Genomic DNA, 144,179 nt, shown 5'->3' on the forward strand with positions numbered 1-144,179 from the left:
TGACGTGACATGGTGTACAAAATAACAATGGATTGGGATGCTGCCCAAGTATTACCAGAGGCTAAGATTAATTCAAGTACTCCATCCATCACTATTTTGTGTACTTAGTGCCGCCCTAAGTGGGACAGGTATGCCCAGAAGTGGGTCCCTTGCACACTGTATCACTGGAACCAAGCTGTACTCAGCTGATAAGCCCATAACGTAGGGGAAACTGGTCCTGGGTTGCTTGTGTTCTGGTTCAGGGAGGACCTAGTTTGACAGTTAGGGCTGAACTGTTCTGATTGGAGCAGGGTCAAGACTGATTTGCATATAGCTCTGACAAACTGAGGTACTTGGGGGCATATTAACAAGGCGGCGATAATACATTATCGCTGCTTTTGGCCGAAAAGCGGCGATCATTTTATCGCCTTATCAGCAAAGACACGCTATTGCGTGTTTTGCTGATTTATCGCCCCTTACAACAACGCCCAGCTTTGCCTCTCTAATGAGATGCAAAGTGGGGGTTACGTGTCAGAATAACTGGAGAAATGCCGCTAACCAACATTTCTCCAATTATCAAATTATCAAGCTGCACGCAAACAAGCAGAGAGATAAGAAAAGTAGCGCTAACCACAGTTATCGCTACTTTCCTTACGCCTGCTTGTGATCTGACTTAGCCATGTAATCCAATGGGAGGTGGATTACATGGCTAAGACCACCCTGCCCTATCAGCAAGGTCTTGCTGGTCGCAGTGTGATTATCGCTGGATTTCCAGCGATAATCACACTGTTTTCCAGCTAACGCATGGATTCCTATCGCTCGAGAGATGAGCATTGCTGATAGCACGCTATCTCCGTGATAGAATCCAGCGTTAGCCTGCGATAATTATCCTCGCGCTACAAGTGCTGAGCGATAATTATCGCAGGCCCTTGCTGATATGCCCCTTGGTGTGCAAAATAATGATGGATTGGATGCTGCCTGAGTAAGTACCAGTGGCTGAGATTAATTCAAGCATTCGATCCATCACTTTTTTTTTTACTTTGAGTTGTTAAAGGCCTATAGGGCAGGGTGCAAGGTATTTAAAATTAGGACAGATATAGTTAATGTTTTACATGTTCTAACACTGAGGAATATGCAAAGCTGTTTTTCACTATACCATGGCTGACCTTCCCATAGGTTAACAATGGTTTGCACTAGTACAGGTAATAGGTGCTAAATTCAGTTTGGGAATAGTCACAAAAATATCTCAAGGATTAATTTTAATAGTAATTTAAAATCCAACTGAATGGCCAAGTCAGATTTTATGTTACAATTTTAGAAATGACACTTTAAAAAAGTTATGATTTTCCCCCAAAAACCAAAAGACTTTCCTGTCAGTGTCCAACTGTCATATGACTCCCCTATGACGAAATGTGTGTTACTCCCAGACAGTGGACAACGAGCTCTGGGTGTGGGGAGAAGTTCTCCTCCCTTGATAGAATGGCCTGGGGGCTGTGCCCAGCCCCTTCCTGCACTTCAAAGGATGCCAACCCTGTCACTGGCAGGTGAAGCTCATACCTAGGCCGGTTTCTCTTTGTCTATCTAGTCAGGTTGGCTCCAAGGCCAGTGGGAGGGAAAGAACTGACCAGAACTGGTTTAGAGAGTGGACAAGGATTGCCCTCCACCCACAGGCTGGCACTGGGGATACCTGTGGACCCCACAGACCTCTTCTCTGAACTCTCCGGGGCTTGTGAAAAATCCGAAGAAGGGGTGTCCTGCTGTCTGAAGAACCCTATGGACGGCTGGACTTGCCTGCCTTGAACCCAGGACCCCAGAAGTGATTCCAAGTGTCAGTTGACTAGCCTCCTGTTTGAGCTACAGGGGCACAACAAGCTTCCAGAGGCCTCCCTCTCTGCAACAGCCCAGCTGACCATTTCAACCTGCTGGACCCTGCTGCTGGCCTCAGCTGGAGGGAGGCCTAACCCCCAAGTGGTGACCCCCAGGGTCTCTATCCTTGGCTGGTGTTAGAGTCTGCTCCTTCTGTTTCCAAATGGCAGGACGTGGGGCTTAGAAATGTTTTACCAACTTTCTGTCTAGAGAACCAACAGTCAGGGCTAGCAGTCAAGGCCACAGCCATCAGTGTTGAATTGCTAGTCGGCCTCACATTGCCATTTTGCCCCGCTGAAGGAGAACTGACTTCCAGAAAAGTTTCAAAGTCCGAACATAGAGGGCTTCACCCAGACAGATGCCGAACAGCATCAGATCAATGTTGATGGCACTGTCTGCAGACTTCCCCTGCTTGTACCTTTCCCACCTTCGTCAATGACTGCACCGGGACCCCACAACCCATCATCATTGAGCCCCACTTCTGATGCAGCTTGCAACTTGCCCCACCGAGACTTGCAAATGATTACTTTTTCTCCACAAAAGTTTCTAAGTCAGAAGGTAAACTTTCCCCTGGGACAAACCTGGATCCTGTATCTGACAAGAGATCCATCTCTGTCACCCTTACCTTTTGACTTTGACGCTGTTCTATGCACACTTCACCGCCGTGAGGGGAACGGCCATCGTCAGCATTACCTACCTACCTTGCCTGACATCTTCCCGCCGTGAGGGGAACGGCAACCAGGAGACTACATCTCCCAGCGGTCCTGCTGCGCTGCTGGCCGTGACGCTACCACCCGCACCTGGAGGCGCGATAGGAGCCCGGAGGAGGCTGGGCTGGGCCGGGCCCCCTCTCTAACAACAGGCCCCCACAATCCTTCTCTGATGCCCAGGTACTGTAATGTTTCTCGATTTCCTTTTCTGCCTCCATGTTTTGCGCGCACTGTGAGTTGTACTTATTTTTGTGGCAGAGAGACTTATATTGACAATCTAACCATGAGCAACCCTGCAGTGATTAAGAGCAAGGGAGCCAAGGGGACTTTGGATGCCTTCATAATGAGGGCAGAATCACTGCTCTGTCACGAAATTGAATTAACAGAGAGGCGGCTGTCTCTAGACCCCTCATTTCTGCCGAGGCGATCCTCACTAGGAACACACAACTTGGGTGGTATTCCCCAAAATCAAACTTGCTCATCTCCCCTCATTTCGGTGGCGGCACTGGCCGCCTTGGATACCCCGGCCCTCGCACATGATGAACTGACAGTACCACATATGGATACCATTAACGGGCCCGGCATAGCCTCTAGGGCCTGGACTTCCCACCTCCCCACAGATGGCACAAGGGCTAAGACAAAGGGATCTTGTGAATCGCAAGAAGGGTGCGGGCCCACTGAAGCAAAAACAACAAAAAGGGCAACAGCGTAATCCTCAGTGCAATCCTGAGGTGACGATCTGTTCCATAGGTACACAGACTACGGACACTTCTTCGCTAATGCAGCCTTGCCATCTGGAGGATAAAACTACCAGCATCGCTGCCGGCGTGACCGCCTTGGACATCGTCCTTGAACTGATTAAGGAATTCATAGACAAAAACTTTGCTCTATTGCACGGTCGCCTAGAGCATCTGGATGGCATATTGACTAACTTGTTCGGACGTTTAGAGTTGTCTTCCACCCCGGTGAACCCCCAGGTGTCGAGGGAGTGCCAGGGGTCCGGCAATATTTCTGATCATCAAAAGTCAGCCCTGGTTTCCCTAGAGAAATTGTTGGCCATGACATTGGTCATCGAGGACCTGTTGAGTAAAGTACAGGGTGTAGGCTCTAACAACACACTGCATAACTGCCCTGTGACCACACTGAATGACGGCAGGGCAGCTCAGCCCCCCCTGGCAGATATGTTACAGTCGGTCCCCGGGGCATGTGTTGGCTCTAAGAACACTCCTAATTTAAATCACAACAAAGCGCCTGCCCAAATAGTGCCCAGTGACTCTCTAAGGATGCCTAACCTGGGTACTATTCCAAGGGAAAGGGACAGGGTAAACGGGGAGGAGGTGACCTTAAATTTACCACCAGAGGCCACACCATACACAATAATATTGGCGAATGTACCACAACTCACCTCAAAGTCAACTGAATCTTGGGAGTCCTTACAAAATAAGGCCCTCTGTTGACTCGGATCCAAATCTGGCCTAACCGATGTCCTATTTAGGAAGTTTAAAATGGCAAGGAGAGTGGGATGGGTGGCGAAAAGAGATAAAAGGTTCCCTGGTGACTGCATTGTTCTTACATTTAGAACGCCAAATCTAACACAAGAAATTTTGCGCCGACAGGGTTCCAATCATGTGATCAATCATGGTATAAATGTAATGCCCTTGGGTTATTTCTACCCTCCTATAAACCATATTTCTAATGTATTACAGCAGACCCCGGCTTACCCCATGAACCATTCCCAACTCAGCCTACCCTTGTTTAACAGATTTGAGATGCTTTCTTCCCCGGAGGGCATTGATTGACTTAGAAATAGTAGTAGTAATGTGGCTCAATCACAAACCCCGGGAAATAACTCACTGGGTCCAACCTCGCCATGTATAGTCCCCGTGGCTAATGTCGAGCAAGCCTACACTGAGGCAGGAGATATTCCCAATAACTATACTACTCAGAACGTAACAACTCAATTTATCATAAATACTTACCACAGTGATGTATCAAATAGCCTTGTTCATCACCTTGATGGCCCCTATGGCGTCCTCTCCCCTATTGAATGTGCATCTCAGCCTGTGCCTAGAACTAATGAAATTGAAATTTTGTTTTGGAATGTGGCAGGCCTTAAAGCCAAATTGACTAACCCTGCCTTAAAGCCAAATTGACTCACCCTTATTCCTCCCCTGCCTGAGCCAGGGAAGGAATAAGGGTGGCCTTTGTACCTACATTTCCTATAGGTTAAATGCATGCAAGATAGACTTTGTGGAGTCCAAGACCTATTATCAGGTGCTTTAAATTAATATAGACAATAGTCCTTATTTAGTTCTTATAAATTTCTATAATAATATACCCGCCGTGGATATTGAACAAACTCTAACGCATCTGCAGAGAGACTTGGATAATATTCAAAAGAGCACTGGCAAAGACTACTGCATTATTTGGGGAGGGGACTTTAATTGTGGACCCTGCCCACATACAATAGGAGATGTTTGTGGTAGGTATTGAATTAGATGATGATAATGACTCGTCCCATTTTTTAGACTCTGCTCCTGGCAACCAATTCAATTTGCTAAAATATATTCTGGATCTGGGCTTTGCTAATAATGTATGTCTATCCCCAATTCCTTTTAGTAGCACTTTTATTGGCCTTGGCCTGTCCTCAGTCATCGACCACATACTAGTATCAAATAGATACGCTTACAGAATACACTATTTTAAAATACATTCCGTTGCTTTTAGTGACCATTACCCTATTAGTGTTCTTCTAGATCTTCCTGCCAAGGTGCTAACTAGTAAAACATTGGCTACCCACCCGGCGGAAGATATTGTTATTAATAGACAAAACGGTTATACAGTCAAGTGGACAGGCGTCAACAAATTAAACTATGTAAGCACCTTTTAACTAGCTGTAAAGACAACTTCATGCTGCGACGAAACTGCTAACAAATCTGACGTTCTTAGCTCCTTCATAAACATATTTCAGTCTATACAAAATAGATTACGGGTAAAAAGCAAAAAGGGGCAGATAAGAAGAGTGGCTGGTTTGACTCCAAATGTTCAAAAGCTCACGCAGCCCTGATAACTGGCTTACATAAGCCCATAAATGACCGAGGAGCAATAAAAAGGGTTAGATTAGCATACAAGATGTCCCTTAAGTAACGCAAGTCGGCCATAAAGCTAGAACTATGGCAAAATCTAAAACAAGCATCAGGTCTGAAAGACATGAAAGGTTTTTGGAAGGCCGTGAATGCCTCTTTCTTGCCTCGGGTAAAAGCCCAGCATTGAAATAACAATAGGGGAGGATACATGGGTGACTCACTTTTCTAGCCTTTATAATATTCTGGTGGATCCCCAAAACGAAGAGGTCTTAAGCGTAAACTCCTCAAATTATCTTCCGATTGAGTTTGATTTTGATGCCCAGGAGGTGATTTTAGCCATAAATGCGAGCACGGGTGGTAAAGCCCCGGGCCCAGACAGCATACCAGTGGATCTATTTAAATCAAGTCCAGCACTTTGGGGACCCCTGCTAGCAATGGCCTTAAAGGCCTGCTGCACCTTGGGATTCACAGCCACCTGGACGGAGTCCATACTCGTCCCTATCTATAAGAAAGGCAATTGGGATGACCCGTCCTATTATAGACCGATATCACTACTGGACTCTTTTGCAAAGGTGGCCGGGCGTGTTGTCTTAAATCGCCTCCAGCTCTGGGTGGAGGAAAAGGGCATAATCTCAGAGTTACATTATGGTTTCCGTCAAGGTTTGGGCACTGTTGAACAGAGCCTGAACCTGAATGTCCTGCTGGTAAAATATCTACAGGTCAAAAGGGGGATTCTATTTTTGTGTTTTGTTGATTTGAGTTCAGCCTTTGATTGTGTCAACCACCAGAAGCTATGGAGTATTTTAGAGACCATGGGGGTTGATTCACCTATCCTAAATTTTTTAAAACAGTCCTACCTAGATGCCAGGGCCCGGGTACGCTATGGCAGAGGCGGCAAACTCAGCCACAGCTTCCCTGTAAAGAAGGGGGTGCGGCAGGAGTGCGTGCTAGCACCCCTCCTGTTCACCCTTTATATTAACAGCCTGGGAGTAAAACTGAGTAGTGACTGTCAGGATCTACCATGTATTGATAGACGACCAATTGGAGCATTGTTATGTGCGGACGATGCTGTCTTACTGGCTCGTACCCCCCTTGGCCTACAAAAAGTTATCTCTAGCTTTTCTGCCTACATGTCAAATCTTGACCTCCATGTAAACATTAACAAAACATTTACAATGAAATGCTGTAAGCTTAGAATCAAGTGTGGAGATTTCTTCATTAATAATAGGAAACTCGAACTCACTAATCACTTTTCATACTTGGGTATTGTATTTGAAAGAAGGGGCCTATGGGCGAAAGCTATAGAATCTAGAAAATTATTATATTGTAAAGCAACTGGTGCATTGATTCACTTTGCTAGAAAGCTAGGAAAGCACCCAATCGCTGATTTACTAACAATCTACAAAGCTAAATGTATTCCGATTACTATGTATGGAGCAGGCATCTGGGGTTATGCTAACGTTGAGTGCCTGAAGCTAGTAGAAAATAGGTTCTTAAGATATCTCCTAGCGGTCCCAAACAGCACAGCCACATTTATATGCCACGCTGAGCTGGGCCTGTCATATCTGTCCGATCAAATTAAAATGCAGCCTATCCTGCTGTGGCATAAGGTCTGGACCGGTATTTCTACTAGCTTGAACAGGGACTTGATCAACGATTGCCTGTCTCTTAATGGGGTAGACTGCATCCCTTGGTTGACCTACGTTAAAAATTTCCTACAGGACCTAGGACCAATGTTCCCTCGAATTTGTTTCCTCTGTGTGCGGCAGTGTGAGGTCTCTGTGCGCTCCAGCCATGGCAATGTGCGCCAAGAGCCCGACCGTGTGTGTGGGTGCAGCGACAGCACTGGAGTTCCTGCTTGATTGTGCAGATAAATTACCTAGGTACTGGAACGGAGGAGGCCTGTTTGATGGGGCAGGAAGGGCTGGACTGGGAACCCAAAGTAGCCCTGGCAATTTTGCTGCACTGGCTCCCACCCACCAGAGGTGGGGTGGAGGAGGAGGGGCAAGTGTCAAGCACTCCTGCTTAAACCCGGTCCCCAGCACTGGTGCTTTTGTTACTGAGGGCCCATATTGCAGCATGGCTGCAAAACTGCCCCCAGTAACACAACTGGCCCCCACTGCTCCAAAACTGACCCTCACCCTTCCAGGCAAACGCCTGATGCCTGCTAAGGCCAGTTCAGCCAGGGGGGTGGCCTTCGTATTGGTGACTGGCATACAATGGTTGTGTCATGTTCGAACTGAGATGTTGCAGTGCAGAGCATCTGCAACCACGACAAAGCTACACTAATATATATTAGGAAACCGGGGCAACCGGCCTCATACCACAGTGCCAGTGAACCTATTCTTCCCTAACTAACTACACAGCGGCGGCTCAGGGACATCTTAAGGACTTTGAGCGCCGTCGGCCAAACATATTTTGGGGGCCTCTGTGCGGATCAACGTTGAATTTATGATCCAGTTTCAGCTTTCTCGTGTCATTTTGGCCAGATCACAAACTGCACAGACACACTGGTTCAAATTCTAAATATGTTTATAGTTAATATTCAGGGATAGTGATGTATTTTTCCAATATTGTAACTGTAGAAACCCACTAATACTACTGCAAATAATCACTGTGACATCCTCCCATTTTTCATATCCGAGATCCTGTTTAAATCTAAAATAAACGTTTTTAATGGATGCTGCATGAAACAAAAACACATTTGTCAAAAAATGGCTATAATACAATCTCACACATTACCCAGATTAAAAATAAATGAAACGAGAATGCTATTTGCAATAATCTGTTTAAGAATTATTCAAGGTCATCAGGGCAAGACTCTGCAGAACAGAGCTGGCTCTACCAAGGCGGGGGTTACTCCACTCTTTAAAACTGATAATCATGAGTTCACTTATCCGCTCTGAAGATGGTTTCTTGGATACGCAGGGAGGGAATGTACATAGAAGTCCACCATGTGTGCATTCAGAGTTACTAAAATATGTTAGTGATTCTGAAAGCACACATGGTGATTTTAGGCTTGTTCAGGGCTTTAAGTGGGATGAAAAACCTGGAGGGGTCTCTAAAAGGGGTGTGCCTGATATAATTAAGGGCATGGCATAAAAAATGTAAGCTAAAAATGTGTGCTTAGCATAGTGTGCTGCCCAACCGTTATTGTGCTGCCTTTGTCATTGCATCCAGATATATAATACAATAAGTAACATTATACCTACAACAAGCCAGGACTAATGACTTTGTCAATGGTTGTTAGTTGCACAGGATAAATAAGCAACAACTACAGCTTTGTTGAATATATTGAAAATGCCTCAGTTCTGAAATGATCAGACTGTGAAAAAACTATAAAAAGTCCTCTGAAGTTACACCAAAGGCTTTCAGCAGTTGCACTGCTGCAGAGTTGAGATTTTTTTTTGCGGGTGAGGGCAAAAATGAAGAGCCTGAGTGTGACCTGTCTCAGCACCGGCTTTTAAAAACTCAGCATCAGCAGGACCCAGCCCACTTAAAGCCCTGGGCTTGCTGCATGCTTTTTGTTAATAGAGCACGGCTGAGGGAAGATTGTGTGCATTTTTGAAGGTATACACGTTAATTACAGCAATTAACATGAATACTTTAAACAAGCATTTGCAATGCAATAGGTCTCGCATTTATAAGAGATTGAGCTATTGGCATTGTAAAATTACAATGCCTTTTATTTATCTTTTGGTTTTAAAACAAATAAAAGGCATTGTCATTTACAATGTCAGTACCATAAACTCGCATAAAAGCAGTGTGTGGAGTGCAGCAGTGTGCGGCGTGCAGCAGTGTGCGGCATGCAGCAGTGTGTGGCGTGCAGCAGTGTGAGGCGTGCAGCAGTGTGAGGTGTGCAGCAGTGTGCGGTGTGTAGCAGTGTGCGGCGTGCAGCAGTGTGTGGCGTGCAGCAGTGTGTGGCGTGCAGCAGTGTGTGGCGTGCAGCAGTGTGTGGCGTGCAGCAGTGTTTCGTTTAGCAGTGTGAGGCATGCAGCGCTGTGTGGCGTGCAGCGGCGTGCAGCAGTGTGCGGCGTGCAGCAGTGTGCGGTGTGCAGCAGTGTGCTGTGTGCAGCAGTGTCGTGCAGCATTCAGCAGTGAGTAATGCAGCAGTGTGCAGCAGTGTGTGGCATGCAGCAGTGTGCGGCGTGCAGCAGTGTGTGCCGTGCAGCAGTGTGTGGCGTGCAGCAGTGTTTCGTGTAGCATTGTGCGGCGTGCAGCAGTGTGTGGCGTGCAGCAGTGTGTGGCGTGCAGCAGTGTGTGGCGTGCAGCAGTGTGTGGCGTGCAGCAGTGTGTGGCGTGCAGCAGTGTTTCGTGTAGTAGTGTGCGGCGTGCAGCAGTGTGCAGCATGCAGCAGTGTGCGGCGTGCATTAGTGTGCTGCGTGCAGCAGTGTGTGGCGTGCAGCAGTGTGTGGCGTGCAGCCGTGTGTGGCGTGCAGCAGCATGCAGCAGTGTGTGACGTGCAGCAGTGTGCGGCGTGCAGCAGTGTGCGGCGTGCAGCAGTGTGAGGCGTGCAGCAGTGTGCGGCGTGCAGCAGTGTGAGGCGTGCAGCAGTGTGAGGCTTGCAGCAGTGTGAGGCGTGCAGCAGTGTGTGGCGTGCAGCAGTGTGTGGAGTGCAGCAGTGTGTGGCGTGCAGCAGTGTGTGGCATGCAGCAGTGTGAGGCGTGCAGCAGTGTGAGGCGTGCAGCAGTGTTTCGTGTAGCAGTGTGAGGCATGCACCAGTGTGCGGCGTGCAGCAGTGTGTAATGCAGCAGTGTGTAATGCAGCAGTGTGCGCAGCAGTGTGTGGCGTGCGGTAGTGTGCGGCATGCAACAGTGTGCGGCATGCAGCAGTGTGTGGCGTGCTGCAGTGTGTGGCGTGCAGCAGTGTGTGGCGTGGTTTGTAAACAACAAGAAAAGCGGACATCAAAGGAAGGGTGGGAGGGAACGAGCATATGGGGTGTGAGTTATAACGAAATTTCCTTGTTGTAAGAGGGGATGCAGGAAGTGAGGCTGAGCGCGCGCTGGCGAAAGCAGTCTGCTGCTTTCAAGTCCGATGCCAGATGCCAGCTTCGCGCTTGAATGCCTCACATGCACTGGCCATAAAGCGCATTCCTAAGGTCTTGTGCCCCTTACTAAATCTCTCTGAATGCGTGAGGCGGCGCACGCGCAGGAAGTAGCTGGTGGCAAATGGAATGCGCGTGGTTGTGCGCGTAACTGCCACCCGATCCGCCTGGGAAGCCTTTGGGAGCATTTTTTGAAGCCCCTACATAAGTCTCGCTGAGCGATCGCTTACACGATAGCCAAGCGAGACCTAAAAATGCACACAATCTTCGCGCAGCCACGCTCTATCAACAAAAAGAATGCAGCAAGTCCAGAAGCAGGACGTGTGCTTTCAGAATCACTAACATATATTAGTGATTGTAAAAGCACACGTTATGTTTTTAGGCTTGCTGCATGCCTTTTGTTAATAGAGGGCGGCAGATGCGTGCCTTTTGGAAAGTTTTCATGTTAATTGCAGAGCCAGACATACTAATACACAGGGCTGCATTTAACATTAAAACTTTCAAAAAGGCACACAATCTGCCACGCTCTATTAACAAAAGGTGTGCAGCAAGCCTAAAAGCACAACGTGTGTTTACACGTTGTTCTTTTGTGCTGGCTGCATTTATTTTCTTAATAGAGCACGGTTGCCAGCTTATTGTGGGCCATTGTGAAAATATTCCTGTTAATTGCAGCACCGTCATACGCTGCACATAGCTGCCAAGGTTTCAGATTGCTTATGTGTGACATTTTCATAATTTCAGTGTAATTATGAGTGACATTCAACGACTATGAGTGACACTTTCACGCACACAAAATCATGCAATAAAGACGAGGGGAACATATAAATATCAGAAATTACACCCATTTGAGCAACAAAATGCATAGGATGACTGTTTGGGCTTTTTTTTTAACTCTTTTAACTCTGCTCTTAACATTCACCCTGCTCAGTACACTTCAAGAAATGATGGAGCCTCTGCCTTTTCCGAACAGCTCCTTTCTCACCACTCTAGTGCCGCACATGATCACACTTGGACCCACTTAATGTGATCACATGCGAAGTGTCCCGGCCCACCTCAAACACACGAGGAACTGATCCTAACACTTCTTTTCAGAGTGGGATAACATGCAGTGCCCGCTCACATGATCACACGTAGAGCGCCCTACTGCCCCCATCACACACACCCTGACACTTCCTCCCTGAGTAGGAGTTACTCGGGCTGGGCCTCCTGTCTCCTCCCTCATAACTTTTAATGATGCTTCAGTCTTGGAGCAATCACGCCAAGGTCTCTCTCCCAGGTGGGACCCTGCCCAAACAGGATGTGTGTGAAGCAACCCCAACTGACGCAGGAAAACATTGTGGACCTGTGCTGGCCATCTGTGTTGCTGGGCGGGCGGGCGGGGTTGCTAACAATGACCTACCTTCAAGCCTTAGCTTGCGAGTCAGACTGGGCCCTCGGCTCCTCCCTTGTAATTAATAATGATGCTGCTTAATAGCATCACTCCAGGTGCTCTCTCCCATGTGGGTTTTGGACCTGGCCCCAACAGGATGTGTGAGCCCGCAACACACTGGTGCCTAGTGTTGCCGGGCAGGCAGACCAAAAAACAGAGCACTGAGATTGACAGCCAAATCAATCTGGAGAACACCATCTCAGGACTCGGGGCCTCACTCTGTGACACGAGTGATGTCACCCGGCCCAAGAGCAGTGATCATGTGATAGGCCTCAACACAACATTTAGTCACGGACCCACCTGTGTCTCGATGATGGAGCACCCACTAAGTGACTCCGACAGCAAGCAGCTGCAGCAGCGCCCTGATCGCGTGCTCCTAGGCATTGGTATTTTAAGTTGTGTTAACACTAACAAACACTCTGAAGTAGCAAATGGCTGGTAAACAACTGTCTACTTACTATTGAATGATCTTTAAAGCCAGCGTGCCTCAAGTAACATAAATATTTTCACAATGGCACACAATCAGCCCGCAGCCGTGCTCCGTTAAGAAAAGACATGCCTCAAGTCCAAAAGAACGACGTGTAAAGCACACGTTGTGCTTTTGAACTTAATGTATTTCTTCTCTTAACGAAGTGCGGTTGCGGGCTGATTGTGGGCAATTCTGAAAATATTTATGCTCATTGCAGCGCATGACAGTGCTGCAATTAACAGGAATATTTTCACAATGTTCCACAAACAGCCCCCAGCTGTCCTTCATTAAGAAGGACAAACAGCAGCAAACGCAGGAGCCACCGCGACCAGGAAATTACAATTTTTCGTGCCGCTCTGGTTCTCCTGGGATGTGCTGTGGATGCGCGCTCCACACGCAGCACTGCACGTTCGGGGGTTCAGACGTGCGCGCGGGAGCGCACGTTACTGGGAACACTGCCTAGGACACCCCAAGTACTTTGCCAATCCTGACAGTTTGAATAATGTCCCTAGGAACAAATGAAAATCATTATGTCTAGAACATTTGGAGTCTATTAATCTAGTTACTAATATTGTGAAACCGTCAGTAAGAGCACACCAACTACTCCTGACTCAATCAGGAACGCAACCATACTTACTAGATATCATAGGAGCTTATGACAGGCTGTTACTGACCCGCTTACGCCTTGGAATTTTTCACATCAGGGTCACTTTTCCAAATACTAACGACTGGTCTCGCTCCCTATGTTTACGTCCGTGCGACAATACTCTGCTGAGTCGACAATTCATGTTCTGTATTTCTGCAAATTCTATTCCACGCTTAGGATAAAATGGATTTTACCTATTTTAAAGTTGTATGGCCTGAGACAATGTCGACCTGCCTTTTTAAAGTTGCAATATCTGAATGATGGAACCGTGACTGATCATATAGCTAAATACCTGAAAAAGGTGGTTAGATACCGGACGACAATGGATGGTCCTCCTCTTTCTTAAATTGTCTGAGCTCTTTTTAATCTTTTTTACTCAAATTATCTTGATGTAATGTAAGTTCTTTTAATATGTATTTCTGCTTTTATGGTTTAACATTTTTTAAATCGAATAAAGCGTATTCTGATCTGACTTTGACCCAGTCTAGAGTGACCAGATACCCATGTTTAGTGCTTTGTGGGCACTATTTTTAATTCAAACTTTAAAAATGTATATCTCTGATTCTACTTGCTAGATTCTTGTCATTTTGCACTCACTTTATTAATTACAATATTTTCTATTTTTCTACTTTGGTTTGGGAACTTCCTTGTGTGTGTTTTCACTTCATTACTGTTTGAGTGCTGTTTAAATGCTTTGCACATTGCCTCTCTGTTAAGCCTGGCAACCAGAGGGTTAGGCTCAAGTTTATTTAGTGACTTCAGTGGTTCACCATGACAAGCATTTCGATTATAATTTGAAGTGTGTTCTCACACCCCTCAAGTAATATTCCAATTTCTTTCAAGTTTCACTTTCCTGTACGTAGGGGTAATTTAATTTCCCCTACATTTTTCACAAAAGATTTTTACAATGTTAAGTATGTGTTTACGGGGCTGCCCTAGAAAGTGGTCACAGATATGGAGCCCCTGGAACGTTTACCGAGGGAATATTCACAACTCGCCACATAGCATTGATTTGGATGACCCCCACCCCATAAAATGTCCTTACAGTGTACTATTGCACAATTTTGTTTGACAATGTATCTGGTCTTCAGAAAGTGTAATCTGCTTCCTCTGTACTGCATATTCTATGTCGATTAATATTTAATAAAAAGAAATATAAAAAAAGAAGTATGTGTTTGGCTTAAAACTGTCCTGTTGGTGAGGTCTAAGCTTTCATTCTGCCCCAATAATGCCTTTTGAACACCCTCACGGCCTAAATCACTAATAATTTCTAAGCAGAGGTACAATATCAGAGAAGGTGAACATGAGCCTAACTAGGAGTTATCAAATATGGTTCGAAGATATTGGGATGGGGTGAAGGTGAGGGATCTGGTGGGTGTTTTAGCACAGTGGGCCTCACATAGCCATTAAGTATATACAGGAATCAAGAAGGAATGTAGTGGTCATAGAGTCAGATTGGACAGTTCCAATGGTGCAGGTAGAGGTGCAGGCCCCATTTCATCCTCCACTGACAATCCAGGAAGTAGATACTTTCGACACTGTCACTAGCATCTACTTTCTGGATTGTCAGTGGAGGATAAAATGGGGCCTGCACCCCAACCTGCACCATTGGAACTGTCCAACCTGACTCTATGATCACTACATTGCAGCTTGTGTGCCCACAGTGTCCAGATATTTGCCTTCCTCTGCCTACCTTTGCTGAACACGTTTTTGATGGCTTTTAGGACGTTTGCACTTTTTCCCTGGTTACTGATGGTAAGGTGCTTATGACCTCGCCCAAAAACATGGTAAAATTGACCTACACGTGATTGGTACACTTAATTTACTTATAAACTCAAATAGCCATGGTCTCAGCGTTTGCTTACGGATAGGACAGAATGCTGCCCATACTGGGCATGTTCAAAGCACCTGTAATGCAAGGCTCTGTGACAATGGACACCAACAAATGCATAGCACAAGAAGGGCAAGGCATGCTTCTTAGCTGCCACACAGCAGAAGGCCTGGGCATAACCAGCTTTACTTTTGCAGTATACCATGCAGAACCTTCGTAAGTACAATTGGAGTTCAAAGACATGTTTGAGGGCATTGGCTGCATGAAAGGAAAAGTCATCAAACTACACATTGATGAGTCTCTCCAGCCAGTCTCTCTCTGGCATTTCTGCATTGCTTTCCATCTGCGGCCACAAGTAGAGAGGGAGCTGGAGAAACTAGAGGCTACTGGAATAATCTAGTTGGTTAAAAAGTATTTTAAAATAAACCTGACAGTATGTTGAAGTGTCTCTAAAATGTTTGTAAATGTTTACAAATATACTGTTATTTTGTTTTTTAATTATCTCTACAGACTCTACAATACTGTTTTAAATAAATTGTCCTGAAGAAGGTGGTGTAAACCAGTATTTCCCACTGAAACGCAGCGTCGACAAAAAAAAATTCCGGAGTATTGTAAAGGCAATTTTCTCTAAATATTATTTTTATTGAACTGTTTTGCAACGAAGTGAATCTGTTTTATAAAGGCCCATCATGTTTAGGAAGGACTAAAGGTCCAAATGAATTGGCATACATAGTAAAAGGATAGGCAATTTGAGATTTGAAAATTGGTAACATCAAATCTATGTGTGTCCTTTCTCTAGAAACATGGCTGTCGAAAGATTATAATCCTTAATGGATTTTGTTTTTAATTTGCATGATAATATATTAATTTGTAAAGATTTTTATTAAAACAAGACATAATCCAACATTACTGTCAAGGTAATTTATTTTGAATTTTGAATTTTATACATATTTTTATTCTGTGTTTACTCTCCTTTTCTTTTTATTAAAACTTTTGTTATTATCTTGTTGATCATCTATTTCATTTTGAATGTGTAGATCTAGGGACGCTTTATAAAATCCCAGAGGGAACATTTTGCTATTATTTGGTTTTAACCCAGTTCCCTTTGTTTGAAGGGTCACTCTCTTAATAAGTTTTACTTTAGGTGTGCCAGTCAGTGGTTAAATTGTAAAATAAAAAGTGCCGGGGCTCTCCTCAGAAGGCAGCGCTAACAGGAGAAATGTGCTGGGGCAAACTGCCACCTGAAGAGAAACCCGGCACTTATTATTCTGGAGAGGACTTGGCCTAATGGCTACAGCTGCTGATTTCAGGGCTGGGGAACCAGGTTTGAGTCTCAGCGTGGCTCAACATCCTGTGATTCTGTGGAAAATCACCTGCCTTCCAAATGAGTGTGTCATTAACTGGTGCTATAAGCACCGGTGCTGAGGATTAGGTGCCGGTGCTGAGCACCGGATAGCACCTGCTCAAATAAAGCACTGCCAGCGATAACGATATTACAGAAGGGGCCTGCACAAGTGTCTGTGGCCCCTTCTGTAATACCAAAGTGCATCGAGGGTGTGCAAAGAGGGAGCGAATGCCCGTTGCGCCCCCAGGCACTGTAGGAAAGTGGGTTTCTGTTGCAGTAACCCCCCCACTTTTTGCCAGACTACTGATGCACTTTTTCTTGGTGTGCCCTGGGTCCCTGCCAATCAGGTTCCCAGGGCCTGTGTTCTTTCCCCAAAACTAACCCAATTGGCATCTCTGGCCACAGGTCAGCCCCTGGTAAATGGTACCACAGGTACCCAGGGACTGTGATCAGGGAAGACCTATAAGGGCTGCAGCACTTATTGTGCCACCTTTAGAGGACCTGTACCCTGACATTCACACACTGCCTTTGCAGGCTGCATGTCTTGGTGCAGAACAAAATGAAGAGTCGACATGGCACACATCCCTGTGTGCCATGCCCACAAACCACTACCCTGGCATACATCAGTCACCCCTCTAGCTGGGTGCCCTATGCCAGTGGTGAGGGTACAGGTGCATGAGCTCGATACCCCTACAGTGCCCAAGTCCATTCATGGGCACTGTAAGTGCAGTGCTGCCGTTAAGAGTATATGGTGCTGGGAGTTTGTCATTACAAACTCCACAACACCATAATGGCTACACTGAAGACTAAGACTTTTGGTATCAAACTTCTCAGCACATTAAACCCACACTGATGCCAGTGTGGGATTTAATGTAAAATGCACGACAGAGGGCATCTAGAGATGCCCCCTGAAATCCAACCAACTACTAGTGACCTGACTGAGTGGCTGCGTAGGCTGCCACCACCAGACATGCTTCTGGACCCCTGGGTCGAGAGCCTGCTGCTCTCGGGGGCCTGAAACAATGCACATCTTGGGACAAGGTGCCAAGCCTCCTCCCCCATGATGGGCAGGGTTCACGAAAGAGAAGTTTCAAAGGCATGCCGCCTTTGTGAGCCTCTTCAGACCATTTGCTGCTTTCAGCAACTAGTCCCCACTGGTTCTACCCCCCATTTTGGGCAGGAGAACCGGCGGGAAACACAAGTGAGGAATGGAGGTGTGCCCACCTCTGCCAGCTCCACCCCTCAGGTGGGGGAGGTGAGGTAAAGCACAACCTCGAGTCCCTGCCATCTTGAGGATGGGGGGATCCAGCCAACCAGGGACAGGCTCCTGCCCCCCTCCCACAGGAGAGTGGCAGAATAGGGGGTGTACCCACCCCAGGGAAGAGACCTATTGGTCCCTGCCCTGGGTCCTTGCCCTTCACCTACCTGTAACGCCCCTAAATTTAGTATTTAGGGGGCACCCTGAACCTTGCTTCCTCAGATTAGAAACCACAAGAAAAGAAGATAAGAAGAAGGACCGAAGAGCCGTGCAGAGCTAACAAGAGGACGATGCCCACTGACTTGGCCCCAGCCCTACAGGCCTGTCTCCCCTCAAACCTGATCCTGCGAAATCCCGGCGTGTCCTGCAGCCAGCAACCTCACAATCCCCGGAGGACCTGCCTGCCTTTACTTCAAGGACTCTACCTCCCGAGAACACCGGATGTGTTTAAACTGCAGCTTCTGGTGCCAGCCAGAAACCGCGAATCCAGCACACTCTGCACCCTCTGACCCCGGCCCGAGCTAGAGTGAACCAACACCACGAGGAGGTCTCCCCGACGATCCTGACCTGAGATCCGGTGACCCCTGACCTGCCTCAAGCCTCCAGATGACGCCGGCAGCCTCAAACCAGAAGCCCCCCCCCGACCGCGACCAGAGCGGGTAAGAAAATCTGATTCGAAAAGGCACCCCTGCACCCGACGCCCCAAGGCCTTGTGTGCCCAAACCAGCGGTGCCTAGCCAACCCACGACATCCCAACTTACCCCTCGAAGTGGTGGTCGCACCCAAAAGGTCTTCATACCGAGCCTGCAGCCTTTCTTCAAACCAGAGGATCTCCATGGAAAACCACAGGGCACCCGATATCGAAACAGCACTCTGCACCCGGCAGCCCCAGTGCCGCTGAGGGTGCACTTTTGGTGCCTTCTTGTTTCCCCCTTTGCCCTGGCCTAAACCCTAGGAGCTTTGCTCCCACAGCCGTGTGGCCAGCTAGCCAGCAGCCACCAACCGGAGACCCCCTATCCTCCATAGGATAACATTGGGCCTCAAAACTCTGCACCCGGCCGCCCTAGTGCCGCTGAGGGTGCAACAACAGTGCATCACTGACCCTGGGGACCCCTGAGTCTAACCCCAGAATTTAACTTCCACAGTTGTTTACTTACCTGCAAACCGATAACCTGTTTTTCTTCCATAGAACAACATTGACAATTTTCTTTCGAAAAAACGACTGTGTGGAGTTTTGAAAACTTGAAATATTCTTTAAAAATCGTAACAATGACCTAAGCGCATTTTCTCAACTGTTTTCAGGAAATGTCCCAGTGCTGAATCTAGTCATCCAGCACTGAGATAGAAGAAGTATCGTAAAAGTTACTTACTTGCAATTATTGAAAAAGCCCATTCATTTGAATGTACTATACCTGCTAAGTGTTGCAAACTGCTTCCTTAACTGTAAACCAAAACCAGAATAATTTCTACTGCAACTTTGAACTGTGCTCACACAAGTAATTTATTACTGTAAAGTATGTTTATGCTTACCTATACCAGGCTTGCTTGGTTCTAGAAATAAAACAACAGTATATTTTTTATACATAAACAATTGGCCTAGAGTTCAGTCTTTGAGTGTGTGAATTCATTTGCTGACTGAGTGTGTACATCAAATGCTTAACACTGTCTTCTGATACTGCCTTACTGCTCGACCAAGCTACCACTTTAGTGAGTAAGGTTCTATCAATCAATCAATCAATCATATCATTTGTAAAGCGCACTACTTACCCGTGAGGGTGTCAAGGCGCTGGGGGTGGGGAATGCTGCTACTGCTCGAAAAGCTAGGTCTTGAGGAGTCTTCTGAAGATCAGCAGGTCTTGGGTCTGCCGTAGGTGGGTGGGGAGGGTGTTCCAGGTCTTGGCGGTGAGGTGGGAGAAAGATCTGCCGCCGGAGGTCACTCTTCGGATGCGGGGGACTGTGGCGAGGGCGAGGCCGGCGGAGCGGAGCTGGCGGGTGGGGGTGTAGAAGCTGATTCATCTGTTGAGGTACGCTGGTCCGGTGTCGTGGAGGGCCTTGTGTGCGTGGGTGAGTATCTTGAAGGTTATCCTCTTGTTGACAGGGAGCCAGTGCAGGTCTCTCAGGTGGGGTGTGATGTGGCTGCGGCAAGGGATGTCGACAATCAGGCGAGCAGAGGCGCTCTGGATGCGTTGCAGCTGTCTCAGGAGTTTGGCTGAGGCTCCTGCGTAGAGGGCGTTTCTGTAGTCCAATCTGCTGCTGACGAGGGCCTGGGTGACCGTTCTTCTCGTTTCGGTGGGGATCCACTTGTAGATCCTGCGGAGCATGCAGAGGGTGTTGAAGCAGGAGGAACAGACGGCGTTGACCTTCTTAGTCATGGAGAGGGTGGAGTCGAGGATGACCCCTAGGTTGCGTGCGTGGTCGGTGGGTGTTGGAGCTGTTCCCAGTGCGGTCGGCCACCAGGAGTCGTCCCAGGCCAAAGGGGTGGATCTGAGGATGAGGACCTCCGTCTTGTCTGAGTTCAGCTTCAGTTGGCTGTTCCTCATCCATTCGGCGACGGCCTTCATTCCTTCGTGGAGGTTGGTTTTGGCTTGTGGGGGTCTTTGGTGAGGGAGAGGATCATCTGGGTGTCATCGGCATAGGAGATGATTTTGAGGTCATGTAGTCGGGCGACGTGGGCGAGAGGTGCCATGTAGATATTAAACAGCTTTGGGCTGAGGGATGAGCCCTGGGGTACGCCGCAGATGATCTCGGTGGCTTCGGAGCGGAAGGGGGGGAGGCGGACGCTCTGTGTTCTGCCGGAGAGGAAGGAGGTGGTCCAGTCCAGGGCCTTCTCTTAGATCCCTGCGTCGTGGAGGCGTGTTCATAGTGTGCGGTGGCAGACCGTGTTGAAGGCGGCTGACAGGTCCAGGAGGATGAGGGCCGCTGTTTCTTCGTTGTCTAGCAGGGTCCTGATGTCATCGGTGGTGGCGATGAGGGCAGTTTCGGTGCTGTGGTTACTGCGGAACCCGGACTGAGAAGGGTCCAGGATGCTGTTCTCCTCGAGGTAGCGGGTCAGTTGTTTGTTGACGGTCTTCTCAATGACCTTCGTCAGGGAACCGGAGCAGGGAGATGGGCCGGAAGTTCTCAAAGTCCTTGGGGTCTGCCTTGGGTTTCTTGAGTAAGGCGTTGATCTCCGCGTGCTTCCAGCTCTCCGGGAAGGTTGCTGTCTCGAAGGAGATGTTGATGACTTTCCGGAGCTGGGGTGTGATGGCTGTGTTGGCTTTGTTGAAGATGTGGTGTGGGCATGGGTCTGACGGCGATCTGGAGTGGATGGTGTTCATGATCTTGATGCTGTCGTCGTCGTTGATGTTAGTCCAGGAGAGAAGGCGGTTGGTGCGGATGGTGGTCATGGGTGCGGGGGCTCAGTGGTTGTCTATCAAACTTTAACATCTGCCTACCTCTGGGGACTCTTGCATTCTATACACACTGTACCTCACTTTGGTGCAGTATATATAAAGCCAGTTTCTTACAGGCACTTTCTATAAAACAGCCCCATGTGCCATTAACTCCTTGTAAAGATGCCCCTAAGGGGCTCACGTGGCAACACTATGCCATTGTCTACTATATGCTGATGAAGACATTGTGGAGGTGAATTATGAATTGATACACTCCACATGTTTCAGTACTTTTACACTTTCCACTATTTGAATATGTTTCAGAGTTGTAGTGTGAAAACCTCCTGGGATGGAGGGTGACCATACAGGGTAAAAAGAATACCTTCTGAGGTGGATCAAGCGCTATGTACAGGGGGTGCTGGAATCAAGCTTGCAACCCTGATTGTGACTCAAGCCTTGCATTCTTCACACTTGTGCTTCGATTTCCAGCTTCTATGATGTCAGCAAATAGGAGACCTCAGCCATAGTAGGACTTTAGTCAGGAGTCCAGCATGGAAACAGCAGACCAGACCATCAGGCGCAATCCCTCCTTTCATACCCATAGACCTCCTCTCACCGTCTTCTACCTGCAGAGGAATCTGTCAATATCTCCTTATGAGATCCTAAGTCAAGAAGTGTCACACCCCGCATGGCCGTTTGATTAGATCTTCAACTCTGGCCATGCAGTAGGTGTTGAAATTGGCTGTAGAATTAAGTGTTCCAAAATTATTACAAAAGCTCACATTGCCATTCCATGTTGGGATGAGGTCTGCGAGAGTTACAATCGCTATTAAAAGTCCCCAGTGGTGTCTGCTTTTAACATGTTCCGTTTGGACTAGGCCTTGCCAACCCTATAACACAGGGCAGGGTCTTTCTCGTATGCAGCAACAGGAGTAAATATGACCGCAGATCAAGGTGTCTGGCCAACTGACCATGTATGCCATCTGTTTCTTCAAGTTCTTTAGGGTCAGATCAGAAGAAGTCACCGAATCTGGATTCAGTGCCTGATAAAGCATTTAGGTCTCAGTGTCTTGGAGGTGAAAGATAGCAAGGGAGACACGTCTAGCATTCAGTCTACCGATTCCTCACAATTTGATAAGAGGACTAACTTTACAACCACTTCATCATCGGGTAGATCCGAAGTCCTCTTATCTGGAGGGGGTTTGCATCACAAACCAAGAATTTATTAGCGACATACTCACATTTAACCGTTTATTAAAAAACACAACGAAAAGAATACAAAATTTACACGTTACATGCCAACAATGCTATTCTTAATACATTAGTTCCACCTGCTGGTAGTTGTTGAAATGACAGTTTACACATATTTCATGTAGAATACCGAGAACGTCCTTAGTAATGTAAGTAATGGCTTACTTAGGTGGTTACACACACAGCTTGTTTATAGGACATCAACGTGGGTTCCATCTTATTATTTATGATGCATTTTAGCACCACTTGCATTTCTAAAAAGGTGGCTAGATCCATCTCTTTTGATAAACTCAAAAAAGGGCATGCATATACTTTGTCATGACGGTAAACTATGTTCCACTTGTTTGTCACCTGATTTTTGATTCTTTATAGTTGTGACTGTAGGAAAGTGGGTTTCTGTTGCAGTAACCCCACCCCCACTTTTTGCCAGATTTTTGATGCACTTTGACTTGATGTGCCCTCAGTCCCAGCCAATCAGGTTCTCAGGGACTGTGTTCTTTCCCAAAGTTGTACCTTTGTATCCACGATTGGCCCAGCTCTGGACACAGGCACGTCCATTGTAAAAGATACCATGTGTACCAAGGGCACTGGGCCCAAGGAAGCCTTAGAGGGCTGCAGCACATATTGTGCCCCCTTTAGAGGCTCTGCTCCTTAACCCACACACTCTGCCACAGCAGGATGGCTGCTTTGGTGCAGAGAAAGGTGAAGAGTCGACATGGCACACACCCCTGTGTGCCATGCCTGCAATCCACTGCCTGAGGCCTAGGTAAGTCACCCCTCTAGCAGGGTGAACTAGTCCTAAGGTGACGGTACAGAGGCATGAGCCCTGTACCCCTACTGTGTCTAAGTCCATTCATAGACATTGTAAGCGTAATAAAGCCATAAAGAATACATGGTCTGGGAGTTGGTGTTGGACCTGTCAGCCCTAGGGTGGTCTCCCCTTCCATTTTTGTTCGTGCCTCATTTTTTCCACCCTCATTTTTATGTTGGACTAGGTCTTCGGGCGCCTTTTCATTGCCAATCAGTGTTAAGGTGCAGGTGCTCCCTTCTCCCAAGATGGCTGCCACAGGCCCCTGCTACTGCAGAATGGTCTTTCATAGTAGCACCCTAGCTGCCAGGAGCTGGCTGGAACCCCACAACAATGTTGCGACACCAGCCCGCCTTTTTGTCCCATAGGTAGAGTGGGGAAGCTCCTGGAATGTGCTGGAACCTTCTAGAAGGGAGGTGTGGTTTTTCTTTTGCCGCCTTGGCTAGAGGTCACCTGACCTAGGGCTACTTAAGTGAGGGAGGGAACTTTTTGTGTTGAGTTGGCCAGTGGGGTGAAGCAGAGCTGCAAGAATCCACCAGGAGTGTAGGCGGTAGGGCCTAGCCAGGGACTTATGCCTCTGAGAGTGACAGGATTTAGGTGCTGCCTCTTAAGTGAGTGAGGGACCCTGTGAAACCCACTGATCTTGCCCAGCAGTAGGAGGACCCAGAGAACCTCTGCCCAGCCTGACTAGGAAGGACCTAGTCGCCTTCTCCATCCCTACCCCCCTGTAACAGAACCCCTGAAGGGCACCAGATACATCTGCGCCAACAAGACTTCACCTACCATCTGAGAACAGGAACTTAAATACCAAGCATTGAGACTGCGTGTCCAGATTGAACTCTAAACTTATATGCCAAGCACTGAGACTGCGTGTCCAGATTGAACTCTAAACTTATATGCCAAGCACTGAGACTGCGTGTCCAGATTGAACTCTAAACCTATATGCCAAGCACTGAGACTGCGTGTCCAGACTGACCCCTGAAGCCGTATGCCAAGCAGATTGAAGAGCCACCGGGGATCGACCAGGTATTAGCGCTGTGACCCCTGCGCTCCCTGACCTGGTCTGGGACCCCCGGCAGCGTGCTCCGCTGAGCGCAGAACCCCCATCCTTAACTTGAGCACCCCCTGGTGACGTGGAAGCCAGCGCGCTCACCGCCGCGGCCCTAGGCCGGAAGAAGTGCCCTGCAGAGTCGCGAGGCCCGTGAGAAGCCCGGGGCCCCGCCGCTGCCGTCGCAGCTGCGTGAGAAGGTGCGCGAGGCCTGGGCCGAGTTTCCCCATCGTCGCTGGAGCGGACGCCTTCCGACGCCGAGAACGAGGTAAGCCCGGAGGCTGGGCTTGCCCCTGGTGCGCCCCCTACTGGTTGGGAGCCACACCGCACCCTCAGCCCGGGTTCCCTCTCCGTGGGAGTCCCCCTTGTCTTCGCGACAGAGAGACCCCGCCGAGGGATCCCTCCCTGGTGCCCCCGTGACTGCCCTGAAGCGCGGTGCCCTACGAACTGCACCGGAGCCCGAGAGACTCGCTCCGCAAGTCCCGTGCGCTCCCTGCTGACCGTCCCGTGGGAAGCCTTGACTGTCCTTGAGTACGAGTGGCGCTCTGATATCCCTGCTCCGTTCTGAAGTGCTAAATGTCATCGCTTACAAGCAGCGCTATGTTAGTTAGGCTCCGTAGTGAAATGCTAAATGTAATTGATTACGAGTAGCGCTCTGTTATTCATGTTCCATATTGAAGCGCTACGTGCTATTGATTACGAGTAGCTCTCTGTTATTCATGTTCCATATTGAAGTGCTACCTGCTATTGATTACGAGTAGCTCTCTGTTATTCATGTTCCATATTGAAGTGCTACGTGCTATTGATTACGAGTAGCGCTCTGTTATTCACGCCCATATTGAAGTGCTACATTCTATTGATTATGAGTGGCGCTCTGTTATTCATGTTCCATATTGAAGTGCTAAATGTCATCTATTACGAGTAGCTCTCGGTGCTAGATGCCCCGTTCTGAGGTCGTCACCAGTTAGTGCGCACAGCGCTGTAATCACCCCCCTAAGGCGCTACAGGAAAGTGAAGCGCGCTTGGACACCTACGTGAATAGTAGTTGTCCCTCAGGCAGTACTGATATTTCATGAATTGCATTTAGGGTATGACCAACTTTTATAGCTCCTGACTGACATGTGTATCGCTAGGAATTGTGTTATCAGCTTATGAAATGTACTGCTACCTCATGAACTGCATCTAACGTGATCTACTTGGATAAACTTGAGTATTTATATAACTCCTACAGTGTGGCGTCACTTATTGTGTGTGTTCCTCGTCCCATGTGAGGTGCGTGTTGTATGGTTGCTTTACACACAGACCTTTGGTGGCCCGACCGCTCGTGTCACGTTACCGCCCCATAGGGCCTGGAGACCCCAGGTCCTACATTGTTGGCGAGCGGTGGGATCCTTAGGACCTGTGACCATACAGCACCCTTCAGTGAGGCGGAGGGCGCCACAATAAAACGCCTAATTGTTCCAGAGCTCTGAAACCATTGATTGCTGCATTGTTATTTCCACTGTCCAGGTTGAAAGGGCAAGAGTCCTGGTTAGCTGGTACTGTCACCTATACCCTAGGGATCTTTCTCCTTAGTATCTAGGTCCCCACCTGTCAAGATGGAATTCCGGTTAGCTGACCTCGAGGGGTACTCGGTGAAGCAACTGAGAGAGTTCGGGCAGGGGATGGGGGTGCCTGGGTTACGGAGGGCCAAAGGACCGGAACTCCGCACCGCCATTATGTTATGTTATGTTATATTGTGTTTATATAGCGCACGGCTACTCAGAAAGAGTGTCCCGGCGCTTTCCACATGCAGCTCAGTGTAAAATAACACAACAGACCAATAACAGACCACAAGACAAAAAAGGAGAAAAGAAAACCTAAAGGTTAAAAAGCCAAGTCTTCAGGCTCTTCCTAAACTGAAGCAAATTAGAAGTGCTGCGTAAAACCAGCGGAAGCGAATTCCAAAGCTGAGGGGCCTTGAGGCTAAAAGAGCGACCCCCAGTGCGGGCCTTCCTCACACGCGGAACCACGGCCATGAAAAGAGATTCTGACCGCAGTGAACGGGCTGGACGGTAAAAAGACAGCCTCCGTTGCAAATACCTAGCGCCAGAGCCAAAAAGTGCTTTATGCATCAGCGTCAAGGATTTAAACATAATCCGCTTCCGGATGGGCAACCAGTGAAGCGTCTGCAGCATCCCGGATACTCGTGCTCGCCTGTGAAGGCCAAAAATGGCACGAGCGGCAGAGTTCTGCGCCACCTGCAGGCGCTGGACCAAATAATCCGGGAGGCCAAGGAAGAGGGCGTTTGCGTAATCCAGCCTGGATCCAATAAGAGCTTGCACAGTGATCCGCCTGTGCTCCACAGAGAGCAATGGTAGAAACTTGCGGAGCATCTTCAAAATGCCAAAGCAGGTGCCAGCCAGACCAAGAACATGCGCTCTCAACATAAGCTTATTGTCCAGCTAGACTCCCAGGTTTTTGGCAACCAGCGATGACTGTGCAGGAGGACACATATCCAACGGCCACCATTCCTGCCACTCCGGGTCGGTAGCACAGCCGAAGAATAAAACCTCCGACTTGCTGGAATTGGCCTTCAGGCTATTCCGCTGGAACCAGTCGAAGACCATTCCCAAGCACCCCCGAATACTCTCTCCATCAAATGCCTGATCTTTTCCGCAGGTGAAGAGGAGTTGCGTGTCATCTGCGTATGACACGATCTGGGCCCCATAAGCCTCCACCGAGGGGACATGAAGATGTTGAACAACGTCGGGCTCAACACAGAACCCTGTGGAACTCCGACTCCCAATGGTGGCATCTCAGCGGAGCTCTGGGAAACCCAGATCGTCTGGCGGCGGCCCTCAAGAAAAGATGTAAACCATTTGAGCACCGTCCCCCTAAGGCCGATGTCATGGAGCCTGGCGAGGAGCGCCACATGGGGGACGGTGTCAAAGGCCGCCGACAGATCTAACATGACAAGCATGGCCTTGCCTCCAACATCCAAAGTCTCGCGAATGACCTCCGAGACCTCCAGCAGAGCCGTTTCCGTACTTAAATTAGGACGGAATCCGGATTTGGATGGATGAAGTAGATTGTTTGTTTCTAAAAAACCAGACAAGATGCCATGCACATGTTTCTCTGTGATCTTCGCCAGAGCCGGGAGAAGAGAAATTGGCCTGTAGTTGGCCAGGACCTCGGCATCCAAACCGGGCTTTTTCAGGAGGGGGATCACCATCGCCCTTTTCCAGGTGCGTGGGACACTCCCCTCCCTCAAGGAGGCATTGAGAAGGGGGTTGACCAGTGGGTTCACCATCGCCGCCATCCTGGCCAAAAATTTGGCAGGGCAGGGGTCTAGCGGCGAGCCCGATTTAAGGCTGGCCAGCAGCAACAGGGACGCATCGCTAGAAACAGATGGAAAGTCCGACAGCACAGCAACAGGCGTGGACGATGGAACGCGTCCCGCCCCGGAGCCGCAACACCCCTCCTCCGACCTCTCCAAGAAGGAGGCCTGAATCGCCTTGATCTTATCTGTAAAGAAGCTGGCAAGATCACACGCCCACGAGTCAGGTGAAACTGGAAGGGGCAAGTTGGAGCTGGGGGTCGTGAACTCCTTCACCACAGTGAAGATCTCCTTACAGGAGTTCACCGACGCCTCGATCCTCCTAGCAAGATATTCCTTCTTTGCACACAGGATGTCCCGGTGATAAGCCTTCACAGCCGACCTATAGGCGAGTTTGGCCTTCCCGTCATACTGAAGGCGCCAGGCCCGCTCAGCAACCTTACATTGGCTGCGAGCCACGCGCAGCGCCTCCGTAAACCACGGCGCAGATCGCCGTATTGCCGTGGACCGGGGGGCCGCCCTTGGGGCAAGATCATTCAACCCTTCAGTCAGCCACAGCTGCAGAGCCTCAGTGTCCTGTTCCAAATTGCCCGAGAAGGGGCATGGATGATCCACAAGCGCCTGCTCCAGCATATCGGGCGTCACTCTATGCAACGCTCTCACAGCTGGTCTGGGCAGTATGGGGGCGCTGCTGTTCGTTCGCCCGTTCTCCAACACGGAGAACCTAATCAGCCTGTGATCCGTCCAGAGCACGGGCAGGGTTTCAATATCAACAATCGGGACCGACGAAAACACTTGGTCCAGGGTATGCCCTTTCTCATGTGTAGGACCCATCACAAAAGGTACAAGGCCCAGCGGGGATGTGATATCCAGCAATTTAGTTGAGTCCGAATCGTGCGCCACGTCAAGATGGAAATTGAAGTCGCCCGCCACCACACAATGCTGTGTGGACAGCGCCAGTTCGGAAATGGCCATCTGCAGGTCATCCAGAAAGGAACCCACAGGGCCAGGCGGCCTGTATACCAGCAGCCCCTTCAGAGCTTGGCACAGGGACAGTCTGAGCGTAAAGGCAAGGGACTCGGAACCCCCGATGGGATTCAGGGGGAGAACTGAGCAGGACACGCTCTTCTTCACCACCACAGCAACCCCGCCACCCCTTCCCTTCGCTCTGTCCTGCCGGAAGATATTATACGCCGGAGGAATGGCTGAGAAAATGTCCGGATTGGACGCCTCGCCCAACCAGGTTTCAGTCAGTAGAAGACATAATGGATTTTCCCTGACAAGGAGATCATAAATGTACAGGGCATGGCTACCTACTGACCTCGTATTGAGCAGCAGGCACAGATGTTTAACACAAGCCACTGCTGGTCGGTGGACGGTGACAGGAGTCCACACAGGCGACCAGCCACAGCCCGGGCAACGCCGTTTACCCTTGACACGGCCCGGGAAAACAGAGCGACAAGAACAAGAACAGTCTGCAGGGCGCGCAGCGTCGCTGAGGTGTAACAGATCATCCTCGTCCGAGGTTTACCGGGCCGCCGTCCACCGCCGCCCCGGCGCCTCCGGGACGCTGACGGGCGCAGACGGGCAGGACTCCGGCACGACTCAGGCTAAGCGAAGGCGTCCACTTGCGCGTCCCGCTGCGCGGGAAAAAGCGACTTTAAATAGGCGCTCCAATAAGCCCTTAGCGCGCGAGTCCGCTCCAAGATGGCGCCCGCCGCCGGATCAAGTGCCCCAATCCAAAATGGCGCCCACCAAAGTTCGCCCCCGGGACCCGGACCCACCAAAGTGGTGGTGCTTCTGGCAAAAATGCCTTCTTTTAAATGCAGTGAGGGGAATAAGGAGCGCGAGCTGCAAGCGAGAACTTAAAAACAGGGGTAAGTTCAACACAATCTCAAACACAAATACAAAACAAGGAAATGCTAAAAAACACAGCGCTAATGCAAGGGCAAGCGCAGCAGTGTGGTAGCCAGTAGAGACAGCCACCGCACAGAGGACCGCCTTAAATAGGCGCTCCAATAAGCCCTTAGCGCGCGAGTCCGCTCCAAGGTGGCGGCCGCCGCCGGATCAAGTGCCCCAATCCAAAATGGCGCCCACCAAAGTTCGCCCCCGGGACCCGGACCCTCCAAAGTGGTGGTGCTTCTGGCAAAAATGCCTTCTTTTAAATGCAGTGAGGGGAATAGGAGCGCGAGCTGCAAGCGAGAACTTAAAAACAGGGGTAAGTTCAACACAATCTCAAACACAAATACAAAACAAGGAAATGCTAAAAAACACAGCGCTAATGCAAGCGCAAGCGCAGCAGTGTGGTAGCCAGTGGGTAGCCATTAGGGCATGGGTAGAGGCCCACCCAGAAGGGAAGAGGATGAGGGACAGGAGGCGCCAGATGCACCTCAGGAGGAGAGCGCCCAGGAAGTACTAGACATCTTAAATGTAGATATGTCGGAAAATGTGCCCCCAGGGAGACGTTCTGGGGCCAGTAGTAGGACAGGGTCTAGAAGGAGCGCGTCTCCAGAGCAGTACGAGGACAGGAGGGAAGAGAGGCAATTAAAATGGGAGCTAGCGAAATTAGAACATGAAAGAGAATGGGAAAGAGAGAACAAGAAATGGGCAATGGAAGAGAAGAAGCTGGCGCACGAGCTTCAGCTAAAAGAGCTGGAGCTACGCGCCCTTCAATTGAACGCGTCCAATAAGGACAATGGTGGCAGCATACCTAAGGAACCTCAAGAATCAAAATTCTACCTACCTAAAGAGGTAATTGCCAATTACACAGTGGGGGACGACATCATGAAATGGTTGGAGGCATACGAGGTAGCCTTGACGGCCCATGGGGTACCCGAGAGTAATTGGGGAGGTGGTTTATACCGGTATATACCTCCCAATGTTAGGGACACCCTGCTATATTTGGCCAAGGCGGATCAGGTAAGGTATGCCCCCATGAAAGAGGCCTTGTTAAAAAAGTTTGGTCTTAACCCCGAGAGGTACAGGCAAAGGTTTTGTGGCAGCCATAAGCTGTCCACACAGACATGGGTAGATTTTTTTGATTATGCGAGGAAGCACTAGATGGTTGGGTGCGTGGCAGCGAGGTGCAGGACTACCAAGGGTTATACGATCTTTTTTTAAGGGAGCACCTCTTGGATAAGAGCTTTCCGGAGCTGCACCAACATCTGGTGGACCGCAAGTTGATGGATCCCCGTGAGCTTGCGGAGGAGGCAGATATTTGGGTGAGCACCCGGGTGTCTCACAAGGGCCCCGGGGGAGATGGCTCGAAAGGCGGACAGGGTTTCCCCCAGAAGAAAGAGGGGGGAGATAAAAAGGTGGAGTTCTCGAAAGGTCCCCAAAATAAGTTTGGGAAGGGAGTAGGAACCCCACCCCCGTCCAATTCCACAAGACCCACTTACCCTGACAGGAGTCAGCAGCCAAGGATTGTGCGGTGCTACGAGTGTGGGGAGATTGGACACTACCGGGGAGATCCCAAGTGTCGCAAGCGACCACCAGCCCCAACGGGCGGGAAAAGTCCCGGGGTGAGTAGTATAGCGCTTGGGGTGGAGCTGCCCTCAGATAGGGAAGGGGAGTGGACAGGCCTGACGCTGGTTTCACTCGGGGATAGAGAGGTGGTCCCCATAGTGTCCCTGCCCCGAACACTGCTAAATATCAGCAGAGGGTGAGAATTAATGGGGAGGAGGTGGAAGCTCTGAGGGACACAGGGGCCAGCATGACCACTGTCGTGCGGCGGCTGGTGTCCCCAGACCAGGTAGTCCCCGAGGAGTTCCATCCGGCCGTATTGGCTGACGGCAGTATGAGTCACTATCCAGTGGCTCGTGTTCCATTTGAGTGGGGAGGAGTCAAAGGCCTACTGAGAGTTGCTGTGAGCCCTGCCTTGCCTGTGGGGTGTTTGCTAGGGAACGACCTGGAGCACACCAAGTGGAAAGATGTCGAGTTTCACGCTCACACCGAGATGCTGGGATTACCAGGGTGGACTTGCGTAAGCACGCGGTCCATGGCTGCCCGGCATGGAACTCACCCTGGGTTGGAGCCTGGAATCATGGCCCAACCCAAAGCCAAACATGGAAAGAAGAAGGTGGTAGAGGACATGCCCCGTGAGATGGATGGGGAGGCCGCAGAGGTGCCCCCGGAGTCCGCGGAGGTAGATGTCATTCCTGTGGAGGACTTGCCGACCCTTGCTGACTGGCATGTGGAAGGAGGGCCTACCCGGGAGGAATTTTGTCAGGGACAAAGGGCGTGCCCCACGCTTGCAGGCATGCGGCGGCAGGCCGAAGCCCAAGTGGCCAGTCAGGAACTGGGAGGTTATCATGTGTGTTGGGAGGATGGTCTCCTATACAGTGAGCCCAGGGTGCCGGTACATGGATCTTCGAGGGCCATAGTGGTCCCCCAATGTTACCGGGCCTTCCTGCTGGAGTTAGCACACAAGATACCCTTAGCCGGACGCCTGGGTCAGGACAAAACCTTTGCACGGTTGGTCCCCCATTTTTATTGGCCCAGGATGAGGATTGCCTCAGACACCTTTTGTAAGACCTGCAAGTCTTGTCAGGCCAGTGGCAAGACTGGGACTAAGTTGAAGGTCCCGTTGGTACCGCTCCCCGTGGTCGGGACCCCTTTTGAGAGGGTCGGTATCGATATTGTTGGGCCGTTGGACCCTCCGACCGCAGCGGGACACCGGTTCATCTTGGTTTTGGTGGACCACGCCACAAGGTACCCAGAGGCTATTCCTCTGAGGACCATCACTGCACCGGTGGTGGCGCGGGCACTGTTGGGGATTTTTACCTGTGTAGCATTCCCCAAGGTCGTGGTGTCGTACAGGGGCACAAATTTCATGTCGGCCTACATGCAGGCCATGTGGAAGGAGTGTGGGGTGACCTACCGGTTCTCCACTCCTTACCATCCCCAGACTAACGGACTTGTAGAGCGCTTCAATAAGACATTGAAGGGGATGATCCGAAGCCTACCATAGGGTTTGAGGCGTAAATGGGACGTCCTCCTCCCCTGCTTGTTATTCTCCTACCGGGAGGTACCACAGAAGGGAGTCGGGTTCAGCCCGTTTGAATTGCTCTATGGCCATCCCGTTAGGGGTCTGGAGGGGTGGGAGAAGACTTCACAGAAGCTTCCCCGTGACATTGTCAGCTACATGCTGGCGTTCCGCAGCCAGATGGCCAAGCTGTGGAAGGCAGCCACAGAGAACCTGGAGGCTAGCCAGACCGTGATGAAGGAGTGCTATGACCGCAACGCTCGGACGGTCGAGTTAGACGTTGGACAGAAGGTGTGGGTTATGGAACCTGGGGAGCTTTGTGCCCTCCAGGACCTGTGGACTGGCCCGTTCAACATTGTGGAGCGGCGAGGCCAGACCACGTACGTAGTCGATATGAAAAACCCCCGTCAGCCCCTCAGGGTGCTCCACGTCAACCGCCTGAAGCCGCACCATGAGCGATCAGAGCTTGCTCTCCTTATGGTGACGGATGGGAGCGAAGAGGAAGAGAATGAGGCTCTTCCTGACCTTCTAGCGGTACAAGAGAAGGATGGTTCGGTGGAAGGTGTAGTCCTCTCCCCATCCTTGACCCCAGAGCAACAGAGGGACTGTCGCCATGTCCTGGAACAGTTCGCCTCGTTGTTCTCACTCACGCCTGGAATCACTCATTTGTGTACCCATGATGTGGACACAGGGGACAGCCCCCCGGTGAAGAACAAGTCTTACCGGCTCTCTGACCGAGTGAAGGATAGCATCCAGCGTGAGGTGGCAAAGATGCTGGAGCTGGGGGTGATAGAACCTTCCAGCAGCCCGTGGGCTAGTCCAGTGGTGCTGGTGCCGAAAGCGGCCCCACCGGGTACGACACCGGAGCTTCGGTTCTGTGTGGACTACCGGGGGTTGAACTCTGTCACGAAGACAGATGCTCACCCCATCCCACGTGCAGACGAGCTGGTGGACCGGCTGGGAGCAGCCCGGTACCTCAGCACCATTGATCTGACATCCGGATATTGGCAGATTGCCATGGCCGATGGAGCACGGGAGAAGACAGCATTCTCCACCCCCGAGGGCCACTACCAGTTTCGAGTGATGCCCTTTGGGCTCAAAAATGCTCCGGCCACATTCCAGCGGTTAGTGAATCAGGTACTATCTGGCCTGAAATCCTTCTCAGCAGCCTACCTGGATGACATAGCTGTCTTCAGTAGCACCTGGGAGGACCATCTGCAACACCTCCAGGAGGTATTGCAGGCGCTGCAACGCGCTGGCTTAACCATTAAAGCCAGCAAGTGCCAGATTGGACAGGGATCTGTCGTGTACCTGGGACACCTGGTGGGCAGAGATAAGGTGCAACCCCTCCAGGCCAAAATAGAGACCATCTTGGCTTGGGAGCCCCCCAAGACCCAAACAGAGGTCCGAGCTTTCCTCGGCCTCACTGGGTATTACCGCCGGTTCGTCAAGGGATATGGTACCATCGTAGCCCCCTTGACGGAATTGACCTCAAAGAAGCAACCTCGCATGGTCATATGGACAGCTGCATGCCAAGAAGCCTTTGACACGCTGAAACATGCGATGTGTACTGCTCCAGTACTAGCAACACCAGATTACAGCAAGGAATTTATTGTGCAGACCGACGCCTCAGAGCACGGCGTAGGTGCGGTGCTCTCGCAACTCAATACCGAGGGCCAAGATCAACCAGTGGCCTTCATATCCAGAAGACTCCTCCCTCGGGAACGGCGATGGAGCACCATTGAGAGAGAAGCCTTCGCGGTGGTCTGGGCCCTGAAGAAGTTGAGACCATATCTCTTTGGAACTCACTTCCTTATTCAGACCGACCACCGGCCCCTTCGCTGGCTCATGCAGATGAGAGGCGAAAACCCCAAGTTGTTGAGGTGGTCCATTTCCCTACAGGGGATGGATTTTCGGGTGGAACATCGGCCCGGAGTTGACCACGCCAATGCTGACGGTCTCTCCAGGTTTTTCCGCCTTAGTGATGAGAACTCCCTAGAGGTTGGGTAGCTCTCCCCTCTTTCGGCTGGGGGGGACGCATGTTGGACCTGTCAGCCCTAGGGTGGTCTCCCCTTCCATTTTTGATCGTGCCTCATTTTTTCCACCCTCATTTTTATGTTGGACTAGGTCTCCGGGCGCCTTTTCATTGCCAATCAGTGTTAAGGTGCAGGTGCTCCCTTCTCCCAAGATGGCTGCCACAGGCCCCTGCTACTGCAGAGTGGTCTTTCATAGTAGCACCCTAGCTGCCAGGAGCTGGATGGAACCCCACAACAATGTTGCGACACCAGCCCGCCTTTTTGTCCCATAGGTAGAGTGGGGAAGCTCCTGGAATGTGCTGGAACCTTCTAGAAGGGAGGTGTGGTTTTTCTTTTGCCGCCTTGGCTAGAGTTCACCTGACCTAGGGCTACTTAAGTGAGGGAGGGAACTTTTTGTGTTGAGTTGGCCAGTGGGGTGAAGCAGAGCTGGAAGAATCCACCAGGAGTGTAGGCGGTAGGGCCTAGCCAGGGACTTCTGCCTCTGAGAGTGACAGGATTTAGGTGCTGCCTCTTAAGTGAGTGAGGGACCCTGTGAAACCCACTGATCTTGCCCAGCAGTAGGAGGACCCAGAGAACCTCTGCCCAGCCTGACTAGGAAGGACCTAGTCGCCTTCTCCATCCCTACCCCCCGTAACAGAACCCCTGAAGGGCGCCAGATACATCTGCGCCAACAAGACTTCACCTACCATCTGAGAACAGGAACTTAAATACCAAGCACTGAGACTGCGTGTCCAGATTGAACTCTAAACTTATATGCCAAGCACTGAGACTGCGTGTCCAGATTGAACTCTAAACTTATATGCCAAGCACTGAGACTGCGTGTCCAGACTGACCCCTGAAGCCGTATGCCAAGCAGATTGAAGAGCCACCGGGGATCGACCAGGTATTAGCGCTGTGACCCCTGCGCTCCCTGACCTGGTCTGGGACCCCCGGCAGCGTGCTCCGCTGAGCGCGGAACCCCCATCCTTAACTTGAGCACCCCCCTGTGACGTGGAAGCCAGCGCGCTCACCGCCGCGGCCCGGAAGAAGTGCCCTGCAGAGTCGCGAGGCCCGTGAGAAGCCCGGGGCCCCGCCGCTGCCGTCGCAGCTGCGTGAGAAGGTGCGCGAGGCCTGGGCCGAGTTTCCCCATCGTCGCTGGAGCGGACGCCTTCCGACGCCGAGAACGAGGTAAGCCTGGAGGCTGGGATTGCCCCTGGTGCGCCCCCTACTGGTTGGGAGCCACACCGCACCCTCAGCCCGGGTTCCCTCTCCGTGGGAGTCCCCCTTGTCTTCGCGACAGAGAGACCCCGCCGAGGGATCCCTCCCTGGTGCCCCCATGACTGCCCTGAAGCGCGGTGCCCTACGAACTGCACCGGAGCCCGAGAGACTCGCTCCGCAAGTCCCGTGCGCTCCCTGCTGACCGTCCCGTGGGAAGCCTTGACTGTCCTTGAGTACGAGTGTCGCTCTGATATCCCTGCTCTGTTCTGAAGTGCTAAATGTCATCGCTTACGAGCAGCGCTATGTTAGTTATGCTCCGTAGTGAAATGCTAAATGTAATTGATTACGAGTAGCGCTCTGTTATTCATGTTCCATATTGAAGCGCTACGTGCTATTGATTACGAGTAGCGCTCTGTTATTCATGTGCCATATTGCAGCGCTACGTGATATTGATTACGAGTAGCTCTCTGTTATTCATGTTCCATATTGAAGTGCTACGTGCTATTGATTACGAGTAGCTCTCTGTTATTCATGTTCCATATTGAAGTGCTACGTGCTATTGATTACGAGTAGCGCTCTGTTATTCACGCCCATATTGAAGTGCTACATGCTATTGATTACGAGTGGCGCTCTGGTATTCATGTTCCATATTGAAGTGCTAAATGTCATCTATTACGAGTAGCTCTCGGTGCTAGATGCCCCGTTCTGAGGTCGTCACCAGTTAGCGCGCACAGCGCTGTAATCACCCCCCTAAGGCGCTACAGGAAAGTGAAGCGCGCTTGGACACCTACGTGAATAGTAGTGGTCCCTCAGGCAGTACTGATATTTCATGAATTGCATTTAGGGTATGACCAACTTTTATAGCTCCTGACTGACATGTGTATCGCTAGGAATTGTGTTATCAGCCTATGAAATGTACTGCTACCTCATGACCTGCATCTAACGTGATCTACTTGGATAAACTTGAGTATTTATATAACTCCTACAGTGTGGCGTCACTTATTGTGTGTGTTCCTCGTCCCATGTGAGGTGCGTGTTGTATGGTTGCTTTACACACAGACCTTTGGTGGCCCGACCGCTGGTGCCACGTTACCGCCCCATAGGGCCTGGAGACCCCAGGTCCTACATTGTTGGCGAGCGGTGGGATCCTTAGGACCTGTGACCATACAGCACCCTTCCGTGAGGCGGAGGGCGCCACAATAAAACGCCTAATTGTTCCAGAGCTCTGAAACCATTGATTGCTGCATTGTTATTTCCACTGTCCAGGTTGAAAGGGCAAGAGTCCTGGTTAGCTGGTACTGTCACAGTTGGTCTCTACGAACTCCACAGCTCCATAGGCTTTACTAAATACTGGGAGGTTTGGTAGCACATTAAACCCACACTGATGCCAGTGTGGGTTTTAATGTAAAATGCACTCAGAGGTCATTTTAGAAATGCCCCCTGGGGTGGTTGCTGAATGGCTGCCTGGCATTGCCACAACAAGATAGGTTTCTGGACCCCTGGGTAGAGGGGCATCCGTTCTCTGGGTCCAGAAACAAAGCCCCTCCTGGGCAGAAGTGTCATGCCTCCTCCCCCAGGATGGACTGCACCCATGAAAGGAGAAGCTTCAAAGGCCTGCCATCTTTGGACGCAGTCCATGCCTTTTGCTGCCCCCAGAAACTGGCTCCCACTGGTTATGACCCCCACTTGGGCGGGAGAATTGGTGAGAAATCCAAGTTAGGAAGAGAGGTGTGCCCTCCATTGCCAAGAGGTGAAGCACACATCTCATTCCCTCTATCTTGAAGATAAGAGGACTCAGCCAATTAGGAAGAGGCTCCTGACCCCTCCCAATGGAGGGTAGCATAATAGGGGGTGTACCCACCCTATGGAAGGGATCCATTGGTCCCAACCTACACACCCCTTTGACGCCCCTAAATTTAGTATTTAGGGGTGAGCCTGTACCTTGCTGCTTCAGATTCGAGGAAGAAAGAAGGACCGAAGAGCTGTGCTGACCCAGGAAGAAACCGAGAAAACCAACTGACTTGGTCACAGTCCTACAGGCCTGTCCCAACCATGAGCTGCCTACAGCAAAGAAACCGGCGTGTCCAGAAGCAGCAGACCCCCCCCAGAGCCCAGAGGACCTGCCCTGCACTTTACTACCAGACTCTGTCTCCGGTAAGCACCAGACACGCTCAAACCATAGACTAACCCTCAGAGTACGGACTCCGCGACTCTGCCTTCATCCCCACCAGCAGAGCTCCAAATATTTAGAAGAGCAGGAAAGACAAAGGCTGTGAATTAGAGTGCTGGAATAATGACGGGTGGGCAAACAAGGGATGAAAAAGACACATTGTGATGGGAAGGAGGCAGCTAGCAGGGGGACAGTGTCTGAGGGTGACTAAGTCAGGATCAAATATGCTGAGTCAAAAGTGAAGGTAGTGGCTGCAGTACACCCATGTGCATTTCCAACGTGAAGACTACTGGTTTGTTATTGGAGAATGACCAATGGTGGACTAGAGCACTTCCGCTAGCGTGCATGGGGGTGATCTGACTAATTCTGTGCAAGAAGACGAGAGTAATAGCAATGGTCGCTGTGATTCAGTAAGTCCTGTCCTTTATTGACGTCAAAAGAAGGGTAGTTATGTTCATGGTGATGTGGTGTGAGCTGTGACAGATATGGGTGGGATTTCCTCAGTGTGAGGCTACCTGTAATGGATTACATTTTGCTTAGGAAATGGAGATGTAATGACTTCTGCTTATAATTACTTACTAGGTTATTGAATTTACTTAGGTGTTTTTCCTTCTGCAACGTTTGTCCCTTGATTTTGTGCATCCTCGTGTATGTATGTATGTATATATGTATGTATGTATATGGTATTGCTATAACATAACAAATGGCAGTGGTGTGCTGTACATGGTCAAAGAAATGTGTAAAGACAACGAGTAATATGAGAGGAAGCTGAGTTGTGGACAGTTTTTTTTAATTGAAATTTTGTTCAGTTGGATACATAACATAAGCACATGTATGTATTAAGTATTGCTTCAAATTACATCTTCATAGTAGTTATAAAATACCACTATCAAATAAAAATCAGATACATTGCTCTATTGCGTCTTGAAGAAAAAGATTAATCAGAATAGCGAAAGGAAATTAGCATCCGTGTCCCTCATCCTCATGTTTCCCATGGTTGTAATGACTGAAACACAGCTATGCCAGCTGTAGACTAAACAAACATCATTATAGTAGTTGTAAACTACCAGTATCAAATAAAAATCAGATACGTTGTTCCATTGCGTCTTATACTTTTTGAAGGAAAGGAAAAATCAGAATAGTGAAAGAAATTTAACATCAGCATCCCACAACATCACGGTTCCCATTATGTAGTGACTTAAACCCAGCAATGTCAGCTGTAGGCTAAACAAACACACCAAACCAGACTCCGTAAATGTGGAATGGAAGGATGACTAGGACTAACCCTCTCAAATGTTTCAAATTAATCGGACTCATGTATGCGAGGGGCAGCATTACAAAGTGGCTAATGTTTAGGCGACTATTGGGGCGATCTTGACGGGGAGACATCTGGCACTGGGCTAGAACCATCAGGGAGGTCCGCATCTTGGCCTCTGAGCCAGACATTGAAAGGCTGCCATATGTCCTTCGGGCGGTATGCTGTGGGCATAGGGTCCCAGAATGCCACAAGCTGCTCCTGACAATAAGCAATATCTTTCACCCAAGCAGCAATCCGGGGGCTCTAGGGGCACCCCAGCGGATGGCCAGCCTGTGCTTCACGAGTAGTAACATCATGGCCACCAAGCGGCGTTTCTCAGGTGGGAGTTCCCTCACATAACCCAGCAGAGCCACCATGACAGCGTGTATAGCATCGTAAACCCCTTTACAAAATTCAGCAAAAAGTGGGCAACTCCACGCTACATGTAAAAAGGCAGCTGCTTCGCGTCTGCATTTCCAGCAGCATGAATCAGGACGTAACCCCAATTTGTATAATATCATGGGGGTGCAATACATCCTATGTATGAATTTGAAGTGGATAAGTCTTAGTTTATAGTTCTGGGATAAGTATCTTAGCTGTGAGCAGCAAAATGACCATGGCTCGTCTGTGGGTAGGTCCTCCAGGTCAGCTCTCCACTGTGTTAGGGCTTTGTCCTGGCGCGTACTTGGGAAAAAGAACCACAGACCAAAACACTATTGAAAGAGAAAAGTGTTTAACTTTTTCCTAAAGATCTCAGAATCTTGAATACTGCGCAGTGCCAAGGGTAAAGCATTCCATGCCAGAGCAGCTTTACGCACAAAAGAACACCCGCCCAACCTTTGACGTTTGAACCTAGGGTCTGCATCAAAAGTTGGGAGGAAGCACGCAACTGTCTCACCGGGTTATAAAAGGCAAACCTTTTCTGGGGGTAAGTAGTACCAGAGTCATATAGTGCCCTATGAGCAATAGCCAGAGTTTAAAAATGTATTCGGGACTCCACCGGGAGCCAGTGCAAAGAGCGTAAGTGAGCATACACACTGCACCTACAAGGAATCCCCAGCAAGAGTCTAGCGGCTGAATTTTGAACAACCTGCAGTTTTTTCAAGAGGTAGCCGGAAATGCCCACATACAGTGCATTGGCATAGTCTAGGCGAAACAAAATCAGGGCCTGGACCACCGTTTCTTTGGCGGGTCTTGGAAGAAGAGGAAGAAACTTCCTCAAAGCTTTCAGTGTACCGAAGCAGGTCCCAACCAGTTTCCTGACCTGGGTAGAAAAGGACAAGTTCTCATTGTACCAAACCCCCAGGTTTTTTGCAGCAATACCCAATGCACTAGGCAAGGGGAAACCGGGGGGCCATAGCTTCTCTCTGAATTTAGCTGGAAAGACGCCATACAAGAGGACCTCTGATTTCTCTTCATTACCTTTTAGCTGCGCCTGAGAGAGCCAGCAGAAAACCGAGGAAAGACAGTGTTGAGCCCAAGAACTGAGTCCTCATCCCTTCCCCACGAGAACAAAAGCTGGGTGTCGTCAGCATAGGCCATCATCATAGCCCCCAATGACTCCGCTAAATAAATCAGCGGAGTAACATAGATGTTGAAAAGAAGGGAGCTAAGGGAAGACCCTTGTGGGACACCAGTGGCGGCCTGCAGAGGCACTGAGGCACATGGTGGAAGCCAGATCTGCTGTGAACGGCCTTCCAGAAAAGATTGGATCCAGCGCCAGACAGAACCAGATATACCGATCTCCGAGAGGCGATCAAGAAGCAAAGAGTGAGGCACAGTGTTGAATGCCGCCGAGAGATCAAGCATAACCAATGCAGCTCTCCCGCTGGCATCCAAACACTCGCGAATTGCCTCTGTCACCTCTAGTGGTGCTGATTCCGTATTAAATGAGGCCCGGAATCCCGATTGAGCCGGATGCAGCAGACCCGATGCCTGGATAACCTTGGTCAGTTGATTAGTGACAACCTTCTCACAGACCTTAGCCAAGCTTGGCAGAAGTGAGATGGGATGGTAATTTCCCGGTATCATTGGGTCGAGAGACGGCTTCTTGAGGAGAGGGAGAATTTGTGCCTGCTTCAAGGAAGCCGGAACAAGACCTTCCCGCAAAGACATATTAACAATTTTGTTAACTTCTGGATTAATGGTATCTGCAACAGTGGCCAGAAGTCTGGCGGCACAAGGGTCAGTCGGAGAGCCTGACTTCAAAGTCTTAAGAATTTTGAGAGAGCAAGCCAAATCAATGGGCTCAAAAGTTGATAAGGTGTTATTAAGACTAGCGGCAGGTAGGCCAGGCAGAGAGGCCGTGGATACCATAGTGCAAGAGGTAAAGCTGGCTTGCATAGAGCAGATCTTATCCATGAAGAACTTAGCAAGAGTATTACACCAAGTCTCCGAGACTGGTGCAACTTGAGCTTGAGCACTAGGAGACATAAAACTTTGCACAATAGAGAATATTTCTTTGGAGTTATTGTTGGCCTGATCAATGCATTGCGAAAAATAGCAACTTTTTGCGGCTGCTATAGCAGAATAATAGCTTTTTTGTTTTGCTCTGAGTGTATGTTTTGCTAGAAGATAGTAGCCGCTAGAGCGCCATGCCCTTTCCAGTATTTTGCACTCATGTTTTAAGATTTTCAGCTCAGAAGAAAACCATGGTTTAGAGGGAGAGTCTCTAGCCAGCTTAAGCCGGCCAGGTGCAGAAAGAGCAGACACTGAAGCAGAAATCCAGTCAGTAAACAAAGACAGAATACCCTCGAGAACTTGCTGAAGAGGAGGCCGAGATGTAGCCAAAGTGCTGGAAAACTGGGTAGGGTCAATTTTGCTAACAATTGGAGGACGATGGCGGCCGACTCGCATATCAGGCCGGGTAACTTCCCAAGAAAAACAGATGAGAAAGTGATCTGACCAGGAGACCGGCGTGGGCTTGACCACCTGAATCGGGAAATTAGAACAAACAGGGTCTAAAATATGGCTCCCCTGATGGGTAGGATGAATAACCCATTGTGAGAGATGAGCCAGTTGAAGGGTACTGAGGAAGTCAGCCGAATCTCCAGCATCAGATTGGTTGAGATGAAGATTTACATCTCCCAAAATCAAATAGCGATAGAAACGTAATGCTCGCTCAGCCACCGCATCCCCACAAGATTTAAGAAAAACGTCCATCGGACCGGCAGGATGGTAGATAAGAGAACCCCGTAGTGTGAAATGGGGCGAAAATTGTATACTGAAGTCTAACGCTTCACACTCACCCCACATGCTGAAGGTTTCACTATGGAGAACCCAACCATCCCTATGCAAGATGGCCAGGCCGCCCCCTTTTTCAACTGGACGGTGCACGCGATGAAGCTTATAGCCTGCTGGTGTCGCCAACGCAACAATTGGATTGGAAGAGGAATCCAACCAGGTCTCTGTGACAAACAACAAGTCCAGAGAATTGTCGGAGACCAAATCGAACACATCCAAGTAATGCTTCCTCAGTGATCTAGCATTAATAAGGGCCGATCTGATACGCAGGGCCTTTGCAGCTTCATTGGGCAGACCGCCAGAGGAAGTAGCTGACGTCAATGAAAACCCACAATCTGGGCAAACAAAGTCCCACTGAGTGGACATAGAGAAACCTCTGTGCAGAGGGCAAGGGGGAGGCCGGAGTGTCTTTAAAAACTCGCCCGATAACTGCAATACTTTATCAGCAGAGGGCCCAACTCGGGCAGCATGGCTGGCCCTGGCCGCTGACTTAGCGCTGACGGGCGCAGATGGGCTTGCCTTAGGCCCCCGCTGAGCGCGTCCGCTGCGCGCCCTAGTGGAGGCTATTAAATGATGTTAACTGAGGGCGGCGTGCAGCGTGCAGCGACTAAAGCGCTGACCGCGGATCGCGGGAGGCGCAACAAGATGGCTGCTGAGACCGAAACTGGCCTCAGTAAAGTGCTAAGTGCAAAAGAAACGGAGTATAACACACTCTGAACGTGTAAGACCTAGCAGCAAAACAACATCACAGTGCACAATTTGATAAATTCCCAAGTCAACAGGCAGCTAAAATAAGGAGGGTTTAAATGAATTCTTTAAAAAACATATCAAACTAAATAATGAGCCTTTCCCAAGCGTGATATTATATAATCTAGTGATTAATCTTCGAGTTGATGGAGTAGCTAATAAGTGTCCTAGCAGCTGCATTGTATCCGGGGGGGCTTGGAAAGCAGATTGCATTTTCTTACAAGCGGCTCGAAGCTGGAAATATAAGAGTAAATGCAGGATTGGTACCCGAGTGTCTTCCTGTTGTTGTGGTTGCTCTAAAAAGGCATCCTGTGGGTATAGGTCTCCTAATGTAGTAATCCCCATAGTGCGTGCCCGTTCTAAGTAGCCCCTGTCATTGGGAAAGGGAAAAAGTGGGTGATGTGCTACTGAGGTAGAGGGTGCATAAAGCAGTGGAGTTCCGCCACGTTTCCTTAAACCTTCCCAAGCCCAATGCAAGGTTTCAACTGTGTTTACCTCGTTTGCTGATCTGTGATACGGTTTATAGATAGCCACGTGTAGAGGGGTGGGATCAGCTATATCTGTTTCTATGGCCACTTGCGGCTGGAATGGGATAGGATATATTCAGAAATGGAGGAATTGGGCCTGCGCACATAGCGCATAGAGTTCAAAGTCAGGCGCACCCAGTCCACCTCCGGAAAGTGGACGTGTTAGTAATTCCCAGCTTACGCTGGGTTGTTTACCAGCCCACACTAAGGCAAATACAATAGAACACAGGGAGTTAAAAAAGGCTTTGGTTAGAGGTATAGGTATAGTAACGAAAAGGTATAAAAATTTAGGAAGAACTATCATCTTAGTGATAGCAATTCTGCCAGCCAATGACAAAGGTAGGGCAGCCCAAAATTTCGACTTTTGTTCCAGCCAATCTAGTAATCTGCCAAAGTTCATACGCCATATTTCCTGCAGGTCTCTGCTCAACCACACCCCCAGGTACTTAACAGCGCCATCTGCCCATTTTAGCGGAAATTCCACATTGGTGTCTAGCGGAGCATTAGTCAAGGGTAAAATGGATAATTTTGACCAGTTGATCTTTATGCCAGACATCCCTCCGTAACAAAGGACTTCTCTCAGCACAGGGTTGAAGTTTTTGTCTGGTTTGTAAATATATAATGTTATGTCGTCTGCATACATTGATATTATAAGACCCCTGTCTGTAAATTCCAGACCTCGTGTGGTGTGATGCTGACGGATTCTAGCCACTACGGGCTCCACTGCCACCGCTAACAGCAGTGGTGAGAGCGGGCATCCATGCCTTATTCCACGGGTTACATTGAATGGTTCCGATATTAGGTTATTCGCTCTGAGACGGGCTGCGGGCTTAGTGTAGGGCAGGCCTATTAGTTTGATGAAATTGTGACTAAATCCCAATCTGGGTAGGATATTAAATAAAAAGGGCCACTGCAAGGAGTCAAACGCATTTGTCGCATCAAGAAATACCGCAACTGCAGGCAATTGGGGGTCAATTTGGTGTGAAGAAGGTGCGCAGATTGTGGGCCGTTGACCTACCCGGGATGAATCCTGACTGGTCTGGCCTGGCAATGAGTGATAATAGCAGTTGTAATGTATTGACATTTAGTTTAGCTAGGATCTTTGCTTCCACAATAATTAACGATAGGGGTCTATATGAATCACATAGGTTAGGGGCCTTGTCTGGTTTTAAAAGGGAAATGATTGCGGCCTTCTGCATGGTCGGAGGAAGGATCCCTATCGCTAACGACTCCTGGTATACATCCAACAGCCGAGGCGCCAGCTCCTCCGTAAAAGTTTTGGAGACTGTAGTAATCAGGCCATCCAACCCCGGCGCTTTTTCCCCGGCGCTGTTAATAACCTGTGTGATATCTTCTATTGAAAAGGGTTCGTCTAAATAAGCTCCATGGGCGTCACTCAACCAAAGTAGTTCAATTGAGTTTAAATATTCGTCCAGGTCTGGGTGGGGTGCGCTCTGCGTTGCTAAGTACAGTGAGGAATAATATTTAGTGAGATGTGTGTGCGTGGCCTCTTGGCCTCTAATAGGGGAATCGTCCTCATCCAATAACTCGGCTATAAAGGCCGGAGAGGTACGCTGTCTAAGTGCATTAGCAAGGGTTTTGCTAGGCCTGTCTCCCTCTCCATAACTTCGTGCTCTGGAGAGCTTCCCCAGAAAACAGGTCTCCCTATCAGCCTCTTCCTCAAATTCAGAGATTTTCCCCCTTACGGTGGCCAAATGGATAGGTTTCCTGGTCTGGAAGAACAATTGTACCTCCAATTTGATTTCCTGCTCTAGTTTAACTGTAGTAGATCGTATAGATTGTTTGGAAATGCAAGCCCCCCGTATCACAACTTTGAATGCCTCCCACAGCGTCGAAAAGGAGTCTATCGAACCTTCATTGGTAGAGAAGTATTGTGTAATATCCATTCTAATCTTTTTTCCGAATATGGAAATACTAGTCATTGCACCCATTCCAGACTGGAATCAAGCTCAGCCTGGTATTCCTAAATCCCAAACTTGCAACTCCAATTTCAGATTGATTTTGTTTTTTAAAAGTGTTAATTTTATAAAAACAAATCATAGAATCAACCATATGGTATTATCATAACAGTTCAGAAAAAACACTCACAAAATGACACCTATTACATGAATAGACAGATATAAATTTCTAAATTTCCTAAAATGATGAATTCTATTATCAAATTTAAGTAAAAAGTTATGAATATCAAAATAAAGGCTATGCAAATATGCAAACAGGTATCACTCATTAGACATCACCATTGCTCGCAAGGTAGTAGCCAGTAAAATAAATTGCCTCCGACTTTGAACAATACATCTAATCACAGAGAGCCACCAAAACGAGTGAGCCTACCATCCTTTGAAGAGTTTTATCACCCTGCTTTCATTAATCTATCCATCCATACTGTCACATTCCCATTGATTCATCCATCTGCCCCTCCTTTAACCTTTGCATCCATTCACCCAGCATACCACCCTTCCATGTATACATCCTTTGGTACATCATTCACCCATCAGTATATCCATGTATAGATGTATCCATCATTCATTCATTCACTGTCCTTCGATCTGTCATCTAACCAACCATCTATCCATTCATCATTCCAACCACTTTTCCTTTCCCCTACTAATCCATTCACCTTTTCTTCCTTGCTTCCCTTCCCTTTTTTCACCTTTCCTTTCTTTTCCCATTTTTTCTTTCTCCTTTTTCTTTCCTAAATCTTCTCTTTTCCTGCCCTACCTTTCTTTCTCACACTCTTTCAAGTTGGTCTCTCATCGTGTCCTTTTCCTCCATTTTCATTGTTTCATTGTCTCTGTCTCCCTCACTGTATCTGTCACATTTGGAGATCCACTGTCGAAACCTTCACAGTGCCATCCAGTGTGTGCAGATGATTCTTGTACATCAAAGTTACAGAATCTATTCAAATGCACATTCATGTGTAACTCTCTTGTTGACCTCCTTGGCAGAAGCAGAATTGGTCTGCAGCTGGCCAGTGCCTTCATTTATTTTCACACTTGCTATGTTTTAAACAGAATGTTAAGTGTTATTATTTGCTGCTTGCATTCTGAATGGGGCCTGTCTCTGTCTGTGTGTCTTTTTTGGGTGATTTCCCACATGCTTCATTATAATGCCAATCAAAGCTGCAAAGAGTCTGTGGTGACGTCACAGGACACTGAGGATGGTTCTGACTGAAATCTATGTGTGAGTCAGTTGGGATTTAGCAGAAGACTGGGAAGGAGCTCTTCGTAAAGTCTCCTGAAGAGCATTTGTTCAAAAAGGTGCCAGGCTAAAGTTAAAAAAAAAAAACTTGTTCCTGCATAGAACATGAAAAACAATCACAGCGACGTTAAGCAATCGGCTAAAGTTTTTTGATTTACAAATCTGCCCAGGACTCCTCTCATATTAGTTTTTGGAAGAAGAGGTCCGGAGTGCCTAAAAGATTGACCCAAATTCAGTAGCGCCAATGTGTTAATGAGGCATTCTGGGGTAAGACCACCTCGATCATAGTAAATCGCCAGAATCCCAAATGCAATAGCATTAAGGGCAGGATTTCACGCGGACCAGTAAAGCAGCAGGTAGGAATGAAAGCAAAGGAGGAAGACTTGTAGTAGATGGGCCTGGACGCCATAAGACCGAGCTGTTGGTATATTAAAATCCGATGCATGGGGTGAAACAACAGCTAGGCCTCATTAACATGCAAATGGTCTTTTAAAGACCTGTGAAGTGCTCGGGTGCGGCTGCTTTTTTGCCCGGGAAGGTGTCTCATCCCGGGCTGCCACACACGACGGTGGGGGGGGGGGGGGGGTGGGGGGGGGGGTGGGGGGGGGGCTGAAGCCCTGTGAGTCCAATGGGTGTTGCGCGCCTGGTCTCAAGTTCATGCTGCCCTAAGGGGAACGCGGAGCTCAAGAAGACAGGAGAGCACCCAGAAACACCACGAGCAGTCAAACACGTGTCAGCCTTCAGAGTAAGAGAGTTTATGGGACCCATTGTTCTAGTTATTTAGTGTTTTCTCTTGATAGGGGAAATCAGTAAGTGATGTATTTGACTGCTGGCTGGAGTTATTGACCAGGCACAATACCTTTATAAATTGAAGCTATTTGCCGAGCTTCCTTATGGTCACATTTACACTTTTTGCTATGTTGGTCACTTAATTTAGTTATTGGGAGAGGTGTCATCAAGATCACAAAGGAGATACAATTAAGAGGAGTCATATGTTAGTGAAACTGAAAGATTCCCAGCTTCTGCTAACTTTGCAAATTAAACTGAGTATTACCTCTTATAACGCACCGAGATGTTTTCCTATCAGTGAACAGTAAATACAGCTGTCAATGAACTCTGAGATGCTAATGTGTATTGGAAGAAACAGGGGCAATGGTAAAATACTCACAAACAGCCAAAGCGGTTGTCAATAAAGGATAAGAAATCTAGGCGGTATCAATTATGACAATTCATAAGACATCAGACTCTCTACCACAAGACAACAGAGATTTGTGTTTATATAGTTTCAATTATTTCAACAATATGTTTTAACGCCAAATATATTGTGTGGGCAGTATTTCCTTATAACTAAATATGTGTATGTGTGGGTGGGATTAATATCTCTGCTTATTGCTCAATATAGCTTCAAGAAGTAATCTGACAGGGTGGAGGCACTGTGCTTTGAGTCTGTGTATGGGAATAGAACATAATTTTCTAAGTGAAATAGACTGGTGTTCACTTGTTCTAGGGGGAATTTCACATTGTGAAAAGGGGTGGTGTCAGAACAATTTATACTTGAGTTATTCAACATGGTGAGACCACTTCTCCTGCTAAACCTAAACAGAGTAATATGTAACATCAAAGGGAACAGATCATATCACATTATAATATTAACACAGGCAGTAAAATGCTTGGCACACAGACAATGATTAGTGTGCTTGGAAAGGTACCTCTCTCCAAGTCCCTGCTGCCTCACGTGCTCTTAAAATGTCATGATCTGCCCTGGGCCCTTGTGCCTGGTAGACTAGAAAAGTAATATTGCAGGACAATATCCTTTGAATTTCCCAAACAATGTCCTTCAAAGCTCTTACATTCCAAGTGAAAACAGCCCCTTTTCAGAAACCATTATTTAATGTCTGTTTAACACATAGCTCTGGTATGCAATAGTCAAACAACCAATCCAAACACCTCAACACAAGTGCATGAATGCAGATCAAATAAAATAAGAGTCAGGATGAAATTTTTTAATTAACCTCTTACGTGCCCCGCCCTTTCCCCGCCCTGTGCCGGGCTTTCTATTAGCGGGCGGAGTTCATGACGAGATGGTCTCGTCATGGGCACAGCGCAACCGCGGCCCATGACGAGACCATCTCGTCATGGGCACTGAAGGGGTTAAGAACATTCTATTTCAGGCTTATTAAGCAAGGTAATGGGTTGATTTACTGGCTATCCAAAGCAGCTAGTGTTGACACAACTTTAACTGGCTGCCAGCCTGATAAACCAGCAAGCATCATAGCGACAGACAACTGATGCAGGGTTCAAATGGGTTACCCTGCTTCTGGAGACCATAGCCATGAGAAAGTAGCTCCCACCGAAGGTGCAGCAATGAAAGGCCAGAGCCCCAACTGCTCAGGCTTGCAACTGGCAGAGGGAATATAGGGAATCTGGCTCTGTCCCTGTGGACTGCCAAATGTATGCAGAGCTAGTGCCATGAATCCTCCTCTTTTAGGCACATATTCTTGGTTGGTTTGGAAAACCAATATGGTTGGTTTGTCCTTTAGCTCCATCGGCAATACATAAAACTGGACACACAACAAGAACATAAATATGACAAAGAGCATGCACGCAATATCCAAATATGGTTTAGTGCAGGGTGGGTATCATTGTGACCTGACCTGCAAACGAGGCTGGACTGAGGTCTCAGCATGAAGGTAACTCTACCGGCCTCAACAGTTGATGTGTCCTTCAGAGGAGAAGGGGCGAGGGAGACCCAGATGGTGTGTTTCCCGTCTTGCTGCAGTCCTTCTCTTGCGCCAACGCAGAGGAGGCGGTTGGAGTGTTACTGACACTTGAATGTAGTGTTATGCTGCCATCGTCAACTAAGGGGCATATTTATCAAATAGTCACACAGGGCAGCAAGTAACATTGCTGCGCTGCGTGACAGGGCAAGAATGAGCCGTATTCTAAAGTATACAGCGCATTCCTGCCTTTGCCGCTTCACTGGAGCCATTTTGGCTGGCTAGTGTCAACGCAGGCACCCTTCCACCATGGTTCAAGGGTGCCTGTGTTGCATGCAGAATTGTTTTTGTGCAGGAAGGGGCAACTTCCTGCACAAAAACAATCCTGAGAGGCGTATTCCTCTTTCTATGTGTGCTGCATCGAAAGAGGAAGTCACGAGGAGAAATAAAGTTATTTCTCCTCATTGCGCCTCACCTGGAAAGGTGTAGCATTTTGGCACATTCCCAGGTTAACCAGTTCTGGTGAATCTGGGAATGCGTGAAAATTGATAGGAGTTATGAGGGAACGCCCACACAATTCTCATGGAACACCTTCCCAGGGCAGAGTAAGGCAATGCAGCAATTTTGCGCTGCGTTACTCCTGATTTATGAAGCCACTCAGGGCCATGCAAAGTCTCATTTTTGAGTTGCGCCAAGCATGCACCACATTGGGCGGTGCAATTGCGATGCAACTGGGCTCATAAATATAGCCCTTTGTCTCCTTGTGTGAGATGCAGGCAGCAACACTCTTTAAATATTGACCGTAGCATCCTGTGAGAGTTTCACAGCTTTGTACAACAGAAAAATGCCATCCACTCATTGCTCTTGGTTCCAGATCCTACGCCACCTTGCACTAAGATTCAGATCCTACGTAATCAAAACTTCAGTGCTAAACTCTGTTGAAGCAGGAATGACAGAAAACAGTTTAAAGCATTTTATCACTGGAGCGCCTCAAGCTACAAGTCCCTGGTCGATGTTTAGCATTTCAATGGGATTCATCCTCCACAGACCTATTTCTTTTTCCCGATGTAGTCATCAAGCTTTTTTGGGAGTGCCATGCCCTAAGTTCTGGACCATAAGACCAGGGAGGGTACACTGTCTAAAGGACTGCTGTTATCATTCGTTCCACAGAGAGACCACATGTAAAGGACTTAAGTTACTTAGGCCCCCTATTGTATTCAACAGTTACCACATTTTGGTCTTATTAGTAGTTTGATATCAAACAGCGTGCCCCTCTGTTATGAAACGTTGGCATTCTATAACTGTGTGCTGCCAGATTTCCAGTAAATCCATGCCTCAAGTTCCCTAGCATCCTGATTGTTGTCTTGTGTGCTGGGATAGTTCAAGGACAGTTACACTTGTGTGGGACATGATGAAATGTGTCCACTTTTGGATGCAGATGTTCAGAAGCACCTCCTGACCCTACGGACCATCAGAGAAAATTGAAATACGCCGTCTCTCCATCTGAACCTTCACCCAGACAATTAATATTGAGAGTAGGTTACTTTAATGCTGCATCTGTGCTGCTAGGATGGATAAGCCCAAAGTGGTTTGTTTCCTGAGGCCTATTTGTACTGTGTTCGTGACACCTAGATCTTGAGTAAAATCACTATTGGAGAAGATATTTCCTCTCATAGAAACAGGGGACTATGATCCTGAAGTTTAGCAGATTTCGCCTTCGCCCCTCCTCTCCATAAGCTAGGTACGGTGTTTGTGCAACCACTTGCCTCAAAGAGTGGGGTAACTGCTTGGACCCATCAATGCGGTTTCCACTTAGCTGTGTTCTCCATTCTCTATGAGCCCCGCAAGTCTGGTCCCCATGTCTGTCCAGGTACTTATACTGATGGCTGCACGTTCCAAACCAGAGAATACAAGAGTCCAGTTTTGCAAAGCAAACATCAATCTCTCTATGGATTTTGGGTCCAAGTTCTTGCTGTCAAAGATAATTAACTTGTGAGGCCTAGGTATCATACCACTAATGTCCCCCATCTATGTGCAAAGGAGCTTCAAAGCCCTGGAAGTGTAAGCACACACAACCAACCCAGACATTATTTCATCAGGAAGCATATCCCTAGGAGCATCAGCTAGCCTGTCCCTAGGAGCATCAGGCAGCATGTCCCTAGGAGCATCAGGAAGCATGTCCCTAGGAGCATCAGGAAGCATGTCCCTAGGAGCATCAGGAAGCATGTCCTTAGGAGCATCAGGCAGCATGTCCCTAGGAGGCGAACTAGAGTTATTCTTTTCAGGTGGAACCTGTAGTGAATGAACACAACGTTCTCTCTCTGATTGTACTTTGTCCATTGAGTCCCTAGGAATAAACTTACATTTGCTTCTGTCAAAAAGAGGAATGAATGTGTGGGAATATAGAAGAAGCACCCCTGTATTTCCTGGGAGTAAGAAGGGAGTTCCATGTGTGAGAAAATATACAGCCCATCGAGGAGAAACATGTGCATGTGCAAAAGCACCTCTGCCTAGCATTTGAGCATACATCATTTTCCATCTGTTGGAAATGCCTCATGAGTAAATTCTACACATTAAAATCCTCCAAGGAATTGACCACTATTACAAATTACCTGGAGTGTTCCTGGAATGCTTTGTGAATCCCTAGAAATTCTGAAATTTGTACAAAATAGAGGAGTAAACCTATGACGTTTCAACCAAAGCTTTGTGGCATTTTAAAAATGTAGCTAAAGATTGTGCCTTACATCTATATACAAACAAAATCAATGTAATAAACAAGTTAACAATACCTGGAGTTCTTGATGACGTACTTAAAGGAAACAAAACTCTAAAAATAGTTTTTCATTTTATTTTGGCATCTTTTGTTAGAATTGTATAAGAAGAGAGTCAACACCCAGTGAATTCAAACATGCTTTGTGCAGAGGGATGGAACTACCTGCGCTTTCCAATAGAAGATGTATCATCTGTGACACGTCCACACAGTTCTGGCTTTTAAGCCAACACAACTTTGCACGGTGGGGATTTTTAAGGCTACCTATTGGTTAAATTGCAAGGCCTGGCTGATGGTGTCATACCTGACTCGGCCTATAGGCAGCCTCTTTTTAGCTCATAGTTATGCCAAATTGCAGGGTTGCTATTAGGCACTCTAGTCTAACCACGCGAGATGTGAGAATGCTCCCAAACAAATACTACAACTGAAGAAAACGTATGTCTTTTCTTGACTTTTAGCAGTGTGTGTCTTATTTACTTGGAACACCCAATGGCCAGGCTTGAAACTACTGGTGACAGGGTCATGCCGCGGATACAGACTTTCATGTTAGCATTTCACTCGACTCTCAGGAAGGAGGCCCATCCGCAGGAAGTGGCTGCAGGGGGAGAGCTCTGCTGTGAGTTTCTTTGGTTACTGGAGTGCACGCATTCAGAAGATAGGAATGTAGTTATTGATTTTGGTTCTGTGTCTCTGAGAGATGCACTCCGCGATCCACACGACGTTGCGGCATTCCTGCTCCTTCAGCTTGATGTAGGCATAGAATACTCCAAAGTGGAACTGATTGATGAACGCCAGCACATTCATTTTGACCTAAAAATAAATATAACAAGTACGTTTAATTGAAGCACAGGTGAGAATAATGTTCTTACAGTTAATTGGAAATGTGGACCCTGCTCTTTTTTATCCAGTTAGGAACGGCAAAATCAACAACGCCTCTTTCTGAAACATCAGCACGTTACCAACACCTGCTTTATGGAGACCATTGTGCAAACCAATGCAATAATGTATCTTACATGAAAAACATCACACATTTGGTCTGATTTGATTACGATTTGGATTCACATTTTTGTTGAAAACTGAATTTCTCTGATTATGACGAGCAAAGCACCCTGTTCTTGTGTTTCCAGACTATGACGTCAGAAAAAGACCTTTAGTATTTACAGAACTGCGCAATCAAAGCTAATCATGTTGGTCATGATATAGAATGTTTTGTAGAAGCAAAAACAGTTTGTACAGACTTATGCACACCTGTGGAAACAGACATTCAAAAGGGGCACAAAAGACTAGTGCGTGGAGCTGACCAAAGACTGCACAGGTTCAGGAGTGGTAGCACCTTGTTGGGCGCCATGCTGAGGGTTTGATAAAGTGTCCTTGCCACCTGGACCGTTCTGCCGTCTCCGTGCCGCAGGCATTCAGAGCAGGTCCTGTAGTTGGCCTACAGCAGAGCGGGTCCTGTGGTCGGCCAGCAGCAGAGCGGGTCCTGTGGTCGGCCTGAAGTGTCAGGTATAAAGGGTTGCGATTGGACCGCACAATTCATTGCTGGGAAAGGATGTCAAACTTGAGCTTCTTCTTTATTTACCAAACGAACGCCATGAGTTTCAGGAACGAGGCGTGGGCAAGCCTTATAAACGACTCTTTCAAAGATGGCTGTCTGTTGAGTGGTTGCCATTTAGGATTTAGTAGAATCTTTTCCTGTGACATCACTTCCTGTTTGAATCTTATATAAGGGACCATTTCCAGTATTTGTTCTATTATTTGTCATTCTTCTCCCGCATGCTAATATTGTAGTCCCTGATTATTGCCTCAGGCAGTCGGAACTTCTTTAAGATGCATTGATGTCAAGGATGCCTCGGTCATCACTTTTCAGTATTAATCCTAATCTTCGGTCAAGAGCTACAGGGTTGGTCAAGGAGGTTTGTTAACCCTTTGTGGGATAGTTTTGTTCCCGAGACCCTCTTAAGAAGATACTTGACACTTTTCACATGTGCGGTTCTATGCAGTGTGGTACTGTGGGTCCTGAAAAGAGTCACCCTTCCCTTGGGCACTCATGAAGATGACTGGACAGTCCTTCTCAGCATCCAGTCCTTCGCTTTTTGTTCTGAGCTGGGAGTGGGCACAGCATTTGTCTAAAAGCCGTGCGGCATAAGTTGGATCTCGGTTGGCATGGCTCAGCTGTACAGAAGAGGATGCCATCTTTGCTAAGCTAATGAGGTAAGATTGCTTGTGGGCACCATCCTGATTGTCATCTTGGAATGGCGAAGCAGTACTTATCCACACAAACAAGGAGGCCATGTTTTAGGCTCACCAATTATATTTTTATCGAATGTTTAGGATGTGCTTCATAACTAATGGTCATCTGGAATTTGCCTTTATCTCTATGTTCCATCGATATGCAGTCTGATAAGTGTTTCTGTTTCTGTACCAGAGCAAACAACCCCATATGACCTGCATCCTGACACATATTATTCTGTTCTACTGATATCTTGTGCACTAACTTTGGCAACCCTCCAGAGCTCCATCCTGGACTGATGCTCCTGATACACGTACTGGGATAACGCTTCTGACTTGCACTGATGGGATTGGCACAATTGCTACAGAAGTCTACCCTGCTGTTTATCTAAAAATGATTACCCTGTGTGGAGATCCCTGTCCCAACAAGGCAAGAGTTTAGCTATCCTGCTGTGGGCAAGACTTTGCATATGTTCCAGTCCACCTTTCTCTTCTGGGTTCACTATCTGCTTTATACAAGCACTCCATGAACCTGTGGTTCTTCGGCTACTTTGATTGCCTGCTACACCACAACATGAGGTAAGAGGAGCTCTTTGAGAAGGAGACACTTTAATGGTGTTACTGTTAGAGCGCAATATTGTTTTCATTATTTTACTCTTGGCCTATGCACTCAGTACACAACACAGGGCCACTTGACACATTTATTGGCCCTGGACCAGTACATCCCTATTGGCAGGCCCATTATTTGTGTGGAAATTCCCTGCAAAGACTAAATGATGTTCGCTTGGTTTTGTCAGTTCCTGACAAGGCCCTCCTGACACCAGACATGACATTCATTTTGCCCCCATTGGAAGACTACAAGGGGACCTCATCTGTAGGCTTCGTTGATCCCAGGAAGACCCTCTAAAGCAATGTCGCCCCGTAGGCCTTTTGAATCCTATAGTTACACTGATGATGAAGGCCTGTGCATGAGTGATAAAACATTCTGCCCTTTATTTTTCTTCTGGTAACATGTATAAAATGCGTTTTGAAGAATAGTTCTAGAGCATGCAAAAGGGAGCAGAACAGGTTGGCAGAAGGCATGAAAGTAGGGTAAAAGAAATCTACTTGGTGTGACTTGGTAAGTACATAATGAGGGGCCAGCACTTGAAGTCACGCTGTGAATGTATTGCTAATGTCACTTCCTGCATTTTAAAGATTCTGGCAGGAATCAAATTGGCCTTGGTTATGGTGTGAAGTGGCAAAGGAGAGTGACGCTGTTTTTCTGTACAGGAAAGAGAGATATTTTATTTTCTGTCACCGCGCGGGAAAGTGATTACCGTGTAAAGGGTCGGAATAGCTTGCATTTTAATGCAGAAAGTAGGAAGGAACAAATAACAGCATGAACACATTTGTGGAACTCCTCCTCTTTTCCTGGCCCGCCTTTGGCCCGCCCACCACCAATGGTTAATTTGTGCCTTTGTTTGCCAGAGATGAGCCCCAGGGCTCATGTTTATTGTAGTGTTGGTGCTGCACTAACATGCACACATTATTGTGCAGTTTCCTTCATTTGAGAGCAAGAAAATCTATTTTGTAGTGTTCCTTTTTTGGAACATTGCCTCAGATGTCAGCCAGGGGCTGGTATTCCCATGTCTGATAAATATGATGTGCAGAAGCCTCTTCTGATCACGTGGCGCGGAGTGCCACCTGGGCAACCACTCTACCCGACATATAATCCGACCCTCCAGGGTCTACAGCTCAGCCGTGGCTCGGACACTGTGAAAAGTCCCCTTACTCTGATTGCAGTGATTTCTAAAATTATATTACATATTTCTACCCCACCACTTTTGCTGGACGTGTTTTTCTGCATTTAGGAAACTTTCTGTAAAGACCTTTCTTTTTTGCAATGCTGAAGTTCAAGGAAAGCGACAATGATTAAGTGCTGAGCTGCACTTGCGTAAGTTTATATGCAACAAAGCTTGGTTGCACTTGCCCTCCTTGCTCCACCTCGTAATATTAGATACTGTAGTACGACTTGGGATGATGTTATGTTATGGACATTTCTAAAGTTTGGAGCTTGACATATCCTGGTTGGCTTGGCTTTCTGACTATGCATTATGATACACAGTTCGCTTTGCCTGGCGCCTATATTTAGTTGAAATGTAAATATAAATATTGCAGGCTTTTCCTCTGCATCACATTTTAGAGCCTAATCCACTGGGAATCACGTTTTTGCCTGCAACCATATGATTTTTCTTCCATCCATCCCCCAGGTGGCACAAAGTTGTAGACCAAAACGTGATTATTCCCGGTGACATTGTACATGGAAACTGACTGTATCAAAATATAAGCCTCTAGAGGATTCACATATTTTGAACTGGGGTTCTCTTTCAGCCAATGAGCCCTGGTGATTGTCCTTGTAAGTTTCATCATTGTTGCAGTACAGCTACAGGCAATATACGTTTATTTTGAAATATCTTACCTCATGCTCAAAGAACTTGTCTTCCAGCGTTTTATCCCCTGTTCCATTTTCTATTCCTTCAAATAAGGCCTTGTACTCCTTGCAGAACAACAAAAAATAATGTCAGTGTCGCAAAAGAAAGAACATTGAATGTAGCGTCCTAATACTTGCCCTGCAGGAGATGAGCAGCTTTTTGTATCTTTAATTACAAGTTCTACGACTGGAAATGAAAATTAGCAGCCCCAAAGCTGTAAAACAGCCGATCATATCTTACAACATTGCCACATGTGTTAACTCCACTCAGATTTTTGAATTTCTGTTTGGGAGACATACATGTCATCGACCTGGACCCACAGAGCTGCGATTCACTTTGCAGGGTGGTGGGTGAGACAAGCGGCCTCATGCAGGTCTCCGCGCCCGCACTCACAGTGGCAAAGTGAGTAGGTTACATCATTGTGAAAGGTTTGCTAGGTTAGTGGGGCTTCTAATTTACAACTAAAAAGTTTACATGCATAACCAATTATTATAGATGTACATGGTTTGAATAGTTTTAACTGAACATTGCAGGCAGAGGGTTTGTGAGCGGGAGTATATATGCAGGAGAGAGGAAGGCTGAGTTCCTACTTGAAATGTTTAAGCGATGCTGCTATCACACTTACAGCAAGAACTAACTTCAGATGGAGCAAAACAGGAAAAGACTTGTTTTCCTTTCTGATTTTGTGAACTTTTAAGGTTAGTTGGGTGCTGCTTCAGCTGGTGCGGAAGCGACCAGTGGTGGAGAGGTCGTCAGCTGGGTAATCAGGTATTTGTGAGTGTATGGCCTTAGAGGTAATGCACAGGGATTTGCATTTGGTGCACACTGGGAGTGGAAAGTCGTGAAGGTCCCTGAGTTCGAGGGGTGTGTGGTTGGATATCTGTACTGTTGAGATTAGGTGAGCTGCTTGCATGACAGGAGGTTACGAGTGGGATGAGAGTGGGTTCAGGATAACATGCTGGGCATTAGGATGGGGACTTGTGTGGATGTTGGCAGCACTAAAGAAATATTTGGTCTGATGTAGGAAACTGACTTGGTAGAGCGAAGGGCGTGGCTTTCATACTGACATGGTCTTTAGAGGCGAGGGACGGTCATTGTAGAAGTCAAGAGACTCGTGAGTTTAAGGGAGAAGGCGTGACATTGTCTAGTTGCATTTCGCTGAGCCATCTCATGATTTGGAATAGCAATTTGCTTTCAGTAATGAGTGTGGATTTCTTTCTGTGGCTTTAGGTTTATGAGATTTCATTATGAATGTATTTGATGGTTTCCTATAGCATGTGACATCCCAAGTGCAACAGAGTGCAAATATACAGATTGGCAAAGTCTATGAACGTTTTAACAATAGCAGTACAGAGGTCACTAAGGTCATAGCAAAGCCTAACATAGTAAGCATCACATTCAGCAATAGTTGTCGGAAGCGTATATAGCTATAATCGGAAAGGACCCTTTAAAAGTATGTCCGCAATGTGCAGGTTTATATACAAGAAGACATGCAATATACACAGGATAGATGACAGTATTCGGAGGCCGGTTGAGTGATAGCTCCTAGGTTTAGCTGCATTGTCTGAGGTACTATTTGAAGGACAGCCAAGAGTAAATTTAGAGTAGACAGTGTTCAGGTGTAGTACATGACCTGTATATGACTCCTCAAGAAAGAGTTTCATGCCAGCCGCATGCTGGTGAAAGGAGATATCTTGATCCACAAAGAGCCAGCTCAGGAGGTCCATGTAGATACTGAGGGGCATATTTATGAGCCTCTTGCACCGCTGGAGCGTCACTTTATGTGACGCTTCTGCGGCGCAACCTACAAAATCATATTTATGAGGTCACGCAAAGCCACTTTGGCCTCATTGATATGGAGTAAGGCAAGGCAGCGCAAATCGCTGCATTGCCTTACTCTGCACTCTGGAGGCGTTCCATGGGCGTTGCTGTGGGTGTTCCCTTGCAACACCGATGGATTGGGACACTTCTCCAGATTACAAAACCATGTAAACCTGGGTATGTGTCAACACCTTACGCCTCCCCAGGGGAGGCGCAACGAGGAGAAATAACCATATTTCTCCTTGTTTTTTCCTCTTTGTATGGATGCTACATTCTGCAGCACATATAGAAAGAGGAAAAACCCTCCCAGGATTCCTTATGTGCAAGAAGGGGCCCCCTTCCTGCACAAAAACAATTCTGCCGACAACACAGGCACAAGGGGACCTGCGTTGGCACTTACTTGCCAAAATGGAACAAGCGCAGGGAGAAAGGACAGGAATGCATAATATTGGATAAAACCGTCACTTTGACATAGGACAGCGCAGTAAAATGCTCTGCCCTACACCAACACCCCATAAATGAGGCTCTGGATATCACGGGGGAAAGGAAGGTGCCTTCAGGGACTTTGGATTTTACTGGGACTGGGTATTTTGAGAAATTTATGGTGGCAGATATTTTGTGCCTGTTTGTAAAAAAAAAGAAGCAACAGGAGTGCAGATTAATATTTGGTGGTCAATAGTGTGAATGTCATTGGGAGGTTGAGAAGAAGGAGGAAGGGATGCCCTTTGACTGTGATTCCTAGGTCATTATTAGCGACTTGCAGGGTTGTGGCATTGGTACTCTTGAAATAAGTTGTGCTGATCAGTATGTTTTTGAAGCTGCAGTGTTGTAACTATTTGAAGGAATTTGCACAATAGATGAGTGAAGGGACAGTGGTTTGTAAAATCATCAGGGTACATATTTTATTTTTTTAGCAAAGCGAGTATGTTTCTGGATTTCAGGCCTGATGGAAGTGATCCACTGTGGGAGAGGGCATTTATTATGACCTGGATGGGATTTCATGATGGAGAAGAAAGTAAGTCATTATCTATGATGTTGGTTTGTAGGACTGAAGGTGATAAGGCTATTCTTAGTGAATGACTTATCTAAGATTTTTTATCAGCATGCCCAAGACTTGCATATCTCATGCTCATTGTAGTAGGAACTCTAATGCATTGTGCATCAGTATTCTCATCCTAGGTCATGAGCAACTTTTTGGGTGCAAGACGCCACCATGCAGAACGACAACCATTATAAACAATGGGGTATTCCCAAAAGGTCCCTGGACCATGCAGAACGAAGCCTATTGATAAAATACGCGGCAAGAATACATTCTATCATTCAATCTTTACATTTGAACACTATTGAGCATGTTAAAAGTCTATATGTTACAAGTTATGTGATTTAAAAGATAAAAAGGCAGGCAGGTCTGTATGGAGCTACGGCTACTTACAGTGAAACACAACCTTTTGCCTTTTTCAAGAGGTAAGAGCATTTCTATCACTGGGCGGCCTAGGGTCCGAGTCACAAAGATATTTGCACAAGCTGATCTTAGGTGTTCAAATGCCTTCCTTGACGATTGTAATCTTCTGTCTTCTATGTACAAAATGTAAATGTATTTGTAAAACTGAATTGTTGACATAAAATGACACCAATATTGTGTAATTGTGCATGCTAGCACATATCCTCATACTGCGTCTGTAAGGGCTCTGTTCTAACTACATTCCCCCATATGTGTTTTATTGGATACCTTGCGGTATCGCGCGCTGGATGATACATTGAGATGCCTATTTTTGTTCTCCCAAGGGGTTAAATGCCGAGTGGTGCTCATAAGCGTAGGTTTTACGTACTGCAAAGTAGGATGCTGCCGATTTCACTTGCTCATAGTCCTCTGCGTTGGCGAGCAGCTGCAGACCCTCAGGGTAGAGAGAGCCACAGGTGGGATACAGCTTCTCGCGTTCTTCTTTACTCAGTTCAGTGCCGAAGGAGTTAATGGTGATGATGAAAGCACGTCGGTCTGCTTCAAACTGTTTATAGGAGACAAAAGACCAAGAAGACCAGTGAGATGACCCTCATTGTGTGTGCAGTTCAGTCATGCGCATGCACAGACATGATACTAATTCAGCAGACCAGCCCTGTGTCAATCACCGCCGTCCTCTTCATGCACCAACCAACTCATGCAATCATTTCTCTCATTCAACAATGTCCTTCACCCTTGACAGCCTTCAAAGCATTCTATGTTTTCTACACCTTCTTCCTTTCCATGTCATCCTATCCCTAGATCAACCATACGCTCTCAACATTCGACTCCTGCCTCTACCATCCTCATTCTTTCAGAAAACCAACTCTTTCCTCTGCAGTCGTCTAATGTAAAGACCCAAACATCACTGCATGCGCCACCCTGAGTGCAAGGCATACCCACCTCTAGCCAGGCTAAGATTCCACCAAAGCACCTCAGAGGTCGAGGCAGACTGGCCCACCAGCCAAGCCCAGCCAAACAAGCCAGGATGAACCATGGTGCATTGTTTGTGCTGCTCAGGAGTCAAAATGGCATTATTTTCATATCTCTGAACAGAATAAATATTGAGTGGTGAATTTCCCCATTTGTGCCAGGAGACACATCCCGCTACAGATGTTCAGTTTCCCAACCTCCTCCCTCTTCATTAAGATTTCACATCCCCCTTATCTACGTATGTATTGTCTTACCCCTCTATTTCATTTAACCCATAGTAATTCTTCCACAATCCCCATATTTTCTGGAATTCCCCCCAGCACCCCCTGTTTTCATAAATAACCCTCTCTGCCTCTAGACATTGGTCCATGTCCATGCGTCACTTAGGTCTCGTCTCTGCAGCAATGACTCTCTTTGCTACCATATGGCTCAGGACCACAGTGTTAGTTTGGATGAGTCTTAGCTTGAGCCACATCACCGTTTTTGCTTGTTCATGCTTATTCTTCGGGCCTTTTAAGAGATGTGCTGTGTTACAGTGCTTAATTTGTAAAAGAAAAAGTGCCAGGGTCCAAGCTTTGCCTGTGGCTGGCACCAATGACGGTCAGGTTCTTGAGGCAGTCAGTCAGTCAGTCAGAAAAGCTTAATTCTGCATGAATAGTCTGAGCCATAAAAGCACAAATATTAGAATACATTTTTACAATGTTATGTATTGCTGAGGTGTGATAAGTGTTTGTCCCCAGAAATGAGTGCTAGTTGGCCCCCTTTTGTAAGCGTCTGCATGTTTCGTGTGGTTCCTCCAAAACAGACGCAGCTGGCCATGCCTTAGGCTTGTTTTTCTTATTTAGCCACGCTACAAAGAAAGAGGATGCTATAAAGCATGGTTAAAAAGTATTGCCAAAGCCAATAGACCTCAAAAGCGAGACCTTTGGCTTTACCAATGCCTGTTTTTCCTATGGGATCCTATTTCAGCTATGCAGAATTCTCTATAGCAGAGAAGTCCACTCTTGGGGTGTAGGATCCTCCATGCAAATACACACTTCAACCCCAATACGATTTTTCTCCATGGTAAAGGTCCTTTTGCTACACCCACACCAACTCTGAGGTGGTACATTCCACTCCCTACCATGGAAGGTGAGTTATGCTAGCCCCTGTGCAGGAGTAAATGTACAACCTTATGCAGAGTGGAAAGGGAAGTGGGAGTTGTTTGGGAATGTCCAAAACATTCCCACACTTTCAAGCCAGCATACACTTTTGAATGCCCTCCTTTCATCACTTGAGTGGGATTCATGGCTGCAGAGATTTTCAAACTTTGTGAAGATTTCCATCCCCCCACAAATAGGTTCATGTCTACCAGGAATCCTGTTGAGAATTCCTGGCAGGCATAAAAAAGGTAAATTTGGTCATGATCGTACATTTGTACGACCCAATGTCAATTAAGTGATGCAGAAAGGTCAACTGAAACTTACCTTGAGGATTGGGCACATTATGTCCTCTGTAGTCCCTCCTTGTGATTTGCAGAAGTCATAAAATGCTTCCAGGTAAGCCTAAAGAAAACAAGATATGAATTTGTATATGTTGTAGGAACATTTTCCAAAGATATGCTGAATATATAACTTTAGCAGTATAAATAAATAAGGGCCTGATTATGATGTCGGTGGGATCGCCACCAGCAGACCATCGGTCCCACTGACATCTAGCATAGCGGTATGACCACTGCATTATGATGTAGTCAGTCAGACTGCAGCAGGCGGCGCGGCTGACCGATGCTTCCGACAGGCTCAAGGAGCCCGTCAGGGGCGTCGGTCAGTTCATAATCCCTACAATGAAGGTGGTGCCTGCGCAGGCACTGCCCTAGGGACTACGATGTCCCCTTCCAAAAGCCATTCCAGGGCGGTCCAACCGCCATGGAAAGGCTGTCAGAAAGTGATTTTGGGGGCCCCTAGCAGGGCCCCCATCCTCCGTGGGCCTTGGCTATGTGGCCCTGGGGCACCTGTGGTGCCCCCACAAACAGCTATCCACCGTGCGGCAGACACCACATGGTGCGTGGCACACAGTGCATGGATGTTTGAAAAATGCTCTTCACCATTGCGGCTTGTGCAGTGGCCCTTTTCCTGGGCCACTGCTCAAGCTGCAATAGTAAACAGCATTTTAAGACCGCCTCCATGGCATTTGCATCATAATTTGGCTGTTGGGACCGCCGACTCCTTGTCGGATGGCCCATTATCTGAAACAATGGTGGTCGGACGCTCGACCGATCTCTATTGTATTGAGGCCCTTAATGTTTGGTGCTTTACAAAATGCCTTATTGATAAAAAAAATAGATTTCATTGTTTCTCCTATATTTATATAGAGCTAACAGCTAAAGTAGATGCTACTGAACTACTGGCCGATGGACTGAAACGGAAATCTTGGGCTTTCCACCAGAAGGATACTGCTCTGCTAGACTATGAACTGCCCAGTGTTCCCACTTCTGGTATTTCCGACTCAGGAACACCAGGCCATTTTTTCATGCATTGATCCATACACACTCAAACTGCAGACTGCATGGGGTATTGGCTATGGGGTGAGGTACAACGGGACAACCAGCTGACCCTTGCAACACCGTGGGAGAGCTTTCAATGATCCCCTGGTGCACAAGGACCTTTCATGCCCCAGACCCCTTCTGAATCCCTCTCCTCATCACCAACCCGCAGCAGGTGGTAAATCCAACTTTTTTTAACCATGCGGAAAGGGACTGTTTCTTGGTACGCATGAATATATGTTATGTTATGTTCAATTATTTAAAAAGGGCAGCGAATACCCGAGGGTGTCTTGCCGCTGAAGCAGAAGCAGTGGGAGGGATAGTGGCTGACTCATTGATTAAAAAGCCAGGTTTTCAGCAGCCTCCTAAATTGAGATAGGGAGGGAGTGGATCTAAGATCGAGTGGAAGGGGATTCTAGGCTATCGCAGCTCCAACCACGAGGCTGTTGCCACCCCATTTAGATTTTTTAAATTTAGTATTTGTTCTGAAGGAGCCTACTGATCTTAAACTTCTTGATGGAGTGTACCATGAGAGGGCTTTCTTGAGGAACCAGGGTCCTGAATCATGAAGAGGCTTGTTAGTCAGGCAAAGGGTTTTAAATTTGATCCTGTTTTTGACTCTCAGCCAATGGAGATCCTTGAGAGCAGTGGAAACTGAATGGTGCCTAGATAAGCCCAGAAGGAGTCTGGCCGCCAAATTCTTGAGGACCTGCAACTTATTTTATTTAGATATTGAGATTGAAGGCTGATGTAAAGGCTGTTACAATAAACAATTTTAGATAATACCAGTGTGGAAATGACTTACTTCCTGACTGACAGGCAAAAAAAGTAAGATTTTTTTTATTATTCTCAGGGTGTTATATGAGGAGGAGACAACTGCGTTAATTTGGTTTCCCAAGAGTAAGTGGTCATCAATAATGGATGCAGGAAGGGGGCCCATCTTCCTAGGCCAACACGGGGCCGACCAAAGGTTAGGGTTATTGCCGAGTAAGATTACCTCAGTTTTTCCTGCATTAAGCTTGAGATGGTGTCTATTCATAGAACCATTGATTCCTTTCATGCAGTCATGTATGCGAGCACCAGTGTCATTGGCATCCTTGCAGGCTGATAATGCGATTTGCGTATCGTCCGCAAATGAGGTAAGGGAAAACCCAAGGATTCAACCAGGGGGGCTAGGTCCATGAAGTATAAATTAAAAAGAGATGGGATGAGAATATATAGAGTATATATAAAAGACATAGGGCCTCATTATGAGTTTGGTGGTGCGGGACAGCCCCCCTCCCGCACTGCCAAACTCATGTACAAACCGCCTGCCAGATTAGGAGTTTTCTCCTGTCTGGCTGGCTCTTCTTTGGCATTTCCAGGGAGCAATGGGAACGTCAAAGGCAGTACTTGCACGGCATGGACTGCTGCAGGGGAAACAGCGTTTACAACGCTGTCATTACATCGCAGTACTATTACAACATGTTGTTAGTCCGTGATACTTTTACATCGCACGTCATTAGAACGACTTGCTGTAGGGGGCGCTAAGGTTTTGGAAATTAATTCCAACACCTTCCCTACTGTTGAGCAAACTGGAGTAGGAATAGTAAATAATACTATTCCTAAGTCCAGCGCGCCCCCTACAGCAAGTCGTTCTAATGACTTGCTATGTAAATGTATTGCGTACTAACAATGCTGTAGTTGTAACGACCGCGTTGTAAAAGCACGAAATGTAATACATCACTTTGTAATGTGCTATATTCCTGCTGCAGTCCATGCCTTGCAGGTTCTGGTGTGCATGCACACTGGGGGGCACCTGTTGTGCCTCCTGTGTGCATCCACAAGGCGGGAGGTACAAGGGGGCCCTGTAGGGCCCCCTTTCTTTCCTCACTGCCACACTTCTCATGGTGGTTGTGAAATGAAAAGTGTGGTGCTGTGGCCCAAGGCGGCCTGATCGCAATGGTGGTAATGGGGCAGTCGGAAGACCGCCACCACTGCGTCCCAGCGAGTCTGGTGGTCCATGTACTGCCAGATTCATAATAAAGCCCTGATACTGCTGGTTATTGTCAGGTTCATAGCCTAACCATGGCTACTACAGTGTCTTATATTTTATCGTTTTGTATATTTGTAGAGATTCGTATCACTGTTTTTCCACACCAGCAAATTATGTATGTTCCTTTCAAAAAATGTGTGCTGCAGGGATGCAGCATCCACTGGTGCAGCAGGTGCAGTGGCACCAGGGTCCAGAGGGGCCCACTGAATCTTGCATTCAAACAGAAGCCCGGGGGGCCATTTCCTTCTGTACACTGGGGCTTATGACACACTATCTACGCCACTGGTGTACTCGTCTCTCAGCTGTGCCTTCTGGCCTGAATGGGCATAGGATCACTCAACCCATTCACACCCAAAAGAAGCCCAATGTATTACAGCCTTCTCATCTTTTCCCTGTGTAACATATAGCCATATCAGCTCAAGCCACAGCAAACATTTTTGCATTATAAATTTGAATCTCAACCTTTAGAATTAACCTCACAGTGCATAAGTCCCCATCATGCACATTATGAAACTTTAAAATTTTTGAAAAATGTATGTTTTTGTATAAATATAGAAATTGCCCGTGATATAGAAAGCAACGTACCTTGTACAGCTTGTTGCGCATTATTTCAATGTTCATTTCATCAAGGTCATTTTCTGAGAGGCAGTCTTGAAAAAAATTGGCTGTATGCAAAAACATGTAAACGTAAAATACATCAGTAAATGGAAAAAAGCTCTTCTGTGACCAGTACAGTGGTGGTCCTTCTTGGGAGCAATTGCATCACATACCTGGACCACATCAGTTAATGTTATGGAAAGACGCACTGCATTTACACAGTTCAAAATTCAAGTCTATACACGATTTGCTTATCAATGCATAATCATGCATGCAACTCCTGCAAATGACCAATGGATTAAGTTTAAAGAATTATGCTATTTATTGTTTTAGTTTATGTGTCCATAATGCGCTGAAAGGAACAATTAACGCTACAGAATCCGAAGATAGCACTACAAGCCATTGGTTTGTGTTTCCTATTGTGCCTCATACAAGAGTTATGTTGTATGCATTTGCAATATTTAAAGCCACAGGAGAGACCCATAATCACAGTTGAGACCTGCCTCCCATGCGGTCTAGTGGCTGCCAATCCCAGCATTCAATTGGAGCCGCACTCGTTCCGACGCGTAGCTCCTGATTCATTCAGGATGCGCTGTGAGTGAAAAGCCCCACACAGTGAACTCAGGTGAGTGCCCAAATTGGGTTGTGGCTAGTTTTGATCTGCCCTAGTCATGCACATAGATCTGTGATCTTGTGCTGCCTGGTTCCCTTCATTGGTTCAATTTCCCTCATCTTGATTTTGGTACATTGTTCATGCGTGCCGCTAATTATTGTAAGGGCACGCTCGAGGAAGATGAGTTACGACTCGCCTGCAGTGACCAGCTTGTCCCTGTTCTAGTGCTTCTTGTACCACGCACTCCCAGAGGGCTGGATTACATTACCACCCCACACCCATCCATCACTGGTGTCACAGAACATGTGACCCTGCTAATACAAGGGGCCGGGCGCACGTGCCCTGGGCCAGTTCTAGATACCCAGTCACTGTGTCTGTGTGATACTTATTAGTGTATGGGGGTCTAGGGCCCTGACACTTTACATTGGTGATGAACGGGTTGGACCCGTGCGTGCGTGGGGCAGCCTTGAAGGTTGGTGTGGGGAAAGTGTAGTCTATGTCATGGCTTCCCCCACCAACAAGCTGTAATAAGTAAGTGAGGAAGTTGGTGCCTGCCTGCGCACAATCCTGCAGTGGCAACCTGCTGTGAGCCTGTGCCAGCACCGAGCGTGGTGTCCCCGGAGACAAGGAGGGACATGCTGGCCAAGGTGCTACCTGTCGCGACCCCCGTGAGGCGCCGCGGATCAGGCGAAGTGCTTGCCGAACCAGCGGGTGTGAGGTGAGCCTGCCGGGTGGAGGAGGTGCAGCGGAGTTGTGGCACTTCCCTGTGGATCAAGCGGTGGAGTGCCAAGTTGGGGGGTGCATGGACCCCGAGTGTGGGAGATGATCGTGAGCCAACCCCGCATCTGAAGTGCTAGCTGCAAAAGAGAAGCAGGTGAGGTGACTGCAAGTGAGAGGAGTAAAGCGCTGTCCAGTAAGACACTAGAGAGCTCAGCATGAAAGGAGAAGTGCTCGGGTAGCCAAATCGCGGCACCCTGTCCGAGGGCGAGATAAGATTGAGCCAATGTCGACTCCGTGACAAGCTCTGGACTGCACTGGCTTTTTCCACCCGGTGTTTGTCCACCCCCCACCCGCCCCGAAAGAAAGAGCCATGAACCACGGTGCCATCAGGTGATTGGCCAGCACCTGATGGACTCACCTGTGGGGGAGGGAGGCCGTCCTCATGTGTATTGCCTGAAGGGAGGAGGAGGAGGAGACTGCCACCAGGGTATGCAGTGAAGCGAATCATCACCCCACAATAGAAGCAGCAGTTGTGATGCCAGTGAACAGGCAGTGGCTGTGCCATGCAAGTGGGAAGCGCGTCACAATAGGACTGCCCCCCCAAGAGACAACCTACAGCTATGCTTGGTGAAAAGGCAGACTCACCTTAGGGGAAGAATGCAGCAAGGTCCGTGTTGGTTGTGACGGTATGGCGATAGGCGCTCGTGTCCGCCGTGGCTGTCTACAGCCCCTCATCGGCAGAAACATGAGGAGGGCAGCATGGTCTGACCAGCGGGTGCACTGACTCCAGAGACTGCATGAGAGGCCCACAGCGTTAGGAAGCTGCCAGTCTTGAAATAAAGCGCCGCTGCCACCTAGTGGCCATTTGGCAGTACCGCACCAGCTGAAGAATGTAAAAGGCAACGCTTGACAGGGACACAGCGAAGACTGCCGGGGCTTACAAATAATGCAAAGGAAGAGGTAGCTCCCTGCAGTTTAATAGAAGCAAAAGTTGAAACACATACAGGGGCGCAGCAAGGCCCTGACAATCAACAGGGTGGAAGAGAGAGTGATTGGCAGTTTCCTGCACTGGAAGCAACTTGAGCATAGCAGTGTATATAGAGAGAAACTGTGCAGCTCAAGCAGCAAAAGAGACCCAAGTTGGCCACAGATGCCCCTGCCAAGAAAATCTGCGGGCCATATGAAGGCACTGTGGTGATGTCTAGTGGCCATTGGTGGACACTGCAGTAGTTAAGTACCCCTAGGGACAGAGGAAATGTCCTGCAGCGCGAAGAGGGATACTGGGGACCAGAACTGAAGAGGTAACAGCCCCAGGGGCATGAACTGTGAAGGGCAGAGGCTGTAAACCTCTGTACTGAAAAACTGTTGCTCCCCACGAGAAGTCCCGTGCTACACCACTTCAAGAGAAAGGATCGAGCACACAAGATGCCAGCGGAGGCTGCCCCTAAAGAAGACTGGGAACATGAAGCGCGGAGGGCCCAAAGTCAGAATTGCACTGAAGGTCGCACCAGAGAAGCTGACTGCATGAGCTGGATCCCTGCAAAGAGGAGGGCCCATGTCATTACAGGGTGTAATAGACCCTGCGAAGCCTGCCTGAGTGGAGGGTGAAGAGAGTGCCACGTCGGCGTAGCCTTGAGGTGCAAGGAGTGCGTCTTCAAGTGAAGAGGAGACCTGCAAGAGGTCAAAGAGGAGACCTGCGAGAGGGTGAAGAAGAGACCTGCGAGAGGTCAGAGAAGAGACCTGCGAGAGGATGGAGAAGATGACCTGTGAGAGGCTGGAGAAGATGATCTGTGAGAGGTCAGAGAAGATGACCTATGAGAGGTCAGAGAGGAAGACCTGTGAGAGGTCAGAGAAAAAGACCTGTGAGAGGTCAGAGAAGAGTACCTGTGAGATATCAGAAAGAAGATTTGCCTGAAGTCGAAGGAAGAAGACCTAGGAGAGGTCGTGAAATGAAGAAGGTCACGACGAGAGGTCTGGTCACTGGATGAGGAGAAAGCATCATCCTAGGGGTAGGACATGGCCACTGAGACCCCTGTGAAGTGCACTTCACATGTGGAGGCCTGGTCAGAAAAAGAAGAAGAGTAAAACAAAATGAGACTAGACTGCATTGGGAAATGAAAAAAGTGGAAAAAGAAGAAGTGTGGCACAAGGTCACAGCAGTCTGTGATAGAATCTGGCACACCGCAACGTACATAATATGACTGAGTGCAAGAACGTCTTAGGAGTTTTGGGCATCGTGAGTAAAGCACAGTACCTATGTAACACTCAGGTTAGTGAAGAATCCATGGCATCATGAGAGGCTAGCTGCCCAGAGGTCTTCGGTTACACCAAGCAAATCTGAAGCTTTCAGAAGAGAGCAAGCTGGACCATTTGTACCATCTACCTTTGGGGTCGCACGTGAGACTGGAGTGTGGTCCTGCTCTGACGTCCTGAGTGACCTCGGTTGTGGGATCTAGAAAAGGATCTGACCTATCCACACCAGACCGTGGCGATCCAGGGACAAGGGCTTCAGGGATCTCCAGTGAGAGCAGATCCCTGACACGAGAGCTGCATCTACAGCAGCTCCTCAGCAGGTCCCAGGAAGCATGAAGATCTCTTGTCGGAAGCTGGTTACCCCAAAGACTGTCCTGTCAATGCTGGTGCACCAGAGTCTGGGTGGCAGGAGTAACCCGATCTGGAAACAACTACCCTCAAGGCGGAGTGTGTGAATTGAAGTTGGGACTCCTAGTGATTCCCCCAGAGGCCTATATTATGGCGTTGAAGCGACACGGCAAAGTCCACACAGTCCAATGGAAGCCGAGTGAAGAGGACCTCAGGGGAATCCTGTGGGAGGGGAATCCTAGTATGAGAGGGGAAACCTAGTGAGAGAAGGATATTGGAAAATACTCCACCATCTTACAGCTGGAAGCACTGTGGCATCTGAGGAAGACTCGTAAACAATGGCCAGCATGTCATCCATCTTATCTTACGTATTTTGAAAATGTAACATCCACATACTTTACTATCGCTCCACATGCACCACCTCAGTAAACCAAGTATATAGACATTGGTTATAGACTTCCATTTATTGAGGACAGGAACTATGCCAATTAGAACTGGTGATCCTAGCTGCAATGGTATACTCATCCTTTCCTGAAAGCAGCCGAATAGACTCTGTGGAGTTTTCTGTTGTAGTTTTGTTATCTATCACAGGTTGGACTTGTTGTTTTATTTTTAATAAAGTTTGAGAGGGATGTAGTGACTGGCTGGTCACCGTTCCAGTGTTTCTTGTACCAGCCACTCCAGAGGGCTGGCTCACATTACCACCCCACACCCATCCATCACAGGTGTCACAGGACATGTGACCCTGCTTATAAAAGGGGCCGGGCGCACGTGCCCTGGCCAGTTCTAGATACCCAGTCAGTGTGTCTGTGTGATACTTATTAGTGTATGGGGATCTAGGGCACTGACACTTTACATGGCCCTGCTCCCCTTGCCATTCTGATCTCCAACTGAGCTAAAAAAAAAAGGCGAGGTTACTGTTGCCCTTATTCTATAGTGTTTTATACAAACAAGGGAACCCGAAAAATGGCTAAGGACCACGGGTATCAATTATATATGTAGAAAACAATGGTCCTGAGCAGACACTAAATTTTACATAAAATTAAATGTAGACCACAATGGGTTACTATACACATCCGATGTCCAGCCGGACAGGGGATTTTTATTTTTCAGATACTAAAGGATATGGTCAAGGATAATAAAAACACTACATTTATCGTGGGGCACAATCCTGCACCCTACAGCATGGGGAACGTGTGGGGGGAAAAAAGGAATAACAATGCAGACAGTTTAGGACAAACAACAGTTACAGGCAAAGACTGAGAGCCGTTGCAACTTGCAGGCATAAATGAAGTTGTAGCAAGTTTGACAAAATAGAGACCACAACGAGTAAGCATAATGGATATTTGTGGCACTATTTTTAAAAAGTCGACGTTTCGATCCCAAGCTCATTGATTAACGGGATCATCTTCAGGACTAAATTTATAACATTTGCCTGGTTTTTAACGCCCCAATTGAGGACATAGGGGTATCACATATGGCAGGTCAGAGTGGAAACTGACAATGAAGAACAGCGTTGTTGCTTTTGGTTTGGTCGCTTGCAGTTAAGGTTTCTATAAAACTTAGTGGGCGCTGGAGCGTGCTGCTCCTTGCCTGGATCGGCTGTTGGGTAGTTAGACTGTGGTGCAGATGGGCCACATTTCAATGCGCCAAGGTATTGCTTCAATATACTGGCACAGTGCCTGCCATTGAGCCGGTTACTACACAGCACATTGTTGCTGAGGACAGAGATCTCCATTGCTGTATCTCTCCACAGCTTGGACTGTAACATATCAGTATATTGAAGCAATACCTTGGCGCATTGAAATGTGGCCCATCTGCACCACAGTCTAACTACCCAACAGCCGATCCAGGCAAGGAGCAGCACGCTCCAGCGCCCACTAAGTTTTATAGAAACCTTAACTGCAAGCGACCAAACCAAAAGCAACAACGCTGTTCTTCATTGTCAGTTTCCACTCTGACCTGCCATATGTGATACCCCTATGTCCTCAATTGGGGCGTTAAAAACCAGGCAAATGTTATAAATTTAGTCCTGAAGATGATCCCGTTAATCAATGAGCTTGGGATCGAAACGTCGACTTTTTAAAAATAGTGCCACAAATATCCATTGTGCTTACTCGTTGTGGTCTCTATTTTGTCAAACTTGCTACAACTTCATTTATGCCTGCAAGTTGCAACGGCTCTCAGTCTTTGCCTGTAACTGTTGTTTGTCCTAAACTGTCTGCATTGTTATTCCTTTTTTCCCCACGCACGTTCCCCATGCTGTAGGGTGCAGGATTGTGCCCCACGATAAATGTAGTGTTTTTATTATCCTTGACCATATCCTTTAGTATCTGAAAAATAAAAATCCCCTGTCCGGCTTGACATCGGATGTGTATAGTAACCCATTGTGGTCTATATTTAATTTTATGTAAAATTTAGTGTCTGCTCAGGACCATTGTTTTCTACATATATACTTATTCTATAGTGGGCAGTGGCAGCTGGTCAATTTAGAAAGTGATGGGGTTATCACACGAAAGTATAAAACCAAACGATAGTCAGAACACATACAAACACTCACATACGCTCGCATACACACACACTGGCACAAGTTTGCAGAAAGGCACATAAACATAAGCATGCTCTCAATCATACACACGGCGTGAAACTTTACATGGGGTAGTCTTTATCATACAGTTTCCTCTGCACGTCGATTCCCAACTTTCACAAGCAAACAAGGTGCCAGAGCGAGGCTCACACCCTTATGCCCCATCAGAAGCTCTGATAGGAAGGAAAGCTGTCTTTTTTCCTATATCGTGGCTTCTGATGGGGCATAGGGCACAAGAGTGACAAGCCCCAATTCACCATTATCTGGCATGCTCAGTGGTGTAACAAAGACCCCCACAGTCCACGCAGTGTGGGGGGGCCCTAGCTCCAGGGGGCCCCTCCATGCACTTTCACGGGGGCCCCCTTAAGTTTTGTTACACCACTGGGCATGCTGCACTGTCTAACGCTAGTGCAGCATGTCAGAAATGTATTGAATCTGTGAAAGGACGGGCTGCAACAGCCCACGCCTGACACACGCGCAATACGTCCCAGGGGAGCCCTCTTCTGGTGCAAGGTGATATGGCATATTTTACATGTAAAAACATGATCAGTGAGATTATTTTGTTACATATAAAAGCTGTAATATTTTAACAAATGAGATGCAAGTGACCCGTGAATGTGGGGGTCGCCGCCCATTTGACGCCTATAGAGCAGCTGACCCTGATAGCCGACGCGCCTTTAATCAGTATTCATTACTATCCCTTACAATTACAATCTTGCACATTTGGAGATGTACATTTTCATCCTCAATTGGATTAGTAAGAACCCTCGGGCAGTGCTGCCTTTAGTTAACAGAGCGCGTGCGTGCCCTTAATCATCATGTTTCATTATTTCTTTCAGATTCATTCCAGGTTGGTTGGAGATCCCAATTAATACATTTTGTGAAATTCTCATACCTGCCAAACATGAACGTGCTTCTCCTTTAAGTCATATTCCACAATGGGTCCCCATCTGTGCAACCTTGATTATTTAAGTCTGCCTCATGCCATAAATAGACCAGGTTGTTCCGATTTGTTTCCTACATCCCTTTTAACCATTTCATCCTTGTTTCAATATCACTTATACCTTGAATGACAGCTTGTGGACCCCCTCCCTCCTCCCTGGTGACCAGCTGGGCTGGCCCAGCTCCTGGCATATAGGCTCCAGCGGTTTGTTCCATGGGAGTGTATTGACCACACTTTTACTGGTTCAATAGGAGGCTGATTTATCTGAGTCATTAGATTGGTGGCTAGCAGTAGCCCCTTTTTCTCTTTTTTTTCTCCTTCCCAGGTGCCTTGGCTTCCCTTCAGGTACCTAAAAACACGTACCCCATGTTTCTCTGTATTGATGTAAATCTATTCATTGTCAGGGTTAAATCTCATCTTCTTCCCCGTTAGGTACCAATCACCTTCCTTGTGTTCCCTTGTCCTGAAGATGACCTCAAGCCATTAAGGTCGAAACGCCATCGGCTTGTATCAGCCTAATTGGGATTGTTAATAATGCCATGATTTTTGCAAACACAATGTGCTGACCATGCACTTAGGGCCTTATTATGAGTTTGGTGGTCCGTGACCTGCCGTACCTGAGGTCCGACTGCTGCAAGCGGATTGGTATTGCAAAGACTGCGAATAAGTGGATATGCAATTTTTGCAAATTTTCAATTGGCTGCAAAAACTTACACTGTTTGTAAATGTTGGCTGGAAAAAGCATCAACACCTGTGCTGTCAGAACACTAGTACTTGAGAACCACTCCCGTGCCGGGCTGCAAGTATCCAACGGCTTGCCAACAGTGTGCGTGCTGATCACGGATGGTGGCCTGCCAAGGAGGAATTTCCAATGACATGTTTTAAAAGGCCTGTTGCTATGATTTGCAGTCACAATCCTACAGATGGGATGCAAAGCACTTAGGGTTGAAAAGAACCAATGTGTGATAATCTCAATAAAAATTGCAGCATCTATGCCAAAAAGCGAATCCGGTATGCAGCTCTGTGCAATGACTCTGTATCCCTTTGAAGTCGTGGAAAATCTGCCCTTGTGTCAGCCCACCTCAAGGCGCCCAACTCCACGTGCTGACGTTTACCACAGTTTTGTGAAACTGGGCAAAAAGCAGTTGATGAAATGTGAATAATGACTACACCTCCCCTCCAAAAATCAAGACATCTGTGTGTAGTACATGATAGTTGCCATCATTATAAGTGAACTCTAATTTACATTTTTTTAAACTAAAAAAAAACAGCTTAATAAAAAAAGTGTTGATTCCTCGTGAGTCACACATTTTGAAAAATGGTGTTAGGTAACCAGGAATAAAATACGAAACATATCTTTCATACCTAGGGGGGTGTCCACTAGAATTGCACTGTAGAGCTCTGCTGGAGTTTGTGCAATGTTCACTGCTTCCATCTGCTCAAAGCTCCCAAGAGGGTGGCACTTTGGGACCAGTTCAGATATTGGACGTTGGTGCAACGTCCCAGTGATCAGCAGAATGACGTTGTCAATCATGTAACTGTACCTGAAATGAAAGAAAAACGGCAACCTAAATACAAATTAAAATAGAAGGCTCAAATCCATTGATTAACAAGAGTTGCTGCCTTGTAGTATAGTTTTAGATTTGGAGAGGGCAGCTGGATCATTTATTCCATTGATCTGTTCAAAAATATCCATGATTTTTTTTAGATTTCCGGCAGCTCCACCCTGCTCCGAGGCCAGATTGAACATTGGACTATCCTGGAGTCAACACTAGAACCCCTCTCTTCTCTTGAGGTCATTAATTTACCCCATTTATTTCATTCAGTAAATCAGCTGTCACAACAACTTTACTTGGCAATCCACCTGAGATTAGCGAAACCTCTCCATGCTGCTATTATTATCATCACTTTCTTCCCCTCTCTTTCTGTCCCACGAAGCCTCAATGACACCTTTTCACCTGAAGCCACCGCCTGACCCAGATGATGTAGCCACTCACTGGCTAATTTCAAATCTTAACTTTCTTGACAAATGAGTTGAAAGTAAACTAGATTCAATCATTCACAGTGAATCGCTTTTTAGACGTTCACCATCATGACCTGTGCACCAATGATGATTCTTAACTCCGGGGTGACTTTTAAATTTGACCCTTCTGCAAGATCTTTCTCAAATTCGGATCACCCGTCTAGCCCTGATGTAGCTAAACTCATTCCTGGAGGCTCGTATTGCATCCATTATACTTTCACATTCCTAGTTGCCTTTCTCCGGACCACCTTAAAGAGTTTCCCAGGGTCCCTCTTTACTGCTGCTCACTTCCTGTTTACTTAACGTCGCCTTTGATAACAGTTGCAAAGCTAGCTGTTCCAAAACTAAACAGATGAAACAGAGGTAATTAATAAAATCTCCTCAACTTCAGGGGTCCTGCAGTTTCTCTAAATGCATGCAGGCCATCACCAACAGCATGGCTATTGTTTTATGAACTGGAACAAGGCCATTACTGAGATTCCGGTGGTGGGCCCAAGCATAGGAAACAGGAAGTTGAATCTTTTGCTAGCAGCACCAGATCAATGACCCAACCAATAAATAGCAGTAACAAGTCTTAGCCTTTGATGAGGCACTTTCTCTTGATCCCAAAACCTCAGTCATTAACCAGACACTTTTTTTTATCTAAGAATCACCACAGTGCAGATTTCTGTCTCTGGACTGTGGGCATAAATTAACATTTGTAATAGCGGTGTCTTGTCTGGATTATGCAAATGGTGGCTGGCTTGGCCTTCCAGCATATCTTTTTTTTGTTTGTTGCAGTTTTATTTAGCACGAACTCGACCCGAAGGTATTGGAGTGCTTTACATAAGCACCAGTATTACACAAGGACACATTCATGTTTTTTGGTAGGTGTAGGGAGATTAAGTGATTTGCCCAGAATCACAGGATGTTGAGCTGACCCCAAGACTCAAACCTGGTTTACCAGCTCCAAAGTCAGCAGCTCTGGCCATTAGGCCACACCCCAGCCCCATCTTGTTGCTTGACAGCTTAACTGCGAAAACAAATCTACTACTGCAGTCCCTGCACTCTCTGTCAGTGATTGGTAGTATCACAATCAAAATCCCTTTTGATATTCATAGGCAAAGTGGAGTTAGAGGAAAAACTCTTCGCAACAGTCACATCACATACCAACAGGTGCCAGTGGTAGCCAAAACCCGTTCTTTCATGGTTAGTGACTGATCAAGGCGAACGCCCAGGTTTTCAAAAGCCATTTTGGGAATTGCCGCTGAACCTAATTCAGAAGGCCACCAGTCAGGGGTCCAGAACTGTTGGGCCCTGCCAAACAGCATAATCAAGGTTTTGCTGGTATTCAACTGGAGACAGTTTTCTGTCATCCAGGCTGCAATGGCTTGCATCGCGGTTGCAAAATGTGATTTCGCATTATTAATATCCTTATCAAATGAGATTATGAGCTGTGTATCATCAGTATACAACAAGGGTCCTGTGCCTCCTGCAAACCCCCATTTATGGGACTACCACCGGAACAAAAAATATACCAATTGAAGAAGCGCTGCAAGGCCTTTTGGGGCATCCCCTTGAGGACAGTGAATATTAATAAAGTAGCTCCGGTCGCTTACTTTTGCAGCAGTGCTGCCTCACACAGTTTCTTTTTTCTTTTTTCTTCTTTTGCGGTTGCCCAGTCCTACCTGGGCACCCCGACTGGCCTCTTCATTGGAGTCAGAACAGGGAACCCACCTCCGGCTACCTCTGCCAGCTCCCCACCTGGTTGGCGTCCTCTTCTGCCATCATGGGAGCCAGCAGCTTGTTTGTCCGCTGCCTGCCCAATGTGGCCAGGGTATTCCGTGTGGGGTGGCCGCCCCACTCCCTTCAGACAAGGGCACAGGGAGTGACGGTGCTCCCCCTTGTTGGTCTATCGGCAGGGTCCTGGAGATAGGGTCCTCTGCCCCTTACCTCTCCTGCGTGGGTGGGATGCCACGTCGCTCTCCCCGTTCTTCGTGTTTCAGTGGCCTGAATTTGCGGTCCCGAGCTCCCTTAATCTTCGAATGGCCCCGGGGAGGAGAGGGCTCCTGGGGTCAACTGAAGATGTGTGGAGGGGGCCCCATGCATGCCCCCTCCGCGGGATAAATTAATAAATCTATTTTGCACCGACCCCCAGGCCCTGGCCTACGCCGGGGGTAATTTATTGAAATATGACAGAGCATCACATTCTGATTTTTTCCAAAAGGTGGGGGTCAAATGTCAGATCTTTCACAGGCCATAACTGGGGCCCGTTGTATGTCTTTCAATGATCTTGGTCTCATTTTACTCCTGGTGGGGAGCTATAGGACAGGAACAGTTTCAGCAGACCTCCTCACCTCCAAGGTTGTGAATTCTATGGAGAGCTGGTTTTACTTACTTCCTGCACCAGCTTTCTTCCTTTCCTTTGTCCTGTGTCACTGCAGACAAAACAGTAAACCATACTGACGTTACCTATGAGTGTCTACTAATATTATAAGGTCTATACCAGGTCACCACCTAACCTTGCAGAGTTTTCCCCGCACCAGGCTACAGATGTGCAGTTACCGGGCTGCACACGACAGTAGTCTCATAAGCGCAGTCCTCACACATGTGCATGTGTAAACAACCAAGTGCCCCTTACCTGTGCTGCATCACAGCGGCCTTATCATAAAAGGTGGACACTGGATGTAAATGTTCACAGTCCATGTACCATATGATTACCATGGACGAGACACAAGCAGTGAGACTCACCCACAGTAAATAGTCCAAAACTGGGTGATCAAAAAAGCTTGGTGCACTAAATAAGCCGAACCAAATTGCAACACCAGTTGACAAAAATGATGTCATTGTATTACTACTCCTGGACCATTCAACAGCTTTTGACACAGTACACCATGATATGTAACTTCTTATGCTAAAAAAAGTCACCATAGATGGCATCAGTCTCAACTGCATTTTCTGTTACCTAAACAACAGGTTCTACCTGATGTGCACACCCACTTTCCCAACTAATCCTCACTGCATAAAAAACACATAAGGACCTGTCATCTCACCCCTACTTTTTAACAAATACACAAAATCATTACTGACAGTAATCATCAGTTTCAATTTAATTTGCTACAACTATGCAGAAGACACACAGATAAATTCTCCAACTGGAGAACCCGAAGAATATAGGAACATCACAACTAAACTCCTGCCTCATATCCGTAGATCAATGGATGACGTGAAATCACGTCTAGCTAAATGCTTCAAGAAACTGAAAGAGACCTAAGGTGAATGGAAAAATTATGATCCTCTATCTTTCTGGCCATATGAACTGGGACCTGCACAAAAATAGCAAAATAAGTGAGAAATCTTGGATTCTTCTTTTGACTTTACACTTTCTATGAATACTCAAGTGGAGAGGATGTCTCAGTCAACTGTATATACAATGAAAACTCTTAGATGCATCTTTCTTCATCTTGGATTTCCTCAGAAAGTACAATCAACAACATCACTAAGCCTCTGCAAACTTGATTATGCTAATGGACTATATCACAAGGTTCCACTCTCAACAATTAGAAGTTATAGCTAATCCAAAATTGAGCAGCAAGACTGTGGGCCTGATTTAGATTTCGGCTGACAGGATGCTTCGCCACAATGGTGATGGATACCCCGTCCGCCGAAATATAAGTCCCATAATATTCTATGGGATTTATATTTCAGTGGACGAGATATCGGTCACCATTGTGATGGAGTTACCTGTCCGCCGAAATCTAAATCAGGCCCTATGTCTTAATGTAAATATATGAACGTGCATTTCCCTAATTCTAAATGCTCTACACTGGCTCCTGATTTCAAGTAGATCCTCTTTTAAGCTACTATGCATCACATACAGAGCAATTAACAGCAAAGGATCAAAATGCATGAAAAAAAAAAATCACCCAACCCAAGAACTTACTAATAATATACGCTTACAGGAAGAAACCCATTAGTGATACCACCTTGTCCTTTCAGTCACAAACCTATTAATCTCCCTACCTGCAAAGATCATAGCCGCTGAGAATCAATTAGAGTTTAGAAGAATTCTTTAGACCGGGCTATTTCTCACATGATCCGACAGAGAATGTACATGATCTCAAGTTCTGGCTTCTCCGCCTACAGACAGATCCCCCTCCAAAACTTGCTAAGATCAAGCAAGAACCAAAGCAGCTGAATGTCTTGACAAACAACCCACTACTAATTTTAGGGAGAATCACGTTCCCCTAAAAACATGCCATCCATACATCCATCTCAAAGTTATTCATAACAAGAAAAATCAATGCAAACAGAGATGGCCCAACCATCCAAATCTTACCAGATAGATTATAAGGACCAGCTATCCGGACATACCACATAACTCTGTTCCCTGTATTACAATAAGCCAAGTAACAACTCAATCAAATCTAAATAATCTCCAATATCTGTGTAACCAAAAATAGACAGAACATTTCAACAGCAAACAGCCAAACAAAACACCCAACATCTCAACAACATATATCACCTGCCCACATGTTAACCACCCTCATCCTTTCTTTCTACTCTATATACATCCTGAGACTGCACCCTGTCTCAAAAACCACTCTCGCAATACCCCAAATACACTCCACGAAAACTGACCTGGATTTTTTAGAAAGTGATTATTCTCTCTCTTTCTTTTCTACAGAATGATTCTTTTCTTACTCTCCATCCTCTGTATGCCTTAATGACTCTGAGCCTAGCCTACTCTGTGATATGCATATCCATCTTACGCTCTTCTACATTTCCACAACCTACCCATACCTCTCCTCACAAATCAACTCGCCTTCTGGGTAACCACTCCTTGCAATTTAACAATATCTCACCTTTTCTAGCAGGCCCACGTTTTCCAGTTTGATTTGCTACCTATCACAAACTCAAATGTGTAACCACTCCTTCTTATCTAATATTATCCAACCTCCTCAAGACTATCCTCTCATCTCATTTTCAACTTGCAGGAACTTTCATTATTAATTTCACCTAACTCCTGCTAATTTAATGTACAATATGAAACTGCAGAAAAAGCCTCTGATAATCTCCTAAAACCACAAGCTAACCCAGTAATAAACAATACACAACAATGATTGATAACCATAGGAATAACCACTAACTTTGTGTTACAGAGTAGAGTGCTGCTGACCATAAAGTGCTTCTGCACCTCTCCATGACAGTAAGCAATACATAAATCCAATTAGAATACATCCCTGAATCCAGGTAGAAGCCATGTTAGAATGGCCAAGGTGTAGGCAGATGATTGTCTTCAGAAGTTCTCCTGTGCTCAGAATGTGAGGGCCCCAGTGGCTCCTGTAGGGGGGCATTAGCAAGGTGCACACTCTTATACCAGTGACTTGAATAGAGGAGCAGGCTTTCATAAATAAGCAGCTTAGCCAATGTGCCATATGTACTAAATCCTGGCCACTGTAATCAAATGCCCACACGATCACCATTCTGCACAATCACCTTTCGTTTAACTACGTGCTTTCTTTTACATGGAAGTCTGAAGTACTGAAACACCAAGAGGCATTTTTACAACAGAATGGAGAAGCGTGGCGTTGAGCAAACATTGCTAACACCACACTTCTACATTCTGAAAACACAGGGATGCGCTGTATTCACAAGAATGCGGCTCACCCCTGAGTTGAGGCCCCTATCGCCACCACAACATCACTAAAAGTGACGTTATGGTGGCGATAGCGGCTTGTAAATATGCCCCCAAGTGTGAAAAGGTTGTTTCTTACGTACACCATAACCTGAAACCAATAATGATTTGTCTTTAAAGCTCCAATTATCTCTTTACAGTGCTCAAAATGCAGAGTCTGTAGGGTTGATATCGATTCACTTACATAAGACTAGCAACTCGTTCCCGTGCAGCGACCTTATTTTTTGCTGCACGTGACAGGAAAATGTAGTTTCTGATGCGATGTGGCAGCAGAATTGTTCTTTTTTTGATTACATTTAATTAGACTTGGAAACATTCCGAAGAGGGTTGTTCGGGGCATATCAACAACAACCGGCGATAATTATCTCTAAGCACACTTAGCGCTAGGATAATTATCGCCGGCTAGCGTGAATTTTTATCGCTGAGATAGCGTGCTATTAGCAACGCTTATCTCAATAGCGATAAAAATCCTCACGCTAACAGGCTAACGTGAGATTATCGCTGGAAACCCAGCGATAATCTCACGTTACCTTGTTGATAGGGACAGGCAAACTTAGCCATGATATCCTCCTTCCATAGGATATCATGGCTAAGTCAGAAAAATACCAGACGTAAAAAAGCAGCGTTAACCGCGGTTAGCGCTGCTTTTTTTGTCTCTAACAGGGTTAGCGACATTCTTGATAATAGGAGAAAAGTCGCTTAGCGACATTTCTCCTATTATTTTACTCTGGAACGCCCCCTTTGCATCTCATTAGAGATGCAAGGGGAAGCGTAGAGTAAAAGGGTGCTAACATGCAAATTTGCATGTTAGCACCCTGTTGTTGATAGGGCGCTAGTTTTATCTCTCCTTTTTTGGCTTTTAAAGCCAAAAAAGCAGAGATAAACCCCTTGTTGATATGCCCCTCTGTTCCTTAGCAGCCCGAGTTTAATCTGAAGTTCACAATGACAAGGTCAGCCTGCAATGGTAAAAGCTGCCGCTGGGGACGTAGTGTTGAATGTGCCAAGTGCCCACGACGCATGGCCCTTGACGTCAGCACCACTTCATGTTCGGCCTCAGCCAACGTGGAGGGAAAGGCTGATGTGTTGGGTTGCTGATGACACATAACTATCAGGGATATCACAAGACGAGAGAAGGCAGATTCTTTGTTTATAGCTAAACTAGTATCCATGTCCCGTGCCACCTCAGACCTCCAAATGAGGATTCACCAGATGGCTTCTCCGAGCAGGACCAGGAAGACAACATGGGAACCAATCCCACCACAAGAGATCTGCCAGTAACCAGCACCTACATGACCACCCTACTCTAAATACGATACATTTTACAAATTAAGACCAAAGGAAGCTATTATGCGGATTTGCTCATCGCTAATATCATGCAGAGCAGCAACCATACAGTTAGGGTTACATGCCCTTCTCTATCTCGAGCCCAATTTCTGTAATTGAAAAGATGTCTGCCTAATGCAACAACGGTGCTCCCCTTTCTGTGTCTGCCCTTCCAAACCCAACTATCTGTATCCGAGTGCACCCACCTCCAGCCACCCGCAGAAAGCCACTCACGTGATGAAGTTCAGAAAGGTAGCGAGCGGTTCAAAGGCATGGTTTCGGAAGTAATGAAATTCTGTCAGTAGTTTCTCCTTCAGTTTGTCATCAATAGTTGACACAGTCAACGGGCCGGTCTCATCGGACAGGAAGCTGCCATAGTCAGTGGACTGCAGGTGTAATTTCAAATCTGAAATGCAATTAAAAACATCAAAGTGATACCAATGTGAGGATTTACAGAATGCAAAGAGAACATACCCCTAAATTTCCAAACAGACATTGGCCATCAAAGTTGCTTTATAGTACAGCAAAGGGGACTACTCCATAGGGTGGCAGAAGTGACATCATGCACCCTTTGACCCTCAGTGACGATCACACACTTGAGCTCTTTAGTGCCGGAATAGCCTCCTATTGGTGCTCACTTGCTAAGCAAAGGGCAATGAGAGACATCAGCAGAAACTAAACAGAACTCCTGAGCCTTGTCAAATGTTTGTGCTTGCTACTGCCTTCGTGATTCCAGAGATCTGGGGTAGTAAGCGCAGTGCCAGGATTAGCAAAATGCAAACTAAGGCTAGTAGCTGTTACCTTTATCTACCCCTATTTGACCCTCCATGAGTCCACTTCTATATGATGTGCTACTTCAGTCCCATGTAGACGTGACTCACAATTTCTGTCACCAGGATCCCACTCCACGCAGCAATTAAGTGTAGTTCCCTTCGCACAACACATCTGCCATGTTGTGAAGTCCAGAATGACTAGGTAGAATATCTACTATTTCAGACTAGGTACCCAAGAAAAATAGAACCAGGTGTAACAGATTACTTAAAAATGTATCCTAGGTAGAGCCTAGCATCCTGGATAGGTGGTGACCTGACACTCTCAAGTGGCCTGTGGTTACAATACAAGGTTTTACACAGCCCTCAAACAAATAAGTATGTTTCTGGGTCCTTATAGATTGAAAATGTTGATTCTCTCTGGGAGCAAACTTTATTTTACTCCATCTTGTTGAACTTGAGCCAAGCAATGAGGTGGATACAAGACAAGAGCTGTTGTACAATTACTCATATTCACTTATTTTGTTCATTCGATCACACTCATTCGCTAATTAAATACTTTCAATATCATGACACAACGAATGAAACTATGCTTGATATTGTGGAACAGGGCTGGTATTGGGATAACTACATGTCTCTTGGTGTTAAAAGATATCGTGGTGCAATATGAGATAGTTCTTGATTCTTACTTAAAGCTTTGTTTTGCATTCACATGACGTGTCGACGTACCCTTCTGGCAATAGATGCAACCTTTAAAATAGCTGTGGATACATTTGAGGACTGAGATTGTGCCCAGCCCCGGGACACTGCAGTTTGCTATGGCTTGGCGGGAACACTGCTCCGGCCAAGCCATTGCAAACACGAAGCGGAGCAGAATTGCTTTTGGGCAGAGGGAGATGCATGTTTGTAGCTCCCTCTGACCACAAGCAATGATGGCCCCGCTCCCCCCACAGTCCCTTCCAGCTTCCCGCCTCCTGTGGGAGCCGGCATTGCCTTTGGACAGAGGGAGCTGCAAACATGCAGCTCTCAGTGTCCAAAAGCAATTCTGCTCCGCTTCGTGGAAGGGAGAGCATTTTTAATGCTCTCACTTTCATTAAGCAGAGCACTGTTTGCTATGGCTTGGCAGGAACAGTGCTTTCACCAAGCCATAGCAAACTGCACCCCAGGACTTTGGGCTCCTGGAGGGGTGCCACGTGGACCCCCTCCTTTCATCACCTTTGCTCCGGGGAAAGTGTGGTCCCTGGAGCTGCGAGGGGCCGCGTGTCCCCGCATTTTATTTCTCTTCAGCCCCTGCATCGGACCCCCTTAGTGCTTTCATTTGTGTCCCAGGGACCTGGCGGTCCCCGGGGCAATGGGGGGGGGGCTGCATGGCCCCCGCATTTGACTCTATTAGCCCCGGGGAGGTAGCGGTCCCTGGGGCTGCAGGGAACTCACGCCGCCCCCATCATTTTTTTTTAATTGCCACCGGGACACGATCGCGTGGCCCCCCGCATTTTATTTCTCTTCAGCCCCCGCAACAGACCCCTTTAGTGATTTCATTTGTACCCCGGAACAATGGTGGTCCCCGGGGCAGCTGGGGGGCGACGTGGCCCCTGCATTTTATTTCTCTTCAGCCCTGCAACGGACCCCTTTAGTTATTTCATTTGTGCCACGGGGATGTGGCGGTCCCCGGGGCAGCAGGGGGGCCACACGGCCCCGGCATTTTATTTCTCTTTAGCCCCAGGGAGGTGGCGGTCCCCAGGGCAGTGGAGGGCCCACGTGGCCCCTTATCATTATTTTTAATTGCCTCTGGGACCCGGCCCACCCAGGGGCCTAATTAAATGAAGTGCAGGAACCCGATGAGGTGGCCATGCCTTGGGGATGGAGTCCACGGGGCAATCTCTGCCCAGGGAGAGAGGCCGTGCTAGCCCCCCTCCCATGTAAAAAAAATTATATATTTAAAGGTCTGGCTCCCGGGAATGGGGTTCCTGTGGCTGAAATCGGCCTCAGTAGGGGGGGGCCACATGGCTCTCCTCCCAATTATTTTAAAAAAAAAAGTAAATAAATGGGCATACTCCAGGAGATGGGGTCCCCAGTGCCAAAAAAGGCCCGGGAGGGGGCCCCTCAGCCCCCCTCCATTTCAAATTTAACCAAAAAAGTTAAATATCGTCCGGGCCCAGGGAGATGGGGTCCCCTAGGCCAGAATCGGTCTGGGAGGGGGCTCCCGTTTTTTAAATAAAAATAATTTCACAAAGGATCAGGCCCTGGGGGATGGGGCCCCCGGAGCTCAGAAGGGTGATGAGAAGGGGGGCCACGCGCCCCCCCTTCCTGAAAAGGAAAAAATGAACAAAAGAACCCCGCAACTCGTGGAAGGCCCTGCCCCCTTTCTCCACAACTCTGCAAATGTGCCTCCTGGCGCGCTTCTGGTTGGAGGATGAAGTTCCCTTGTCTGCTGAGGGTCCTTAAGGGCCAAGAAGACCTCCTGTTCCCTCCAGTAAGCCCCACTCAGTGGGATTGCTGAGAGGTGATCAGAGGCCACACTCCTTTCTCCACCACTCTGCAAATGTGCCTCTCAGTGCACTGCTGGGTGGGGGGTGATGCCTCCTTGCCTCCTGAGGGCCTCAGGACTAAAGTGGACTTCTTCTCTTGAGGAACAGTGGCCAGAAGGCGCGATTGCAGAGTGGTGGAGAAAGGGGGCGTGGCCTCTGATGACCTCTCAGCAATCCAGCTGTGTGGGTCTTACTGGAAGTAACAGCAAGGCTAGTTGGCCCCCAAGGACCTTCAAGAGCCGACAGGACTTCCTCCCCTAACTAGTCGTGTGCCAGGTGGCACGTTTGCAGAGTGGTGGAGAAAGGGGGTGTGGCCACCAAAAACCTCTCAGTAAACCCACTATGTTGGACTTGCTGGCGGTAACAGGTGGGGTTGTTGGCCCCCAAGGACCCTCAATAGCCAAGGGGACTTCATCCCCCTACTAGTAGGCGCGTTTGTAGGGTGGTGGAAAAAGGTGACATGGCCTCCTACGATGTCTCAGCAATCTCTGTATGTGGGGCTTACTGGAGGTAACAGAAGAGATATTTGGGCCCCAAGCAACTCCCAAGGGTCAGTTTTCCACAGGTTAAGAATTACTAACCTACCTAGTTTTATGTCAAAGTCTTCCTAGAGCAGTGTTCGTAACACTTTTATTTATTATCTGGAATGCATGAATCTTAGTTTCAATGGATCCTAATTAAGCGGGATTCTTGTTCCCCTCTCGTCGTGCATCTGGGAGAGATCTGTCCTTGTTCCTCCTCCTAAGTCTACTGTCCATGTCCCTGGTGATCCAAAAAAAGCATTTTCTTTTTTAAATCGGCCGAATTTGCGCTGGGTGCGCAAATCCGGCCGAAAAAACAAAAATAAAGAAGCGTGTGCTCCCGTGCTTCATTTTCTATAAGCCCCCGGGTGGGCAAGGTCCCGGGGGCAATGTTTATAATGTATGCGGGCGTGTGGAGACCCCTGCAACCCCGGCGACCGCCACCTCCCCGGGGCTTTTTTATTAAAATGCATGGGGGGCTCCTCCCCCCCAAACTGCCCCGGGGCATCAGTAATTAAAAGAGGGAGGCCTCACGAGCCCCCAAACCGCAGGGACCGCCACCTCCCCAGGGCATTTCATATTTTAGGGAGGGGGGCCTCGCGGGCCCCCAATACCCGGGGACCACCACCTCCCCAGGGCTACTTTGAATATTGAAGTGTGGGGGTGCTCGAGCCCCTCTACACAGCCCTGGGGACCACCACCTCCCTGGGGCACAATTCATTAAAATGCGGGGGTTCGTGGTGGACCCCAGGACCACCACCTCCCCGGGGCTTAAATCAGTTGGGAGTGGGGCCACATGGTCCCCCTCCTCGAGCCCTCGATGGCCCTGGGGACCGCCACCCCCCAGGGCCGGCTCCTGCAATGTCCCGGTGTGCCCACCCTGGGACATTGCTGTTTGCTATGGCAGGGCGGGAGCAAAGCTCCCGCCCTGATATAGCAAACACTGCTTTGCTTCTTTTCCAAGAAGCAAAGCAGAATTGCTTTTGGCCAAATGGAGCTGCATGTCAGCAGCTCCCCTTGCCTAAAAGCAATGCCGGCTCCCAAAGGAGGCCGGGGCCGACAGGGGCTGTGGGGGTATTGGGGCTCCCCCCACGGTCCCCATCAAAGAGGCCAGGCACTGGGGGATGGGGTCCCTGGGGCCAGAAGTGGCCCAGGTGAGGGGGGCCACACGGCCCCCCTCCCCTGAATTATTTTTTTTTTAAAAAAGAGGCCAAGCCCCCAGGGATAAGGTCCCCGGGCCAATAGTGGCCCAGGGAAGTGAGGCCACGGGGTCCCCTTCCCATTTTTTTCTTTGACAATAAGGCCAGGCCCTGGGGATGGGGTCCCTGGGGCCATAATTGGCCTCAGGAGGGGGGCCACGTGGCCCCTTCTCCCAAAAAGCTCCAGGCTAGCCAGGCCCTGGGGGATGGGGTCCCCGGGGCCAGAAGTGGCCCAGGGAAGGGGGGGGGCCACGTGGCCTATTTCCTGTTTTTTTTTAAACAGATAAAATGTTGAGGCCCTGGGGGGTGGAGTCCACAGGGCCCAAAAATAATTAAGGGAAGGGGGGCCACACAGCCTCCATTCCAAAGACAAAAGAAAAAGAAAAGCCGGTGTTGCGGGAGGCCCTGCCCCCTCCCTGCACCATTGTGCAAACGCGCCTCCTGGCAGACTACGGGATGGGGGATGAAGTCCACTTTACTCCTCAGAGACTTTGGGGGCTATGAAGCCCTCCTGGTACCTCCTGTAGGTCCAATGCAGTGAAAATCCTGATTGCTGGTCGCAGGCCCTGCACCCTTTCTCCACAACTCTGCAAACGTGACTACTAGTTAAAGAAGCATTTGCAAATTAATAGGTTTCGAATTTGCGAGAGTTAGAGCTATTGGTGTTGTAAATGTAAAAGTTTTTTACTAATGTTTTTGGGTGTAGAGTGGATGTACGTTGTGTGTAGTAAAATTATGTGGTATGTTGTGCAGTGAAATTATGTGAATAGAAAGTATGTGGTATTTAGTGTATAGTAATTATGTGGAGTGGGATTATGTGCTTTGGAGAGCAATTATGTGGTATTCTAGTCTGTGTTGTGGAGTGGTAACCTCAGGTTTAGTCTTCCTCATTTCCATAGAAGCTAAACTATAAACTCAGTGAGATACAATAAAAGAAGGAACCACTGAGGAGCACTTCTAGACCTAGTTGCAGTTATGAGGAGGGCCACTGGAATTATGTGACTGGTCGGCTGCACCAATTTTCTCATAATTAAACATTTTCCGCATCTGCCAAATATTCCATCATCTGTCACCTATTCTGCAGATTTGAACAAAAACAAACTTGTTTCTAGCTCAAACGGCTCAAATGTTCCCAAAAATGCAGCGTCATGTGTTACAGCGTGGTGGAAGGCCCTTTACAAAGCTGGAATGGTCATGTGTTACTATTGCAAAATATGGGTGTTTAACTGGTACAAATGGTGCACAAACCTCTCTTCTTTCTGTGCCTCTCTTGCCTCTCTCTGCATTTCTCTTGCTTCTTCTGCACCTTTCTTCCTCTTTCTGCACCTCACTGTCTTCTTTCTGCATTTCACTTGCTTCTTTCTACACCTCTCTTGCCTCTTTCTGCTCCTCTCTTGCCTCTTTGTGCATTTCTTTTGCCTGTTTCTGCTGTTCCCTTGCCTGTTTCTGTAAATCTCTTGCCTCTTTCTGCACCTCACTTGCCTCTTTCTGCACCTCACTCTTTTCCTTCTGCACCTCTCTTGCTTCTTTCTGCACTTCTCTTGCCTCTTTCTGCACTTCTCTTGCCTCTTTCTGCACTCCTCGAGCCTCTTTCTGCACCTCAAGTACCTCTTTCTGCACTTCTCTTGCCTCTTTCTGCACCCCTCTTGCCACTTTTTGCACCTCTGTTGGTTCTTGCTACACTGCTCCTGCTTCTTTCTGTACCTCACTTGCCTCTTTCTGCACTTCTCTTGCATCTTTCTACACCTCTGTTGCTTCTTTCAGCAATTCTCTTGCCTCTTTCTGCTCTTCTCTTGCTTGTTTCTGCACCTGTCTTGCGTCTTTCTGCACCTCTGTTGCCTCTTTCTGTACCCTTCTTGCCTCTTTCTGCACCCCTCTCCCCTCTTTCTGCACTGCTCGTGCCTCTTTCTGCACCCCTGTTCCCTCTTTCTGTACCTTTCCTGCTTGTTTTTGCACCTCTCTTGCCTCTTTTTGTACCTCTGTTGCTTTTTTCTGCACTTCTCTTCCTTCTTTCTGCACCCCTCCTGACTCTTTCTGTACCTCTCTTGCCTCTTTGTGCACCTCTCCTACCTTTTTCTGCACCCCTCTTGCCTCTTTTTGCACCTCTGTTGGTTCTTTCTGCACTGCTCTTGCTTCTTTCTGCACCCCACTTGCCTCTTTCTGTACTTCTATTGCTTCTTTGTATAACTCTGTTGCTTCTTTCAGCAATTCTCTTGCCTCTTTCTGCACTTCTCTTGCCTCTTTCTGCACTCCTCTTTTCTCTTTCTGCACCTGTCTTGCCTCTTTCTGCACCCTTGTTCCCACTTTCTGCACCTTTCCTGCCTGTTTCTGCACCTCTCTTGCCTCTTTCTGTACCTCTGTTGGTTCTTTCTGCACTTCACATAATGTAATATGTGGCGTCATCACCAGTGCATTGTGAGGGCGTGAGTTATAGTTAGCTCAACTAACTATAATGACCGAATTTCTCTGGTTTTGGCCCCTGAAACCTGTGGTTTTTTCCAGTGATTTCCTAAGGTTTTTTAATTGCTAATTTCTAACGATAACGTCCCTGAAACCTATGTTTTTTTCAGTGAATTTCAAAGGTTTTTTAACTGCTAATTTCTACCTAGAGTGTCCCTGAAACCTATGTTTTTTTCAGTGAATTTCTAAGGTTTTTTAAATGCTAATTTCTAACTATAACTTCCCTGAAACCTATGGTTTTTTCAGTGAATTTCAAAGGTTTTTAAATGCTAATTTCTAACTATAACGTCCCTGAAACCTATGGTTTTTCCAGTGAATTTCAAAGGTTTTTTAAATGCTAATTTCTAACTATAGCGTCCATGAAACCTATGTTTTATTCAGTGAATATATATATATATATATATATCACTCCCCCAACTCCGGTAGAACTCAGGGCTGTCACGGGCGGTCCGAGTCAGGATACCGGAACTCCTCTAATACACTCCACACTGTTCCTTTTCACGCCAAAGAAACACTCGGACACTCCATAGAAGGTGAATACTTTAATCAGGAAGCAGAACGACGCGTTTCACCATTACGGCTTTATCACGCTCGTATGGTTAACTCTACGCCATGTTTAAATACAAAATTGATCGTGTATCTAACAGTCAAAACAAAGAGCGGACTTCTCGTATATACATAGTGGAAAAAGAAATACTAAAGGAGTGGCCATTTTGAAGTGGTGAGTACGCTAGTCTCCGATAATGGAATTAAATGCACAAACCTCAAACGAAATAGAGAATACATACTACTCTATCCCATTAATCATTAGAATTACAAAACATATGGAGGAATAACATATAATGCGCTAAAAATTTATACACGCAATACATTACTTATGACTCCAAAAACTGAAACAAAGCGTAATCAATCAATTAATAAATTATTGGTGAGTAGAGACTCTTTCAACATCCTCGTCCATATGGACAAATCTAAATTATTCACCAATAATAACTCCATTCAGATGTGTATCGATCTGGTTGTTCGATAATAGTGCCAACCGTTACTTTGAAATATCGATCATGTCACTGTATAATAAAGATCATTACATATCAGTTTAAGTGTAATGTGTGATAAATTCTCAAACCTCGGTATAGCCCAAGTGGGCATGATATCTTAATAACAGCAGCATTGATTTAAATACACAAGGATTTTAACAATCTTCAACTAAATAGTCCACTTGTATAAGAGAATTTCCTGAAAAAATAATAAAATAAAATATAGTTAAAATCATGTAACCACTAAAGCAGACAATACAGATTCATTTAGTTGTGCAAATGCACAGCCAATTCTTCACTTAAGTTCAACCCCATAGGGGCCATGCTGCCCAAATCAATAATATAGCGGGATTCCAGTTTTCTAAGGGACAGTTCTCTGTTACCACCCCTGACTCCCAAATCCACTGTATCAATTACCACCATACGAACAAGTGTGTTATCCTGCATATGTTTCTCAAAGAAATGTCTCGCTATGGGGTACTGTTTGTTGTTATTACGTATTGCACGAAGATGCTCCAGAACTCTTTTTTTCGCTTCGTGTTTTGTACTCCCTATATACCACATGTCACACGGATAGATCAAAACATAAACACAATATGTGGTGTTACATGTAAGAAATCTTCAGTCTCCTGGCACCTATACAAGGTTCGATGGCGCAGCATGAACACTACATGCCCCACAATTCTGTGCGAGATGGCTGACCTATCAGCAAGCAGCATGAGTGATTTGAATGACTGCGCACGCCATTGGAGAACAGGAGTGATCAGCCTTTGAGGAAGCTATATCAGCGAAACGCGTCAGGCTGCACCACAATAGCTGCATGGTCTATGTGGTATCGCTGGTCCTTGAGTGCTCCCCAATCTGGTGGACAACCTTGGAGCATACATTTACACGCGGCAGTCCAGCCGCGGGGGCAGCACCACCGCATCAATCAAAGCGGGCCGCTGGGTCGGGAATCTGCCCGGTTCACTGTGGAAGAACTGGCACCGAAAATAAGGACTTTCCAGCCCTTGTGACCCATACAGGGGAAGCATCAGAAATCTTCAATCTCCTGGCACCTATACAAGGTTCGATGGCGCAGCATGAACACTACATGCCCCACAATTCTGTGCGAGATGGCTGACCTATCAGCAAGCAGCATGAGTGATTTGAATGACTGCGCACGCCATTGGAGAACAGGAGTGATCAGCCTTTGAGGAAGCTATATCAGCTAAACGCGTCAGGCTGCACCACAATAGCTGCATGGTCCATGTGGTATCGCTGATCCTTGAGTGCTCCCCAATCTGGTGGACAACCTTGGAGCATACATTTACACGCGGCAGTCCAGCCGCGGGGGCAGCACCACCGCATCAATCAAAGCGGGCCGCTGGGTCGGGAATCTGCCCGGTTCACTGTGGAAGAACTGGCACCGAAAATAAGGACTTTCCAGCCCTTGTGACCCATACAGGGGAAGCATCAGAAATCTTCAGTCTCCTGGCACCTATACAAGGTTCGATGGCGCAGCATGAACACTACATGCCCCACAATTCTGTGCGAGATGGCTGACCTATCAGCAAGCAGCATGAGTGATTTGAATGACTGCGCACGCCATTGGAGAACAGGAGTGATCAGCATTTGAGGAAGCTATATCAGCGAAACGCGTCAGGCTGCACCACAATAGCTGCATGGTCCATGTGGTATCGCTGGTCCTTGAGTGCTCCCCAATCTGGTGGACAACCTTGGAGCATACATTTACACGCGGCAGTCCTGCCGCGGGGGCAGCACCACCGCATCAATCAAAGCGGGCCGCTGGGTCGGGAATCTGCCCGGTTCACTGTGGAAGAACTGGCACCGAAAATAAGGACTTTCCAGCCCTTGTGACCCATACAGGGGAAGCATCAGAAATCTTCAGTCTCCTGGCACCTATACAAGGTTCGATGGCGCAGCATGAACACTACATGCCCCACAATTCTGTGCGAGATGGCTGACCTATCAGCAAGCAGCATGAGTGATTTGAATGACTGCGCACGCCATTGGAGAACAGGAGTGATCAGCCTTTGAGGAAGCTATATCAGCGAAACGCGTCAGGCTGCACCACAATAGCTGCATGGTCCATGTGGTATCGCTGGTCCTTGAGTGCTCCCCAATCTGGTGGACAACCTTGGAGCATACATTTACACGTGGCAGTCCAGCCGCGGGGGCAGCACCACCGTATCAATCAAAGCGGGCCGCTGGGTCGGGAATCTGCCCGGTTCACTGTGGAAGAACTGGCACCGAAAATAAGGACTTTCCAGCCCTTGTGACCCATACAGGGGAAGCATCAGAAATCTTCAGTCTCCTGGCACCTATACAAGGTTCGATGGCGCAGCATGAACACTACATGCCCCACAATTCTGTGCGAGATGGCTGACCTATCAGCAAGCAGCATGAGTGATTTGAATGACTGCGCACGCCATTGGAGAACAGGAGTGATTAGCCTTTGAGGAAGCTATGTCAGCGAAACGCATCAGGCTGCACCACAATAGCTGCATGGTCCATGTGGTATCGCTGGTCCTTGAGTGCTCCCCAATCTGGTGGACAACCTTGGAGCATACATTTACATGCGGCAGTCCAGCCGCGGGGGCAGCACCACCGCATCAATCAAAGCGGGCCGCTGGGTCGGGAATCTGCCCGGTTCACTGTGGAAGAACTGGCACCGAAAATAAGGACTTTCCAGCCCTTGTGACCCATACAGGGGAAGCATCAGAAATCTTCAGTCTCCTGGCACCTATACAAGGTTCGATGGCGCAGCATGAACACTACATGCCCCACAATTCTGTGCGAGATGGCTGACCTATCAGCAAGCAGCATGAGTGATTTGAATGACTGCGCACGCCATTGGAGAACAGGAGTGATCAGCCTTTGAGGAAGCTATATCAGCGAAACGCGTCAGGCTGCACCACAATAGCTGCATGGTCCATGTGGTATCGCTGGTCCTTGAGTGCTCCCCAATCTGGTGGACAACCTTGGAGCATACATTTACATGCGGCAGTCCAGCCGCGGGGGCAGCACCACCGCATCAATCAAAGCGGGCCGCTGGGTCGGGAATCTGCCCGGTTCACTGTGGAAGAACTGGCACCGAAAATAAGGACTTTCCAGCCCTTGTGACCCATACAGGGGAAGCATCAGAAATCTTCAGTCTCCTGGCACCTATACAAGGTTCGATGGCGCAGCATGAACACTACATGCCCCACAATTCTGTGCGAGATGGCTGACCTATCAGCAAGCAGCATGAGTGATTTGAATGACTGCGCACGCCATTGGAGAACAGGAGTGATCAGCCTTTGAGGAAGCTATATCAGCGAAACGCGTCAGGCTGCACCACAATAGCTGCATGGTCCATATGGTATCGCTGGTCCTTGAGTGCTCCCCAATCTGGTGGACAACCTTGGAGCATACATATATATATATATATATATATATATATATATATATATATATATATATATATATATATATATATATATATATATATATATATATATATATATATATATATCCAAACACTCCGTTGCAGTAATATGCAAAAACGACAACGATTCACGGCTCCCAATTGCTTCAAGGCAGAGTTTATTCGGCAAACAACTCTACGCGTTTCGGAAACAAACTTTCCTTGTTCACGAGTAATGAGACAAAGGGAAACAGACAATAAAATAACATTGGTCACGTGACATGTGGTTTGCATGTGATAAACAGTGAAAACAGACTTTCCCATTGTGTTAAGTGCTCAATGTGTAAATCAAACAATGTTTTTTTAAACTTCTAACGTTCTCTGAGTCCAGTCTGGTGTATTTTAAAACGAATACATTAGTTATATTATTGTCAAACCAGAGATCGCCCAGTGTTAACTTTTCGTTTAGTTTGGTATTACGTATTTTTTCTTATTTTTTCACTAAGCAGAGGAAACTTTATTGTTCCCAATTTCTTTGCAACAGAAAGGTTCAAAATAGCCTCTTCTTCAGACTGTCTGGGTATCACAGTAACCATCATTTTTACCCCAGTGGTACATTCAATAGCCTTATAACCTCAGAAATAACTATTATTAGGTGGTAAGCGCTGTTCCGGTCGTTGATATCTTTCTAGCCCAAGTGGATTTTGTGGATTGTATATATATATATCTATATATGACTTTTTGACAAAGACAGTGTGTCGAAACGCGTCAAGTCAACAAATACTTTCTCTGCTAAAAACAAGATCCTGAGTGCGACTGTTTCCTGCGTTGCTTGCAGCGCAAGATATCGACATATATCTATATATATATATATATATATATATATATATATATATATATCCACTCCAACGGTTCCTGGTTACCGAGTATTTTGCAGCGCTCCTCGTGGGTGCGTATCCCTGCGGCCGAACCACGCCGCTAAATATTCACCAACAATCCCTCCAGCCTGGAAGAAATTGGGACGCACTCTCAACAACTTGATTTTACTCATTTAATTCTCTTAGCTTCAAAAGGGAACAGGCATACGAAGATCTCCGCGTTTCGGTATCGCAGATACCTTGCTCACGATCAACTGTTGCTTTGGGTCCACCCCCTATAAGTTCAAATGTAGTTACATCATTTCCTGTTTGTGACCCAAGCTCCCTAGGCATTGTGGAGAATGTAGTGTTCGTGATTTCACACAATTACTTCAATTATCATGTTTGTATTGCAAAACATTATCTAGTGCACTATTTACAAAAACAAATGTATTATGTCCTTTGAAAGTCTCTGGCATAAAGCCCTTGTGGTGCTTATGTTCACATTGTCGCCCCTTCGGTGGGGTTTGTTCCCAAAATAAAGTTTTAAATCAAATCAGAATTTTTTGGCCAAAATCATTCGCATTGTTTATGTTTTCTTTGCGTTGTTGCCCCTCCAGTGGGGAGACTGAAACTGTTACCTCTTTTTTGGTGTATCTTTATTCCACAAGTTGGTAATTTACAAATTCTTCTTCTTTAATGTTTCATCACATGATTATGTTTATTTCACATGTTGTTGCTGTGTGTTGTTTGGTGGCTTGCAATGTGTTGATTATTTCATAAATTGATTTGCTTTCATATCCCTTTAATTTACGATGTTTAAAAAGATCTGATTACTCAAAGATGTATGTAAAGCTCTTCTGATTGGTTAAGACCGTGCGGTTGTAATGTTCGTAATTTGAGAATGTACCTTGATTCATTGCGGCGCAATTGTTTTTCCCGATCTCCCCCACGTTCTTTTTTGGGGATGGTTTCAATTCCAAAAAATTTTAGCTGTTTCCAGTCTCCCTGATGACATTGCTCCATGTGTTTAGCTACTGCGTTGGATCTGTCCTTGTGTATTGTTGCCCGGATATGCTCCAATATCCTCTTTTTTAGTTCAAATGTTGTGCTCCCACCATACTTTAATGGGCACGGACATTCCAAAACATAAACGGTGTACTCTGTTTTGCAGGTTATCAGTTGTCGGATCTCCCATGTTTTGTTGTTCGCCAATTTGATTTCTTTGGTTTGTTTGGCAATTTGGCAAGCTTTGCACATGTGACATTTTATGAAGCCTTTTGTTTTCAGCCAGGTGGTTTCCTTCTTCTTTCCTTTGAAATGACTATGAATTAAATGATCTTTCAAATTTTTCGCCCTCCTGTAAGTCACTGTGGGATGCTTTCCTACTAATTCTTTCACAGTTGTATCTAGTTGTAGAATCTTCCAATTTTTTCTTAAAATGTTCACAATTTTTTTGCTTTTCAGCGAAAAATCTGTTATCAATCGAATTGTTTGTGATTCAGTTGTCTTTTGTTTTCGAGATAAACATTCTTCTCTTGTTTTGTTGTTTGTTTTCTCCCAGCATTTTCTCACTATGTTATTGTTATATTTTCTTTGTTAGAATCTTTCTATGGTGATGTTTCCATGTTTGCGCCATTCTTCTTCCTCACTGCAGATTCGTCGAATCCTCAGGAATTCCCCGTATGGGATGCTGGAGATTAGAGATTCTTGATGAAAGCTTGTTGCTTGTAAAGTTGCATTGGTTGATGTCTTTTTTCTATGCAATGTTGTTTGAATATGGTTGTTTTTGATATAAATTTCTGTGTCCAAGAAAATCACCCTTTCTTTGCTTATTTCATATGTGAATTTGAGATTTGTGTTACTGTTGTTTAATCTTTCAAAATATTCCTGGAATTCATTTGTTGTTCCGTCCCATATAATAAATAAATCGTCAATAAATCTTTTCCAACTGACGATTTTATTGACCATTGCATCATTACTCGTGTTCCACGCTATCTCCTTTTCCCAGTATCCCATCGCTAAACAGGCATAGCTGGGACTGAATGAAAATCCCATTGCAGTCCCGTTTCTCTGGCGATAGATCTCTTCTCCAAAAACAAAGATATTTTTATTGAGGCATATTGATACCATTTCTAGGAGCATTTTGTTGTGTTCAAAGTATTTGATATTTCGATCTTGTAGAAAGAAGTTGCACGCTTCCAGGCCCATGTCATTTTCAATGTTTGTGTATAAGGATATTACATCCATTGTTATTAGTTGATATGTTGACTGCCAGGGAGTGTTTTGTAGCAGTCTCAATAGATCCGTTGTGTCCTGTATATAGGAGCTGAGTTGAGTTACATAGGGGTTCAGAAAAAAATCAATATAGTTTGCCATTGGCTCTAATAGTGATCCCTTTGCTGACAGGATTGGTCTGCCAGGCGGGTTTTTTTGATCTTTATGAAGTTTTGGCAGGAAGTAAATTGTAGCTAAGATTGGATGTGTCACTGTCAGATATCTTCGTTCATCTTGGCTCAAGTACGGATAGATTTATATCTTTATATCCGTAAGATAAAACTGGCAAAACTGTTTGCAGAAAAACAAATAAAAGAAAAAATGAAAAAATCAGAGGAAGTAACATCAACTGTACAAGTGAAAGATCCTGAGAGCTTCCTAACGCTTCTAAATTTGGATACTACAGAGGGAGAAGAAATCCCTTTGCAAGAGGCTATCACACAAGGAGGAGCGGGCTTAAGTGGATTGAAACCAAAATCAAAGTTTTACCCACAACTTGCACCAGGTAATAAGATAGACTTGTTCCAAGAAGCAGTTATCCAGGACCTGTACAAATTAAAACATCCGGAATTTTCGGATAATCTAACTAAACAAGAACGAGATGCGTTAGAAAAACTAACAACTGATGATCAAATTGTAATAAAAATGGCAGACAAAGGGGGTAACATCGTAATCATGGAAAAGAGTGCATATGCTGTGGAAGCACACCGTCAACTCTGGAACACCAAGTACTATGAAAAATTAAAGAAAAACCCCACTTTGGAAATAAAGGAATCATTGGATAACCGACTTCAGGAATGGGCAGGACAAGAACTGATAAATGAAGATGAACGAAGATATCTGACAGTGACACATCCAATCTTAGCTACAATTTACTTCCTGCCAAAACTTCATAAAGATCAAAAAAACCCGCCTGGCAGACCAATCCTGTCAGCAAAGGGATCACTATTAGAGCCAATGGCAAACTATATTGATTTTTTTCTGAACCCCTATGTAACTCAACTCAGCTCCTATATACAGGACACAACGGATCTATTGAGACTGCTACAAAACACTCCCTGGCAGTCAACATATCAACTAATAACAATGGATGTAATATCCTTATACACAAACATTGAAAATGACATGGGCCTGGAAGCGTGCAACTTCTTTCTACAAGATCGAAATATCAAATACTTTGAACACAACAAAATGCTCCTAGAAATGGTATCAATATGCCTCAATAAAAATATCTTTGTTTTTGGAGAAGAGATCTATCGCCAGAGAAACGGGACTGCAATGGGATTTTCATTCAGTCCCAGCTATGCCTGTTTAGCGATGGGATACTGGGAAAAGGAGATAGCGTGGAACACGAGTAATGATGCAATGGTCAATAAAATCGTCAGTTGGAAAAGATTTATTGACGATTTATTTATTATATGGGACGGAACAACAAATGAATTCCAGGAATATTTTGAAAGATTAAACAACAGTAACACAAATCTCAAATTCACATATGAAATAAGCAAAGAAAGGGTGATTTTCTTGGACACAGAAATGTATATCAAAAACAACCATATTCAAACAACATTGCATAGAAAAAAGACATCAACCAATGCAACTTTACAAGCAACAAGCTTTCATCAAGAATCTCTAATCTCCAGCATCCCATACGGGGAATTCCTGAGGATTCGACGAATCTGCAGTGAGGAAGAAGAATGGCGCAAACATGGAAACATCACCATAGAAAGATTCAAACAAAGAAAATATAACAATAACATAGTGAGAAAATGCTGGGAGAAAACAAACAACAAAACAAGAGAAGAATGTTTATCTCGAAAACAAAAGACAACTGAATCACAAACAATTCGATTGATAACAGATTTTTCGCTGGAAAGCAAAAAAATTGTGAACATTTTAAGAAAAAATTGGAAGATTCTACAACTAGATACAACTGTGAAAGAATTAGTAGGAAAGCATCCCACAGTGACTTACAGGAGTGCGAAAAATTTGAAAGATCATTTAATTCATAGTCATTTCAAAGGAAAGAAGAAGGAAACCACCTGGCTGAAAACAAAAGGCTTCATAAAATGTCACATGTGCAAAGCTTGCCAAATTGCCAAACAAACCAAAGAAATCAAATTGGCGAACAACAAAACATGGGAGATCCGACAACTGATAACCTGCAAAACAGAGTACACCATTTATGTTTTGGAATGTCCGTGCCCATTAAAGTATGTTGGGAGCACAACATTTGAACTAAAAAAGAGGATATTGGAGCATATCCGGGCAACAATACACAAGGACAGATCCAACGCAGTAGCTAAACACATGGAGCAATGTCATCAGGGAGACTGGAAACAGCTAAAATTTTTTGGAATTGAAACCATCCCCAAAAAAGAACGTGGGGGAGATCGGGAAAAACAATTGCGCCGCAATGAATCAAGGTACATTCTCAAATTACGAACATTACAACCGCACGGTCTTAACCAATCAGAAGAGCTTTACATACATCTTTGAGTAATCAGATCTTTTTAAACATCGTAAATTAAAGGGATATGAAAGCAAATCAATTTATGAAATAATCAACACATTGCAAGCCACCAAACAACACACAGCAACAACATGTGAAATAAACATAATCATGTGATGAAACATTAAAGAAGAAGAATTTGTAAATTACCAACTTGTGGAATAAAGATACACCAAAAAAGAGGTAACAGTTTCCGTCTCCCCACTGGAGGGGCAACAACGCAAAGAAAACATAAACAATGCGAATGATTTTGGCCAAAAAATTCTGATTTGATTTAAAACTTTATTTTGGGAACAAACCCCACCGAAGGGGCGACAATGTGAACATAAGCACCACAAGGGCTTTATGCCAGAGACTTTCAAAGGACATAATACATTTGTTTTTGTAAATAGTGCACTAGATAATGTTTTGCAATACAAACATGATAATTGAAGTAATTGTGTGAAATCACGAACACTACATTCTCCACAATGCCTAGGGAGCTTGGGTCACAAACAGGAAATGATGTAACTACATTTGAACTTATAGGGGGTGGACCCAAAGCAACAGTTGATCGTGAGCAAGGTATCTGCGATACCGAAACGCGTAGATCTTCGTATGCCTGTTCCCTTTTGAAGCTAAGAGAATTAAATGCGTAAAATCAAGTTGTTGAGAGTGCGTCCCAATTTCTTCCAGGCTGGAGGGATTGTTGGTGAATATATATATATATATATATATATATATATATATATAGCCACATTGTAGCCCTCTTTGTTGACGCTGGCGCTCTAGTTGAGGTGGTGCGTTTCTTCCGGCAGAGCCACGGCGGTTTTAATGAACAAACTCAAATCTCTTGCCTCGCGGCGAAGAGATTTCGATAGAAAACTCACTCTCTCGTGCTTTAGAAGTTAAAGCGGCTTTATTTCAGATTCTTGCCGTACCCAACCCGTTTCACCTTTCCTCAAGGCTTGAGGAAAGGTGAAACGCATTGGGCACAGCAAGAATCTGAAATAAAGCCGCTTTAACTTCTAAAACACGAGAGTGTGCGTTTTCTATCGAAATCTCTTCGCCGTGAGACAAGAGATTTGAGTTTGTTCATATATATATATATATATTCTTTTTACCGCGTCGAGACTGCAGGAGTCCTCCTTACGATCACGAACACCGGACACGGACCTCAAGTAGGTGCAAATTCAAATTATTTTATTTTAAATGTAAACAGCCATAACGTTTCGGCTCCTCCGAGCCTTGCTCACATGACAATGTACTTTTCAGAGAGTGAAGAATTTAAAGTGACAGTGCAAATTACTCGAAATCACGTGGGAGATGTAGTCAGTGTAACTGAAGAAAGACTATACATCGTAGTAAAACCAATGACATATCATAGATTTACACAATGTTAAAATTATGCATATAACAAATCAAAAGTGCATATAGCAATGCATTAAAATCGATATCTCCATTAACCAGCTGAAGTCCTAATATATTAGACATAATAGTAATTTAAATATGTGTAAAAAAGCCACTGATGTCAACAATACAGTCCATAAAGTTGCCAGCGCCTCAATCAATGCATGAATGCACAGCCAACAATTGATAAAAAGGTATTCAAAAGTTGATAACTGATATTGATAATACCTAGGCTACAAAAAGGTCAAAACTCAAATACCATACATAATTAGCCTAACAGCAGCATAGTAGTGGGTATGGATATCAAAGTTAATAAAAAGAATATATTGATTCGTATGACAGGTCGACATCTCCCAGGTGTGAACAGATATAAAGTGCTAAAGTGGTACTGAATTAAAAGTGACTGTAAAAAGCGTTCTTCACTTAAGTATAGACAGTTACAGTGTCAAAGTATATATTATTTTTTTGGTCATACTGGAAAAGAAACAGCTAAGGTAAACAAAGGGTGAATATGGAAGCTGAAATCATGCTCAAATTGCCCTGACGAGTGTTGGCTTTGTAGAGAAATGAGTAGAATTTAAAGGGAATAATGTCCTAATGTGCAAAACAATACATACAGTACTGGCATAATAAATAAATAAATGTATAAATATATAAATATATATAAATAGAAGAATAAATAGGTTATATACAAGGCAATAAAATATTGCATGATTCCAATAACCTAGGGAAATATATACATCTATAAAAGCCCCAATGTTTATAACATTCATCCATATACAATACCTTAATTATTTGAGGCCAATACCATAAAAGACACAATGAAACCCTAATGTCAAATAAATAAATAGCCAAAGACAGGGGAAATGGGTAAAATCAATGCTAAAAGCTTGGGCCAAAATGGTACATGTTACGAGTATAAAGCAAGTAATAATTAACCTAGACATGTGTGGAGATCCTCAGTAATATTAAGGCCTGCCGGGGACTTAGAATTTAATTGGAGGATATAGCGTGTCTCCAATCTACGTAATCTAGATTCCCTGTCCCCGCCTCTCCTACTGGGTGCAATGGTGTCAATGACATAGTACTTGAGGCCACTGTTGTTACTATTGTGTGCTTCTTTAAAATGTCTAGCCACCAGGTAGGTATTATCTTGATTTGAGATTGCTCGGAGATGCTGCAGAATGCGTTTATGTACGGCCATTTTTGTACTGCCGACATATCTGAGCCCACAGGGACGAGTGAGGACATAGACTGCATATTCAGTCTTGCAGGTTAAAAGCTTATTGATCTTGTGTTCTCTGCAACTGAAGGGGTCTGTGAATGACTTAGTATTCGTCCCATGAAGACAGGCCTTACAAGTCTTACATTTGTAGAACCCAGTGTTGGTTTGTAACCAAGTGGTCTTATCAATCACTTCAGGATTAGTGTTGACCAAGCAGTCCCTCATTGACGGTGCCCTGCTGTGCATAATAGACACTCTCAAAGGAAGCATGGGGCCTATAACAGGGTCACTAAGTACAGTGGGCCAATTAAGATTGATAATCCTGTGAAGGCTAGAATGTTGTCTGCTATAACCCATGATAATTCTGAAGGGATTGGATGTTTTATCCTTATCCCTTACTGTCATGACATCTTGCTGTGCTGGTGCTTGTACCACTGTTCTATTGCGACCCAATAACTCATCTTTACTAAGTCTCATAGATTTTGTAATGGCACTGTCAATTGTATTTTCAGAATATCTAAATATACGAAATATATAAATATACACGCCCGGGGGTGAGGTCCCCAGGGCCTCATGAGGCTTGGGGAGGGGGGACATGTACCACCCCTCCCCTTTAAAAAAAACAGCCCTGGAGGATGGGGTCCCCGGGGCTTCATGAGGCTCCGGGAGAGGGGCCATGTGGGCCCCTTCTCCTTTAAAAACAAAATCCAGCCCTGGGGGACGGTCCCCGGGTCCTCATGAATCAATCTATCTATCTATCTATCTATCTATCTATCTATCTATCTATCTATCTATCTATCTATCTATCTATCTATCTATCTATCTATCTATCTATCTATCTATCTATCTATCTATCTATCTATCTATCTATCTATCTATCTATCTATCTATCTATCTATCTATCTTTCTTTCTATATTACCCAGTGGCATGGTAATTATAGTTAGGATCATGTTTCCATAGGCAATGCCTTTTTTGTGTTGCTGATAACTTTGGTGCTGTTTCACAAATCTCCACGAAACTTCCTAAAAAAGTGCTACTTTTTGATTAGTTTGTAGTTGGAACGTTTCAGTGTCATCCTTCAAGCGGGTGTCGAGAAAAAGGTTGGTCCCAAAACATGTTTCCCCATTCATTTTTCTTTAGGAACTTTAGACACAGCTGCAGCTCAAACTGCGGAGCGTATTCACGCCAAATGTGGCAGAAAGCTAGATAATAGTTTAGGAAGAATGCTTTTTGTGATCTGGTGTAGATCGGTTCAATAGTTTTAGAGCAATTAAGGCTCAAAAAGTTGTACATATCATGGTGCGAAGGATCAGCGAGCAGACAGATCTCATGCTGATATCTGATTGACTAATGCAAAAAGAACAATTGATGGACAGAATGCAGAACAATGTCATACATTCACCCCAGTACAGAGATCTGGGCCTAAATTCATCTTTTTTTTGCTCCCCATGCCATTCCAGTTTGAACCCAGCCATATGCAAATCAGTCCTGACCCTGCACCCATTGGGAACAGTCCAGCCCGAACTGCCAGTACCAGGCCAGGTCCTCCTAGGACCGGAAACAAGTGTGCTGGGACCTATTTCAGGGTTTCACCCCTCATCAGCCAGGCTAGCTTGACTCCAGTGGCATGGAGAGTCTGGGACCCATGTCTGGCCATACCCGTCTCACTCGGGGTCCCACTGATTGGCTGCCACTACATAAACACTAATGTGGCAGCAGCCATGTTAGGGCTTGGGACTCAGTCCTGAGTCCTAACAAAAACTTTTAAAATGAAAAAAAGGGGGCAGGGTAGGGATACCCTAAACCCCCAGTCCTGGGGGTGGGGTCCCAGAAGGACCCTGTCTGAGGCCAAAAACTATTGTTTTTTAAAGTTCCACAAATTGACAGAGCATCTGCTAATCTGTGGCAAAATTTTAAAAAAGAGCGGGTTTCTGCACCTCTCTCAAAAAGTACTCCTGGGGTACTCCAGGGCCCAGGGGGAGGAACATATGTATTATTTAAAGAAAGGACCACGTGGCCCCCCTCCATAAAGCTCTAAGAGACTGCAGGGACCCCTATCCTCTAGGGCCAATGAGTTATTAAAGGGGAGTGGGATAAGCGGTCTTCCTTCCCAAGCCTAATAATGCCCCAGGGGCCCTATCCCCCAGGGCTGTCATTTTAATAAAGGGGAGGGGTCATCTGGCCCTTCTCCCAGAGCCTGAAGAGGCCCCAGGGACCCCATCCCCCGGATGGGGAGGCCACCCCCCCCTTGGAGCCATAAAATTGCCTGGGGTCGGCTCAGGTTCAATGGCCTGGGGTCTCCAACTCCTGGGACACCATCTGTTTCTCTGCCTGAGGGCACAGGCAGGGAAAAGTTATGTTCTTCCTCCAGTCTGGAGCACAAAGCTGCTCCAGCCCGATGGGATAACAAAACTTTTCCCTGTCAGCACTGTCTGGCAGGAAAAATACATTGAATTTCAACCGGCCTTAGAGAGCAAAGTAAAAACTACTTTCCCAGCTCCTGCTGTACCTACAATGGGTGCAAGCAGTGGAACCGGTGGGGCTGCGAGGGCCCTTGGCCTCCCCCCACAGTTCCCAATGAAGGACTGCTATGGGGTGCTCCAGGTAGACACCAAGACACCCAACTTTAAAAAATAAATTAAAAGTGCTGACTCCTGCAGGAGCAGGGAACCGGTGGGACCATAGATGCCCTTGGACTCCCCAGCATCCCCAAAGGAAAATAAATGTGTGGGGTGCCCCAGGTGAGTGGCCCTTAAGAGAAAAATGTTTGCTCCTGCACTGCCCCATTTCATGCGGCTGCTTGGAGGGAGTCGGCGGGCCACAGGACCCTGGGGAACCCCCTCTGCCCCTCTAACAAAAAGAACTGGGTGTATTGCAGAGGACTGGGACACCCAGAAAAATCCAAAAAAACAAGTAAAAAGAGAATAATAAATGAGCGGCCACCGCTGCTCATTTAATATTCACTGCTCCCTGAAGGAGCGCTCCATAATGCCCTGCAAGGGCTATTTACGCTATTTTTGTTTTTGGTGAAGTCCCTAGAAGGCGCAAGGGCACCACCAAAAACTTTTTGTATGCTGCATGGGGCTGTAGACAGTTCTTCCACTTCAGCAACATTTAAAAAAAGAGTACGTCTTCTGAGCCATTGAAACCATGACCCCAGTGGAACTTACCATATGTTTTTTGAAGCATTTACCAGGCTGGAGCTTTTGCTCTACAGTTTGGAGTGCTGTACCCCTTAGGGACTGACACTAGGGTTGCTGTTACATGTGGCCTGAAGATGTACCAAAAAATATGTGGCCTAATTATGGTTGTTTTTATGACGGCATTTTTAGGACTGCTCAGTGACATTTTTTTTTATCTTAAAAAAAGACAATATGTCTTTCACTATTTATTTTAACATTTTTCTCCCCAAAAATGCAATAATAAAATTCTGCAAAAATAAAGACAATTATTTAAAAAAGATTTTGTTAAATATTTTTTAAGTAATCAATGTTAATAAACATTGAATTGCGTGTACTATTGCAGGCAACCCTGTGCTCTGGGGGGTCTTTTTGCTTCCTGCAGGGTTTGAGGGCTTGGACGCATGGCCTGGTTTCAGGGCATGGCTGTACGCTGAGTGGGTTTGGCTGCCTGCGGGGCGTTGGACACAGCCCCTGTAGTCATCCAAATACCGAACCTGACTGGCAGCCTGACGCGGCATAGATTTTACTTTACGTTAAAAAAAAACTAGAAATTCAATGAAATTGATAAACGTTAAAGTAACCTTAGAGTTAGGTGAGAATTTCAGTGACAACGTAACGTTTTAAATGTTCCAATCCCCTGAAAACCGCCAGTTATAGATATCTTTGGTTCCCATGACTCGTGCCCTAAGGTAACTTTAAATCACGCCCTAGCCATGCTCTGCTAATTACCCAAAATATTATATCACTCATGGCATCTTCTATGTCATCATTAATAATATCACTGCAACATTTGCAAAATAAATTATTGACAAAAGCCTGTGGCTATTATTAGTTCCTTTAGGGCACGAGCTATAGTTACCAGAGATCACTATAACAAGTGAATTTCTGTGGTTTTGTACGTTTAAAACCTTATGTTGTCACTGAAATTCCCACTAACTGTAATGTTATTTCAATCTTTGGTTTTTCAGTGATATATGTGAACAAGGCCGCATGTCTGGCGGCCGAAACGCGTCATTTGGACAATTGATGCTTGAATAAAGACACTTACCTACATCTTTTTGCTGACGAAGTCTGTATCCTGTTGCTGCGCTGCATTGGATGGTCGCGCTGTGGAACGTGTAATATATATATATATATATATATATATATATATATATATATATATATATATATATATATATATATATATAAAACTGTCCTCTATGTAATCCTGTGTACATGCTGCCTGATTGCATGTGTGTTCGTTGTGTGCTGGTTCCTCTGTGTTTTTTGTTGTGTATAAGTGTCAGTTTATCTGTGTCCTGGAGTGACTATATCACATCTCTGGCGGGTGACAATTAGTAGGTCATTAGGATGGTGGGCGAATCGCCATCACCGGCTCAGCGGTGGTGATTCCCCCGCCATCCCAACTTGATTTACCCCCCACCATATTATTATGGCGGGGGTATCGCGGCGGACGCAAAGTGCGGCCGCCGCTTTTCCGCCAGTCGGCAATCGTTCTGATTGCAGGCCGGGCAGGGCTGGGGCACAATATGGTGGCGGTTACAATGCCTGGTTTCAAATGCCTTTCCAGGGCGGCGATGCCGCCATGGAAAGACTGGCGGGGATGTGCTTTGGGGGCCCGTTGTGAGCCCCCAAGGGGGGTGGGGCGGTGGTGGGTGCACTTAGGGGGTACCCCCCTGCATTCCCATGCACAAGGTGGCAGGCACCGCGCGGTGCCAGCCATGTTGTGCATGGGAGTGCACAACATGTCAATTTGGCATTGCGGCGGGTGCTGCTGTAAGCAGCACCCGCTGCAATGTCAAATATGCAGAATGTGACCGCCAGAGTGGCGGTCACATCCTAATTAGCGGTGCGGGACCGCCGTACGTCTGGCGGCCGGACACAGCACCGCTAGGGTGGTGGGCGGACTAAAGTCCACCCGCAATCCTAATAACCCCCTTAGTCTGGGTGATTGGGCACTCATTCACCCGCCGGTCTCCCCTCATTCTTCCTGCGCTTTCCTGGTGGGTGCAACTGACTGCAAAGACTCGTCTTTAATAAAGCAAATAGCAGATGGTCCAATTTCTCTGTTCATGTTAAATATTTTACGAGGACAGGAGTATCCTAACTCGAGACCTGATGCTTAACACTCCACTAAGGGTACACATGTTCCACTCAGTGAGCTATTTCTCCAGCATGCTTGACATGGTCTTACAGCTGGGAGAACAGAGAATCACAACAGAGCCTATGATTGTAAAAAACACTTCTTTGTTATAAATGATATTCGCTTGAACAAATGTGTTCTAAATACATAGATTAAAATATACTGCTGGCAGGTACAATAATGCCATACATGTCAAAAAGGAAGCCTCCTTTTAAATTGAGAATCTTAGCTGCCAAGCTACTGCAAAAGGGTGAGAGGGGTGCTCTGCGCATGCCATTCTGTAGACCTGATGCTTTGTGTGCCTAGGTGACTTTCATATGTGGCATGTGTACCTCTATGATTGTCTGTTTGTGTGTCGGGGCATTTGTGCTAGTCCGCCTGTACACGGAGTAGGAGTGCTTCTTAATGTACAGGGATGTATATGTGTTGTTCTGTCTACATAGCTTCATGTGATCTACACCAATGTGTGTGGAGGCTGTCTGCATGCACTATCCAAAGGCCAGTCCTATTGACTGCTTTATGTCACCCAGTCAAACATTAATTTTTCACTCGTTCCCTCCTCATTCACACAATCCTAACTTCAGCAGGCCTGGTCCTTAAAACCTTCTTTCTCATCTGCTCTCACATTGCACTCTGGGCATTGTAGTCACTAATTGTTTTTATTCACCCAGTGAAAACTTGGACCATTTTGCGCGGTACAAACACCTAGCTGTTCCTGTTGTCAGACTCACACAGGTGTAAACCTGCACTGCTGGGATCCCACTGAACCAGACCGAGGCTCGCCAGTGCGAACCGACGCCGGGGAGCAGTGTTTGCACCAAGCACTGTCTGCTTACACAACACGTGCCGCTGGCGGGCAATCAAGGTCACAGAGGTCACGTGCGGATGCTTGAATACTGGCGCTCCTATGTTTTACCAGGGAGCAGATAGCTTACAGGAAGGGCTGCAAGGAATGTACGAGCAGCACTTAACACTGCAGAGAAACCTGGACAAGAAAGCGCATTCTTACCCGAGGTAAATCAGGAAGGATCGATTCAATGATTTCGAATGCAAGCTAGAACAGTAAACAATGTACCTAAATCACCTCTTATGATACTGCCCCCCCCCCTTCTAGATTCGTCTAGGCTACATATATTAAAATATCTGCAGAACTGGAACACGTTCCCCTTCAAGCATTCTCTGAGGGAGAGAGGTTGAGGTGCTCTAGCAAAGCTGGGAAACTTCTCACCACATGTAACATACTCCTGGCCAGAAAATGACGAGCCGACAAGCGAGGATCAATATTCGATATGAAAATAAACCAAGTCCCAAACCTGATGCCCAATCCCCAGGGTCAGGAAGGGGACAGCACTGGGATCAGGGGAGGCTTGAGCCATCTATCTGCGGACAGGCTTTGATGCCACAAGCCATCAGCACTCAATAGACCTTACTCTAACACGTTCTTATCGAGCCTGTGGAGCTAAGAGTTCCAAGACCCTTGTTTTTGTGGGGGTGAGACTGAGAGCCATGTTCTTTATCTAGGAGTGAACCACAAACATCCTCACACCTACATGCCATGAGTTCACATTATGAGGGCGCTGCTCAGGCCAACCACGTACTCCTGGAATGGTCGAACACACAGTCAAAGGGGATTTCTTCAGTGGCAGAGGGCCATGCCTCGTGCACATAAGGCTATCCACTTGTAACGTCACAGCCACTGCAATAACTGGGGCATTCTCTCCTATAAGAGAGGCTTGGTGACTACTGCTGTAATACACGTCTCGGAAGGGCAAATGGCTTCTTCCAAATATTCCATGGAGCTGCTGCTACCACTGTAAGTTCAAAGAGAAAACCAACTGATGAAGGCCTTTCTGTGATCACTACTGCCTGAGTGAACCTCCCAACATTACGTGCTCCTCAAATTGAGAAATGCTGGCTACAGCGCGGCAAAATCACCAAACTGCCCGTTCGATTGAGGAACCAATGACAGTTTCCACACCTGGGCAAATACAGGCGTCCACACAAATAGAAGCAAGTCATGAACCCATGGCACCTCCTTGAACAGCAGAAGAACAGCCCATTTTGCAGACTGTGCCATCACCTTGATTAAGATGAACCATTTCAACAGTAGACGCAGCGGTATTCACACCTGCAATTTACAGTTTACATGGTGGTCATCTCACCATCTACTGTGGCAGCCCAGAGTGCATAAAGGTGCATAAAGGAAACTCCGGCTAAAGATCAGTTTCACTACTGATGCAGGAACATTATTCTGGCACCCTTGTGTACAAAATGCCAAGGAAGCGATGAGATCAGATGTTATTTGCATCATTGATTGAAGTGAATATAAGAAAGGTTGGAAGTAGAAGTGACTGAAAAGGGCACTGAGCAGGCCCATGCAAGACGAAGGTGTGGAATCTCATGCATCTCACAGAAACAGAGGTGTTTGGGGGTCTGATTACCTGTAGCAAGCTCCCTGTCACAGGCCCAGAGTGGACAAAAATGGGAACAACCTTTACTGTGCAAGCAACAGATATCTCCTAGATGCCACATCGAAATAGTGGGAATACTCCCTCCGGCCTTCCTCGTTCTCTTTGTCTTTGACTTTTGAAAAGCCTTTTAGAAATTTCCACCATGTAAAATGTTTCACAAAAAATGTAAAAAAATCATCGGATTGAGTTACGTTTTAAGGCAATTTTTACACCATTGACTTAGGTTGTGTCTTTCTGAGGTTCAATTCACAATTGTGCCGGCTTCACCTGTTATTAATGAAATCAGTTTACACCCCAGCTACCTACTGATAGCGAGTCACTAAAAAATTGAACATCCACATGTTTTATTAAATACTGAACAAAAATGGTTCTTTTAAATTCCCCAAGTTATCTATACTCCCGAATTCATGCACCCCTTTTCACATAATCTCGGTTAATGGACACACTAGAAAAAAAATCCAGTATATATAGGCAGGAATGCCCACGTTTCTGCCAAAGTTCAGTGTGTTTAGTGCTGGCATGTACATGTGGGCCAGTGTAACTCAGACAGAGCCTTGCAGCTCCCAGATGCACTCAGTTTGATTTTACAAGAGACAAGGTCGCCTTCAGAGCAGCCTATGAGAGACAAGGTCGCCTTCAGAGCAGCCTATGAGAGACAAGGTCACTTTCAGAGCAGCCTATGAGAGACAAGGTCACCTTCAGAGCACCCTATGAGAGACAAGGTCACCTTCAGAGCAGCCTTTGCTCTGTTCTCCAGAGCACAGACTGCATCCCAGCCACAGATAGGGGGATATACACCCTTAACATCAACATCCGCATCCCTAGCAGAGGTTGGATTTCATTTTCTCACCAATTACCTATGCATTCAAACAATGATATACTAATTATAAAATAATTAGCAATTAACTATTCCATCAAAAGGATTTTTTTTAAAAGTTTATCAGCCCCAGTTTTCTGAAGATAGTGGGTTAGAGTGGAAAAGGGGATCAAGGAATAAAAGTAGCAACACTGGTTGCGGCTGAATTATCCCGCCCAGTGCCTAGAGGTCAGTGGCCCGCTAAAGCTGCTCTATATAGTTTACTCAATCATGTGTTCAAGATTTGCTTTGCTCACAATTCTCATGCCTTCAGCCTCAGCACTAAGCAGCGCCAAGAGCTTTGAGGGAATAGTGGTGGTTTTGTGACCCTCACCTTCCAGTGTTTCACACTGCGCCAGGTTGACGTAGTCCGTGCTTGTCAGAATGCCGGCCTTGAACCCTCGGACCAGCCCTTCGAGGTAGCCATGGTCCACGTTAAAGTAGAATTCCGAGCAGCTGCCCATGATGAAAGACGGCTCTGCCTCTCCGCCGGGACGCAAGGTGAAGCGCGTGCTTCCCTCCAGATGGCAAGAAACAAGTGGTTGCGATTTCCCATCAGCTGACTCTGCGCTGCTCACCGGCTAGTTTCTTCCTGTTTCTTTCCTTCAATCTTCGGTCTGTTCCTCTTTGCTTATTATGCAAACATTCGTCGTAAATCAAGCAGTGAAGCTGCCCTGTTCCAGTGAGAGAACGCCACAGATTTGACTGACGCAAAAATTGAACCCTGCAGACTAACCAAAAACACACACCATGCCGATCTGTTTTGTCACAACATTAGTGACTCAACGAAGGTGCCACGCACCCTAATGCAATCACAGAAAATGACCCCCCCCCCCCTTCTGTTGATGGTAAAAACACACCCTCACACTCCTGGTCTCCTGTGCCACGCTGCCACTGATCTTGGGGCCCTAATGATAGATACGGCCCTGGCCAGCATCCTGTGGTGGACACCTGGACCCCCCCCCCCTCCTCCAGCTCACTCAGAGCAACTGTCATCAGGCGGGTTTTACCATGTGATTCAGGTCGGAGATGAACAATCACCCGCCTGTTCCGAACGTCAGCGGAACAAAGTATGACTGTGTTTCGTACTTCCCCATTCGTGGTTTAGTGCACATTATAGATGAGTGTCTTCCATGACAGAGCTTCTGCGCGCATCTGCAAACAAGTACTTCATGGAACAGAAGCAGAGTTTTGTTTGGTTTACTTGATGACGTATGCAAGGGAGTCGCAAGAAAATTAAAATACCCCCCCCCCACTTCAAACCAAAGCTTTTATGGCACCAAGCAAATGAAGCAAGCCACCACAACCCTCCCCAGACGAGCTCTCTTGTCTATTGCATCCAAGTATCTATCCATTCATCCTTCCATCCACCTGCTGATATCCACAATTTCACCTTTACATTCTGTCATCCATTAATTCTTTCATCTATCATTCAGTCTTTCACTATTCCATCTGTCCGCCCAACCATATTCAAACCTATGCATGCATCTCAAAATCCATCCATCCATCCATCCATCCATCCATCCATCCATCCATCCATCCATCCATCCATCCATCCATCCATCCATCCATCCATCCATCCATCCATCCTTTCACCCATCCATCTCTACATCCACCCTTTCACTAACCCATCCATCCTTTCTGCCATTCATCCATGCACCCTTTCACTAACCCATCCATCCTTTCTGCCATTCATCCATGCACCCTTTCACTCCATTCATCCATCCTTGCACTCTATTCATCCATCCATCCTACCTTTCACTCATCTAGTCCATACATCTTTTCACTCAGACATCCAATCACCCATCCTTTCACCCATCCTTCCACCTAACAACTTATCCATCCATTTACCCTTTCACTCACACATCCACCCACTCACTCATCCATCCATGCTTTCACTCATTCATCCATCCATCTACCCTCCCTTTCACTCATCCATCCATTCTTTCACTAATCCATCCATCTACCCTTTCATTCATCCACCCTTCCTTTCATTCATGCATTCTTTCACTCATCCACCCAATCATCCGCCCACCCATCTACCCTCCATTCTTTCTCTCATCCATTCTTCTCTCACCCATCCTTTCACTCATCCATCCATCCTTTCGCTCATTCATCCACCCTTTCACTACATCCATCCATCTACCCTTTTACGCCACTCATCTGTCCATCCATCCTTTTTCTCATCCAGCCACACTTTCACTCCATTCATCTGTGCATCCTCCCTTTCACTCATCCCACCCATCGATCAATCCACCCCCCTTTCACTCACTCATCCATCCATTCTTTCACTCATCCATCCTTTCCTCCATCCATCCATCCATCCATTCTTTCACTCATCCATCCTTTAAGTCATTCATCCATCTACGCATCCATCCTTTCACTCACCCATCCATGTACCCTTTCACTCACACATCCACCCATCTATCCTTTCACTCACTAGCTTCCCTTTGTCTGCCAAGTTGCAGACAGAAGAGGCCCATCAAGAACTGCACCCTGCTGTAGCTTCTAAAGTTGGGGGGATCACGGCATCCCAGCATCCATCCATCAATCCATCCATCTATCCTTTAGTTCATCCATCTATCCACCGTTTAATTCTGTCATCTATCCACCCTTTCACTCCACTCATCCACCCACCCCTTCACTAATCCATCAATCCTTTCTAATCATCGATCCACCATTTCACTCATCTATCCATTCACCCTTTCATCGATCCAACCACCCTCTTTTATTCACCCAACCATTCTTTCATTTATCCATCTATCCATACATGTATCCATTCATCCACCCTCACTTTAACGTATCGATTCATTCTTTCACACATCCACCCTTATATCCATCTCTTCACTCATTCATAAACCCACCCACCCTTTCACTTACACACCTATCCATCTGTCCTTTCACTCACTCAACCAACCAACCAACCTCCTTTCTTGTCATTTAAGAGCCTTTATCTGTCGAGCTGCAGACAGAAGAGGCCCATCAAGAACTCCACCCCTGCTTAAGCTGCAAAAGCAGGGTTTGCGTTGCCCCTAATGTAGGTATGAATGTAGTGTCAGCGCACAAATCCTTCTTTCTTTACCTTACCCTGAGCAGGAAAATGGTATGACCATAAAGGGTGTAGTCCCTATAGAAACTAAGAAGAGGTAAAACAGTGCCCACAGTAGAAACAAACTGCTTCATGGCGTAAAATACAAGCAGTTTATTAGGTATGGCCTTGGAGACAGCTTTAGCTGTCTAGCAAGAATATTGCTTGTAAAAAAATGTATATAAAATATAAATACAAAGAGAGCTTTATGTCAGCAGCCTTCATCCATTGGTCAGTTAAGATGCCATTCATATTTTGTTTATTGCTACCACAGCATAGGGTATGGGGTAATATGTCAGCACACTTTTAACCATTGGCTCCCCATGTTGTGAGTGACCAGGGTGACCACCAGTCTTCAATTTTCATGGACTGTCCGTAGAGTAGCCCTAACGTCCATTGTCCATGATTGATGTCTTAACGGAAGGCATTTGTCCATAATTTAATTCTCTCAGCTAAAGGACAAATGTTTATTTCCACAATTGAGATTCCCCAGCTGAAGTGGAAGGAAGCGAGTATCCCGTGCTTCATTCTGGAGGGAGGGGAAGACAGCTAAAAAGAAATAAGCCTTCTTGTCAGGGTGCCTGCTTCCCCAAAGAAATGCTAATGTGTGCAATTGGTTAATCAGCAAATGTAAAGGCTACTTGGGAGGTGTTAATTGATAGAGTCACCTGAAGCTTCCTGATGACAAGATATTTTCTTTTTGAGAGGGTACTGCAAGGGTGTTCCGAGATGAGCTGTGAAATACATGCTTCTAACGGACAGTTATACAAAATGTTTGCACCAGGTACAATTTGCATATTACTGAAATCTATATTTTAAAAGTCCTTTTTTATCTTTAACCTAAATTTATGTGTGCATTTAGTGGCAGCCTATATTATACTGTGTATAACACACGTGTAAAATAATGACTTAAAACATTCATAGTGCTTTCAGGGATCTCCTAGCACTAACAATACACAAGTCACTTTTTCCTGCTGTACCAAACAGGATTCATTTCTGTGGACCTCTGGGTGCACGCATATACATCTGGAGTGATCACATTAACCAGTAGAGGTTTCATAACATATAATAGCGCATTTCCCGCTGATTGGCCTTACTTTTATTTATTTTTGGAATACATGTTCTTTATCTGTGAAAGGACCCAACCTCTTTGGGGCAGGATACAATCTCTGATTCACTCTATCTTTAAACAAATGTTCAAGATCCACTTCTTGACAATTGCCTTGGGAATCTCTGAAAATCCAGTCCCATTGTCCCTCCCTGCGCAGGACTCATTAGTACTGGACCTACTGCTAACAGTAGGTGCCAGGTGATCCTAATGGAGTGGAAATCAACTTCCGCAATCTCCTTTGAAATGTGGTGGAAGATGTTATGTACCATTAGAAGTGCAGACAATATAATATACACAAAGCTACACACTGCATCCAGCGCTAGACACATACTGGATTATTTTGGCATATACTTGCAAAAATGCAAACCACCATAGGTGATACTATACTACTTGTGTTGTAAAGTGCATCAACGGCTCATCTGTTGGACACCCGAAAGCTAAGATATTATCTCACTACAGGGCTCTGGCAGACTCGCTACCATTACATAGTCTAATCACCCCTTTCTTTCTCTCTTTTCCTTGTTCCCCCCTTCCCTTCTCTTTCAAGAGAGTTTTTTCTCTTTTAATATTTTGCTGGGGTTTCTTTTTTCAATCCTCTGGATGAGGAATTTTGTACTGCGAGTTTACTGTTCCCCGTAACGCCACCCTCATGAGTTATTTACCCTTCAGAAGTGTAGTGTACATTCTTCCTTATGCTCTGATATTAAACTCAACAAAAATCGGTTGGAAAAAAAAAGAGGGAGGGTTAATGAATGTTGTTAGACCTGGCATCCTTGGCGTGGTTTCCCTTGCTATTTGCCTTCTGTTTTGCTGGCTTTAGGACTCTGGGCACTTTACCACTGCTAACCAGTGCTAAAGTGCACGTGCTCTGTACTTAAAACATGGTAACATTGGCTTATCCAAAACTTGTATATTTAATTTACTTATATGTTCCTAGTAAAGTGCACTACATTTGCCCAAGGACTGTAAATTTAAATGCTACTAGCGGGCCTGCGGCACTCATTCTACCCCCCCACTTAAGTAGCCCTTAAACATGTCTCAGGCCTGCCATTCCAGAGCCTGTGTGTGCAGTTTCAAAGTGTCATGTCGACCTGGCAAGATAACTTTTTTGCAAGACTCAAATCTTCCTTTTTCACACATATAAGTCACCCCTGAGGTATGCCGTAGACAGCCGCAGGGTGCAGTGTATGTAAAAAGTAGGATATGTAGTTTTAAGTTTTACATATGTTGATAGTGAAAAACACTTACATTATTTTTTTTCTACTGCAAGGCCTATCGCTCCCATAGCTTAACACTGGTATTACCTTATCAATCAATCAATCAATCATAGCATTTGTAAAGCGTACTACAAACTAGTGAGGGTCTCAAGGGCTAGGGGGGATGCTGCTACTGTTCGAAGAGCCAGGTCTTGAGGAGTCTCCTGAAGGATAGAAGGTCTTTGGTCTGCCGTAGGCGGATGGGGAGGGTGTTCCACGTCTTGGCGGAGAGGTGGGAGAATGATCTGCCGCCGCCGGTCACTCTTCGGATGCGGGGGATGTTGGCGAGGGCATGGTCTGCGGAGCGGAGCTGGCGGGCGGGGTGTAGAGGATGAGTCGGCTGTTGAGGTACGCTGGTCCGGTGTCATGGAGTGCCTTGTGTGCATGGTTGAGGAGCTTGAAGGTTATCCTCTTGTTGATAGGGAGCCGGTGCAGGTCTTTCAGGTGGGGTGTGATGTGGCTGCGGTGGGGGATGTCGAGGATCAGGTGAGCGGAGGCGTTCTGGATGCGTTGGAGTCATTTCAGGAGTTTGGCCGGGGCTCCTGCGTGGAGTGAGTTGCCGTAGTCCAGTCTGCTGCTGATGAGGATCTGGGTGACCGTCCTTCTAGTTTCGGTGGGGATCCACTTGAAGATCCTGCCAAGCATGCGGAGGGTGTTGAAGCAGGAGGAGGAGACGGCTTTGATCTGCTTTGTCATGGAGAGTTTATTACACTTTATAAATGTAATTTCCAATTAGGAAAAGAAAGATTCATCAAGTTTGGTGTCTCTGGACTCAATATTTAAAATCACAATTTATGGTGAAGTTGGATTTTTAAGTTGAAAGTCTGAAAATTACACTTTTAGAAAGTTGTGATAGAGCACAAACAACCTGTTGCACTCAATTATATTAGTAGTAAAACCAAGTAAACAGTGTAAACAAAGTAAAACAGTGCTGTGTGCACCCCCTGAAGAGGCTTGGCCCAACCTCCTGATTCAAAACCTGTCCTAGACATCAGGTGAACTACGAGGAAATCACTCTTAAGAGTGTAACCCAGGTACAATCAAAAGTGATCAAACATTCTAATTCAATATACAAAATACAATGTAGTAACAAAATTCCATTGCACAAAAGTCCATCATGAAATGGTAGACGAAACGCTGACAGTGGCTTATTCACATATTTATTGAGCAAAAGGAAAACTTGTTTTTTCAGCAAGTTATCACTTGGTAGATCTTGAACTCATCGCTCAGCTTCATCTATTATTTCAACGGGGTAACCCCGGTCCACAACTTGCAGTCACATTGTGTGAATCCAGAAAAATATTTGGACCAGGGTTACCCTGTTGAAATAGTGGATGAAGCTGAGCAAAGCATTCAAGATCTACCAAGAGATAACTTGCTGAAAAAACAACTCAAAGAGCTGACCAAAAGAGAAGTCTTCGTGTCCATTTTTTCAACCTCATCCCCAGCCTTAAAAATGTGATCCTGAAACACTGGGAATTACTGCAACTCGACACCTGATTTTCAAGGCATCTTCTCGAATCCTCCTATTTTTGCTTATAAGAGGTCGCAGAATTTAAGAGAGCTTCTTTCTAAACCAGTAATAGATGTTGGTGTGGAACACAAAGGCATGGGTAAATGCTTTAATTGCTCTCATTGTAACAATGTGTTGGTTGGCTGTAGCATATCTCACCCATGGTCTGGCAAAATCATCAAATTACATTTCACTGCTGACTGTAATAGTCAGTGCATCATTTATGCGATCCGTTGCCCGTGTGGCTTATACAATGTGGGCAAAATGGAAAGGGCTCTACGTACCCGCATTACTGAACACAAAACCGCATATGAACAAAGACTTTCAGTTCACTGCTGGCAGCTCACTGGCACAAACACCACCACACCATTGCTCAACTGAGATTCACCATTCTTGAAGTGGTGAAGCCTCAGGCTGATAAGGACATGTCAAGATTACTGTCACAACGTGAAACTCATTGGATACGTTTTCTGGACACTATGACACTGAGAGGTCACAATGATAGACTTGAATTCTCATGTTTCCTATAACACACTGACAGGTTCCATGACATTTTTCATGATTCTTTAACTGACTCTGAGCTAGGCTCCCGCATTCCACTATTTTCCATAGTAATTTTCTATATTGCTTTTATGTGGTTCTTGTTTATTTGTTTATTACTTTTCATGTTTTAGGCATCATATTCTGCTTATTTTTACTTTCCTCTGCATGAGGTTGTATCCTGTCACTACATGCAAAGATGATTGCCTGCTTTTCTATTGCTTCACATTATACTATGTTATTCTAGGGAAACATCGTTTACATCGCGGTGTTTACACCACAATACCTTTACAACGCGGGTATTATAACGCAAGTCATTACAATGACTTGTGCTGGATGGCGCTCTAACCTAAGGAATAGTATAATTTACTATTCCAACACCTTCCCTACTGTACGTAGACTGGAGTTGGAATAGTAAATTATACTATTACTAAATTCAGCGCCCTCCAGCGCAAGTCGTTGTAACAACTTGCGTTGTAATGACTGCGTTGTAAAGGCATCGCGGTGTAAACACCGCGATGTAACATCATATGTTCGTTATTCTAAGTATCATGTTTCGTTTACACCAGCAATGATGGGTATTTACTTAGTTCATCCATGTTTTATTTGATTTTTGCATGGGTCACGCCATTTTGGTTATTTACTTAGTTTGCTCTATATCACTTAGGACTGATTCTTATCATGTATTAGCCATTCCAGGGTTCTTCTGATTTTATAATGAATTCCTTTAATGTCTGTTCCATGTTTCACAGATAATTGTCATTGTATAATTTCCCGTTTGTTCATACATATTGCCTGTTTTTTCACATTGGTAGATCTCGTTGTATCACTGTCTGTCTGCATGTTATGAGGTTGTTTACACATATTGCTTGTTTTTTACCACTGGTTCATCTCGCTGAGTACACTCAGCATTTTTATGGCACTTACTGTGGGTGACAGCTGGGCTTTGTGCATTCCCTCCAGACAGCCACACACAAAGGGAGCTTAGGTTTGACTGACAGGCATCCACATCCTGATGGGCCATCCTGGGCAGGATGGGAGGGAGGAACTCACACTTACACATGAATAAGCTGTACCTGTCCCTACACAACAGAATGCACACCCCCTGTAGTGAGTCTGGAGCCAGGGTAGGAAAGGTAGGGACCCTGTGTACTTCAACGGCCTCTCTTTGAAGTATCCCTCACTTCAAAGACAAACTGGGTATAAGTACTGGACCTTAAACACCACCACTTCAGCACACTTCTGGACCTGTGGATTCTCTGCTAGGAAGAAGGACTGCTGTGCTGCTGAAAGGACGGCCACTCTGCTGGACTTTGATGAACTACTTCTTTGCTGTGCCTGCCATGCTGCCTGCTGCCCTCCTTGCCTGGGCGGGAGAAAGACTGGACCTGCATCTCTACACCCCAGAACCAAAGTGACTCCATGGGCTTGCTGGCTTGCCCCCTGTTTTGAAGTCTCATTGACCTCAAAGACTTCCAACAACCCTGCTACAGACCCTAGACCCAATTTCTAACACGTTTTAAAGTTCATGTTTAGAAACTTTCACTTTTAAAATAAATGTCAATGCAATTTAGTGATATAATGCACTAAACTGAAACATTACCATGTGGTTTAAAAAAAAGATTTTAGTGTTGTATACCAAAAGAGGTTACACATCATGATAGTAGCCAGGTAAGTAGCAATAGATATCATTGTACAATTACAGAAAAAAGTGCTAGGCTATTTATGAAAATTTGCATAAAATATGAAACATTTTCTGATTAACAAATAGACCCATTATAAACTATTCCTCCCCACCCACCTGCCCAGTTGCTTCTCATTTAACTATAAGTGTAGGAAAGCAGAGCAATGAACCATGTGGTACTTAGAAGAACGTGTTTAACACTGCCTTGAGTAGTTGTCTAGATGTGGAAAAGACTACTACTATATAAAAACCAAGAGTTCAAGTGTCTTGGATGGATTATGGGGTAGAGTAGTATCCTTGGTTTAGTAGTTAAAGCCCTCCACCAAAATATCCCACCCCTGTCCAATAAAATATTTTATCAGACCGTGTGAGAAGTTGGCCTGGTATATGCTGGTCACTAGTTAAAGTGGCCACCTTGCACCAGTACAATTCGACTCTTATGGTAGCTAGGTTTAAGACAACCTTTTTAAGAAATCTATCCTAGTGGTAGCTGTGGAGAGCAGCCTTCAGGCTAAGTCTTTAGAGGAATGTAAAGCAGCTTGTTTTACCTTATAATCTCTTGAATTACTAAATGAAAGGACACCACACCGGTATATATATAAAATATATATGTATTTATTACTAACAACTCTCTGCTAATCTCTTTATGAGATTAGAAGTCAGAAACATAGGCACAAATCAACATTTCACAACAAGTTGAGCACAAATATGGCTGGGGCCCTAGGGGCGTACCAGACCAAATACTAAAAAAGAGACTTAGAGATAACGACTTGAGAAGGGACAAGGCCTAGGGCCTTCAGAAGCGCTGGGGCCTCACTAATCCACCCAAGGCAGGTAAGTAAAGGACCCACGGGAGACGCATGCAGTGTGAGAACACAGCTGCGGATCCCAATTGACTTCAATGGAGCAAGTCGCGATTGGAAATTTAGAGTTTTAGGATACTTCGGGAGAGTCTACAAGAAAGTCACTTACAGGGTAAGTAGTTCTAGAGCCAACACCCACAGGAGCACCATAGTGCTGGAGTTACCTCACCCAGGGAAGCCGGGTGCATAGGCGTCTTTTGGTGTCGGGTCGCGGCATCGTTTTCAATGGGAGCCAAAGAAGACTTGCTGCTTGTGAAGACAGGAGAAGTGTCCGGTAGAATCCAAGCCTGGATTCAGAAGAAGGAAGACCTAAAAGCAGAAGGGACAGTGTTCAAAGTCACTTGGCAGTGACCCGGGGCAAGGAAGATGGATGCCCACAGTCGTCGGGTGATTTCAGGTGTTCACGGGTGTCTTGATTCTTCAGCCACGAGGTCCAGGAGGCTTCGACGACAACCAGGAGCTGGATTCGGCGTGTGCCACAAAGTCTGCAGCTTACTGCGGTGTTGGCAACCAGATTGGAGCCAATAAGCCTTGGCAACAGCAAGTCTTGTGGAAAATGTAAAAAGTCAGCGGTGCAGACCAGGACTCACCCAGCGACGGTATGTCAGGATAGGCCTGGAGCAACCAGGGGAGCCCTTTGGTTTTGTAGAAAAGTCTTCTCGGCACCCACAAGCCAACCGGCAAGGGATTGCAAAGACGCCTCGGGAGGATTCACTCACCAGGAGCCCACGGTCACTCGGGACAAGGTAGGCCTCTGATCTTCAGAGGAAATCCTGCTGGAGGCTTGGACCACACGTGGTCCAATGCACAAGTTTGTAGAATGTCGTGCAGGGGTTGCACTCGAAAATAGTGCCTGGTACTCAGGTATTGTGGTTCCTCGTCACTCGTGGGGTCCACTTGCCTCAGCGTCGCCTTGGAGAAGTCAGGAAATCCACTTCTGGGGCAGCAGGGACTTCGGACTCCGGCGGGAGCGGGAAAGTTTGCGACCGTTGATTCAAAGTTTTGGTGCCTGCCAAGCAGGGGAGTCACTCCTTGACTCCAAGGGAGATTCTTCAGTCTTCCAGAGGTAGTGGAACGTTGAAGGTCCAGGATTCTTCTTCAGAGCGTCGTCCAGGTATATCTAGTTTGCAGTGGCAAGGGTTCCCTAACTTATACTAGAAGGAAGGGAGGGACTAGCTCTATGACCCACCTATGGGAGGGTCAGGGGAGTGGGTGGCTACACCCACTTCCCTTTGTCCAGTTTCACGCCAGAGCAGGGGCAGGTAGCCCCTGAACCGGTTTGAGCTGGCATATGCACAGAGGAGCCTACTGCTCCCCCAGTGCAGGACTTCAAAGCACTCTAGGAGTGCACCCACCCAGCCCCAATACACTAAACCCTGTCTGGGAGGTGACCACACCTCCCTGTGACAGGATGCCTATTGTTGGGCCTCCTCCACCGCGAGTTTCGATCATCAGCAGGAGGACAGCCCAGTGTCTGTGACTGGTGGCATCCATTTTGTGATGCCAGGACTCTTCAGGATTCTACCGTGTTTCCACAGTGGGTAGATGTCTATCCCTCTAGAAGGGTGGGATCATTCTCCCACACCAGTTACTGGTGTGGGGGTATGATTCCAAAGCGCTTGACACCAAACACGACATGTTTTGATACAGCCATCCCAGAGTTAGCATTTACCGCGAGGTTATAAAGCACTTAAGAGTATATGGTTTGACCGCATTCACAAACAGCCCCAGAGAATGGACTCTGAGAGCTGCAGCGGGGCCCTGCTCAGGCAGAGGCACCCCCTCACATGGAAACCAAGCACCCTGCCCTCAGGATTGATGGGGCCTACCTTAGGGGTGACTGATAGGTTTATATGTGTGTATAGGTAGAGATATAGTGACCCTATATCTCAGTGAGGAGTGCTAACACTACCTCACCCAGGCTGCAGTAGCAGGCCTGTGGTGTCAGATTTAGTCTGCTGCCCAGGGGTGGCATAATACATGCTTCAGCCCCTGGTAGGCCTGTGAAGTACCTATGCCCTTGGTACCTAAGGTACCATATACTAGGGGCTCATAAGGCACCATAGTATCCAATCACTAGTGCATCTAATATGCACTCCAAGTTGGTTAGAGAGAATAAAGGCTGGGGCCCTGATTAGCAGGGTCCCAGCCAGACTATAGCCAGAAACCAGTGTTAACATCAGAAGAAAAGGGGGCAACATAAGGTGCAGATCCTACTCTCCTACAGACCGTCTCATTCCTCCCTGTATAACAGGATGCTCTCATGTCGAAACCAAGAGAGCGAGGCATAGGTTCAACTTATGATAACTGGAGGAAGTGAATCCTTCCAGAGCAGTGTAATATTGCGTTTTGTTAGAACAAGGGGCATGGTCAAAGGACTTGGTGGAGAGCTTCTCGAACTTAGGGTGGAGGAATACACCCAATAGGACCACCTCTGGGAAATTCATTAGAACATGGCCCATCTTGGTTGACTTCACCTCGAGAACTATCTGCCGGGATGAAAGGAGGGTGGGGCAAGACCAAAGCATATGAAGCAAAGCGGCATATAATTTAGTACAGTGAGGACAGGCACTTGCAACTTCTGGGTATATTTTGTTAATTCAGGCAGGTGTAATGTATGCTCATTTCAGAATATTAAATATAAATTGAATATCAAATTGCAAATACTTAAAACGGGTGCAGTGGGATACTTTGTGGGGATATTTCAGTTTTTTAGCCTAGTCCACATCATGCAGAAGTTTGGCCATGTCAGTCTCCCACTTAGTACAGAGAGAAGCCCTGTAGTGGTCCTAATGTTACAGGAAAGCTCTGTGCACCCATCTTATCAGTTTGCTGCCAGGCCCTATGGTGTAGATCATCTGGTACACTTCATGTGGGGTTGGTGCTAGGTGACGGACATGAAAAAGGGAATTTAATGATTGTTTAAGGTGTTTGTAAGAAAGGATTTGACCCAGGTGAAGACTCTAGTCTACCATAAGGGTTTAGACATCTAGTAACTCGCCATCAACAAACAAATACCACAATTTTGAGAGAATTGCAGCATGCCACTGAAGGACTTGCCTTGAGCGAAGCTGTTCTGTGCGAGTGGGGAGGTCTAGTGAAGGTTTGCAGGAGGGTAGGGTTTCTTTGTGTTAGTGAGTTTACGGGTTCTAGTAAGATAAGACAACGCCGAGTGGAATAACCCTGTGTGGTGTTGGGTGTAATGGTCAGTATGAAATGATGAGTAGTGCAGTAAGCCCTCTTTACAGTCTTTACTTGTAAACCTGTCTTATGCCAGGGGGTGGCCAGACATCCAGCGAAACACCCATTGGAGCTGTGCAGCTAAATAATTGCGATCGCAGTCCAGATGGACTGAACCACCCACAGTCACTGGTAGCTTTAGTGTGGAAAGAGATAACTGGCTGTGCCCCAGCTCCAAAATCTGACATGGGATGCGTCGAGGTGTCAGAAAAAGCAGGTGAAAGCTTGCCAAATAATAACTGCCGTAGCATCACTATCTTCACTAGTGCCATGTGGCCCATTACTGTCGAAGAGAAGACCAACAATTAAACTGGGCTCAGAGGGGCTGTGTCGTTCTGCCCAGATTTCCATCCTCCAAACCAGTGGGGAAATGGCAGATATTAATCCCTTCTTATTGAAAGCTAGCTGATTAACAGTTCAATCTGAGGTCTAATTATATATCAAGAGGAAAAAACACTAACATATGTTAAAAAAACCCTTCTTACAATTAAAATCTTTATCATATTACATTTTGCTTGTGTAATTTACATCGCAAATATTTTGAAGATGCTGCCTGAACTTTGGCAGGTAGGGATGAGCCAGATCACTGATTTGGCCTTGGCTCAACTGCAGAACCATTTTAAGACATCGACAGAGTGGGCAATTGACCTTCCAAAGGGTCTGGCCCTGCTCACCCTTCGCAAGCACGTCAAGCAGACCATTCGCAGAGCTTGCCAGGGTGGGTGGGTGCTGAATGTTCAACCACTTGACAGTGTCTCTTCTGTTTCTCTCCTCTCTGCTGAGACAGATCTCCAGGTGAACAATACTTTCTGATACTCGAGGCAGGCCCACCTTGTCTGATTTGAGGAATTGTCCCACCTTGTTCTTTGTTGAAAAAGTAAATTCCAGACGTAGCCTTGAGGTATATTTTAAGTAGGTTTATTAGTTGGTTACCAGATGGTACAAGGTAGTTCAGTAGATGACAAGATTAGTCTAGATGATGGCCCCACCAGGAGCAGAATGGTTGCTGCTCAGCCCACTCTCTCCAACTGTCACTCTCCCCACGCAAGCAGGCACACCAACATTCCACTCTCTCTCTCATCAGGCATTCCAACATTCCACGCATCCATCACATTCATTCTGGCTGAGCAGCTAAGAGGGGAATGCACTTAAGGGAATTAAGGTACAACATTCTTCTCTTATTTGTCTGGTTCTTAGCAACAACCCTTTGAATCAGTTGCTATGGATCTCAAATCTGATCTCAAATTCATCCTGTTCTTTAATTCTATTTGTCTGTTATTCTGGGCCCCAAGTTCTGAGCTAAATGTAGAGTTCCAAAAGCACACTCTAGTCCTGTGAGACTACAGACAAGTTGTGGGTACCTCAACACCATGTGCTGTGCCTCATTAATTATTTTAGGTTTAACGTTTACTGGAGGTTGAGGTGAGACAGATGTTTTTGTTTAAACCAGGAGAAGGTCACTTACGTTAATGTTTTTTCCAAAGTGTTTGCCATATGTTTTAAAATGTTTAGAAACAATCCAAATTATGCTGTTGCTTTTTATCCAGGAAAGTATGAGTAAATCTGTTTAGGGGTGATGCCTTGGCACTGTGCTCCAGGGCGTTGATTTGCTATTGAACAAGGACATAATGTGCCACCTGGATGTTGCATACCTAGAGGCAATCACTTAAAGACAATAGTGTATAAATAGTGCAATGTATAAAATAGTAAATAAATGCACTGAAAAAGTAGTGTGGTATGGCCTATCTATGGATGTGTTCATAAAATTGACCTTTTATCCTGAGTTTTTGTCCAGAATGTTGATCCTTTGTCCTGAATTCTAACCCTTTGTCCTGAATTTTTTACAGTCCTGTCAAAAATGTGCCTTCATGTCAGGGGGTCACCCTCTAAGTGACGGCATTTTGCTTGTGCACAATGTGCACATTTGCCATAAAATTTGTGTCCATCAGTGTCAGGGCTGGTAAGCCTGTGTGCTTTTTTTTTCAAGAGAAAAATTTGTCATTCATTTTTATCAACGTTAGTGTTTTCCCTTTTCAGTGTAATACTACAACACAAGAGCTTCAAAACATTTTAATCCCGGCAGCTGGAACTTCGATTATGGAAAGGAAAAAAGGACTTACACAGAGGTCATCCAGCCCACCCGTAGAAACTAAAATGTAGTGCGCTTATTGTAATGCTTTTATTCTTTGCCCTCATTTAAATGGAAATCAAGGGAAATTACTACTACAGTGTTTCAATTCAGCCGTAATTCACTTTGATTGCTCAACATTCATCCGTGTTAATATTCTAAATATGTTTAAGCAAATACGTTAATAAATCCTGTTCAATGAAGATCGAGTGAGATACTCTCATATCAACAACTGCCCTGCTGACATTGTCGAGATAATGTAATTATACACTTGCATGCCTTTCCGCTGCTGTGTCTGCATTTAAAGGTGTGCTGTGCTCAACTCATCAAACCCTGCGTTGATGCTGTGAAGACAGCCCCGGTGCTGATGAAACACCGTTCAAGTGGAACTCGCAGACCGAAGACGCTGCAGTAATGTGCCCGGCCCTGCCATAGCGTTCATTTCCAAACATCATAGCTGGGATGGAGGCAGAGACTGCTGCATTAGCTGCCATCCACCCCCCGCCCCCAAGTGAAATGTCCAGTGCTGCACCTTTGCACATGCTTGTTCTCAAACATGTTGTAATGACTCCACTGAAAGAAAGAATGCATGTCTGTATCATTAACAAGAATGTGTAGCCACTAGAGGGCGGTACATATTGTTTGCTGCCTCTTTTACCTCGCTTCTCCTGGGACAGAAATCTGGACTAAAATCTTATGGATGTGTGTTCCTTCAGTAAGAATAACCAGTACACTGCACAATAGGATTAATACTTACCTTTTACTTAAAGACACCCCAAACTGGACAGTCTCTTAATGCCTAATAATGTGAAAGTTAAGATCTGCTCTCCATCAGTAGCCTTCAACGTGAATGCTAATTATATAAGTTGTTTTGCTGCCGCAGTATTTACTTTATTTCAGTTGCTTGATTCAACACTTTTGCACCTTGACGGCACTGTAAGTAACACATTTACTCTTTTTTCAACATCTGGCGCCTGAAAGAGAGGAGATAAAAAGAGAGAGATGGCCCAACTAGTTCCAGGAAACAGGGCTCTTAAGACCATTAAGCAAAGGAAAAGATCCCTGGAGGTGAATCACATACACTTTCACTCTAGACACATTCACTCTATGGGCTCTATATAACCCTTCTTAGCCAAAAAACTGTCAAGCACTATTTATCGTTAGCATACAAATTGAACCCCACACTGAGATGTAATGCTTACACAATTTTATTTAAAAAAATATTTTCTTCTATTATGTATCCGTTAAAAATCTCGAAAACAATCCGTAGATGTACACAAAAGCAATAACGATAAATTAAAAATCACAGTTCATATAATGCAATGTCTTTAGTCAACATGTTAAAACACACGAAAACAGAGACCCAAGGAAGAGTACAGTCATAATCTTCTATTGGAAATCCATCTGATCCAAATACAATACATGATATATAGGGGGTCTTTAGTGAGAAAATGTCTTTCTTATCTAAAAGTCCCTTGTTTTTTGGATTCCTAGTTAGCACGAGCGTTGACGCGTTTCGAGATCTCAACATAAGAACACAAGAATATAAGACTCCGCAACGCTAAGATTGCGGGAACCGTGAAATTCCCGGATAGACACATCAAAAGTCTACGGGATAGCGAAGATGATGCAGGCAGAATAAAACTCCCAGATCACTGCGAACCTTTCATACAATTAAAGGGGAAACATTTTTTTGAAGGTTTTTAATTGTGCTACTCATCCTGGGAGCTGTCTAAACAAGCATTGGCATAGCCAATAGGTCTCGCCTTTGGGACCTTATAAGTGTTTAGCCATGCAACAGTTGATGTTGTTGCACCAAGTATATTGTGCTGCATAACTAAATACTTATAAGGTCCCAAAAGCGAGACCTATTGGCTATGCCACGAAGGCATGGCTAAGGCAGAGTTAGGCGCCATCCGTGTTGCTGTGATATAGTAACGGTATCTGTATGCTATCATGCCACAGATTGCTTTGTACCTAAAGGACGCCAGACTTGTGCGGAGCTTGGACGGGCGAGTATGTTTCCACGTACAGCGTACAACATGTGATTGGCGCACTATATTCCAACTTAGTGCAAATCTGGATTCTGCTGCTGTAAAAGGTGCCGGGTTTGTAGAACAAGAGCCCGAAGGACCTGCAGGATTCTGACGGATGGACTACCGAGCTGCCCAGCCTGGGAGTTCAGAGGCCATGCATGAGCATCCATTGCTGAAGTGCAGAGCTTGTTGTGATGGTGGTTTGGGGGATAGAATGAGAGGCAGATGATGCACCTGGTTCTGTAATGAATCTGATAACATTTACAGTGACACCCTAAAGGGAAAGGGGGATAAACAAAGTGCCCTGTTCATGCCAGTGAGTGAAAGAGTGATAGAGCTGGACAGGAGGTAGTCAGTCAGATGTCAGGCAGGAGTTAGTCTGACTAGCAGGACTCTAGAGTGATAGTCATTGTTCAGTCAGTTTGGTGAATTCAGATCTAAGTAAGGTCTCTGAAAGGCCTCTGGAGTGAGTTATCTATCAGACATGTGACTTCGAAAGATGGGTAGCGCAGGTATCACATTGACCCTTGGTGGAAGGCAGGCTCTCTTAATTTGCTTGCTCCAACCAAATTTAGGGCAGTATTCATGCCATGAGTGATATAGCGCCAGTGCTGAAGTGGGTGGTGGCCTCCTAAAAAACGTTTGGGTACCTGCACTTATTTATATTTTATTATAACGCACTGAGGTCCATGAGTTTCATGGGGAATGTGAAAGAGGACGAGGTGAGTGGTCCGGTGGAGTGAGCAGGAGAGGGTCAGGTGGAATGGGCAGGTGAGGGTCAGGTGGAATGGGCAGGAGAGGGTAAGGTGGAGTGGGCAGGAGAGGGCCAGGTGGAGTGGGCAGGAGATTGTGAGGCAGAGTGGGCAGGAGAGGGTCCGGTGGAGAGGACAGAAGAGTGTGAGGTAGAGTGGCCAGGAGAGGGTCAGGTGCAGTGGGCAGGAGAGGGCCAGGTGCAGTGGGCAGGAGAGGGCAAGGTGCAGTGGGCAGGAGAGGGCTAGGTGCAATGGGCAGGAGAGGGCCAGGTGCAATGGGCAGGAGAGGGTCAGGTAGAGTGGGCAGGAGAGGGTGAGGTAGAATGGGCAGGAGAGGGTGAGGTAGCGTGTGTAGGAGAGGGTCAGGGGGAGTGGGCAGGAGAGGGTCAGGTGGAGTGGTTAGGAGAGGGCTAGGTAGAGTGGGCAGAGAGTGTGAGGTAGAGTGGCCAGGATAGGGTCAGATGGAGTAGGCAGGATAGGGTCAGGTGGATTAGGCAGGATAGGGCCAGGTGCAGTGGGCAGGATAGGGCCAGGTGGAGTTGGCAGGATAGGGCCAGGTGCAGTGGGCAGGAGAGGGTCAGGTAGAGTGGACAGGAGAGGGTGAGGTAGAGTGGACAGGAGAGGGTCAGGGGGAGGGGGTAGGAGAGGGTGAGGTAGAGTGGACAGGAGAGGGTGAGTTAGAGTGGGCAGGAGAGGGTGCGGTAGAGTGGGCAGGAGAGGGTGAGGTAGAATGGGCAGGAGAGGGTCAGGTGGAGTGGGCAGGAGAGGGCCAGGGGGAGTGGGCAGGAGAGTGTGAGGTAGAATGGGCAGGAGAGGGTGAGGTAGCGTGGGCAGGAGAGGGTCAGGTGGAGTGGGCAGGAGAGGGTCAGGTGGAGTGGGCCGGAGAGGGTCAGGTGGAGTGGGCAGGAGAGGGTCAGGTGGAGTGGGCAGGAGAGTGTGAGGTAGAGTGGCCAGGAGAGGGTCAATTGGAGTGGGCTGGAGAGGGCGAGGTAGCTTGGGCAGGAGAGGGCCAGGTGGAGTGGGCAGGAGAGGGCCAGGGGGAGTGGGCAGGAGAGGATCAGGTAGAGTGGCCAGGAGAGGGCCAGGTGGAGTGGGCAGGAGAAGGTCAGGTGGAGTGGGCAGAAGAGGGTCAGGTGGAGTGGGCAGGAGAGGGTCAGGTGGAGTGGACCGGAGAGGGTCAGGTGGAGTGGGCCGGAGAGGGTCAGGTGGAGTGGGCAGGAGAGGGCCAGGTGGAGTGGGCAGGAGAGAGTCGGTGGAGTGAGCAGGAGAGGGCAAGGTGGAGTGGGCAGGAGAGGGCGAGGTGGAGTGGGCAGGAGAGGGCGAGGTGTAGTGGGCAGGAGAGGGCCAGGTGTAGTGGGCAGGAGAGGGCCGTGTGTAGTGGGCAGGAGAGGGCCAGGTAGAGTGGGCAGGAGGGGGCCAGGTAGAGTGGGCAGGAGAGGGACCAGTGGAGTGGGCAGGAGAGGGCGAGGTAGCGTGGGCAGGAGAGGGTGAGGTAGCGTGGGCAGGAGAGGGTGAGGTAGCGTGGGCAGGAGAGGGTGAGGTGGAGTGGGCAGGAGAGGGTCAGGTGGAGTGGGCAGGAGAGGGTGAGGTAGAGTGGGCAGGAGAGGGTGAGGTAGAGTGGACAGGAGAGGGCCAGGTGGAGTGGGAAGGAGAGGGTCAGGTGGAGTGGGCAGGAGAGGGCCAAGTGGAGTGGGCAGGAGAGGGCCAGGTTGAGTGGGCAGGAGAGGGTCAGGTGGAGTGGGCAGGAGAGGGCCAGAAGAGGGTCAGGTGGAGTGGGCAGGAGAGGGCCAGGTGGAGTGGGCAGGAGAGGGCCAGGCGGAGTGGGCAGGAGAGGGCCAGTTGGCGTGGGCTCTTCCATACTGCCTACACATAGAAACCACTCACAGTTTCCCGCCACGAGAAATACCCGCTTAAACCGAAGCTTTTTAGGTTAAAAAAAAGTTCACCAAGTTGCAATTTTATGCACTTGTCTATTTCACACGATCCCAGCAGTGGTCTATCTTCTAATGGACTTATTCCCGTGGTGTATAAAACGCCCACTGTCCATGTAGTTTATGCAATAGCAGTGAAGCCACATCTCTACGTTAGGCCAGATGTGGGAATCACACAGAGGGCTGCTAATGAAGTCGGTTCCAGCGGGCTCCACAGTTGGCATGCACTTAGTTGAAAGTACGGTGCTTATTTCTGTATTATAAATGAGTTAACACCCGTGGATTCTTGGGCCACCTTTCCAAACTGAGCACAGAACTTTCAAGAAAAGCATCTTTAACTTCTGGTGCAGTAATTTCAGAAGGAGTTTGAGGCCATCTCGAAAGTTTTACATGTATTGTAAGAGAGTTTCGAAGGAGAAAATATATGTGCCTTTTGTACAAAAACATTACCTTGCATGTAGGGCTCCCAATGTTAGATGTATTTGCTGCAGTACACTCCGTCATTGCTTGGAATTTGAGTTTTTGGTAGCTAGAACTCAGAATATTCTCCTAAATATTCTGGGAGGAGGGCCATTGCCGCGAAAGTGAAAGTAATGGCCAGCGAGGAGGAAGAGCTAATAAAGGCAGATGGTGGCTGCGCCCGTGCACGCGCACATGCACACAAGCTTCAGGCCAAGAAAAGCTTGTGGGTAGCACTTTGAAAAAGCCCCTTAGTAAAAGTCGAGCAACAGCGCATGCGCTGCTGTAGGCTCGACCTAAAAAGGAAAAAAAAAGGAAATCAGTTGGCTAAGAACGAAAAATAGAAAAGATTGGAGACACAAAAAAGAAATCTCGAGATCTAGTGATCAGAAGTATCTACGATAGAATAACAAGTAACCCTATCAAATAATACGACCTTACATCATTGACGATATAATCTCTACAATGTGGAGAAAAGCGACCCTTTATCATTTCCTGTCCTGAAGAAGGTGGTTTTGTGTTTATAAAGACGATATACCACCGAAACGCGTTGACGGTCGTGCTAACTAGGAATCCAAAAAACAAGGGACTTTTAGATAAGAAAGACATTTTCTCACTAAAGACCCCCTATATATCATGTATTGTATTTGGATCAGATGGATTTCCAATAGAAGATTATGACTGTACTCTTCCTTGGGTCTCTGTTTTCGTGTGTTTTAACATGTTGACTAAAGACATTGCATTGTATGAACTGTGATTTTTAATCTATCGTTATTGCTTTTGTGTACATCTACGGATTGTTTTCGAGATTTTTAACAGATACATAATAGAAGAAAATATTTTTTTAAATAAAATTGTGTAAGCATTACATCTCAGTGTGGGGTTCAATTGGTATGCTAACGATAAATAGTGCTTGACAGTTTTTTGGCTAAGAAGGGTTATATAAAGCCCATAGAGTGAATGTGTCTAGAGTGAAAGTGTATGTGATTCACCTCCAGGGATCTTTTCCTTTGATTAATGGCCTGAAAGAGAGGCACAGGCCTGCAGGTAATTGGGCTTGTAACCTATGGCTGGACGCAGAGTTTTGAAACAGGTGAATTTACCAAATGGGGTACATTAGCACCTTATTTTCATTGCATTGCTGTATGATACTCCTAAAAAATAATGGCATGGTGAAGGACTGGGCTATTGTAAGGCCCAGCGGTGCCAGGGGACAACACCTGAAACCTTCGTGGGTTACCTGTTCCGGCGTACAAAACACAGAGACACGGGACACTTCCTGCGGCGTCAAAGATCAGTGTTTATTTACTGCAGGGATACAGAAATCGCAAGAAGTACACAACGTGTAGGTTCTGAGAGACTGCTTCAAATTGCAAAAGTGGATCGCTCCTTTTATACACATTTTCGTCATTGAACAACATGGCGAACAAAAGGTTACAACTCAGTTCCCACAGTAAACTTCAAAAAGGGTCGCATTCATGTTTTCAGAAACCCGGAACATAATTACAGCAGCATTGCCGGTTCCCAACTGTGAAAGCACGTTATCCCCACATTAAGCACATTCCATTCTGACTGTAAACGAATTAGGAGAAGGGACAGAAACAGGTGCAAAGGAAAAACAAGGATGAACAACAGATTGGAAAAGAGTGTAGGGAGCAATATCGGAAGCATGATTGCAGGATCAAAGGATTCGTGCCTAATGCATGCACGACTGAAACAATAGACTAGCACGGCAAGATGAGCCTCGAGCGGAGCCATCTGCCCTTGCAGTGTCATCCCCCTCATCATAAAGACACCCTCAAAGGAACACGTGTCCTCCGCAAAAGTTTGGGAATCCCAGGGTCACGAAGCGGACAGTGTCCGTTCGCTGGCTACTTGAGGGCAAGAGACAAAATGGATGCCGTATCTAAAATGGAACCCGAGGGTTCAGATGGACACACCCACGAATGAGACGAACCATACATAGTAGCGTAGCGAAAACGCGTACACCCACTAAACTCGTAATTTGCAGTTCGTAGATACCAAACTCATCCATATTCGAACAAACCCAAAATGTCATTACGATTCTCACGGAACCTCAGACGCTCCTTTTGCCCTCATGTAGGCAAGCACTAGTCGAGATCAGAATCGATTTCGATATTCATCAAATCGTTCAGTTGTTGCTGGAACATCATTCTATCCATCAATGTCTCTTTGGTAACAGATGGTCGTCTTATACACGTTGTAGCACAGAGGCCACATAAAGCAGGACCACACTGCACACAAAGACAACACGTGAACAGAAACGTTACAACCCCTATGATCATCAGAATCTTCCAACCCCAAGTTGATATCAGGCCCCAAAACCATCCTAGAAGCGTCCAACTACCTTCGTCCACGTGTATGGACTCGGAGATCTTATGTAACTTCGAGATGGCTTGATAAACAGTTGGAGCGTTGTCAGAGATGAAAATGCAACAGCTCGAATGGATCACCTTGCACACACCACCTCTATCTGCAAGAACAACGTCTAGAACCATACGGTTCTGCAACGTAATGAGTCTATCCGCCTGAAGTTCTGCTGTTAAATTACCAAGAGCACTTGCAGTTATGTTAGCAGTCAATTCTACCACACGGGTCAACTGTCTCAGGTTCCTACTATTAACCATAGGTCCCCAAAACGGCAAGAAACCCTTAAAGAAATCTCCTGCTTCTTGACCGGCAGTGTCCTCTTCGCTAATAACGCCTCTCACAACTCTAGTCTTGTGATAGTCTGAGGCAACCGTAAAAGTCGGTGGCAAAATATTCGCAATATAACAGGTACCCGAGAAGTCACGGGGCAACCATGTATATGCACGTTCATAACATACGAAATAGGTACCCTTGGCAGTCAGGAAAACAGGGGAAGAGAGCATCGGTAGAACATACGTATCAGTACAAGCACTCTTCCCAAGCTGGGCTCTCGGATTTCGACCAAGACCTTTCAAGCAGAAATTACCGAGGTGGGGTACGATCCATATTGGAGACGAGCTCTTAAGCTGTCTATCACCCACTGACATACTATACTCAGCCTCACTCAGATCTTTATATGCTTGCACCTCTTCATCTGGAATAAGCGATGCATCAAAAATATCTCTATCTAAATCAGCAATCGCTATCGCCAAAGGCTTGTGGTACGGACCAGGACCGAAGTTTGCAGAACGTGGCTCTCGAATGGGGTAGGAATCTAGTGCACTACGGAACATAGTTTGGAATGCTCGAGCTGACCCCTGGGAGCTGTAAGGTAGAACCAAATACGGAATACCCCTATCCATGGTATGTGGCATTAACCCACACACCCAACAGTTGGTAGTATTCATCACCAACTGATGCTGATGTAGGAGTTGAACGAAGGAGTCATTCATGAATTCCGCACGTCTAACCTGTTCATGTTGGGGCAGAGGATGAAAGGAATGTGGAGAAACAGTGGTAATAGAACTTAGTTTAGGAGAAAAAGTAGGTGAAATGGAAGGCAATAACAACTGTATTTCAAAATACACTCCACCCACCAATAGCATAGAAACAGTCAGAAACAGCAGGAATACCTGAAACAAAAAGCATTTTGTTCGTACAATCTTTTTTTTTTTTTTCGAAACCGTTTATTACAAGACTCAAAAATATACAAATATGGGCCTACAACCTTCCGGCCGGCCGCTAGCAATGAAAGGAGCATACGATATACATTTATAAAACACATGGTGCTGCGGCTGAGCATGCACAGGAGGTAACATCGTTGCGAGCCACACTATCCAGACCCCACTATACGGTTCCATTTTAAACTTAAAGAACAACAAATACAAACAAACCCACAAGGCAATCCTCAATCGGAAATAGCAACACATGCTCCCCTAGAGGGGGGATCCTAGCCATCCATAGGAATCTCAAGAGGGGGGAGAGATCAGAACTAGGGCTGGGTACACCTAATGCCCAGGTACCGGGGGGGTGAGTTGGCTAAGGGGACGGGGCCGGCGACGGATCAGGCAATAACGGTGGAGCACAGATTCCCCCGCGGTAGGCGTTCCAGGGGCCCCACACTTTCACCCATGTCGCAGGCTTACCCCTCGCCACATACACCACCTTTTCCCGAAACATGCATCAATCCATATGTTCCTTCCAGGCCGAGACAGTCGGGGGCCTCTGGGATCCCCACAGCTGGGCAATATCACGCTTGGCAACCATATACCCCAGAGTCACCCACCACGTCTGCGGCACCGAGTAATCGGTAGGCTCCCACACATTCAACAGGCATCTCCTCGCCTCGGGCAACAGCGCCACATGCATGACCACTCGCAGCACCTCATGCACACCACGCCAGAACCCCTCCACCTCCGGGCACTCCCACAAGATATGCAGAAAAGTCCCCAGCGCACCACACCCACGCTTACACAAACCGTCCTCAGCATAGCCCATACGCAGGAGCTTTGGCCCCGTCATGTAGACCCTGTGGAGTATCTTGAGCTGGACGAAACGAAGGCGAGCCGGTACGGCCACCTCTTTCGGGGAGGCCACCGCGGCGATCCAGTCCTCGTCGTCCAGCTCCAGCCCATCGGCTACCCAAGCCTCACGAAGGGCCGTCAACAAGTCCGAGCGGTCGTTGATCAGTTTTTTGTAGATCAATGAGATCGTGCTGTCAGGGACGTGTCCATCCAGCACTCTATCCTCCAGGGGGGAACACTCCGGGATGGAGGCAACGTCCGGAAAGACGGAGCCCAGCGCATGCCGGACCTGCAAATACCGAAAGTACTCGCTGCCCTGCAACTGAAATTCCGTCTGCAGCATCTCGAACGTTTTAAAGCCTCCCCTCGTCCAGAGATCCCCCACTTTGCTAATGCCTATTAAGTCCCACTTCTCAAAGCCCTTCGAGGTCCACAAGGAGCCCAACCGCTCGGACGCGTATAGTGGTGACGCCCGGGTCAAATGGTCCTTCCACCCCATGGCTGCATTGGCCGCGTGCCACACTCGCACCATGACACGCGTGGGGCCCGTTAGGCGAGCGTCGGGCGCGCTAGAGTAGAGCGCTCGATTATGGTCACCACCTGGAAGTAGCATCCTATCCATTTCAAACGCCGGGTTTAAGGCGGGCCCATATAGGCCCTGATTAATCGCAGCTAGCTGGGAGGCCCAATAGTACCGTTTGATATCCGGGAGGGCAATCCCCCCGTCATACCATGGGAGCGTAAGCTTAGCCAGGGCAATACGTGGCCTCCCGTCCCAGAACAGGAGATGCTGCAAACTCTCCACTTCGCGGAAATAGCGCGCTGGGACGAGGTCCATAGTGTTCTGCAACGCGTACAGGAAACGCGGCAGCGACATCATTTTAAACAATGCCGCCCGGCCGAGCGGCGAAAGCGGCAAACGCCGCCAGCGCGCGACATCCTCTTTCAGACGCTGGAGGGGGGGAAGCAAGTTCCGATCATACCGAGCCTCCGGGTCCAGAGTAATGAAGACACCCAGGTACCTAAATCCCTGCTGGGCGACCTGGATCGGACAGCCCCGCGGGAGGATAGGAGCCTCCCCGGAGAGAACATACACACACGATTTAGCCCAGTTGATGACCAGACCGGAGTTACGACCGAATGAATGCAAAACATCAACCAGTACTATGAGTGATTTACGTGGGGAAGCTAGGTACAAGAGGATGTCATCAGCGTATAGGGATACGCGGTCCTCATACTCAGGGGTCCAGCGGAGACCACGGATGGAAGGCTCCCACCGCAGCCACTCCGCCAGGGGCTCCAAGGCAAGTGCAAAGAGGAGCGGCGATAAGGGGCAGCCCTCGAACGGAGCCGATACTCTTCCGTTCACCACCACCTGCGCCAATGGGCCCGAATACAGCAATTTGACCCAACTGATGAACCCTGGGCCAAATCCAAACTTCGCAAGCATCGCCCAGATATATGGCCATTCAAGCGTGTCAAACGCCATGGTGGCGTCTAAGGACGCCAAAATGGCCGGCTCCCGTATGAACGGGGCACGTGCGAGCACACCGTGCAAACACCGCAGATTAAGGGCTGTGTTGCGATGGGGAATAAAGCCAGACTGGTCCTGCTGAACCAAATCGCCCACCACGCCGACCAGCCGATTGGCCAGTACCTTGGCGAGAATCTTGGGCTCCGCATTCAGTAGCGAAATGGGCCGATAGGATGTAACCCGGTCCCGAGGTCTCCCCTCCTTGTGGATGACCACGATTGTAGCCAGACGCTGGTCCAGCGGGAGGGAGCCCACCGAGTGTGCCGCCAGGAACATAGCCCGGAGGTGGGGTGCCAGCGTATCCGGTCGCAACTTGTACAACTCGATAGGGAGACCATTCGGACCCATGGCCTTGCCGGAAGCGACCGAGCGTATGGCGAGGGCGATCTCGTCGGAGGTGGGAGCGGCGTCCAACGACACCCTGTCATCCCCGGAAAGGGACGGCAGCGCGATATCACTGAGCAGGGCACGGGAATCCTCTTCCAAGCAGGGAGACACCGGGGAATACACCCCACGGAAATAATCCGCGAAACAGGAGACGATTTCTTCTGGCTTAGTTACACACACACCATCCGTTTTCTCAATCAGCGGGACCACACGATTCGCTCTCTCTTTTGTGTCCAACCACGCTATAAGTTTACCAGCCTTATCACCCACATCATACAGTCGCCCCTGTTGCTCTCTACTGAGGCCCCTGGCCGCCTCCGTGACGAGGGCCCTATAGGCCGCTTGCTTGAGTTGGAGGACATGTAATGCGGCATCCGTCACCCCACCTTCTAAATTACCCTCCAACTCGGCTATTTCAGCCTCCATCCGGGTCACCTCCTCCAGCTCGCGCCTCCGGGCGTGGGAAATAAGGGATAGGGCCTCCCCTCGGAGTACTGTCTTGAAGGCCTCCCATAGCGGTACAGCCGAAGGCACGGACCCCACATTCTCATCAAAATATCGCTGAAGGGATTTAATCGATAAAGAAGAGATAAGAAGGTCAGGGCACTTTAAAAGACTGCACTAATCAAAAACTGTGATGCAATGTTATTGAAAAAAAGAAGAAATGTGGTGCAAGAAGCCAGGGACGTGACCCTCATACGCCCCTAATATTTGGTGTGACCCAAAAATTGCAACAGACAGAGGTGGCTCAGCACACAACTTGAATGCAATTGTAATGGACAAAATTATTCGTCATAGTCAATGTATAAGCAAATGAATATTGTATCCCCAAAGATTCACAATAAACTTCGAAGTCTTGAAGGTGAGTTGTCTTTATTTGGTGATTCAGATTTCCATTTAAAATTACAGCTTACAATTCATTGCCAATTCATAGCCGACGCGTTTCGTCCCAATGGGACTTCTTCAAGGCTATAAAAATACATATATAAAACATACATTATTATATACAATTAAAATTATCAGAAATGATAAAGGAGTGAAAACACTGTTATTACTTCAAGACCTGAGGTATAGTCCTAATACAATTATTATACCCAATATAATCTGTGAATCTAAGCAGACTGGGGGATACAGCCTAATGTGAATTAGATTTACGCAATAATTTTTGACGCCATGTAGTCTAACAGTTTACAACATTTATTTTATCAACAATTTTTTTAATGCAATTTTTTAACGCAATTATTTGAAGACATTTTTGAGGTTCTGACACGATGTCCCTAATCTTTTTGAGCAAAACAAACAGATTGTGTTTATATTCATTATTGACCAGCAAATTATTATATTCACTTTTGATTTGATTAAGATTGGTCAATTTGATATTAAAAGCCAATGATTGGCTAAAAGTTCTATTGATGAAGCTTACTTCAGTTAATCCTATATAGTAATTTCCAACATGAAACAAATGGACCTATTATATAATCAATTAGATTACAATTTTTTACATACCTTTACGAATGGTAATTTTAATAAAATCCACACAATTTAGAGTTTTCCATTTTCTCCTATTCAGTAATTATACTGTCAGATGTATAGGATCTACAAAGAGCAGAGTATTGTGACAAATTATACGTCAGAATTACAAACAATTCACAAAGAGTTATTGTCTCGACTAAATCACCGTGCCAATTGCTCTGAGTCAAACAAATAGTTCGTATTCTGACAATGTCAGTAAAACTTATAAACATATTAGACTTATAAATTAAACAATTAGCAGCATTTACTCTGAACATGAACTTTATATACATACGGTCCAAGAAACGTACCTCAATATTGACCTAGACCCAGTGTAGGTATGGAGTAAATGTAGAGAAAAACGGTACGATGGCCGTGAACCTATCAAAAAGGAGGATTTCTTATTAAGAGTCATAATATTATTTTTATTTTTTAAAGTTTCAAATTTTGGTCATACTATTCAAGCTATAATGAGTTTATGTAAAACACTTTGTAACACCTGATGTGTCCATTTGAACACTATTCGATTAGATGGGGCTGTCACTCCAACACCTAAATTAAATATAAGAAAAGCTGATGCTATTCAGGTGGTCATATATGAATTCCAAAGAGAGGTGCAAACGATGTTATTTTTTTGCTTTTGCGCAATGTGCTCTGCTCTACAAACTGTATCCTGAACAAGTTAAGGTGTATCCATTGTTTAAATTGGCATTATTGCAATTGTAAAAGATGTCTTATGCATAGTCCTATAATGTTAGTTGGGACGTATTTAAAATTACCAAACTAGACGTATCTAGTATGTCCTCAGCTTACGATTGTAAATTGGGCAACGTAAGTGAACGGAACACGCATTCCGTGGGGGTATTCCCAATCTGATCTTATCTCAAAACCCGATGTTCACTAGTTATGCATGTCGTGTATCATCCGGATAAGATCGACATTAGCTCTACTGACTCTAGCTCATATATGAGCAGCCGCGCCGTGCAATCAATTAAACTCATAACGTATTTCAGGGAATCACTACTGTTAATGGTAAAGAGTTTTTTTAAAAGGGGGTAAAGGTTAAGTAAAATTTGCAAATACGAGCCATAAGGTTATGAAACTTACGTGCGATATATTCAAAATCGCCTGGTCCGTGCTCCGTATACGCCAAGGGGTCTGGATAGACTAAGAGCTCTTGGCCTCTATTTAAGTCCATGGTTAACTTTCCACACCTGTATCTGATGCTCCCAATTTGGCGAGACGAACGATATCGAATGTTGTAAAGGAAAAACCTTCGCAAACGTTTCGGCCATCTTGGACTAGTCAAAAGATCATAGTCATGTGTGAAGGATATGAAACAATGTCCAAAATATATGATTGTATGTGATGGCCAGATCGTGATGGGTATTATCATTCGACAGATGGGTGCCGACTTCAGATAGAAATTCAGATGATATGCTAATTGTTACATTGGGGGAACATCATCCTCAAGAATACTATCAGCCATTTTGTAGTGGCGAGCCATCGTGATCAACTCAAGGTACCAAAAAAGAAACAGGGATTATTTGTTCTATATATGGTCTAACTTATATATGAAATGAAATCTGAGTGATACCTGTTCAATTTATAATCGGAAAAACCTTCGCAAACGTTTCGGCCATCTTGGACTCGTCAAAAGATCAATGTCGTATGTGGCGAATATTTTAACGTGACGCAATGTCTAAAATATATAATTGTATGTAATGGCCAAATCATGATGGGTATTATCATTCAACGAAACAGTACCGACTTCAGATAGTAATTCAGATGATATGCCAATTGTTACATTGGGGGAACATCATCCATAAGAATACTGTCGGCCATATTGTAATGGCAAGCCATCGTAATCAACTCAAGCTTCCGTAAAAGAAAAAGGGATTATTTGTTCTATATACGGTCTAACTTATATATATGATACCTGTTCGGTTTGTAATCAGAAGTGATGGATCGCTGGTGAAAGCATTGCCATTGGACATATCGGCAGTTTAGTTACCGTGGTTGTAAACAATATTGTCGACCATATTGTAATGCTGTTTAGTTAAACGAAAACGGGAACCTTTTTTTTTTTTGGCATATTCACCTTCTGGATGAGGTAATCCAGTGGGAATGAAGGAGATATATTATACATATCCCTCTTTTTTTTATAAAAGGTTAAATAGGGCGAACTAAGCCACCATATTATAGTGGTGGTGACGAAGGTGTAATATTTAGCGAGAATATGAATCATAGCGCAAAATTGAACAATTTGTCTGATGATGCACTTAAGTTGTACATGCTTGGCGATCTAGTAATAGTATGTAGTATTATTCATTAAAGTGGGCATAGTTAATATAATTCCCAGTACATTGAGATTGGATGAGATGTCTCTCCCAAGGTCGAATATATATGTAACTTATATATATATAGTAAAGTCACGGTGTGTGAAAAAGATCCAAATATCTATGCAACTCAATGATTCAGCTTGATATTGGTTGTGTAATCAGATACAAACATCAGGTCTGCAGATGTTATTACAAGAAGTGATGAAATTCATTGTTGGTGTTGAGCCCAAATAAGACCGTACGTAAGCGACAAATCCAGCGTGCCTCAGTTTGTCTTAGGTACGCTGTTCTATCGCCACCCCTTTCATTTTTGACAACATGATCTATGGCATGGAAGGTGATCATGGTGTTTTCCGGATGGGTTTCATGTATGTGAACCGAGACGGGATATTTATCATCTCGATTCTTTATGGCCCTGACATGTTCCTGTATTCTTGTCTTGAGACTACGAATACTACTGCCGACATATCCTTTACCACATGCACATTTGAGAAGATAAACTGTGTGGGTGGTATTACAGTTAATGAAGGACTTGATATCAAATGTCTTGGAGTTATTATACTGGAAGCTAACAGTCTTGTTTGCTCCCAGGTGGCAAACATTGCAGTTGCCGCAGGTGAAAAAGCCACAAGGTTTGGCAGGCAGCCAAGTTTGTTGGCATGCTTTCAAGGGTTTTATGGAACTAGGACAGACAACACTCTTTATAGTTCTTCCTCTCCTGTAGACTACTTTAGGTTTAGTGGGGACTAAATTGGCCATTGAGGTGTTAGATGTCAATATGTGCCAATTTTTTCTTAGTATGTTAAATATTTGTCCACTCAATGAGTTGTATTCTGTTATAAATGCCAGATCAGAGTGATCAGCATGAGCCTTCTTACTTTTGGCCTTAGAGAGAGTTGATTTTCTGTCTTTTTTTATTATCTTATCTTCTGCTCTCTGTAAACAGTCCTTGTCATAACCTCTTTGTTCAAAATTTTTCTTGATCTTTTGTATTTGCGTCAAGAATGTTTGATCCTCGCTGCAATTACGGCGAGCCCTCACCATTTCACCAAAGGGAATAGCCGAAATAGTTGCTTTTGGATGGCAACTCCTGGCGTGGAGGACACTATTGCAAGCCGTAGACTTTCTGAAGATGTCACTGTGTATTGTGTCGTCTTTGGCATACAATCTGAGATCTAGAAAATCAATCTCTTGTTTGGAGCTCTTGATTGTTAAATTGACATTGAACGTATTATTGTTCAAGTATTGATGATAATCTATGAGCTCCTCCTCACTTCCTTTCCATATGAGGAAGATGTCATCAATGTATCTGCAAAAGAAGAGAATGCTGTCTATCCATTTGCTTGCCCCTGAGCCCCAGGCATGCTCCACCTCATACAATCCCATGAAGAGATTAGCATAAGATGGAGCAAACCTGGAACCCATGGCAGTGCCCTGTTTTTGAAGGAACCAATCCTCACCATGCATGAATGCATTATGTGTGAGGATAAGCTCAGACATTTGTAATAACATGTGGGTATGGTGCAGATGTTTTGCATTCCGTTTAT

General features: G+C 46.4%; 1 protein-coding gene across 1 annotated transcript; it reads right to left on the reverse strand.

Annotated features, from left to right (window-relative positions):
- Positions 1-52,425: 52,425 nt before the first annotated feature.
- LOC146831101 (V-type proton ATPase subunit d 2) lies at positions 52,426-112,755 on the reverse strand. Its single transcript, XM_085605337.1, has 8 exons — positions 112,137-112,755; positions 83,197-83,368; positions 75,305-75,483; positions 66,464-66,543; positions 62,789-62,866; positions 60,721-60,897; positions 57,058-57,135; positions 52,426-53,177 (listed from the first exon to the last, which is right to left on the reverse strand). The coding sequence occupies exons 1-8, from the start codon at positions 112,264-112,266 to the stop codon at positions 53,016-53,018; spliced, it is 1,056 nt and encodes a 351-aa protein (XP_085461463.1). The 5' UTR covers positions 112,267-112,755; the 3' UTR covers positions 52,426-53,015.
- Positions 112,756-144,179: the final 31,424 nt, after the last annotated feature.

Source organism: Triturus cristatus, chromosome 5_1 (assembly GCF_964204655.1).
Source record: "Triturus cristatus chromosome 5_1, aTriCri1.1, whole genome shotgun sequence".
NCBI classification, from domain to species: domain Eukaryota; kingdom Metazoa; phylum Chordata; class Amphibia; order Caudata; family Salamandridae; genus Triturus; species Triturus cristatus.

Coding starts and splice junctions, on each gene's coding strand:
- LOC146831101 (XM_085605337.1), bottom strand. CDS start 112,266: ATGGGCAGCTGCTCGGAATTCTACTTTAACGTGGACCATGGCTACCTC. Junction 75,484..83,196: donor ACCTTTCTGAACTTCATCAC/GTGAGTGGCTTT, acceptor CTTTCATTTCAG/GTACAGTTACATGATTGACA. Junction 62,867..66,463: donor TGCGCAACAAGCTGTACAAG/GTACGTTGCTTT, acceptor TGTTTTCTTTAG/GCTTACCTGGAAGCATTTTA.